Raw genomic sequence first — 142,267 nt, 5'->3', positions numbered from 1 at the left:
TAACCGAGACAGTACTAGATTGAATATGTCAAACAGCGAATATCAAACCAATATAGATCACCCAAAGTGGTCGACCAGATCAACTCAAGATATCAAAGTAACCCAAGTCGACACTGTCACACTAATACGATAACTAGCAATCGCACAACCAGATTAGAAGATCGGACGAAACCGAGGCACTCCTAATCTAGCCGATGCGATTACTGTGGACCGGCGGAACGATAGACTTACCCCTCCGCCGGAGATCGAAGCGATGCAGCCCCGCGTCAGGTGCCAAGTTCCGCCGGAGTTGAAACATCGGAAGAGGGTGGCTATGCGCCGAAGGTAATTGATCTAATTGATGTGTAGATAGTTTAGAATGACCCCGGGCATACATATTTATACCCTCGGGTGGACACTAAGCCGTGTTAGACACGACATACAACTCCTAATAGATAAAAAGAAATAACAAACTCCTAAATAGATTCTATCTCTAACACACAAGTCCCGATCGGACTCTAACAACGTTAGAGATAAAGAAAAATCTAAACTAACTCTAAACCAACATATAAAATTAAATTAGACAGACTTTGATTATTCCTAAATCTATCTGTAACATTCTAGGCCTAACCGGACTCTATTTCTTATCCGATCCAGACTCCATCGGCTGAATCCGAGTCGTGTTCCGCCTAGTCTTCTATCTGATTACTCTGTTTCCTGTTCGATTCGGTCTTTAATCACAGTTTAATCTTCAACGGCAATTATCCAAATTCTGGCGTTAACAGATGCCTAGCGCCCGAGAGAGAGGGGGAGAGGAAGAGGGAGAGATAGGGGTTATGACATGTGGGCCCCAACATTAAAAAAAAGAAAAAAAATGCTTACTGGGCTGCCACGTAGGACAAAACCGCTTTGAATTGGGTCGAGGGGGTAATTTGCCCAGTATTAAAAGTTCAGGGTAAAGGATGTCTGGTTTTCGGGTTTAGGGGGTAATTCGGCTGACCGTGATAGTTCAGAGGGAATTCGTACTTTTTATATTGCTACATTTTTGTGTCGGTTCTCAACCCAAACGCACCATATTTAAAACACACGTGCATTTGCCTAACATGCAAATATGTTAGACCAATACATTTTTACTATTATTTTCACAAAAAACAATATTTTCTGCCTTTTTAGGTTTGAACAACTGGCCCATAGTTTCTCTTCTTTTTTAGGAAAATCTCAATCCCAACTTGATTACATATTTTGTAATAAGGATTTCAAGAAATCGTACTATTCATTGACAAAGTTCGTGTTAGAATGTTCTTGTTCAGGTACAAAATTTGTATGATGTTTATTCATATAAAATTTGGTCTGGTAGAAAATATGTATAAGTATAAATTATTGGTAATTCATGTACAAACTATCATTGTTTCAATATACATATTTTGACGTTATACATATTTTTAGAGACAATTTCGTTCTTACCCCTCGATCTCTAATACTAATTTTATCTCATTTTTAGGGTTGTAATTTTTACCCATGTTTTTTCGAGCTCATTCCACACTTTGCCCCTCTTTTGGATGGAGGGTACTAACGGGGTACTAAGTTACTAGTTAAAGTACCCTTTTACCCTTTATCAGGAATTTCATTTTTCATACATGTATTTTTTATCATTTGCGGTTTTACCCTTTATTCTAAATCACAACAACAGTATACATCAACATAAGCTCTATTAAGAATACAGAGATAAAAATAAAATTCCTAACAAAGAGTAAAATGGTACTTTAATAATTTACTTAACACCGTTAGTATCATCTGTCCAAAAGTAGGATAGACTGTGACGGATTGAGTTTTAAAAAACAGGGGTACCAATAAAAACCTAAAAAAGAGGTAAAATCCTCGAAGTCTCCGAGATAATATTGATCCAGGTCAGTTTTGGTCATTCTGGCATTTGTTTGAGACTTGCGTCTAAGTGGCTGTTTGGATCCAGGGACTTTTTAGTAGGCCCTTGTCACATCGGATGTTTGGACGTTAATAAGGAATATTAAATATAGATTGATAACAAAACTAATTACATAAATAAAGACTATTTCATTATATAAATTTTTAAACCCAATTAATCCACGATTAGCAAATATTACTGTAGCATCACATTTGCTAATCATGGATTAATTAGGCTCAATAGATTCGTTTCGCGAAATAGTCCAGAGTATGAGGTGAGTTTTATTAATCGTCTATATTTAATATTTCTAATTAATGTCCAAACATTTGATGCGGTAGTGATTAAAAAAAAGTTTGGTAGAACCAAACAGCCCCTAAACTATGGGCGTGTCAACTACCATGGAGAAAAGTCAGGTGGCGGCTCCTGCTGTCCACATTGACGGTTCCCTCCATGGTGGAAGCTTCTTTTCGGCATGACCCTTTTGTCCTAGTTTCCAAATTTTTTTCAAAAACATCACATCAAATTTTTAGATATCTAAATAAAGTATTAAATATAGATGAATCAAAAAACTAATTGCACGGTTATGGAAGAAATCTTGAGACGAATCTTTTGAGCCTAACTAGCTCATGATTAGCCATAAGTGCTACAGTAACGAACATGTGCTAATGACAGATTAATTAGACTCAAAAGATTCGTCTCGTGGTTTCTAGGTTAGCCGTGAAATTCGTTTTTTCATTCGTGTCCGAAAACCCCTTCCGACATCCGGTTAAACATTTGACGTGACACTTCTCCCAAAAATTTTCTCAATCTAAACACCACCTTATCTTTCTATGTGGAATTTTATGAAGGCCTTGTTTAGTTCCTAAATTTTTTTCCCAAAAACATTACATCAAATCTTTGGACATCTAAATGAAGCATTAAACATAGATGAAAAAAAACTAATTGCACAGTTATGTGAGAAATTGCGAAATGAATTTTTTGAGACTAATTAGTCCATGATTAGCCATAAGTGCTACAGTAACCAATATGTGCTAATGACGAGATAATTAGGCTCAAAAGATTCATCTCGCGGTTTCCAGGCGAGCTATGAAATTCGTTTTTTCATTCGTGTCCGAAAACTCCTTCCGACATCCGGTCAAACGTCCGATGTGACATTTGCACCAAAAACTTTTGCCATATAAACACCCCCTAAATTGCCATCTCTCCGTACAATATAAGCACGACAAGTATGCTGGGTGCAGTGTGTGAATTTTTATGGCTTGATTGGAATGCTACAAAGTCACTAGAATTTTTTACTGTTAAATAAATTAAGTTGTTATCCTGTATTTATCCAGTGTTGCTATCCGAAAAAGCAGATAATCACAGCTCTGTTTTATCTTATATAACAGTACCGATGTACGAGACTCTTTCTACCATATATTAACACACAGACGAGCCTAGGTCATGGCATCGTTTTACTGCCAACTTTCATATCAGAGCCCTCCCTCCAATCCACCGATCCAATCTGCAGCCAGCCATGGCTTCCTCATTAACGTCGCTGTCGTCTCCCCTTCAAGGACAGACAGTAACTTAGGACTTTGTTTAGTTCCCAAATTTTTTTTTCAAAATCATCACATCGAATCTTTGGACATCTAAATGAAGCATTAAATATAGATGAACCAAAAAAATAATTACACAATTATGTGGAAAATTGTGAGATGAATTTTTTGAGACTAATTAGTCTATGGTTAGCCATAAGTGCTACAGTAACCAATATGTTCTAATGACGACATAATTAGGCTCAAAAGATTCGTCTCGCGGTTTCCAGGCGGGCTGTGAAATTCTTTTTTCATTCATGTCCGGAAACTCCTTCCGACATCCAGTCAAACGTTCGATGTGACATTTCTAGCAAAAATTTTTGCTATCTAAGAGCAGGTACAATAGCAGGCTATAAGCCAGCTATAAGCATATTTTAAAGATATAAGATGGGAGAGAGAAGAGGGGTGTGCTACTAAATTATAGCCAGCTGCACACGGGCTCCAAGATAAAATGTGTGTATGACATGTGGGACTATGTATTGATGTTTTGTAGCTAACTATTGTATGCATTGACTATTAAATTGACTATAGATGAATTGGAGCTAGTTGTTGGGTATACTGTTGAACTTGCTCTGAACACAATAAGACTAATCATGTGCTGTGGAAAGCTCAGGTCTTGGCGACTTTGTGAGGAGCACAGATGGCTGGATTCCTTGATGGGACAAATAGGGAGCCAGAAAAAAGATGACCAACCTTGTTGACAAGGATGGCAAGGTCACCGAGCAGATTCCCAACCCAGCGTACACGCAATGGGTTGCTCAGGAGTAGCAAGTGCTCAGCTACCTTTTGACTTCGGTTTCACGTCCTGGTGCAAACAGCCACACTCACCAAGGCCTCTCAGGTGTGGGAGGCAATTGAGCGGATGTACGCCTCTCAGTCGCGTGCGCGTGTGATCAGCACGCACATGACCTTGGCGACGATGTAGAAAGGGAATCTCAGCGTTGCAGAATACATCGGTAAGATTAATCTTTGGCTGATGAGATGGCTTCTGCAGGCAAACCGCTGGAAGAAGAAGATATGGTCTCGTATATTCTCGCAGGACTGGACTTCGATTACAATCCAATTGTTTCATTTGTTGCTGCATGGGTGGAACCGATATCTGTCGGAGAACTGCACTCGTAGTTGACAGCGTACGAGGCATGTTTTGCCTTGCTTCAAGGGGCAGGACATTCGTCGGCGAACTCGGCGTCACAAGGAGGGCGTGGCGATCGCGGGCGTGGTGGTAACACCAACCGCGGCCGAGGCGGGTTCAATCAAGGGCGCAATGATGGCAAGCCCAAACCTACGTGCCCGTTGTGTGCCAAACTTGGTCACACTGTCATCAACACTTCTTTTACTAGAGAAGAAAAGAAGATGGCGGCTGTTGCTACTGTGTCATATGATGTTGACCCCAATTGGTATGTTGACACGGGCGCCATCGACCACATTACTGGTGAGCTTGAGAAGCTTACTGTGAAGGACAAATATTCTAGTGGTGATCAAGTCCATACCGCCAGCGGCACAGGTACGGAGATAAATCAGGTTGGTCATACTACGAATTCGCACTTCTGTTCGTAATATAGTTCTTCGCAATGTACTCCATGTGCCAAGCGACCAGAAAAAATCTTATTTGAGCCCATCATCTAACAAAGGATAATTATGCGTTCATGGAAATTTACCCAAATTTCTTTTTCTTAAGGATCTAGAAACGAAGAAAGTCGTTCTGCACGGAAGATGTAGACGCGGTCTCTACCCATTGCCTGGCCCCCCAGTCGTGTTTCAATCTCAATAAACAAGCCTACGGTGCCAGCACATCACCATCTCTCACTCGGTGGCATGGTCGATTTGGTCACCCTGCTTTTGCTATAGTAGATCATATTGTTCAGCAAAATAATCTCCCTATAACTAGAGAATCCAATCATGAATCTCTTCAATTTGTGATGCTTGCCAACGGTAAAATTCATCAATTACCTTATTCTTTGTCATCTAGTATTAGGACTATGCCTCAAGAACTTATTTATTTAGATGTTTAGGGGTTGGCCCCTACCTCGGTAGAAAATAAAAGTTATTATGTATGAGTACGATAAGTTTAACTAGATCTATTTACTACGTTGCAAATCTAAAGTTTTTGAAGAATTTAAGGATTTTCAAACACTTTTGAGCGACATTTTGATAAAAAATCAAAGCCATGCAAACTGATTGGGGTGGCGGGTATCAGCGCCTCAATTCTTTCTTTCAGCAAATTGACATTGTTCATTGAGTTTCCTGCCCACATACTCACCAACAAAATCGATCTGCTGAAAGAAAACATCATCATATTGTTGACATTGGCCTGTCTCTCCTTACGCATGCATCCATGCCTCTCAAATTTTGGGACAAGGCATTTTTAACTGCAGTTTACCTCATTAATCGAATGTCCAGCAAAGTGATTGACTCTATGATACTCCTCTCCATCGGCTCCTAGGTGAACAACTTCGCTATTCTGCTCTTTATATTTTTGGTTGTGCATGTTGGCTCAGTCTTCGACCATACAACACTCACCTCTAAACAGTGTGTTTTTCATGCTATAGCACCCTTCATATGGATGTCAGCTCCGGTCATGTTTACATCTCTAGTGATGTCACATTGATGACCGTCTTTTTCCTTTTTCAACCGGAAATTAATCTCATTCCATCGCATTTACTATCTCGAAGCGAATCGGAGTATTATCAACCGCCGGTTAATTCTCCTGTTGCTGCTAATATTCCTGCTGAGTCTGTTTCAGGTCACAGCACTGCATTTCCTGGAGCAAATGACTAAACCCTTTATGCCGTCACCCTCCAGCGTGCAACTCCATGCCGACTGCCCGGTCAACCTCAGCATGCTGCTGTCGGCGCTGATCCCGAAGACCCTGCTCCCGAGCCTGCCTCTGCTGGCGAGCACATGGGGGAGTCTGCAGAAGACCAGTCGCACACGCCATCAACTCCCGAGCCTGAGCAGTCCGTCACCAGCAGCAGCAGCTCTACGACAGTAGTAGACGTGCATGCTACAGATGCTACAGCAAACTGTAACTGTAAGATCATAAGTATGATTAATATTTTCTGATGAATAATTGACTTGCGATTTGGTTTATAAATTAAATTTGGTTTGGAAACAATTAAGGTGTTGGTGCGAGTGTGCGTAACTAATGTGAGTCAGGTTGTGATATCTGTGCTCGGAAACGGTTGATTTGTCTCTAGTTGTGCAGGTGACTTGAGGTCAATATCAGTCAACGGTGACGGGATCATGACTAAGCTTAGGGAGGAGCTGAGGTCCGGACGATCGAGAATGCCGGGTGACGATATTGAATGCAAGTTGACATATGGTGAGGAACACCGTATGAGGATGGATGTGTAACGGGCTTCACAAGTTATATGTGCAAGCATCAGAGAAATCACGAGAAAAATCAAAGTGAATTTGAGAAGGAATAGAGGAAGCGTGCTATACGCATGTACATGTACGTATCTACATGGGATTAGTTGGTTAATTGTTGTGCTACAGTATTCTTCCGGTTACTGTATCAGGGCAGCAGTACGTGCGGCTGCGTACACGTTCAAGAGATCAATCGGTGCTTGAGGCGGATTCCGATCAAGCAGGGCAGGTCCGAGCTGGAGATCAATGGACGGTTGCCTATCCGTGATGGACATAGAGATAGAAAGAAAGAGATTCAATTTTGGTAAATTGAATTAGTTTAGAAAATCGAGAGATTGAGTCCTATTAGAATAAGGAGTTCTATTCTTAATTGGAGATAGATTTTTCAATATAAATAGGTACCGAGGGATATGTCTCCGGTGTGCTTTTTGTGAGATTTAGTTGTTGATTCTAGATCGACGATTTTGATAGGAGTGCTGTTGGTACACTTTGTAAATATTAGTTGATGCAATAAAGTCAAGATCATTCAATCTACGTTTTCGGCTTTCATCTACTGGTGATTTTTTGGATTCCGATGATCTGATCGACGTCATAGTAGTGGCGCGATCCAATGATCTGATCGGCGGCACATGAGCGGCGCGATCAAGGTAGCGGCGGCACAGGAGCGACGCGATCAAGGTAGTAAGCCTTCGTCAATTTCTTCGACAGAGGTAATTCTTTATTCTGCGAAAGATTTTTGAGTTTTGTTTTTTCCTACTATTCACCCCCCTCTGGTAGGTTTGTTTGATCTTGTTCGATCCTACAAGTGGTATCAGAGCCTCGTTTTCTATTTGATCTTCGCCGATCTTTAGATTTGTTTGCCATGGCTGAAAAGTTTTCAAACAAACCTCACATATTTAATGGATTTGATTTTGACTATTGGAAGAAAAAGATGGAATTTTATATTACATCTCAGGGTTATGATATTTGGCTTAAAGTTGATCAACCTTATAAGATTCCTGAATGCATCGATACTTCGGCTCTAAAATTAGAATTTGAAAATAATTGCAAAGCGTGCAATATTATTCTGAATGGGATTTCTCGCTCCGATTTTGATCGTGTTTCGCATCTTGCAACTGCTAATAAGATTTGGAAAGCTTTAAATGATTTTCATACTGGAACTTCAAATATCAAAGAGTTGCGAAAAGATGTTTTCAAAAAGGAGTACATAAAATTTGAGATGAAACTTGGAGAATCTTTGGATGACTATTTGGCTCGTTTTAATAAAATCTTGAGTGATCTTAGATCTGTTGATGTTTCTTATGATGTTAACTATTCTCAATCTGAGATTGCTCGTCACTTTATAAACGGTCTTGATATGAAAGTTTGGGATGTTAAAGTTACTTCAATTCAAGAGTCTGTTGATATGAATGCTTTAACTTTGGATAGTCTTTATACTAAATTGAAAACATATGAGATGAATATTCTTTCAAAAAGGACTGATTTGAAATCTACTGCTTTAATATCCTCATCTGGATCTTCTTCTGAGTCTATTTCTTTGGCAGCCTTTGCTGCTTTTACCACCTTGTCCGATGATCAACTGGAAGAGATCAGTGAGGAGGACTTGGTTTTGGCCGCTAACAGAATTTCTCGAGCAGTGAGTAATATCAGGATCAGAAGAAGAGAAGGACCAATTCGATGCTTTGGATGTGGTCAACCCAATCACATCCGTTCTCAGTGCCCTAAGCTTGGAAGAGGTAAACAGGAAGAAGCTAAACCTCAAGATGCATCCAAAGATGCCAAGCAGAATAAGAAGCAGCTCAAGAATATGAAAATGAAGAAGTATTATCAAAAGGCGTTGGATGAAGCTTTTGCAGCTGTTCAAGAAAACAGTGACGTTGAGTTTGAAGATGATGAAGAAAAAGACAAGAGTATGAACATTTCTGGTGTTTGTCTCATGGCTAAAAGTTTTGAAGATTCTGACGATGACAACGAGGTAACTAGTCCTTCTAGTATTGAATATTTTCAAGAAGTGATTGCTAGACTTGGTTACAAGATTTCTAAATACGAGAAAAGAATTAGTCAACAAGAAGTTACTACTGATTCTCTTAATATTGAAAATAGTAAATTAAAATCTCTTGCTTCTAATGATGATGAATGCAAATCGTGTGATGTTTTATTTGCTGAAGTGAATGCTGTAAGAGAAGTTAATCAGAATAATTGCAAAAAACTTGATGTTGTAACTAAGAAATCTAGAAAACTTGAATCTTGTCTTACTCTTAGCTTTACAATGAATACTAGATTGGTTGATGAATTGTTCTTGGCTAAGAGAACTTTAAACAAATGTCGAGTTGTTGTATTTGCTAATTCTATTTTTAACTTGATTAGCTCTAAAAGAATCAAGCAATCTAGTGCTAAACCTTGTTTGACATGCCCTGCTAATGAGATGAAACTTAAACATGCTTTGGAATGTGTTAAACAAATGGAAGAAGTTGTTAAAAGAGATGAAGTGATTTCCTGTAAAAATTGTGCTAGTTTAACTCAAGAGGTTTCTTATTTAAATAGTTCTTTGCAAAGATTTTCTGATGGAAAAAGGAACCTCAACATGATTCTTGATTAATCTAAAGTTAGCACACACAATCGTGGTTTAGGTTTTGATTCTCATGTTCACTTTTCTAGACATCCTCCTACTGTTTTAAGACCACTGTATTTAAATCTGCTGGCATCATGTCTTCCTTGAGTGCTTCATCAAAAGTTGTGAGTGCTAAATATGTTGTGAATGCTAAACCTCCTTTTAATACTAAATCTGTTGTAAATGTCAAACTTGTCTTTAGTACTACATCGGTTGTTAATGCTAAACCTGATATATCAACTTATGCTTCAACTCATCATGACAAGTATACATGTTCTTTTTGTGGCAAAGATGGCCATATTGTTGGTTTCTGTTTTAGACTTGCTAGAAAGCAGAAAAAGAAACTGGAAATTGCTTTTGCAAAACAAAGATGGAAAAAATTGGCTTTTACCTCGAGGCAGGCGGTTAGACTGCAGCAGTACCAGCAGTCAGACCAGTGCTATAACCTCCGTCAAAATGGTAAAGCTTTGGTCAGACCGCAGGTTCCTAAGCAGTTAAACCAGCCTCGGGAGCATTTTTCTAAAAGGAAACGTATTGAATTTTCTACTGGTTATGTTCCTGTTAGATCTGGTCGTGTGTCTCAGTACTGGATTCCTAAATGTTTATTATCTAACCCCAGTACTGAGACTTCGGCATCTGCTTATGCATAGGCATTTTTGGCGAGGAAGGAGAACGTGTGGATTGTGGACTCCGGTTGTTCGCGACATATGACCGGTGATAAAAGTTGGTTCTCCTCTCTCGTGAGGGCATCAATGAAGGATTCAATAATCTTCGGTGATGCTTCTACTAGTACGATCACTGCAACTGGATCTGTCAAGGTAAGTGACAAATTTACATTGAATGATATCGCTTTGGTTGAAAATCTAAAGTACAATTTGCTCTCCGTTTCTCAAATTGTGGATGAGAATTTTGATGTTCTGTTTAAGAAAAGTGGAAGTAAAATTTTTGATTTTTCTAGAGATATTGTGCTTAATATTTCTTGATATGGAAGAGTTTTTAAAGCTGATTTTGAAAGTAGTATTTCTTCTGAAGTTACATGTCTTGTTGCAAAGTTTTCTAAAGATGTGATGTTCTGGTATCGTAGACTTGGACATATTGGCTTTGATCATCTAACTAGGATTAGTGGTTCAGATCTTGTTCGTGGTTTGCCTAAACTTAAAAAAGATATTGATTTGGTTTGCTCGCCATGTCGTCATGCTAAAATTGTTGCACGCTCGCATACTCCTACATTTTCTGTGATGACGGATGCACCAGGACAGCTCTTACACATGGACACTATCGGTCCGGCTAGAGTGCAATCTGTTGGAGGAAAGTGGTATGTGTTGGTTATAGTTGACAATTTCTCTCGTTATTCTTGGGTTTTCTTTATGGTTACCAAAGATGAGGCTTTTGAACACTTTAAAAGTTTGTATCTTCGGTTGGCCATTCAACTTCCTGGATCTTTAAGAACCATCCGAAGCGATAATGGTGGTGAGTTTAAAAACGCTTCTTTTGAGAGGTTTTGCAATGAAAAAGGTCTTGTACATCAATTTTCGTCTCCCCGGGTTCCTCAACAAAATGGTGTGGTTGAAAGAATTGAGATGGCTAGGACTATGCTTGATTAGTACAGTACACCTAGGAAATTTTGGGCTGAAATTATGAGCTTCGTTTTGGACATACACCTAAGATTTCTCAGTTACGTGTTTTTGGGTGTAAGTGCTTTGTGTTAAAGTCAGGGAATTTAGATAAATTTGAATCACGCTCTCGTGATGGACTTATGTTAGGATATACTGCCCATTCTCGAGGTTACCGTGTACCTGTTTTAGAAACTAACAAAATTGTTGAGACTTGTGAAGTCACTTTTGATGAGGCTAGTCCAGGTACTAGACCCAAAATTTTAGGTACAATATCACAGGTTCAGGGGGAGGATATATTTGTGGAGGAAAGTGATGACGAGGACGACGACGAAGTGTCGGCTGGTCAGACCGATGGCACAATGTCAGTCAGACCGCAGGCAGAAGAGCGGTCAAACAGGCCTGGAGGATCTTCCTCATGTGCTTCAGGTGCGGATGGTGGTGGACCTCCAGAAACTTCTAGTTCATCAGAACAGGATACAGAATATGAAAATTCATCTGAAGCCATTGCTCCACTTCATATTCAACGATGACATCCTCCGGAACAAATAATAGGTAACTTAGGTGAACATACTACAAGGTCGAAGGTAATCACTCGTGATTTCATGTGAATTCTGCTTTTGTTGCTAATTTTGAGCCCAAAGATGTTACTCATGCGTTAACTGATGAATCGTGGATTAATGCCACCATGCATGAAGAACTTGAGAATTTTGAAAGAAATAAAGTTTGGTACTTAGTTGAACCTCCCGTTGATCATAATATTATTGGAACTAAATGGGTTTTCAAAAATAAACAAAATCAGGATGGTTTAATTGTGAGAAACAAGACTAGACTTGTGGCTCAGGGTTTTACTCAAATGGAAGGGTTGGATTATGATGAAACTTTTGCTACTGTTGCTAGAATTGAAGCAATTACACTTTTGTTGGCTTTCGCTGCTTCAAAAGGTTTTAAATTATTTCAAATGGATGTTAAAAGTGCTTTTCTAAATGCTATATACAGGAGAAAGTTTATGTGAAACAACCACCTGGTTTTGAAAATCCTGATTTTCCCAACCATGTTTTTCGTTTGTCTAAAGCCTTGTATGGCTTAAAACAAGCACCTAGAGCATGGTATGATAGGTTTAAAAACTTTTTACTCGCTAAAGGTTTTATAATGGGAAAAATTGATAAAACTCTCTTTGTTCTTAAGCATGGTGATGATCAACTGTTCGTTTAGATTTATGTGGATGATATCATCTTTGGTTGTTCATCTCACCCTTTGGTTGTGGAGTTTGCTGAAACGATGCGCAGAGAATTTAAAATGAGTATGATGGGCGAGTTGACTTATTTTTTGGGATTGCAAATTAAATAAACACCTCAAGATACGTTTGTGCATCAAACAAAATACACCAAGGATCTTTTACGACGTTTCAAGATGGACAATTGCAAGCCGATGACTACACCTATAGGATCTGCTACTGTGTTGGATCCTGATGAAGATGGTGAAGCGGTTGATCAAAAGGAATACAGAAGTATGATTGGATCATTGCTTTATCTCACTGCTTCAAGACCGGATATACAATTTGCTGTGTGTTTGTGCGCTCGATTTCAAGCTTCTCCGAGAGCTTCACATCGCCAAGCGGTTAAACGCATCATAAGGTACTTACAACACACTCTTGAATTTGGAATTTGGTATTCTACTTCATCTTCTATATGCTTGAGTGGTTATTCGGATGCGGATTTTGGAGGTTGTAGAATTGATAGAAAGAGTATCAGTGGTACATGTCATTTTCTTGGTACTTCATTGATTGCATGGTCTTCTCGAAAACAATCTAATGTTGCTCAACCAACTGCTGAATCTGAATATGTTGCTGCTAGTTGTTGCTCCCAAATTTTGTGGCTTATTTCAACCTTGAGAGATTATGGTCTTACTTTTGAGAAAGTTCCTCTCTTTTGTGATAATACAAGTGCTATTAATATTGCTAAGAATCCTGTTCAACACTCACGCAGTAAGCACATTGATATTCGTTTTCACTTTTTGAGGGATCATGTTAAAAAGGGAGATGTGGAATTAAAATTTGTTGATACTACATTGCAATTGGCTGATATTTTCACGAAACCTTTAGATTCTTCTCGATTTGCTTTTCTTCGGGGAGAATTGGGAGTTATTCATCCTTTTGGCATCAATTGAGGGGGAGTTTTTCGCTTCGTGTTGCATTCATATTTTCTTTTTCCTGTTTAGATTTTGTTCTTGCATACATGTTTTAATTAATGCATGGTGTGTTTTAAAACCAAAAAAAAAGGAAGAGCTTTCTTTCGTGCCTTTAGTATATTGTAGTACTTGCTTGCAATACTTGTTAGAGAATATGATTAGTAATCTAGCTTGTGTGTATTTTTGGTTTATATAAGAGCTTTTGATATTGCTTTTAAGGGAGATGATGCATGACACTTAAATTCTATACTTGAATTAAGTAAATATGCAATATTGATGCTAGCATATGGGTTGTTTTTTAAATGCTTATATATATGCTTTATTGATTTGTTATTCCTCAATAGCTTTTTAAATTGCTCAAGAGAATAAAATATATCTATGAGAGAAAAAAATAAATTCCGAATCCTTGGACAGTCTTGACGATAAGGACGTATTCAATGTGAGCAAAAATAATGGGTGCCGAATCCTTGGAAACAGTCTTGACGACAAGGACGTACCCGGAATAATTGAGAGAGAAAAATTGAGCAAAAAGGCTCAAGTAAAAAAGTTAAAAATTCTCTTGGTAATTTTGTGCTAGAGCTAATTTGAGAAAGAGTGATAAATGAAATGGGTATATATGTACAATATTTATTTTTCAATCTATGTGCTTGTACCGATGTTGCATTATAACTCTTTGAAATTATGAATTCTTAATGTTGACTTGATCTTAATTGCCATATCTCAAGTTTATGGTTTTACTTTAGTGCATGCTTGTTAGTTAGCTTGTCACTTTTTCTACCTTGTTATTACAATACAAGTTCTTGAGTTACTATTGGTACATTGCAAAGCTCTCCGAGAAAAAATGAAAATAAAAAATCTTCATTGATGAATTCATTGTCAAAATGAGGAGAACAAGGTAACAAAAAAAAATTTTGTACATAATTGTCATACTCAAAGGATTTTCTTTCTTTTCAAAAGTGAGAGATTTTTCCTTGAATTTTTTTTACATTGGATGCTTTTTGGAGTTACTTCAAAAAACAACAAAACAAAATTTGAAGTGTTTGCCAATGTGTTCATCAAGGGGGAGATTGTAAGATCATAAGCATGATTAATATTTTCTGATGAACAATTGGCTTGCGATTTGGTTTATAAATTGAATTTGGTTTGGAAACAATTAAGGTGTTGGTGCGAGTGTGTGTAACTAATGTGAGTCAGGTTGCGATATCTGTGCTCAGAAACGGTTGGTTTGTCTCTAGTTATGCAGGTGACTTGAGGTCAATATCAGTCAACGGTGGCGGGATCATGACTAAGCTTAGAGAGGCACTGAGGTCCGGACGATCGAGAATGCCGGGTGACGATATTGAATACAAGTTGACACATGGTGAGGAACATCGTATGAGGATGGATGTGTAACGGGTTTCACAAGTTATACGGGCAACCATCAGAGAAATACGGAGAAAAATCGAAGTGAATTTGAGAAGGAATAGAGGAAGCGTGCTATACGCATGTACATGTACGTATGTACATGGGATTAGTTGGTTAATTGTTGTGCTACAGTATTCTTCCGGTTACTGTAGCAGGGCAGCAGTACGTGCGGCTGCGTACACGTTCAAGAGATCGATCGGTGCTTGAGGCGGATTCCGATCGAGTAGGGCAGGTCCGAGCTGGAGATCAATGTAGGTCGGTTGCCTATCCGTGTTGGACACAGAGATAGAAAGAAAGAGATTCAATTTTAGTAAATTGAATTAGTTTAGAAAATCGAGAGATTGAGTCCTATTAGGATAAGAGTTCTATTCCTAATTAGAGATAGATTTTTCAATACAAATAGGTACCGAGGGATATGTCCCCGGTGTGCTTTTTGTGAGATTTAGTTGTTGATTCTAGATCGACGATTTTGATAGGAGTGCTGTTGGTGCACTTTGTAAATACCAGTTGATGCAATAAAGTCAAGATCATTCAATCTACGTTTTCGGCTTTCATCTACTGGTGAGTTTTTGGATTCCGATGATCTGGTCAACGTCATAGTAGTGGCGCGATCCGATGATCTGATTGGCGGCACATGAGCGGCGCGATCAAGGTAGCGGCGGCACAGGAGCGACACGATGAAGGTAGCAAGCCTTCGTCAATTTTCTTCGACAGAGGTAATTCTTTATTCCGTGAAAAAAATTTTGGGTTTTATTTTTCCCTACCATTCACCCCCCTCTGGTAGGTTTGTTTAATCTTGTTCGATCCTACAAGCAAACAGCAATGATGTCACTGTACCACCATTTAATGGCGATCAGTCCACATGAGAACCATCTCTGCCGCGCAGACTTCGGCCTTGTTTAGTTTCTAAAATTTATTTCAAAAATATCCTATCGAATTTTTGACACCAAAGTAGAGTATTAAATATAGATAAACCAAAAAACTAATTGTACAGTTATAAAAAAATCTTGAGATGAATCTTTTAAGCCTAATTAGCTCATGATTAGCCATAAGTGCTACAGTAAGCAACATGTGCTAATGATGGATTAATTAGGCTCAAAAGATTCGTCTCGCGGTTTCTAGGCTAGCCGTGAAATTCTTTTTTTCATTTGTGTCCGAAAACCCGTTCTGACATCCGGTCAAAAATTTGACGTGACACTTCTCCCAAAAATTTTCTCAATCTAAACATCACCTTCAACTAAGAGATATACGGATGGTACTATACGGTATGGGTGCCTGACTGCCAGCGTTTAAATTTATCTGAAGCTTTGCATCACATGGACTGAAAATCTGCTACGCATAAAGAATTTACAGCTCCTATGCACAATAAAACCTGTCACTTAGTCCCACCTACTACAGGCAAAAATGTGATAGACTATAAATGGGTTTATAAAATTAAAAAAAAGACCAACAATAGTATAGTTAGATATAAAGCTAGACCGGTAGCCAAGGGGTTTAAACAATAGTATGGAATTAATTATGAACATACTTTTAGCCCGGTTGTTAAAATAGCTACTGTCAGACTAGTTTTATCTATTGCTATATCATGTGGGTGGAGTTTACGACAATTAGATGTTCATAATACCTTCCTCCATGGTTATCTAGAGGAGAAAGTATATATGAGACAACCACTAGGCTATGAAGATAAAACATATCCACAATATATATATGTAAGCTGGACAGGGTGTTATATGGTTTAAAACAGACACCTAGAGCATGGTACTTCAGGTTAAGTCAAAAATGTTGCAACTTGGTTTCAAACCATCTAAGGCTGACACATCATTGTTTATATATGACAAGGGAAGACATAAACTGCTTGTATTGGTATATGTTGATGATATTGTTGTAGCCAGTTCATTTCCACAGGTAACTACAGCTTTGCTCACATACTTGGAGAAAGAGTTCGCTCTAAAAGATCTAGGTGATCTGCACTACTTTTTGGGAATAGAAGTAAGAAGAAACAGGAAAGGTCTGCTTCTCTCCCAAACAAGGTATGCTACCGAAATATTGGAAATGGTTAATATGAGTCAGCGTAAATCTGTAAGTACTCCACTATCCACCATTGAGACTTTGTCAGTAGAAACAGGAGATATTTTGGGTCCCAGTGATTCAACGCAATACAGAAGTATTGTGGGAGCACTTCAATATCTGACTCTTACCTGACCAGATATATCTTATCTAATAAATAAGGTATGTCAGTTTCTCCAAAGTCCTACTACCTTACATTGGAGTGCAGATAAAAGAATCCTAAGATACTTGAAAGGTACACTAAACTACAGCTTGCAAGTTCAGAAGTCTACATCGAATATTTTGAGTGTATTTTCTGATGCAGAATGGACAGGATGTGTAGATGATAGAAGATCTACTAGTGGTTTTGCAGTATTTCTAGGATCTAATTTAATTTCTTAGAGTGCTAGGAAACAAGCCAGTGTGTCACGATCTAGCACTAAGGCTGAATATAAGGCTATAGCAAATGCTACATCAGAAGTAAGCCCATGTTTAGTTTGCAAAAAGTTTTTACAAAAACATCAAATCAAGTTTTTGGACACCCATTTGAAGTATTAAACGTACTCTAATTATAAAATAAATTTCAGATTTCGCCTGAAAACCGCAAGACGTATCTTTTGAGTCTAATTAATCCTTTATTAGTACATGTTGGTTACTGTAGCACTTATAGCTAATCACGTCCTAATTAGGCTTAAAAGATTCGTCTCACGATTTTCCGCATAACTGTGTAATTAGTTTTAATGTTCATATATATTTAATGCTTTATTTAGATGTTCAAAGATTCGATGTGATGTTTTTGCGAAAAGTTTTTGCGAACTAAACGGAGCCTAACATGGGTTAGAAAATTACTTGATGAAATTGGTTTTCAGTACCCAAAGACTGCATGTCTCTAGTGTGATAATATTGGATCAACTTATATGACAACAAATCCAGTGTTTCACGCCAGAACCAAATATATCGAAATTGATTATCATTTTGTCAGGGAACAAGTTGCTAGCAAGTGACTAGACATAGGACTTATTGGCACACAAGATCAAGTGGCTGATGGATTCACTAAACCGTTGTCGGTACAAAAGTTGTTATTATTTAGAAACAATCTCAACCTTAAAAGGTTGTGCTTGAGGGGGTATGTTAAATAAATTAAGTTGTTATCCTGTATTTATCCGGTGTTGCTATCCAGAAGAGTAGATAATCACAATTTTGTTTTATCTTATTTTCTGTCGTAACAGCACCGATATATATTTCACGGTAGATGTTCTCTCTACCATATATTAACACGTAGCCGAGCCTAGGTCACGGCATCGTTTTCCTCCCAACTTTCAGTTACCACATGAGGGTTCTTCAATGTACGTCGGATGTTTTTTATAAACTTTGACATTCAATTGTCAATTTTTTTACTTTGGTTTCTTGTCCTTATGATTGCTACGGGAACCAGTAATACATTATACTCCACGTAAGTATATTGCATATATATAGAGTGAGTAGTTGTGCACTCAAATCAGGGAAAATTTCAAGTTTAAGTACATCATCCTCTAGTTGGACTTGGTGGCGCCAGTAGTTTGCGGAAACAAAAGCACTTACTGCACTGCTGAATTAGTCTCCAGGGTTACTCCAGATTAATTCTGACCATCACGTCAAATGTTGACTACCTGCGTTAGAGCGTTTAATTGAAGAAGATATACCATGGACAAAATATTAAACCTCCAGCGTGCAAAACTTATCTCAAAATGAATATACTACCTCCGTTTTATATGGTAAGACTTTCTAATCTTGACTAAATTTATTAATTGATGAATATATAATTTATGTAGATAAGACTAGAAAGTCTTACATTGTGAAACATATAGAGTAACAATCTTTTGGGGTATACTCTCTCCGTCTCTTGTCTTAGCTAATTCAACTATCCATCTCTAATCTCAACTAATTCAATCATACCTTATTTAATTCATCCATATACATTGTTTACTTACCTTAAGCGATCAAAACCATCCTTAATTTAATTCTACATGCATCCATAATCTCCGTGAAAACTCAAGAATCCTTGTATTTTATTAGAAAACATTAGACATGGTATTAATATTAGAATTTCTCTTTACAGAGACTTTTAAAATAATATTTCACAAATACAATTTCTAAAAAACTATATGAAATCTAAACATTTGGATCATGCGAATATTATTGCTGTGACATTTAAATATTATTTTTTAGTGGCATGATAAAATTTAATGCACAAATGCACCATAAAATATTCCTGGCCCACTTAGGCCCCGTTTAGTTCCCAAACATTTTCGTCCAAAAACATCACATCAAATCTTTGGACAGCTAAATAGAGTATTAAACATAGAGATAAAACGAAAAACTAATTGCACAGTTATGTAAGAAATCGTGAGACGAATCTTTTGAGCCTAATTAGTACATGATTAGCCATAAGTGCTACAGTAACCTACATACGCTAATGATAGATTAATTAGGCTCAAAAGATTCGTCTCGCGGTTTCCATGCCAGTCGTGAAATTCGTTTTTTCATTCTTGTCCAAAAACCCTTTCGGACATCCGGTCAAACGTCTGATGTGACACGCAAAAATTTTCATTTCACCAACTAAACACCCCCTTAGTTTAGTTTAGGACATTCTGTAGGTTGGTGGGAAAATTGTCAAAACACCACCCGTAAAGTCAGCACTCTCCAGAACACCATTAGTAAACAAGAACCCTCTAAAACACCACCAGTAAACAAGGTAGTCATGTCAAAACGCCAAAATTCACACATTAGAGTGTTTTAAATGAAAACTGATATTAAAATTGACCATTCTACCCTTAAGCCTTGTATTAGCCATATATTATTCCAGAAATTAATAAAAAATATATATATTCAAACAAATAATTGTAGAAAATAATATAATATTTTCTACGATTATTTATTCGAAAATTAATATAAAAATATTAAAATTATATATTTCGAATAAATAATCCTAGAAAATCATATTTTCTACGATTATTTATTCAAAAATATATATTTTTATATTTTTTATTAATTTTTGGAATAATATATGGCTAATACAAGGCTTAGGGGTAGAATGGTCACTTTTAATGTCTGTTTTCATTTAAAACACTCTAATGTGTGAATTTTGACGTTTTGGCATGACTATCTTGTTTACTAGTGGTGTTTTGGAGGGTTCTGTTTACTAATGGTGTTCTGGAGAGTGCTGACTTTATGGGCGGTGTGTTAGCAATTTTTTCGAAATTGGGCCATGGTGAAGCGCTGCTGTGCTTGAATTCTTTTATACATTTTTTACCCTTTCTAAAACTTATTTTTACCATCAAGATTTGACCTGCCATTAAGAAATATTTTGGCATAAAAACGAGCATGAGTAAAGCAAGGCATGTCAGTATTGATTGATTAGGATATGTTCAAAAGTAGAGCCCACACTATAGACGTTAGCAACAAAAACATATTTTATAATGTTACGTGTAAAGGTAGAGTCAAATATGATTTCTTCATTAATACAGTAAAATATTATTTACTACACTACTTTTCTTTTTATCCACTCTCATGCAACCAAGTTTCCTTATTAAATACTAAAATTGACTCTAAGCCGTTGTTATACATGACAATGACTTTTCTCTCTCCTACCCTCTTTTTTTCTCCACGTGACCAAATTTACTTGCGTGAAAAATAATAGAGTCAGCTAATAAATACCTTTGTATGTGCCCTTAGCTCATGAAGCCGATGTAAGCCTATCTAATCTTAAAGAGGTTTCCATATACGATTATCAGAAATCCAACCAATTTACGAGTAGATCTAGTTTAGGGTTTCTGTATAAATTAAATACATTACTTTTCTATTTAGGAATAAATGTTGATTGGTTGCCTATAACCGAATTGGAGTTTAGTAAGTCTTAAGTGTATACATATATTTGCCTAAGGGCCTAGTAAAATACAACATCTCAACATACAACTTTCGACGCATCGCCAGTCCTAGTTAGGGCAGCTTAGATATCCGACACTTGAGTGAGTTCTAGCCACCCGATAATCGTATTGGCTAGATCAATACTTTCTTAGTTCAATCCAATATTCTCATTACTTTTGTACTATTACTAATCATATCAGGTCATTTTAAGTCATTTTCTTTCTTGAATTTTTATTATCAATCACTTTGTGCAATTTATATCATCTTAATACTTTATTATTTCTTATCTTCAATCTCATACCGTTTCGGTTAAGTCTGATTGATTAGATTGTGTTTGACAAATAGTTTACATTCAGTTGATTTACCTTGGTCATTGTTTCGTCAGAGTTCATACAAAAAATATAAGCCATCAGCTCGTTAGATTAATAACTATCGTGGATCTGCTAGTTGTTTAATCTAGTCTTAATTAAGCATAATCTTATATTGTTAGGTCTGATGTATCAAGATTATTCTTAATAAATCTAGATTGATTATTTTGGTAAATCCATATGTGTTTTCATTTGTCGGAGGCTGAGCTCCTCAAGCGGGAGTTTGCCAAACCCCTTTTTAAGTTCAGCCCAGGGGTGTAGGGTTGAGTCCGAGAAAGCCCCGTGAACAAGATTCGGGCGGGAGTGCACGCAAGAGGAATTATACAGGTTCGGGCCCCAAAAGGCGTAATACCCTACTCCTCTTGCTTGAGTACTATCGGAGTAAATGCATACAAGGTTCTGTGGGAATGTTCTCTTGTCTCTCTCTAACGGTAGGGCAGGACCCACGAGTCTGCTGCTCAGGCTTCTACTCTTTCACCACCACCACCTGCTTCCTCTTCAGGTATATTGTCCTTGTGGTTCCATGACTCTGGTGCTTCTTTTCATATGACACTTGATTCCACACATCTTTCTTCTACGAGTCCTAATACCTCTCTCACAGTTCAAACGGCAGATGGCACCTCTCTTCCTGTTGTTGGTCACAGCACTTTGTCTACTTCTTCTTTTTGTGTTCCTACTGTTTCTCATGTTCCTAAGTTGACTATGTAGCTTATCTCACTGATCATGGTTGTCGGATTATTCTTGAGGCTGACTCCTGTTGTGTTCAGGATCGTCGCATAGGGCTCTTGGTCGGGACTAGTCCTAGGTGTCATGATTCTCAGCATCTTTGGGAACTTGATTGGCTGCATCTCCCTTTGGATGATTCTACCAGCCAGTCTACTCGTTCTACTGCTTCGGCTTAGCTGCTTCATCTACTCCCACTTTTGTTCAGCGGCATCACCGATTAGGTCATCTTTCTAGTTCTAGATTGTCTACACTTGTTGGTAGTAGGGTCTTAGGACCTCTTTCTAGTGGTACTGCTCTACACTGTATGGGTTGCAAGCTTAGAAAGCAGCTGCAACTCCCCAATCCTACTAGTGAATCTAGGTCTCAGCGCCCTTTTGATCTTATTCACTCTGATGTATGGGGACCGACTCCTTTCCTCTTGAAAGGTGGCCATTCCTACTATGTGATTTTTATTGATGACTATTCGAGATTTACGTGGATCTACCTCATGTCTTCTCGAGGTCAATTTCTTTCAATTTATCAGCAGTTTGCCACTATGGTCTGCACTCAGTATGACTCCTCTATCCGTGTTTTTGTGCTGACTCGGCTGGTGAGAACATTTCGGCGGCGCATCCGCGCATCGTTGTTTTCTAGCTGAGCAGGGAACACTTCCTCAATTCTCGTCCCCTGGTGCTCATGCTCAGAATGGAGTTGCTGAGCGCAAGCATCGCCATATTCTCGAGACTTCTCGTGCCCTTATGATATCCTCGCATCTTTCACCTCCCTTCTGGGCTGAGGATGTCTCCACTGTTGCCTTCCTCTGTTCTTCCTGGTGGCACTCCGTATGAGCGCCTTATTGGTACTGGTCCTCGGTATAGCCATCTTTGATGCTTTGGGTGTGTTTGTTACGTTCTTCTTCCTCCTCGCGAACGTACCAAGTTGACTGCCCAGTCTCTTGAGTGTGTTTTCCTTGGGTACAGCTCGGAGCATAAGGGTTATCGTTGCTATGACCCTGTTGACCGGCATATGAGGATATCTCGTGATGTCACTTTTGATGAGTCTCATCCATACTATCCTCGATCTTCCACCCGTGACCAGTCCTCCACCGTTCGGTCCCTCTCTTTTTTTGACTTCTGAATTGGTCTTTTCCTTCCCCAGCATCTGTCCCGTTTCCCTCATCGCATATTCCTTTGGTTCCTCACCATCTCTCTCCTCGCCATCGTCGCCACCACCACCGCTGCCATCCCAGCCACCACCACCGTCACCACCTCCTACCTCTCCTCTCAGTGCTCTCCATGAGACCTCACCTTTCCCGCTGCACTACACTCTCCATGAGTACTTGGTCCAACTCCTCCTCGGTATAATCTCCGTGATCATAGTACCATTCGACCTGAGCCTAAGTATGGCTTTACTGCTGCAGCTATTGTTGAGACCACGACTTGCCGGGAGGTTGTTGTTCACCAGGAGTGGCAACGTGCGATGGCCGAGGAGATTGCTGCCTTGGAGCATACCTGGACTTGGGATATTGTTCCTTGACCTACTCATGTCACTCCTATCACTTGCAAGTGGGTCTACAAAATAAAGACTCATTCTGATGGTTCTCTTGAGCGTTACAAAGCTCGTCTTGTGGCTCGTGGTTTTCAGCAAGGGCATGATCATGACTATGATGAGACTTTCGCTCCAGTTGCTCATATGACCACCATTCGGACCTAGTTGTTGCTTCTATTCGTCATCGGTCCCTTTCCTAGCTTGATGTTAAGAATGCTTTTGTTAATGGTGAGCTGCGTGAAGAGGTCTACATGCAACTGCCTCCAGGGTATTCTATCCCAGATGGCATGGTTTTTCGGTTGCGTCGTTCCCTTTATGGTCTCAAACAAGCCCCTCGTGCTTGGTTTGAGCGGTTCTCCACTGTCGTCACTTATATTGGCTTCAAGGCCACTGAGCATGATCTTGCTCTCTTTGTCCATTCTCGTGGTCAAACCCTTCTTAACCTATATGCTGATGACATGATTATCACTGGTGATGACTCTTAGTTCATTGGTGTTGTGAAGAAGAGTCTTAGTGACCAGTTCTTGATGTCTGATCTTGGTCCACTCCGGTATTTCCTTGGGATTGAGGTTTCTTCTACGTCTTCTGGCTTCTATCTCTCCCAAGAGAAATATATCCAGGACCTTCTTTCTCGCGCTAGTCTCACTGATGAGCGTGTGGTTGACACTCCTATGGAGCTTGGGCTACATCTTCGGCCCACTGATGGTGAGCCTGTTTAGGATCCCACCCACTACCGCCATATATATAGGAAGCCCCATCTTACTACCAGGTGTAGCTACTCCCTTCACGTCTAAGGTGCAGAAACACCTCTATATATATTTCTTCTCTCTTTCAATAAAAAGTACAAACTCCATACATATTATTAGTAGGATCTATTTTTTCTATATATATTCGGAACTCTTTCAAGTGTAATCCTACAAATATTTAGATTTTTTCTATCTATCAACGATTTGGCTATTTGCTACTTTGATTATTGATAAATAAGTCTGCTAAAATAGCAGCAAGGTACCAGGTAAATCTCACTACCACAACTTCATAAAATTAGAATATAACCACATAAATTTCATATGCCTGAATTGGCTGATGATTTTTTCAAGCAAAATTGTACTAAGTTTAGGTTCTGAAGAATTACATAGCACTTACCATAACAGCCGACTTGTCCCATTCGATAAACGGGCAGCAACCGGAGCCCACCACTAATGGACATTATCTCGGTGCACCTCCTTGCATTGGTTGAGCAAAGGTGCTTGCTACATTGGTAATCTTGAGCATACCGGCATCTACTCGGCTGGGTAGCAATAGGAAACCATTACCAATGGACATCATCTTTGTGCACCTCCTCGATTTGGTTGGGCAGAGATTCTCACTACATTTGTGATCTTGAGCACGCCGGTGTTCACTTTGCTGGCTGTCAGCATGAGCAACCACTTGGGCATATATACTACATGATTTCTTTTCCAATTGTAACATTAAAATGACTAATACCATGAAACTGCAGCTATATGATTGGAGGAAAAATATAAGAAATTCAAACATTATGCAAGCTCAGAAAATGTTTCAGGAAACCTTTTTTAAACATGAAAAACCTTTGTTAACATGCAAGAACTGAAATAACACAGGAAGTTGAAATGTGCTCCCTTGCCTTTTCTCATAACAAGAATCATCCATAGTGGCACTGATTAGACAAAGAAATGGCAAAAACATTACATGGTTTTTAGACCTGTATGCCAACAAAATGGAAGATTATCATGTGATGTATCAAAACATTTTATCGTTATGAAAAACAGATTAATTACAGTGCCATAATATAAGGAGTACAACAAAAAAAAGACACAGCAATGCAATCATCAAACCTACATGTGATCAGATTATGCATCGCTGGAATAATTAATAAGGCATACATTCTTCTAGAAAAAGAAATGCTAAAGCAAACGAAGTTGAAATGCTTACTAGCACTAAAGCAAACGAAGATGAAATACCCAATGGGATCATTGAACATATGTGACGTGGGGAGGAATGAATTGAATATCATCAGGTGAGTTCCTTTGGTAAAACAATAGAAGAGACATGCCATGGAAAAAAAAACTTTGGTTACTCAAGGTAACTTGAAATCTTATACTTGAACACCAAGGATCAAATTTACCTAATCATGATGTGAAAAAAGAAATGTTGCAACAGTAGCATAATAAATATGCAGAAAAATGCAGTGTCTTAGGCCATCATGGTGTTGCACCGATCCTAGATATGTCTTCTCTTAATTCAATGCGGTGCCATCATGCCCTTACTTCCTCTAACATTCCTCGTGAACTTAACAGTGTCAATGACCTACTGTGTCTCTTGCAAGATCAGAACTATTAAAGAAAAACACCAAATCAGATGCAACATGACAACGAAATGATACAAGTTAATAATAGAGCACAGGAGAAGTATTGAATCTCTCAAGTGAAGCTATTGGTTGCTACTTAATCACCGACATGAGTATATACGTAACTACTTACCGTTATAAGAACACATTGGTGTCATGAAGATATATATGGTCGCAATCACATTAAGAATGTAAGTCTACTAGTATGGGAATTCCAAAGGCCAAAATCTTTCATGTAACTGTTTTGCAACACCAACCTGTCCTTTCCTTACACTACTGGTTCAAGGACATCCATCAGCACAGAGCAACAAAAAAGAAGCCCAAGATTATTAACAAAAAATAATCCATCGACTCAATATATGAAAGTAAGTTATAAATGCCCTACAATATTGCTTGGGAAACATTGAAATTTGCCACAACATACAGGCACAAGCCACCATAAGCTAAACAAATCAAAATATAAATGATGAATTGACGCAATGTGGTTTATCTATTAAGACTAGTAGTCGTGCACGTGCAAATGCATGTTGATGTAAAGTTTATCTGTTAAGTCCTATTAATAGATAAAAAACAATAAATGCATGTTGATGTTGACATGAAAGATAATTGACAAATGAGGGTCCTATTCAGTGACAAATAAGCAAAAGTCATCCTTGGTCTGATTTGCTTCCACTGCCATTTCAAAAGAAAAATTAAAACACTAAGCTTCACTTCTCACTTGGTTTAAGATAAATTATGAAGTACCATCACAGGTTAATTCTTTGCAACTATTTCTGTCTAAAATGAGCAACTATAGAACAATGTCCTCTCATCATAAGAATCTGTAACCAGCAGATAAAAACAATAATCCAGTTAGTTCCATCCAGGGATGATACCTCATTACTATACATGTACGGAACTCCCCCCCCCCCCCCCCCCGTTGTGCATATATCAAATATAGATAAACGCAGTTGTAAATACCATGTGAAAAGCAGACATGCAAAGAACTCTGATGTCACTGGCCATATAGATTTTTCCCACAATTCTACATTTAGGGCTTTGGAACAAAGGAATTTTGAAGGATTAGATTCCTATGGAAAATAATTTCTATATGGTCCTTTGGAACAAAGAAATGCCTCTTCCAAATTCTTTTAAAAATCCTTAAGAATGTCTCAAAACATTGGAATTTCATAGCATTTCCAACATGAGGTCCAATGTCTTGAAAAAACTCTTGTGTGCCTATGTCTCTCTTCTAACATATATGTCTCACTAACTTTCCTGAGTTATGCATACGCATTGAATACCACTTTAAATATACACCACTGGAATAATAAAACATCCACATATTTCCATATTTCCAGGTCGATCTATACATGCTAATTTTCTACAACAATTTATCAGTTGTTTATTACATTCTCAATGTTGAACACTGCAGATTTGGATCTTCTAAGATCGAAGCAAAATGTGTAAAATTAAAGCATTGTATTGTGGTCAACACTCGATATTAGTCCAAAATGTAAAAATCTTTGCTTGATTGTATATTTGTCATAATACTTCACATTAACAGGTATTCTTTAGCAAAAATTGCAGCATTTTTGCAAGCATGTCTGTCAAACTATAATCTAGGGTGTAAATGGTTTCTTAATGATTTCTAACATATATTCAAGCTTTGATTTCATAACAAGATCAATGAGCACACATTTTTCTTAGACGATCCCATGTTCAAAAGAGGTAGTTGATTCTATAAACACATGAATACTGTTATCATGGGTTGAAATCCTTGCAAAATTAAAAAGATTTTAGAAGTATGCAGCCAACAAAACAAATATAATCAATTATAATAAAGATCAGATGTATCATACCCTTTTGTGCATATTGATGGAAGTTGGCATCACAATTCACCGGTAAAAACATTTGCTGAAATTAGTTCACCTACAAACTTAAATAGTTAGGTCCTACCCAAAATTAATTAAAATTGATATCTCCAAATGTGAATTTAGAGAACAAAAAATAAGAAAACATTGAAGTGATATTGGAGCAAAAAGTTCAGGTGTCGAGTGCCCAGGGATTCGCAGTCAGTGGGTGCGGCAGTCAGGATCAGGCTAGAAATTTGATCCCAATGCTTGATATCCAAGTAATGCATGCAACAATTATCTATTTCTCTGCCCATAATTCCTGTATTATTTTAAAAAAAGTTGTTAATAGAGGGAGAAGTACATGATTATCTAACTGCATTAAGCACCACCCAATAGTCATTACACTTGCTGCTCAGGTTATCTGTAGACTGTAAGCAAGAATTATGCCCCTCTAGTCATCCTATTCACCCAAAGGACTATCAATCACTCACAAACTGGTGTTGAATGACTCAGATCTACCAGAACCCCCTAGGATTTAACCCCCAATCACATAGCTCCTTACAAGGCCAACCTGCAAAATCCTAGTTCAGACCTAACCCCCACCCCCATACCACTCGGGATCTCTCCAAACCAAGCAGGCAAAAAATACAATGTTTACATCCCCAAAAGAAGTAATTTTGAACATATCAAAGTGTAGAAAAAGGAAAAACATGCTGTCACTTTGCCTTCTCTAAGGATATCGCAACTACTGGTGATAAGACAGTTGGTACGAATTCAAATGATACAGCCCAAAAGTCTAAAAATCGATATTTGAAAAACATGCCATGATCTGAGCATATGTTTCAGCAAGGATAATAAATCAACCTGTTAATCAGTTTATCAAGCAATATCAGAATATTAGAACAATCTTGACTTTTATATATCTTCTCACCAGGAAATAGTGGCCAACAAAATAAGTACCTGCTTATATCCAGTTGCTGCACAAGGTTCCAGGCATGCTGATATTTTGTTGAGATCACAACACGCAACATCTAGAATTTGTTCTAAATTACTCCTGTAACCTTGTTCACCTTCTCAAAAAATTCCATGCTTGAGACTGTTGTATATCTATGTATTAAATGACTGTAAAAATTGAAAATGAAAAATGCATTGCAATATGATTTTGAAATTGTACGATTCAAATTAGTTGGTTCCACAACAACCATGAGAATACCGCCAAATTTATACATTTCTATAGTTGCACTTGTTGCTCTGTATAGCAGATCTGTGAAGGATTCATCTCAACGCGGTGCAAATTGGGAGGAAAAAATGTCAAGACAGATTACCTGGTGAATTAGGGAGGCCATTAATTCAGATGCAATATGTCTTTAGAATCCTCTAGCGGTGTACATGGTAGAGTCCATATCTTATCATACATCGAGTTTCTGACAGTATTTGCGGGCGGCGGCAGATAGTGAGGTTGGGAGAAGCGCGGTGGTGGCAATGGGTAAGGGAGAAGCGCAGCAGTTGCGACCGAGGGCGAGGTCGGGGAGAATCGGCAGAATGACGACGGGCGAGGTCATGGAGAATCGACGGCGGCAAAGTGAGGTGCGACATGAGGAGCGCGGTTATGCCACCAGGGTGCGACGTGGGAAGCGTGTTTGAGTGATAGAGAAAGGCTTGCGAGCGTGATTGCTAATCCCAGCCTGCTAATTGTAGTGTTAATTGGAGGGCAAATCCCAACCTGCGACAGAGAAAGGCTTGCGTATAACCGTTTTATGGTCCAGCCATGGATGTTAAGACATCATGGATAATAACGATGAACTCATCAATGATATAACGGTTTGTGCATTGCAATCATGAATAATTGAATACCACCTGTATTGCAATGCAACCATGATTTGGTGTGAGGGATGAATCATATGGTGCGATTATTAGAGATATATAGAAGTAGTCTTTCACTTACTACCTTTTATAGTTGATTGATTCCTTGTATGTCTTGCCATATTGGCTATTTATATGTAAGGACACCCCCCATTGGTTGTGTGGTGTTTTCCCATTCTCTACCTCTCTACAGCAATGCACATCAGGGTGAAATGGTTGATTGCATGTTATGGTGTAATTCTCAGATTGATCAATGCATCATGAAATGGCACAATATGTCGATGCAATGATTCCATGTACACGTATCATGATATGAGATGTTCACGCTTATGGTATAGGGTATAAATGGTTTAGGATTTGGTTTTTGAGGAGAAGGCTGCCTCTAACTCACAACAGTAGTTCATGATATGTTTAAGTTCTAAGCTTCATTATATCTAAGGGTGCTAAGAAAATCAGTATCCACCTTAATCCTAGGTGCAGGTTGCATCTATTGTTTCCAACTATCCTATTGGTTTAACAAAAGAAAACCTACGTCGGTTTTGAAGTTACTTAGTTTATTATCCATAGTGGCATACTAGAGCTATTGTTAGTGTTCATACTAAAATTTTCTTGGTGCTAATGGTAACCTCCTAATGGTAGGAGGTGTAGATTGTGGTGTAGGGGAGTAATGGTGTAGACTGCGGTGTAGGGGAGTAAACCTTAGGAGTAGCTATATGGTTTAAGTTTTATTTTTCTAGGTTTGTAATCTATACTCCTCCCTACTAATTGAACTTCCTTGACAAGTGTTTTTACTAACAACTAATATTTTTTATATTCATAGGGGTGGTGGCCACTTAAATCTATCAATAGTGCCTTCTAGGGATTTTGATCTATAGTTAGCTACATCATTCAAATTTTCCTGTCACGATAAATTCATTGTAAGGTTGCAATGAGTAGATACATATTAGATTTACCCCTAGGACCTAACTAAAGACCTTAAGTGAGGTTCCACAGAAAAAATAGTCATGCAATATGTGGACGAACTAGTTTTTTCATACGTTATTATCTGACAAAACAGAGCAGTACTATCATCCTAGCATGATAAAATCACAAAATCTTAATATTAAAGTTATGTCCAGAGTTTAGTTTGTTCTAGGAAATAGTTGGAAATTTTACCTAAGTGGATTTCCGGGGAGAAAATAATCTAGGCAGACTACGTACTCAGATCAGGTATGGACGATACACATGTCAGATTTTTATCTTTTTAACTAATGATGCAAAACTTCTAAGAAAATTACTAGAGCTTCCTCACTGGGTTTAATGCTACTCACCAAAAATCACTAATTTATCCATCATGGTGTGGGCTGCACGAATTATGAAGCAAGCAACCTAAAAATCATGATGCATCCTGAATCGGCTTAGTTGCTACTACTAAAAGATCAAAAATTTATCTCATATGGTTTCCTACACAATATTATTAAGGTTGCAAACATGATTCAACATATTTGTTTTCTCACTAAACAAATACTCTGAAATGTCATATCCTAATTAAACTACAAATGTTGTGAAAACAAGAGAATATTAAAGTGAGATGTTTTATAATTAGAAAATTATAAGTCAACTATCATATGACATATCCAAATAAATAATATGCAGAAAGGAATAGTGCAGTGCAGCTTCTAGCAACCTAAAGAGAGGACAATTGAATAACATGCAGAAAGTAACAATAGAGTGCAACTTCTAGCGACATCAAGAGAAGACAATCAAACATAAGAAAAATACAAAAATACAATGCCCAATAGTTATTTACTAGAAAAGGAATAAAATAGTCACTCCTTTGTATTTCGACATGTATGGTGCAGGATCTCACAATACAAACCTCTATTGGTAGCTAAAAAAGAACAAAAACATGTAAAGACAGATGATCAAGTTATACTGAAAAGGCTTTGTTAATTGCATAGAAATAAACTAAGAGAAGACTCCAGGCCACATTCACGAGACCTGCGCTAATATAAATAGTTCAAAAGCAAGCATAATGTATGTAATTCCTGATATGAAATTTAGATACACAATAACCTTCAATAACTATAAATGAGTAGAACATTTGGGTTAATATGCAATAAAAAATGGCACTAACGATACTAAATCAAAAATTTATTACCAACAAGTCATAGCAGTGAAACAAGATATATCATCAAAAATTCTCATTGATGGCACAAAAATATGCAACGAGGTCACCAGATACATTTATAATGTCTACCTGTAATCCAAAATGGAAAAATATTACTAAATCAGTGCAACAAAGAGAATGAAACTAATAGAGCAGATATAATTGTAAGTCTATAAAATGATATTAAACGATTTACAACAAGATTTTAAAACAGGGAAAATATTTGAACCAATAATAGCTCTATGGATACAATACAATTCCAAAATGAGGCTTACCACATGCGCACGTAATAGGATGGTTAGAAAAGTATGATATCATAATGCTATACACAAATACATTTTACCAAGTGCAAAGTTACCAGATTCAACATAGAATGGCATCATAATCCTATATTGTTATACACCTTAGTAATTTAACAAATGATACATTAGCCATATGGTGAAAAAAATGCAACAAACCATGTATGAAAAATGGTTAAATGATATTGTCCGAGAGTGAAACTCCTCTAGTGGGAAGCCGCGGGTCCCCCCTTTGTTGGTTTGGATCAGGTCTGCGGGTGAGAGCGTGAGCGGTAGGAGATGGAGGGGATAGGTCCCCTTGGGTGCGACAAAGACGCAAGGAATACACCCTAGCTGAGCTCAATGTCGAAGCACACTAAGCGTCTATTCGGTGTCTATTCCATAGAGCTCCCCCTTTCCCTAGACAAGGACCTCCTTTTATACTATAAGGGGCTCCCGCAGTTGCCTGGACCCATCTTCTAAGGAATGAAAAAAAAATCTTTTATGGACAATAATGCCCATCAAATCAAGGGGCTTGTGGCGACAGCGCACATCTTTTCACAAAGTAGGTCACGTCCCGTTGCAGCGTGGGCAGAGACGTCCGCGACTCCTCGGCATTTAATATCGAAGACCTCCAGTTTCTTCGCGTCCAAGGAGCGGCGGCGATGATGATGTTCTTCAAAGATGGACCGTCGGCTCTCTCTGGAGGGAGATGCAAAAAAGCCTCTCATTAATGACCCACGCGATGGGGCTGACACGGATCACATCCTCCGCCAAGGGTAGGCGCATGCTTCTAACATTCCTCCGGTCTGCCTCCAGACTGACTTACCATGCCTCTGGCACGCTGCATTCAATGCGATGCCCTGCGGGCGGCAGAGCGCTTTAAAAGCGACGACAAAGATTTCAGTATATGGATTTTTGATACATTAATGATGATCCCAACAGATTTACAAGATATACAATAAGATATGTTAAGAAAAAACAGAATTAGTGAGTATGATATGCCCAAATAACCACATAATTATTATCACAGTGATATAGGTTATATAAAAGAATATATCACAACCAACTCATTCAGATCTTTTTATGCTAACCTTAAATGATACTACTAATTCTCCCATGTAATGCGTGAAATGGCACCAAGAAAATAGTATGAAAAAGTAGTGCATGTACCTAAAGCCTACGTATGTGGAATTTCGGTTGGTAAGCACTCAATACAAAGCAACCCCCCCACCCCCTTATTACAATACCCACCCTTATTACAATACGCACACAACACGAAATGGCGTACAATACCCACCCTTATTACATGTTGTGAGACAACCAGGACTCAACATATTTGTCTTTTTAAGTAAACAAATACAATGAAATGTCATATCCTGATTAAACCACAAATGATGTGAAAACAAGAGAATATTCAAGTGAGATGATTTTGAATTTGAAAACTATAATTCTATTATCACACGACATCCAAATAAATTCCATCCAGAAAAGAACAGTGGAGTGCAGCTTGTAGCAACCTCAAGAGAAGACAATTGAATTACATTCAAAAAGGAACAGTGCAGTGCAGCTTGTAGCAACTTCAAGAGAAGAATCAAAGTAGATTATAAACTACTACTAATACCTTTTTCAAATCTGAATGTAGAACATCCACCCTTCTCTCTGTTTCACAATTCCCATGAGATGACTTGGTCAAAATAGCACGTCAAGACCCACCAAATTCTCCTGAAAATTAGCACATGTTGTAAATTTGAACATCATATATATATGGATAAAAGAAAAATACCAACAAATCTCATATATCCCGAACTCTTTCAAGTGTAATCCTATAAACCAAATATTTAGATTTCTGCCTATCTATCGACGATTTGGCTATTTGATACTTTGAGACTGAGAAAATAGCAGCAAGCCACCAGGTAAAGGTCCCTACCACAACTTCATAAAATTAGAATATAACCACAAATTTCAAATGCCTAAATTGGCTGATGATTTTTTCAAGCGAAATTGTATTAAGTTTAGGTTCTGAAGAATTACATAGCACTTTACCATCACAACCAACTTGTTGTCCCATTCAACAACGGGCAACAACAGGAGCCCACCACTGATGGACATTATCTCGGTGCACCTCCTCGCATTGGTTGAGCAAAGATGCTCGCTACATTGATAATCTTGAGCATGTCGGCGTCTACTCGGCTGGGTAGCAACAGGAGCCCACTGCCAATCAACATCATCTTGGTGCACCTCCTCCCTTTGGTTGGGCAGAGATTCTCGCTATACTAGAGGTTGGGGGTGCGCCACCTGAGTGTAGCTTAATGTAAGTCTAATCTTTATACATTTACATGCTGGAGTTGTATACTTCAAATTATATTTCCTATGTTGCTGAACGGGCCAATGCGAACTTATCCATGCATGTCTAAGGCCCATATCCATTTTCGGTACATCAACCTCGTGAATCCATGTCCCCAGGTCCTCGTGCCATCAGCCTTTCGGGGTCCCCGAGTCCCCGGGACATTGACCTCAGGGCTCCGGATCCCCGGCCCTTGGGATAGCCTCACTATGGTGTGCGTCTTGCATTAGCATGTACAGAGTCGTAGTATATAAAGCTTGAAGCAATGTGGTAGCAATAAATGCACCTGTCGACAAAGCTGGCCATCTAATGCACTCGGTGGATCATCAAATATGTAGACATCAAAATCAGAATAAACAACTCTTGTCATTGAGACTCTTTGCTTTTGACCCCTAGTAATGTTAACTCCTCTTTCTCCGATCTCTGTTAGGCCACCACCCTGACAACAAGCACAAGGAGTTAGGGGGTTTTGTCATTTTGCAGGCACAAGAAATATATCACAGCAAACCAGCATAGTATGGTATAGGAAACAAATTCACATCAGGACAAATGCCAAAAAAAAAAACACTCCCCAGCAAGTTCACTTCATCAAATGAAAGCTATTAGTGCCAAAATTTTCCAGACCGATCTCTAAAGAATGAAATGGTTAGAACTTACTGGTAGTAGGTCAAGGTCATGCCCTAATGAAGTGACATCTATTGCTTTCTCGTCGAGTGAAGGTTGGAAGGGAGAGCCAAACAATATGTTGTCCCAAACCTGCAGCGGTAACAATATTACATCTATAGAAAACATAAAGGGTTTAATCTTGCAGAACAACAATGATGGAGTATCATGTCTCACAGTAGCATTGAAGGTCCATGAAACCTGAGGAACATAAGCCACTAATCCACGAAGGACCAATTTTCTCCGTCAGAGACAGATGGAAATCAAATAGCACAAGAATGATCTATCAAAGCATACATGGTGAGGAAAATGATATTCTCCTCAACCTGCATAGAAAGTAGGAAACTTAACATGAAGAGATATTTTATAGCATTTTTGCACGCCTGAGTTATCAGATTTGGCAACATAAAAAGTGGAAACCTTAACACAAGAAATAGTGAAAATGATATAAACACCTTTGCTGGTGTCAGGTCACCTTCCAGTAAAGAGTATACGCCAAATGAAACCACAGTAACAATGATCGTGACACTGTTGAGGAGGAACCTATTCAGCTGCAGTAGGCAAGAAAAAATAGGAGATGATAGTTAGCCAACTTTAAGAAATGTAACGACTCTCATATCTATCTTAATTTAAATAACTGCACTGTTGTAATTTGTAAACGGACTCAATAGGACCAGGGAGCACCAATACAATCCACACTATAGTATCCAACTCTGACTCTCATTGATCGATGCAGAGAATTCAGATCAAAGAAAATAGGGTTAATTAGATCCATGCCATTACAAATATGGCAGTTTAGAAATATGCCATTATAATTCAACTAATTATAAATATATCATTTCAATTCTTTCTCTCTCAGAAACATGTCATTTTATACATCTTGAGAGCATTTGGCCCCACATGCAGACAAATATTTTTCCCTATCACCTAAAATGCCCTTGCTCCATCTCTTCTTCTCTTGCAAGGGAGGAAGATGCATTCACCACCGGTCAACCTCCTGAATCCCCTCGCCGCTGGCGCCGCTGGGCTGCTATGACCCCTGAAGCCACCACCCCCCGACGCCCCCGACACCGTCGCTCCTCGACGCCGCTGCCCAACTGCAGGTTTCATTAGCGTAGACTGTGGCCTCCCGGGGAAGATGAGCTACGTCGACGACACGACCAAGACGGCGACTCGTACCAAAACATCTCCACCGAGTACATCTCATCCACGCTCTCCACACGCTACCACAACATGGGCAGCTTCCTCGACGGCGTGAGCAACTGCTACACGCTCCGGTCGCTCGTGGTTGGGCTCAAGTATATATAATCCACGCCACCTTCATGTAAGGCAACTAGGACGGCCTCGACGATAGCTGCCCATCTCGACGTCTACATCGGGGTCAACTTCTGGATGATGGTCAACATCTCCGACCCTGCTGGCTCGACGCTCTTGGAGGCCGTCGTCATCATCCTGGACAACTTCATGCAGGTCTACCTAGTGAACACGAGCACCAAGACGTCGTTCATGTCCGGGCTGGACCTTAGGCCTCTGGAGAAGAAGCTCTACCTGTAGGCGAACAAGACCCAGGGCCCGTCCTTGTGCTGCCGTCATCTCGGAAGCCGCCGCTGGCGACCGGCGCGCCAACGGCCTCCCGATTGCGCCGACATCGCCCCCCGACTCCAACTACGCCGGTATCCCCTCGCCGCTAGGCCACCGCCGTCGCCCCCCGACCCCTCGCCCCTCGACGCCGCCCTGCTCCAATGGCCGTCGCCTGCTCCCAACTGGGCCAGCCACCCGCAACCCACTGTCGCCACACCGACGAGTGCCAAGTCGGCCAAATGCTCTCAAGCTAGGGCATTTTGGTCAATACTAAAATGCATTGATCTGCATGTGGGGTTAAATGCTCTTAAGGCGTATAAAATGGCATGTTTTCGAGGAAGAAAGAAATGTAATGGTATATTTACAATTTGTTGAATTGTAATGGCATATTTCTAAACTAGCACATTTATAATGGTATGGATCTAATTAACCCAAGAAAATAACACATACAACAGAATAAAATTGAAATACAGCTATATGCAACACCTTGTTAAAATAGAAAATGAACATACCGCAGCAAGCAATTGAGCACTGCAGAACCATGAAAGCTCATCATCGCGAATCTACTGCACTTTTGACTGAAAACTTTGCTCCCAAGCATAACATCTAACGAAGTTAATGTAAGCATACTTGACTGTATCCATTGCATTCATTAGACTGATTCTTTTGTCAGTCCTTTGCAGCCCTTCATTGGTAAGGTTTTGCATTCTGTTTATGAGAACAGTCTTGTGGAATAAATAAACAGAAGGTCAGCCAGCCAGTCAGATCAATGTTGAGAGTAGTAAACGTTTGCTTCAAAGGAAAAACATAATTTGCAACTGCTAAGTACCCTGGTAATTTGCATTATAAGCTTCAAAAGGGAAAGCATAAGCGCTATTGCTTAGCTGTGCACTAATGGTTTAAGCATTGATTTGACAAAAATCTAAGACAAAGTCTAATATAAATCCTGGGACAGAGGCAGTAGAGTACAACCCCAAAATCAATATATTAAAAATACAACTAATTGAATCAACCTCAGATCTGGCACCATGTTAGGACCAAATAGGCAGTTCAAAACCTGTGCTGAGAGTCCATAAGTGAATATGCCTAAAGAGAAATGTACCTAATTGGGAACAAAAGAACCAACATGAGTGCACTGACTAATGCTGCAGGGCCTAGTTGTGAATATAAAAGGACCAAGGAGCTGACCATACACTGTGAAGTTGCTGGCACACTTGCTGCAAAACTAAAATAAATACAAATTAGGTATACAACATAAGACATATAAGCAGAAGTTCAGAATGCATGGTATGCACATAATGCTTTTCTTGCTTTATTGCTCTTTCCTAACAAGCATTTCCTCTGGTTTTCATTTACCCATCATTTCAGCCATTGACAAGGACTCCAACATTCACATTTGACCATCACTCTTTCTAATTATATGTTACCAATAAAATTTAAAAAATAATGTCGAAGAACTGGGTAACATTCATTAAGCATATTTTCCTCAAAAAGATATTGATTAAGCGTATAACACAAAATCACACCTGAAGAGATTCGGTGGCAGTTGAAATCAAATTGGTTATCCTCCCAGAAGCTCAAATTGGTTATCCTCTCAGAAGCAAACTTCTTCCAACTATCATTAGTTAATCGCAAAGATTTATGGAAAACAACTGCGACATGTGAGACAAATGGGTAGTACGCTGCATAATTTGGAGCAAGTTTTTTCTATCTATCCCTAAAAATTTTTAGTTCATAGTCAGATCACTTGGTTTCCAAAAACATACAACATTTGTAAAGAAACATGATGATAATATGCTTCAAACAAATCCTGAGGTCAATGATTACCTAAAATAGTTTGACCCACGGACTCTTTTCCAGTAAGCATAACTGAGCTTCAGAACCTGCTAGAGGCCTTTCAAGGAAATCATTTGTAGACACTGAACAAAAAAGAACTGATATTACCTTTAGTTTTTCTTAAGCCAAAATTCAATATTTTCGTATATCGTATATAAATCCAGGAAAAAAATCCAAAGGATCAAAACTGTACTAACCTGTCTAGAAAATCATTCCAAAATCCCTGAATATATATACTGAACATATGTGCATCCACCTATCGTTCTTACCATACCAATTTTGTCTATATGACTGCCACACCTTGTAAAATACAAAAGAGGATAAAACTTCCGTGCTGAAAGCATGATTCTAGAATCAAATTGTTCACAGTTTAATTGGGACTTCAATAGAGGATGGGGACGTCCACTTTTCATACACAATTTAGATCTTTGAGCACACCTGCATATGTTGATATTGGAGATAAACTCATAGAAGAGGTCAGCAGGAAAAAGGCAATTACCAGTGCATGGAGGAGAATATGCACAACTGATGGCTTGCCAAACCTGCATCCTATAGTGAAAGCGGTCAAGCAGGGCATATATTTTCAGAAACAACAAATATATATCAAAACCATGCTGTCCCCAATGGCAACGCCTCAAATAATGGTTTTTTGTAGATTGAGAGACGTAGGTGACGGCGTGTGTGAGAGAGGAGAGGAAGAAAGTTTCGGGTTGAGGGGATCGTGCGCGTGAGGGGAAGGGAATGGATGCAGCCGGGCAGTGTAAGAGGCGGTGATGCAATCCAAGCCATTGGATTATCACGGAGGACTGTACATCGTCGGATTTGAAGAATGATGTTTTAGAATATGTAAAACATCAAGAAAAAATATAAAATTTCTTAGGTCACTAGGCAGAGAAAGATAACCATGTCATCCGCACACAAGCACAACTACTACTAAATTGCTGATGGCAAATTCACTGCCACCACCAACCTATGCTATTTTTTTAGCAACTACTCCAAGTCCTTTAATGTAAAAAAATGGTCCTTCCATATTATTAATATATTATTTTATTCCTAAAATACAAGTTTACCGTGCAAAGCCTTCTGTAGGATGGAATTGCTTAAAAAGTCTTACAGTTAACTTGTTCCAAAATTGCGCACATGCAAAGTTTATTTTTATCCATAACAAAGCACGAGTATTTTGCTAGTCAATAAAAAATGTGGATGCTCCACAAGAAAATGAAGGGTTAAAATACTCTCTAATGTTCACCCAGCATTTATGGCATTATAAAAACGAAAAAGCTACTCCATGGTGAAAGAGGAATACAGCATACATAAATATAAAAGAATATAATAAATATTAACTATAGCTGAATCTACTCTATATTTCATTATAAAAACGAAATGGCTATGAACAAAATATTTGACGGACATAATACAGGAATATGGTAACAACACTGATGATAGTTAACCAATTGGTAAGTGAAAAATGCACCTTGTGCAAAAACATACCGAACACATTTCATGGGCACAAATGTAAATATATTAAAATTATTGGACAAGAAGGAACAATGTTGTTACATTTGAAAGAAAACATCAAACTTTGTGAAATCAAGAATATTAAAGTTGGTTGCTTTTGAAATTGAAATTGCAAATTCAAGACAATCAAAATAGATGATAAACTACATAGGAGTGCCATGACCGATTCACAAAGTCAGAACACTATCTAAAAATGCGATGTCCATCCAACATCAACCTATCATTAGTCACTACTAACTTTTGAATCACAATTTCGAAATAATGATTGTTAGCAAAACATAATTCAAAAAACTACCTAGTAGAGCTTGGTCTGGTAAGATACTAATGATAAGCTAATACAATGGAGTGCAGCTTCCAGCAACCTCAAGAGTTCAAACAACCAAAATAGATGGCAATGCTAGCAATACCAACCAAGTCAACCAACAGCGCCCACCAAGAAAAATACAATGCCCAATAGTTATTTACTAGAAAGGAATAAAATACCCACTCCTTTGTATTTTGATGTGTATGGTGCAGGATCTCACAATACAAACTTCAGTTGGTAGCTAAAAAATGAACACTACATGCAAAGACAGATGATCAAGTTATACTAAAAAGGCTTCGTTAATTGCATAGAAATCAACTAATAGAAGACTCCAGACTGCATAGAAATAAACTAACAAATTTAGAAATCAACGAAGAAATTTAGATACACAATAACCTTCAATAACCATAAGTGAGCAGAACATTTGAAGGGTAACACATGCAATAAATAACGGTACTAAAGATACTGCATAAAAAAATTATTACCAGCAAGTCATAGCAGCGAAACAAGATATATGATCAAAAATTCTCAATGATGCTACAAAATATGCAACGAGGTCACTTTATATTTACAATGTTTACCTGTAATCCAAAATGGAAAAATATTACTAAATCAGTGCAACAAGGAGATTGAAACTAATAGAGCAGACATAATTGTAAGTATAAAATGAAATTAAACAATTTACAAGATTTTAAAACATGGAAAATATTTGAACCAATAATAGATCTATGGATACAATAGAATTCCCAAACGAGGCTTACCACATGCGCACGTAATAGGATGGTTAGAAAAATATGACGTCATAATCCTATATGCAAATACATTTTTTCAAGTACAGAGTTACCAGATTCAACATAGAATGGCATCATAATCCTATATTGTTATGCACCTTAGTAGTTTAACAAATGACACATTAGCCATTGGTGAAGAAAATGCAACAAGCCATGAATGAAAATGGTAAATGATATTGTCGGAGAGTTTCCAGTGGGAAGCCACGGCTCCTCCTTTGTTGGTTCGAACCAGGGGTGCGGGTGAAAGCGTGGGTGGTAGGAGGTGGAGGGGATCGGGCCCCTCGGGTGCGACAAAGACACAAGCAATGTATACAGGTTCAGACTACTGAGAGGGGGAATACCCTACTCTCGTGAGTGGTTGCTTGGGGCGCAAGGACTTACACCCTAGTGAGCTCAATGTCGAAACGCATTGACTGTCTGTTCGTTGTCTATTCCAGAGAGCTCCCCCTTTCCCTAAGGTAAGGGTCTCCTTTTATACTGTAAGGGGCTCCCATTGGTGCCTGGACTTAGATCTTCTAAGGAAAGAGAAAATAAATATTTAATGGACAATTAATGCCCATCAAATCTAGGGGTGTGTGGTGACAGCACGCGCCTTTCCACGAAGTAGGTCACGTCTCGTTGCAGCATGGACGGAGAGCTCTGCGTCTCTTTAGCATTTAATAACGAAGACTTCCGGTTTCTTCACCTCCAAGAAGCGGGGAGTCGGGGTCGGTTCCCCGGGTTTTGGTCAGGGCCGGGACCAGGGCAGGGAAGACTTCACACCCGCGGGGAACCCCGCGGGGACACAGAATGCATATTAGACTATGAAATGAAGGCCCAATAATACAAAGCTCAGTCAACTAGCAAACCCTACCCCACTCTCTCCTCTCTCAACTAGCAAGTCCCTCTACGTCCCCTCTCTCTCTGTCTCAACATCCTCACTCGGTGGTGGCGGTGCGGGCGCGGAGGGCGACGATGGGGCAACCTAGCGGCTACACGTAGGGGCGACGGGTGCCATCGGGAGCGCGGAGGGGCGGTGATGGGGGCAGCAATTGGGCGCCACTGTGGTGGCAGCACGGAGGGCGGTGACACGGCTGTTGCGGTGCAAAGGTGCGGCCACGTCGATGTGGCGACACCCCGGCTATGCGGTGAACCGGCTATGACGACAACCCGTTCTTGTCTGGCGACGGTCAGTCTATCTGTCCGCTATTTTTTCAGGGGCGTTGGGGACCCGTTCAGGGACAAGGACCCGCCGGGGTTGGAGTCGGGGACAAATTTACCCCTATTTCCGTTTTCTGGGCTTGGGCCAGGAATAAGTTCGGGGTAGGGCCGAGGTCGTTCGTGCCCAACCAGGCCATGACCCGCCCCGTTGCCAACCTTAGCGGCGATGATGATGATGAGTCTCGAAGACAGAGCGTCGACTCTCTCTAGAGGGAGAGGCAAAAATCCTCATTAATGACCGACGAGACGAGGCTGACAAATATCACATCCTCTGCGAGGGATAGGCACATACTTCTGACATGCCTTCGGTCTGGCATCACATCCGTCGGTCCCATCTGATGGATGACATACATCGCCTCTGGCACACTGCTTTCAATGTGGCGCCCTAGGGGCGGTAGAGCACTTTAAGTGCGTGGTAGTGTGTGTTTAGCACCTGCCATGCCACACGTCCTTTGGCGCGTGGGACGAGGAATCGAGGGGTCGAGCAACCCGACCCTTGGCACGAGAATGTGGCCTGCTCAGGGCGTGTCACGTGCAGCGAGTGTTTTAGGTCAAGACCTGCACTGTAACAACTTTGACCTTACAAAAGAACATGGTAATGGGTTGAACGGTAGCCCTCGGTGTTGACTCTTGCCCAGCACATCTTACAGGCCACAGTTGACGTCATTGATGTTGGTCGATGATGTGTGGCTTGCCAGCCGTGCGGCTGTTTGGAGCGTGTAGTTGGCACCCAATGTTGAACTGTCTCCCACAATGATGGGCCATCACGTCACGATCTCCATATCATCTGGAGCGGCGTATGACCGTTGACTTGTCATCCAGGACACGGACACGTTCGCCAGGGAGAGCGGATCTCCCGGTAACCGCACATGATTTTAGGCATCTGTGCTTGAATTCACGGTGGTGGCCACGAGAATCAAGGCGGCAGGGTGTGGAAAAGGGCGAACAGGAAGGGCGGCTCCCCTTCCTTCGCTACTTTGCACAAACTCTACCCGTGCCTCAAACCAATCTCGTTCTGATCAAGCTTTTGGCGCACCACTACGCAACCACCTTCGTTTCACCGCCTCTCCTTCCTTCATCGCCATGACACGGAGCTCGGTGCCATTGGATAACGGTGCCCTCCTGCCTTCTCGCATCATGAGCGAGAGGATTGCAGGACTAGCGAGGAAGTTCATCCTAATGTCGTCGGGATGGGCAACAACGGCTCTTGGAGGGGACCGTCCATCGTCGCAGTACCTGCATGATGGTGGGACTGATCCCACCCTTCTCCAACTTCTTTCGCGAGGGACTGATCCCACCCTTCTCCAACTTCTTCCGTGAGGTGTGGCCAAGCCTCTGGCTCTTCCACATGTTCTTCACCCTCCAGCTGGTGTCTCCTGCGACGGAGGTCGTGGGTGTTACTTCCAGCTGCGTTTCGAGTCCCAGCAGCACTAAATCGAGCAGCAGCTGCACAAGAAGTGACAAGACAGGAAATCCGACCGGTTTTGCACTGTCCTTCCTAACCTCCCTCACCTGTGCCTTCCCACCGCACCGCAAGTACCGTCATTACGCTAGTCTTCTCCCGCCTCGTCGACCTGCGCATCCTATGGTTGAACGACACCATGGTCTTCAGGGACTTCACTCGCCGTCGGATCGTGCCACTCCAGTTGCGAGACCAGGGTGCGTGGACGTACGCCGGCTCCAACGACCCCATCTGGACACACCGAGGGGTAGAGTGGGCTGGAGCCACAAAGACTTTGAGGTGGTGGTCCTGCGCATGCTTGGTCTCGGGGAAGTTGAAGCGACGCTGGTCCTCGATGATGTGCCTCCACTTCGCCATGGAAATGGTTGGCACGGACGCTGGGTGCACCGGTGGCGGTGCAGAAAGCAACTCCGGAGGTGGGAGCCGTAATCAGGGAGGCGACGCTCGTCCTCAGGGGGAAGAGGAAGGCAATGGACACCTCTCCTCTTTCACCAGGAAGGCGTGGAGCGCTGATGCACCGTCCGAGGAGCAAGGGAGGACGAATAAGAGACTCCGAAAGATCGGCGAGACCGGGCCTTCATCAAGTCCCCAAAATGGAGCTTCAGGCGCCACTCCTAGAGGTTGGTCCATCTCTCGTTGCCCCGTTGTTCCTCGTCTTTTATTTCCTCTTCCTCGTACTATCATGTATATTTTTTGTTAGTGGGTCCTGCTCCCATACCTCACTAGGGGGCAGTCCAGAGCTCCTATAGCCCTTGGCAGGGTGACAGGGCGCAGGCAGAGGCCGACCGCCCTCGCACCGATGCGGGGCCTCAGGTCCTGATGGAGCCTAAGGTGCCCGAGGTGGTGGCAGAAGTGGAGCCTATGGCGGAAGCCACGGGTGGGAGCTCGGGCCTGCAGCTCGGCTCTCCTTGTCCTGCTTCTGTCGAGGACCCGACACAAGAGGCAAGGGCGGGGGGGGCCGCACAGGGGGCCCCTGCCGCTGGCGCTGCTAGTCAAGAGCCTGCTGGCGAAAGTAGTTGTCGCTTTCGTCTTAGCGCTGCGCTCCTTTGGCCACGCCCTTATGTTGCAAGAATGGAGACTCCCTCCGCGTCATTGGCCGGTGGCGATTCAGGGAAAGTCGGGCCCTCGGGGGGACTGCGGTCCCCCTTCTCTCCTCCGACCTAGACCGGCCCCAATCCCCTCCTACAAGCGGTTGCGACGACAAGCAACGCCATCGTCGAAGGCCTCCACAGCCAGCTACAAGCTCTGCACGAGGAGAGCGTCGGGCTGCAGGTAGAATAGGAGCGCGTGGTCGAGAAAACGGAGGCCGTGGAGGCACTAGTCACAAGGGAGCGCGCCACCCTTGAATGCCGCTAGACAGTGATCGCCGCGTAGGCCACTGCCCTAGACATCGCCATCTGGGAGTCGACGAAGGAGAGGATCGCCGACGAGGTCGCCATCGAGGTACTAGAGGGGCGATGGAGGACCTCTAGCTCCTCTCCGCTGCTAGGTCTTGGACGCTAGCGCCCTGGAGCTGGAGGAGGGGTCCAAGGAGCTGAACCGGCGCGCCGCCTCTCTACCGGAGATGGAGGCCGCCATGCGCCGTAACCTAGAGGCAAAGGCCGCCCACAAGGTTGTGCAGCCGCTCTCGCGCCTTGGACGAGCGGGCCCGGGATGTGGATGCCCAGGAGGAGGTGCTGAAGGAGAGCGCCCAAACCCTAGAAGTTCAGGAAGCGACTTTGATGGCCCATGAAGCAGAGGTGGCAGAGACTGAGGCCTCTCTCTTGGCCACCAAGAAGGCCAACGTCAAGCCGGGTTGCGCCGTGCTGGCGGTGGAAGTTGCCACCCGAAGTAGGGAGAGCGCCCTTCGCCAGTTGCATCGTCTTGTGCTCGGTCGAGCGACCAAGCTCCGTTGGGATGTCTTCGGCCTCGGGAGGTCGGGGGTCATTGTCGGCCAAGTACGTCCATTCTGCCCGGAAATCGGCGAGGGCTTGGCTCTTGATCACGTGTCGTGGTTCGAAGTGGGGGTCGAACTCTAACAGCTCGATGGTCCATTTGACCACTCGTCTGGTCCCCTCCCCGTTGTGCAGGATCTGCCCGAGAGTGTAGGATATTACCACGGTGACTTCATGCGACTAGAAGTAGTGGCACAGCTTCCTCGAGACCATTAGAAGTGCGCATAGCATCTTCTAGGCCTGAGGGTATCGAGTCTTGGCGTCCCGTAATGCCTCGGAACGAAGTAAATGAGCCATTGCACATAGCGGCGAGGGTCGAGTTCTTCGAGAGGGGCACTGGTTCTCGGGAGTCTAGGGTCTTCTACGGCAGTGGCCTCAGGATCAGTCCAAATTCTTTTAAAAATCCTTAAGAATGCCTCAAAACATTGGAATTTCATGGCATTTCCAACATGAGGTCCAATGTCTTGAAAAAACTCGTGTGCACTCTCTCTTCTAACATGTGTATGAATACCAACATACACATTGAAATACCACTTGAAATATACACCACTGGAATAATAAAACATCCACATATTTCCATATTTCCAGGTCGATCTAAACATGCTATTATTCTACAACAATTTATCAGTTGTTTATTACCTTCTCAATGTTGAACACTGCAGATTTGGATCTTCTAAGATCGAAGCACAATGTGTAAAATTAAAGCATTGTAATGTGGTTAGCACTCGATATTAGACCAAAATGTAAAAATCTTTGCTTGATTGTATATCTGTCATAATACTTCGTATTAATAGGTACTCTTTAGCAAAAACTGCAGCATTTTTGCAAGCATATCTGTCAAACTATAATCTAGGTTGTAAGTGGTTTCTTCAAGATTTTTAACATATATTCAAGCTTTGGTTTCATAACAAGATCAATGAGCAAACTTTTTTCTTAGACGATCCCATGTTCAAAAGAGGTAGTTGACTCTATAAACATTTGAATACTGTTATCATGGGTTGAAATCCTTCCAAAATTAAAAAGATTTTATAAGTATGCAGCCAACAAAACAAATATAATCAACTATAATAAATATCAGATGTATCATACCATGTTGTGCATATTGACGGAAGTTGGCATCACAATTCACTAGTAAAAACAAATCCTGAAATTAGTTCACCCGCAAACTTAAATAGTTAGGTCCTACCAAGAATTAATTAAAAAATTGATATCTCCAAATGTGAATTTAGAGAACAGAAAATAAGAAAACATTGAAGTGATATTGAAGTGAAAAGTTCAGGTGTCGAGTGCCCGTGGATTCGCAGAGTCAGTGGGTGCGGCAGTCAGGATCAAGCTAGAAATTTGATCCCAATGCTTGATATCCAAGTAATGCATGCAACAATTATCTATTTCTCTGCCCATAATTCCTGTAGTATTTTAAAAAAGTTGTTAATAGAGGGAGAAGTACATGATTATCTAGCAACTTAGTGACATTGGTGAGCCCACTTACAAATCCCAGTAACATGATGATCTGATTCCAACAAAATGCACTGATTTGCAAGGCTGGAAAACAAAGAGGATCCATAACCCTTTGACAAATTTGTACAACTTTTGGCTCGACAAAGTGCATAATGTATTGGTTTAATCAAGCAGAGACGATAAATAAAACAAAAGTAAGCATCACCTTACTCATACACCAGTACCACAAGTATGCTCTGTTACCATAGATAAGAAGCCAAAAGTGAATGGTTAATGTAGCTAACCAGCTATATTCTACCAACCTAGAGAAATATTGATTGTCCTGGATGGCAATGATAAAATAAGAAATAACATAACATTTTTTCTCTTGTACTTATCAAATTCAAATACCACAGAACAAAATTAAAGCTAGTCAGATAAGCTAGCTAATATTGGAGCAATGACTAACTGAGACTGACCAACATAAAAAACGGTTCAGAGCAAGGGGGAGGAAAAAACATGTTGATCTTTTTATTCAGTGTTGATGTTCACAAAAGAAAAAAACATGGTGCTCTTTTTATTCATTCACTCATCTGATTGAGGGGCTATAACCAGAGCAGAGCAGGATAGTACTGGTCCGTGCAAGATAATCATTAAAAGGCCAGGGAGAGGCTCATGAGAGGAATTGAAGCTAGTTAGAAAATATGGTGACGAGTTTCATGTTTCTCCAGGGACACAAGCTAAACGTTCAGTGTTATACTTCAGTACATTTCTTGTTTCTCCTCTCTCTAATTGCTATGCTATAAATTGTATGATCCAAACATTACCATGTAATTTTGGACCTGCAGTTGGTAACATAATCAGTGCTGCTGCCAGCACCAGTAATCACAAGCAGGCCTCAGGACCAAAAAAAGTAGTACACAAGTAACCAATTTTTCTTATTATCTCATCATTAGCAAACTCCTAACCATGACTTGTTTCAAGAGAAATAGCGAGTTCTGTAAAAATATCTAGAAAACCAGCAAATACGAAAGGTGGTGTTTCTATAATAAGAAATGAAAGAACAAAACAATGATCACTTACACAAACCAGCCAATACCAATTCCACAACAAGGAAGGCGATCAAGACTATGTCGACAACCTGCTTCATAATCTTGAACTGAAAGCAAAAGTGAGGTGCGACATGAGGAGCACAGTTATGCCAGCAGGGTGCGATGTGGGAAGCATGTTTGTGCAACAGAGAAAGGCTTGCGAGCGTGATTGCTAATCCCAGCCTGCTAATTGCAGTGGTAATTGGAGGGCTAATCCCAACCTGCGACAGAGGAAGGCTTGTGTATAACCATTTCATCGACCAGCCATGGATGGTAAGACAGCATGGTTAATAACGATGAACTATTCAATGATATAACGATTTGTGCAGTGCAACCATGAATAATTTGAATACCACCCATATTGCAGTGCAACCCTGATTTGGTGTGAGGAATGAATCATATGGTGCAATTATTAGAGATATTGATTAAACGTATAACACAAAATCACACCCGAAGAGATTCTGTGGCAGTTGAAATCAAATTGGTTATCCTCCCAGAAGCAAACTTCATACTATCATTAGTTAGTCGCAAAGATTTACAGAAAACAACTGTGACCTGTGAAACAACAAATCATGGAATAAGCGTGTAGCCAACTAACAAGAATGAATGGTAGCTGAGACGACTAATGTAGTATTACTTGGGGGAAGTTAAACACCCTACTCATAAGAAAGAAAAATGTCTTCAGACAAGTATACATCAACTCCAAATGGGTAGTAGGCTGCATAATTTCGAGCAAGTTCTTTCTTTCTATCCCTAAAAATTTTAAGTTCACAGTCAGATCACTTGGTTTCCAAAAACATCTAGCATTTGTAAAGAAACATGATGATAATATGCTTGAAACAAATCGTGAGGCCAATGATTACCTAAAATAGTTTGACCCACAGAGTCAGAAAGTAGGATCAATACGAGACCAGATGTTCAGTATTTTCGTTTCCAGTAAGCATAACTGAGCTTGAGAACCTGCTAGAGGCCTTTCAAGGAAATCTTTTGTAGACACTGAACAAAAGAGAAGAACTGATATTACCTTTAGTTTATCGTAAGCCAAAATTCAATATTTTCGTATATCGTATATAAATCAAGGAAAAAATTCAAAGGACCAAAACTGCACTAACCTGTCTAGAAAATCATTCCAACATCCTGTTAGTATCTCAATTGTTACTCTCATTGGTGAGAGGATGACACTCAAACTTAGGGCAATTTTCTGTTTACTTATCACCAAATGTCATACCATCCCGAGGGGAGGTTGGATACATATTTATAACTGTATTCTAGCCTAAAAGGATGCTGTCCTAGAGCATCCTAACAACCTGTCCTAGAGCATCCTAACCACTTGTCCTAGAGCATCCTAACAACCTGTCCTAGAGCATCCTAACAACCTGTCCTACATACTGTCCTAGTAACTGAAAGCTGAAAAAACAAGGATAGGACACCACAAGACCAAGACCAAACAGCTCAAGACTTATTCCTTCACATCCCTGGATATATATACTGAACATATGTGCATCCACCTATCGTTCTCACCATTCCAATTTTGATTATATGAACCAAATCTGAGCTCTAGACACCATGCAACTTGATATATGAGTGCCACACTTTGTAAAATACAAAAGAGGATAAAACTTTCGTGCTGAAAGCATGACTCTAGAATCAAATTGTTCACAGTTTAATTGGGACTTCAATAGAGGATGGGGACTGTCCGCTTTTCATACACAATTGAGATCTTTGAGCACACCTGCATATGTTGGTATTGGAGATAAACTCATAGAAGAGAGTCAGCAGGAAAAAGGCAAATACCAGTGCATGGAGGAGAATATGCACAACTGATGGCTTGCCAAACCTGCATCCTATAGTGAAAGCGGTCAAGCAGGGCCTATATTTTCAGAAACAACAAATATATATCTGAGATTACTATGATCTGACAGGCTAGTTGTTGTCACAAACAATTGATGGGCATTTCGTTAAGCATTTGGCTACCGCCAAGCAATATCTAAACCCATCAAGCAAGAATCAAGCTTATTGTTGCCACATACCATTGTTGCGCATTTTGTCGAGTAGATGGCAGGCAAGAATCAAAGTCCCGTTACCTTCAGCCACTTTCAAGGCCATCCCTAGCATCCACATCCCCTGCCAGTGCTACATAGTCGTGCAATATGTGGACGAACTAGTTCTTTCATACGTTATTATTTGACAAAACAGAGCAGTACTATCATCCTAGCATGATAAAATCACAAAATCTTTATATAAAGTTATGTCCAAAGTTTTCTTTGTTCTAGGAAATAGTTGGAAATTTTACCCAAGTGGATTTCTGGGGAGAAAATAATATAGGTAGACTACTCAGATCAGGAATGGACGATACACATGTCAGATTTTTTATCTTTTTAACTAATGATGCAAAACTTCTAAGAAAATTACTAGAGCTTCCTCACTGGGTTTAATGCTACTCACAAAAATCACTAATTTATCCCTCATGGTTTGGGCTGCACGAATTACGAAGCAAGCAACCTAAAAATCATGATGCATCCTGAATCAGTTTAGTTGCTACTACTAAAAGATCAAAAATTAATCTCCTATGGTTTCCTACACAATATCATTAAGGCTGCAAACATGATTCAACATATTTGTTTTCTCACTAAACAAATACTCTGAAATGTCATATCCTAATTAAACCACAAATGTTGTGAAAACAAGAGAATATTAAAGTAAGAAGTTTTTTAATTAGAAAAATATAAGTCAACTATCATATGACATATCCAAATAAATAATAAGCACAAAGGAATAGTGGAGTGCAGCTTCTAGCAACCTAAAGAGAAGACGATTGAATTACATGCGGGAAAGAAAAAATGGAGTGCAACTTCTAGCAATGTCAAGAGAAGACAATCAAAGTAGATTATTAAATACTAGTAATACCTTTTGCAGATCTGAATGTAGAGCATCTACCTTTCTCTCCATATCATAATTCCGATGAGCTGAGTTGCTCGAGATAGCTTCAAGACTCATCAAATTCTCCTGAAAATTAGCATAGGCTGAATAATTAGACGGACTTGACTGATTCACAGAGTCACAAACATGGTCTAAATAATTTGGTTGTACACGACCTCGCCAGACAGTTTGGTGTGTCTTAGAACACCTATTGATCTGTTCTACACAACTATGATTAAAATGTAGGAGTAACTAAATCTGACCTATGACAAACTGATTCACATTTGGATCAGTAAACACAGCTACATACTTCACAAAATGTGTATCTTGACCAGCAAACATAAGAAATCAGCGAAGGCAATGCAACTGGCAGTAAGCCATTTTTATCCGTAGCAAAGCATGGGTATTTAGCTAGTCAATAAAAAATGTGGATGTTCCACAAAAAATGAAGGGTTAAAATGCTCCCTAATGTTCACCCAACATTTATGGCATAATAAAAACGAAATAGCTACGCTATGGTTAAAGAGGAATACGACGTACCATACAAAAATACAAAAGAAAATAACAAATATTAATTATAGATGAATCTACTCTATATTTCATTATAAAAATAGATGAATCTACTCTATATTTCATTATAAAAACAAAATAGCTATGAACAAAGTATTTGAAGGACATAACAGATGAACTTGATAACAACACCAATGATAATTAATCAATTGGTAAGTGAAAAACATACCTTGTGCTAAAGCATACCGAACACATTTCATGGGAACAAATGTAAATATATTAAAATTAATGGACAAGAAGGAACAATGTTGTTACATTTGAAAGAAAACATCAAACTTTGTGAAAGCAAGAATATTAAAGTTGGTTGCTTTTGAAATTGAAATTGTAAATCTAAAGATTCAAGACAATCAAAATAGATGATAAACTACATAGTTATACAATTTTCATATCTAAATGTAGACCATCTATTGTCTGCTCGATATAATAAGTCCCATCAGAAGACATGCTGAATAATAGGAGTGCCATGACCAATTCACAAAGTCAAAGCACTATATAAAAATGCAATGTCCTTCCAACATCAATCAATCATTAGTCACTACTAACTTTTGAATCAGAATTTCGAAATAATGATTGTTAGGAAAACATAATTCAAAAAACTACCTGGTAGAGCTTGGTCTGGTAAGATACTAATGATAAGCTACTACGATGGAGTGCAGCTTCCAGCAACCTCAAGAGTTCAAACAACCAAAATAGATGGTGATGCTAGCAATACCAACCAAGTCAACCAACAGCGCCCACCAAGAAAAATACAATGCCCAATAGTTATTTACTAGAAAGGAATAAAATACCCACTCCTTTGTATTTTGATGTGTATGGTGCAGGATCTCACAATACAAACTTTTGTTGGTAGCTAAAAAATGAACACTACATGCAAAGACAGATGATCAAGTTATACTGAAAAGGCTTCGTTAATTGCATAGAAATCGACTAATAGAAGACTCCAGGCCACATAGAAATAAACTAACAAATTTAGAAATCAACTAAGAAATTTAGACACACAATAACCTTCAATAACCATAAGTGAGCAGAACATTTGAAGGGTAACACATGCAATAAATAATGGTACTAAAGATACTGAATAAAAAAATTATTACCAGCAAGTCATAGCAGTGAAACAAGATATATCATCAAAAATTCTCAATGATGGTACAAAAATATGCAACAAGGTCACCAAATATACTTACAATGTTTACCTGTAATCCAAAATGGAAAAATATTACTAAATCAGTGCAACAAAGAGATTGAAACTAATAGAGCAGACATAATTGTAAGTCTATAAAATGAAATTAAACGATTTACTACAAGATTTTAAAACATGGAAAATATTTGAACCAATAATAGCTCTATGGATACAATAGAGTTCCATAACGAGGCTTACCACATGCACACGTAATAGGCTTACCACCTGCACACCTGAAATTAGTTCACCCGCAAACATAAATAGTTAGGTCCTACCAAAAATTAATTAAAAATTGATATCTCCAAATGTGAATTTAGAGAACAGAAAATAAGAAAACATTGAAGTGATATTGAAGTGAAAAGTTCAGGTGTCGTGTGCCCATGGATTCGCAGAGTCAGTGGGTGCAGCAGTCAGGATCAAGCTAGAAATTTGATCCCAATGCTTGATATCCAATTAATGCATGCAACAATTATCTATTTCTCTGCCCATAATTCCTGTAGTATTTTTAAAAAGTTGTTAATAGAGGGAGAAGTACATGATTATCTAGCAACTTAGTGACATTGGTGAGCCCACTTACAAATCCCAGTAACATGATGATCTGATTCCAACAAAATGCACTGATTTGCAAGGCTGGAAAACAAAGAGGATACATAACCCTTTGACAAATTTGTACAACTTTTAGCTCGACAAAGTGCATAATGTATTGGTTTAATCAAGCAGAGACGATAAATGAAACAAAAGCAAGCATCACCTTCCTCATACACCAGTACCACAACTATGCTCAGTTACCATAGATCAGAAGCCAAATATTGATTGTCCTGGTTGGCAATGATAAAATAAGAAATAACATAACATTTTTTCTCTTGTACTTTTATCAAATTCAAATACCACAGAACAAAATTAAAGCTAGTCAGATAAGCTAGCTAAGATTGGAGCAATGACTAACTGAGACTGACCGACATAAAAAATGGTTCAGAGCATGGGGGAGGAAAAAACATGTTGATCTTTTTATTCAGTGTTGATCTTCACAAAAGAAAAAAGCATGTTGCTCTTTTTATTCATTCACTCATCTGATTGAGGGGCTATAACCAGAGCAGAGCAGGATAGTACTGGTCCGTGCAAGATAATCATTAAAAGGCCAGGGAGAGGCTCATGAGAGGAATTGAAGCTAGTTAGAAAATACGGTGACAAGTTTCATGTTTCTCCAGGGACACAAGCTAAACGTTCAGTGTTATACTTCAGTACATTTCTTGCTTCTCCTCTCTCTAATTGTTATGCTATAAATTGTATGATCCAAACATTACCATGAAATTTTGGACCTGCAGTTGGTAACAGAATCAGTGCTGCTGCCACCACCAGTAATCACAAGCAGGCCTCAGGACCAAAAAAAGTAGTACACAAGTAACCAATTTTACTTATTATCTCATCATTAGCAAACTCCTAACCAGGACTTGTTTCAAGAGAAATAGCGAGTTTCTGTAAAAATATCTAGAAAACCAGCAAATACGAAAGGTGGTGTTTCTATAATAAGAAATGAAAGAACAAAACAATGATCACTTACACAAACCAGCCAAAACCAATTCCGCAACAAGGAAGGCGATCAAGACTATGTCGACAACCTGCTTCATAATCTTGAACTGAAAGCAAAACAAAGAAGATAAGATTGTGGTGGTAAAATCGTTCAACAAACTGATCTGGATAACTATTATAGTTAATTTGGAATGTAAATACACAAACACAGATCAACTACTTAATGTTAGACCAAGCGAACACCATGTTGTGCTAGAAAAAAACCAAGCATGTAATCTTGCACCATTGATTACACCATGAAACTTCATTCCAAGCTAAGATACTAAAGCTGCTAACTGCATTAAGCACCACCCAATAGTCATTACACTTGCTGCTCAGGTTATGGAGAAATAAGGTGTTAAACACACAAAAAAATAACAATCCAACAACATGATATAACCAAAGTATCAAGCAGACCACCCTAGAGCCAAATTTGGACCAACAACATGAACATTTTCGCATAATCACAGCAAAAATTCAATCCTAGAAAACATAGAAAATTTCACGTGGATGTCATATCCCCTATCCCGTCATCATGCCAAAGATCTGTAGACTGTAAGCAAGAATTATGCCCCTCTAGCCATCCAATTCACCCAAAGGACCATATCAATCACTCACAAACTGGTGTTGAATGACTCAGATCTACTAGAACCCCCCAGGATTTAACCCCCAGTCACATAGCTCCTTGCAAGGCCAACCTGCAAACTCCTAGTTCAGACCTAACCGCCACCCCCATACCACTCGGGATCTCTCCAAACCAAGCAGGCAAAAAATGCAATGTTTACATCCCCAAAAGAAGAGAATATTAAAGTGAGATGTTTTTTAATTAGAAAATTATAAGTCAACTATCATACGACATATCCAAATAAATTACATGCAGAAAGGAATAGTGGAGGTCGGCTTCTAGCAACCTCAGGAGAAGACAATTGAATTACATCCAGAAAGTAAAATGGAGTGCAACTTCTAGCAATGTCAAGAGAAGACAATCAAAGTAGATTATTAAATACTAGTAATACCTTTTGCAAATCTGAATGTAGAGCATCTACCCTTCTCGCCGTATCATAATTCCGATGAGCTGAGTTGCTCGAGATAGCTTCAAGACTCGTCAAATTCTCCTGAAAATTAGCATAGGCTGAATAATTAGACTGAGTTGACTGATTCACAGAGTCACAAACATGGTCTAAATAATTTGGTTGTACACGACCTCGCCAGACAGTTTGGTGTGTGTTAGAACACCTATTGATCTGTTCTACACAACTATGATTAAATGTAGGAGTAACTAAATCCGACCTATGACAAACTGATTCACATTTGGATCAGTAAACACAGCTACATACTTCACAAATGTGTGTATTTTGACCAGCAAACATAACAAATCAGCAAAGGCAATGCACCTGCCAGCAAGAGGCAGCGAATAAAGTCTTCAGACTATTGTAAATAATCCTACATATAATTAGTTCAGAATATAAGAAAACGATGTGTGCCAAAAGAACAATATTGATTATGCACAATTTAGTGAGAAAGTAGTATCTCATAACACTTGACATCCTCGTAGACATTGAATAAAATGTCCCGTTCATCTTGCAGATACAGCCACAGTTCTTTGGCTGGTCTTGGTTCATTTGATAGCTGCAAATTTGCAGGAGGAAAAGCATAAGTACATTACCATGCGTTATTTAAGAACTTAAGAGCATTTCAAGGATGGATTTGGATGCCACTGAAAGTAATCCATGTCTTCTACATATTCTGGAATGATAAAACAACAGGACCAAATTAGCACCCAACTGAACTAAAATTTTAGCCCAAAACTGCAACGCAATAGTATTGATATTTAGCAGCAAAGTAGTAACAGTAATTGAAAGCTGAAAAATCAAGTGACCTTCTAGGCATTTTCAGGAACATCAATAGAGTTTCAAACCTTACACGCATGTCAAGCTACTACAAATATTTAGTGCATCTATCTCACCATCAAGTGCATCTATCCCACTGAGCAAATTCCCCATCCCTGTAGTAGTAAGACCAAATTCCCCACCTTGTAGCAGCAAAACCTTAGGTGCAAAAAAGATGAGAAGTATAGACAAAACATCAGAATTGAGCTCACCACCCATCAACACGACACCTTCTCCAACGCAGCAGCACAAGAAAGCTCAACTGGCTCAGGCAAATATGACCATAGACTAATCAAGTTGAGTTCTGAAGAAACACGGTAGGACGAACTATAGTAAATATCCCCATCCTCTTGCTAAACCTAATCACCCCCATTTTTTCGCTTATGCTTATACTTATAAGCTAAATTTTGAATTTTCAACATTAAATTTGGAGTTGATTTTAGGGTTTTTTCACCGAAGTTTATTTTACAACCTTGGTTTTACTCGCTAACAATACACATATAAAAGTCTTATTCAGAAATTATTATTCATTTGCAAATATACCCCCAATATAGAAATCAATCAGCATCCAAAGGAAATAACATTGAAGAACAAAATCTGCACGGGCGAACAAGGAGGAAGGCTCGATCATTGCATCCAATCGCTTCTTGCTGCCCGAGGCCCCACCGCACAACGTCCTTTTGATTAACCAAAACTTGACGAAACAAAAATGAGAAGAGAAAACTTGCATGAAGAAGACCTGGAGGGGATTAGAACGATGTCCACGCACCCTGCTCGGCGAGGCAGTCGAACCAGGCGTCGACGGCGGCGCGCCGAGCAAACAGCCACGACTCCGGGGGGGGGGGCCTCCGTTAGGGTTGCTCGCGGACGGCACCGAGCGCGAGGACCAGATTGGTGGGGCGGCGGGTGGGCTCCAGGTCGGCGTCCATATCTAGGAGAGCTGGAGGCCCTCGACGGTGAGCAGCACGCCAAGAAAACACGGGCGCAGGTGGAGGCCGTGCGTCCCGTTGAGGGCTTGGTCTCCTGCCCCGCCCTCAACCACGACGGCAGCCGCGACGTGGATGTGGGAGGCCATCGAGCGGAGGAAGCGAGACGGACTTGGAGGTGGCGACGAATGGATAGCTGGATGGATGCAGGAAGGGGGAAAGGAGGAGGCCAGGAGGGATGAGAGGGGATTAGGTTTTCCTGCTCGCTGGATGAGGGAATTGGAGGCTGCGATGGTTGAATGAAGGCAGGAGAGGGGGAGGGGAGGGGGGTCGAGGTTTTACTGTTTACCGGACTAGCCGTTGGAGGAGGGGGATTGGGGATTTGGGACGGTGAGGCAGACGACGGTGAGATGACCTGCCCAGCTGGGACGAAAAGCTGGGACGTGCGGTTCGTCTGCTCTTCTGACGATTCCCAAAATTTTATCATTTTTTAGTTTTTTTATATAATGTTTTGACTTTTCGTTTTCTTTAAAATTTTTTCGATTAATATTTTTATTCTTACTGGATGATAAAAAATAAATAATACTTTATGCGTGACCATTTTTTTAAGTTTTTTATAATTTATTAAATAAGACGAATGGTCAAACATTAGACACGAAAAAACGAAAAATAAAGATATTATGGGACAGAGGTAGTACCTCAAGGGAGAGTACTCCCATCTCAGCCATCTGCCATCCAGTATAATCCAACGGCTGCTTTCTAACCACGTAACAGGCTGACCGAACGCCCTCGCCATAAGGAGCTGGCCACGTTCTTTGCGCTTTTTCTTTCCACCTAAGTTCGCTCATTTTCACATTTCTTAAAATGACATAGTATTTTTTTAAAAATATGTAAAACAAAGTTACTTTAAAATATATCAATCTATTTTTAAATTTTTAAGCTAGTTATTAAATAATTATACATTAATATATTGCTACTTTTTCGCGTCGGTTCTCAACCCAAACGCACCGGATCTAAAACACGTGCGCATTTGCCTAACGCACGAATATGTCAGACCAATACATTTTTACTATTTCTTTTTCACAAAAAACAATATTTGTTGCCTTTTTAGGTTTGAACTACTCTACCGGCCCATAGTTTCTCTTCTTTTTAAGGAAAATCTCAATCCCAACTTGACTATATATTTTGTAATAAGGATTTCAAGAAAATGTACTGTTCATTGACAAAGTTCAGGTTAGAAAGTTATTGTTCAGGTACAAAATTTGTGTGTACAAAGTTTATGTATACAAAACATACGATGCACGTATGATGTTTATTCGTATATAAAGCTTCGATGGCATTATCCTCATCCCGTGCTCTTGCTCCCACTCCCGCTCCCTTGGGAGAGACCAAGAAATGGTGGCAAGTGCGAGCTTGGATTTGGCGAAGGCCATAGCGCCCGGGCTCCTCCTCCTCCGCGGCCCTGCCACGCCCGAGAGCTTTTGCTTCAAGGAGTGGGAAGGGCGGCGGCCTCACCTTCTCCGCCGCCCCGTTCTCCAACGGTAGGTTCTTGCTTTGCTTCATCCTTTGCATTTGTTCGTCGCTTTCGTAACTAGGGATGTCCGAATTGGAATATCTTAGGATGAGGGATTGGAAGCAACTAGCAAGAACTAGATGAGGTCGATGTAGCTAGTGATTGCACATTAGTAGTAATAAGGTTGATGCTAGTCAGTGACACAGTGATGGTTCTATGGAAGGTTTCAACACTTCACTAAACCATTTCTGGTTGAGGATTTTGGATCTAGTAAATTCAGACACGGGGAATTCGATTGTGTATCATGTGCAATTTAGTTCAAGGATTTTAATTGTTTGATTGCCTGGTTGAAGATTATGATTCATGAATCTGAACACATCGGATGGGAACTACATGTTCACAATCACCTTGTAGTATGTATAAATAATGTGCTATTCGACTTCTCCTCTTGCCTTGGAAATTCTTGTCAATGGGAGGATGGGGGTTGATTTTTTTTATGTTTGGATTAAGCTGATTTTATGAGTAGATCAAAAAAAATTTATGAGCAAGGGGGAAGAGGGAGAGAAAGAGGAAGAAGAACAGATATAGAGGCTGACACATGGCTCCCGCTGTCATAGACTCAAAATAGAGAGAGGTGGAGAGGTTGTTGCAGTAAACAAGGAATTTGACTTTACAAATGAAGTGGAGAGTTGGCTAAATAGATATTTGGAGAGTCAAATTTAAAGAGACCGGTGGAGATGTTGTATTCTTATGAAGCTGTGTCACAGGAGCAGTACTCCCATCTGCCGTCCAATGTAATCCAACGACTGCTTTCCGACCACGTAATAGGTCAGCCGAACGCCCTCACCGAAAGATGTTCACCACATTCTTTACGCTTTTTCTTTCCACCTACGTTCCCTCGTTTGTGCTGCACACATTTCTTAAATTGATATAGTATTTTTTAAAAAATTAAAACAAAGTTACTTTAAAGATTATATCAATCTATTTTTAAATTTTAAAGCTAATTATTAATTAATTATACATTAATATATTGGTACTTTTTCACATCGGTTCTCAGCCCAAACAAACCATATCTAAAACACATGTGCATTTGCCTAACGCACAAATATGTTAGAACAATACATTTTTACTATTTTTTTTCACAAAAAAAATATTTTTTTGCCTTTTTAGGTTTGAACTACTCAACCGGCCCATAGTTTCTTTTGTTTTTTAGGAAAATCTCAATCCCAACTTGATTATATATTTTGTAATAAGGATTTCTAGAAAATTGACAAAGTTCATGTTAGAATGTTATTGTTCAGGTACAAAATTTGTGTACAAAGTTTACGTATACAAAGCTTACGATGCACGTATGATGTTTATTAGTATAAAATTCGGTCAGGTAGAAAATATGTATAAATATAAATTATTGGTAATTCACGTACAAACTTTCGTTGTTTCATTATACATATTTTTGCATTATACATATTTTTAGAGACAATTTCATTCTTACCCCTCTTTCGATTTCTAATACTAATTTTACTTTTTTTAGGGTTCTTATTTTTACCCATGCTTTTTTGAACTCATTCCATACAAAAATCCTCGAAGTCTCCGAGATAATATTGATCCAGGTCAGTTTTGGCCATTCTGGCATTTGTTTGAGACCAGCGTCTAAACTATGGCTGTGTCAACTACCATGGACAAAAGTCAGGTGGCTGCTCCTGCTGTCCACATCCACGGTTCTCTCCATCGTGGAAGCTTCTTTTCGGTATGACCCTTTTGTCCGTTTAACTTATCTTTCTATGTGGAATTTTATTAAATTGCCATTTCTCCGATACAATATAAGCACGACAAGTATGCTGGGTGCACTCTGTGAATTTTATATGGCTTGATTGGAATGCTCATATGTCACTAGATTTTGTTACCACATGAGGGATCTTCGACGCGGCGTTTTATGTACGTCGAATGTTTTCTATAACTTTGACATTCAATTGTCAATTTTTTTTCTTTGGTTTCTTGTCCTTATGATTGCTACGGGAACCAGTAATACATTATACTCCACGTAAGTATATTGCATCCTCGTGTGCAGCCCCCTCGCCCATCGCCCGCAGATGCCGCTCGAAAAGGCTATTTCTCAGTCTATCCTCAAGAGAGCGTGTGCGAACACCCTGAAAACAGCAGTTTTTGTCCCACGTTTCGGCTCACCGTGGAAAAATGGCCCGTTTATTTTATATACAGTTCATGGGCCAGTCTATTTTTAGTGTATATGGTATTTTTATTACTTTATGGGTATAAAATTTGCATGTATAAATTTTTACTTTATGGATATAAAGTTTTTTACTTTATGAGTATAAAGTTTGCATGTATAAATTTATGTGTATAAAGTTTTTTCTATATTAAGTTTATATCAATAATATTATATATATATATATAATATTTATATCCTGTTTGTATGTATGTATATGGATATGTGTATATATATAAGTTTGCATGTATAAAGTATCTAAAGCTTACATATATAAATTTTATATGCCTAAATTGTTGTTTGTGTGTGTGTATATATATACATATATATATATATATATATATAAAGCAAAACTAATATGTGCAACCCTTAGAATAAGCTATTCTATGCCTCCCTCCCCTTATAAGGTCCAAACCATCTCCCACCCCCTTCCAAAGGCCCAAAACCCCCCTTCTAGCCTGGTCAAACCTGTCATTTGACATTCCTCCACATTCCACCTTTTGTCAACTCCCGTCTACCTAAAAAGTGCAGTAACACGAAGGCAAAAATACAATATCATGCTTTATAAAATACAGTAACAACGTCAAAATATAGTCATGACGGATCTAGTTTTTTAAATCACATTTTTTAATCAATGTGGTGAAAACGATTTTAAAAAATAATATAAAACACATGAGATATTGGTCTCTAAAGATTGGAAATACAATATTTTAGCTATCTCACATGTATTAGTTGTGCTGTAGCAACAATATACAGTCATGATGTTACTATACTTCTATCGTGATGTTACTGTATTTCTATCACGACATTACTACAATTGTATAACACACATGTTACTACACATATACCACGACGTTACTGTACTTCTATCACGACGTTACTGCAATTGTGCAATAACAGTACGCATATTTTATAGCAACATAGTGTTATTACTATATAGAAGGTGCATCCTTACTATACTTATAGATACTTCTTAAGATTTCGAATTTTAAACAACTTTCTCTCACCTCATATATTTTTTTAAGAACTTTTGTACTATTGGTTGAAAAAAATTATTTAAAAAAAGTAAATCCCTCATGGGTATGTTTCGACGTTTTTACTGCAAATTAGTTGTCCTGTTACTATATTTTTGTCGTCGTGTTACTGCATAATTTCTGTAAGACGAGAGATGAGCTTAGATAGACATGAGGGGAAGCCCATAAAGGGGTTGATCACGAAATTAACCCATTGACTAGCCTTTAAATGAGGTGGGGTGGTTTTTGAGCTTTGGGAGATATATATATATATATATATATATATATATATATATATATATATATATAAGGTTACGGCAGAAAAGCCATCGTGATCGGGGGGTCTAGCGACCGCTCGCACATTAGACACACATATTTGAAACGTGGAATTAAATTTGTAATAATTAAATAAATACAATTAAATATATTCAATAGTATTTTACAAATATTCAACTATACCAACAAATAATTAATACTACAATAATATTTTACATTATTACTAAAAAAGCAAGGAATAAATATTCTCCAAGTCTATGACAAAAAAAAATTGAGAAGTGGCCGGTCGAACTGCTCTGTCCAGGACCTGTCCGCTACTTCATCGCCCTATCGATCTTCGGTACGACGACAAGCTTGCACGTTCGACAGGTGCCGTCGTTAGCTTCTCGCTCTTCGGACGTTTGATTAGTCCTCTGTAGTTCTTTTCGTAGATGACTCCAATTTTATGATTTTTCATGAAAAATAATATTTATCCAAAACATTCATGGACTGAGGCTGAAATTAGGCCATGGTGAAGCGCTACAATGCTTGAATTTTTTATACACTTTTTACCCTTTCTAAAACTTATTTTTAACGTCAAGATTTGACCTGCCATTAAGAAATATTTTGGTGTAAAAACGAGCATAAGTAAAGCAAGACATGTCACTGTAAATTGATTAGGGCATGGTTAAAGGTAGAACCCACTGTGGACGTTAGCAACAAGAACCTATTTTATAATGTTACGTGCAAAGATAGAGTTTGAAAAATAACCAATACAAAAGTTATAGATCTTGATAAGTTATATAACTTTGTTCTCAAGTTTTTTTTCATTTCAAATCATTTACTACCCAAAAAATTATTTAAATTTCTTATATTTTAAAATTTAAATTTTATATAGTTCAGTCAAACTCGGATAGCAAAATGACAAAAAGAAAAATGGTAGATCTCAATGAGTTCTACGACTTACAACTTTGCTTTTGACAACTTTCTCACAGGAGTTCATTTAATATCTTAAAATTAGACTCAAAGTTCATTTAATACCAAATTAATATTTTTAATAATTATTTTTACATACGATCCTCTTAAACAGCCACATGCAAAAATCTATTTTCGCATACGGACGGTCAGGTGGTCCGCATGTAAAAATACCCGTAGTTTTTTAGTCCTCCTCTTTCTCTTACCTTTCTCACCATTTCAAAATTTTCCAACCACTCATTTATTTCTCTCTCTTTTATCTCCTCTCTCTCCCTCTCTCTTTCTTTCCTCTCCTCTCTTCTCACCGACAGCGAGCAAGACACACATTATCATCAGTTAAATTTTAACTCCACGGTGTATCGTAGTAAATACCCTCACGCATATATAAGTTATTTTTTTAACTCAAACACTCATATAATTCAGTTATTTTTAACTTCACTAGCTTTATTGGAGGTGGTGGTAGGGAGGTGGACTGACGTGGAGGGTGGTTGGTTGATCGCTGTGTGACGCGCTACGTTGTTTCGTAGCGCACATCGTTTGTGTGACGCGCTGTGTAGCTCCACCGTATATATGGCGTTACACAGCGCGTCATAGAGACAATAGGTGCTACGATGTTTTATAGCACGTCATACAGCGATCAACCAATCACCCTCCATGTCAACCCACCCCCTTCCACCACCACCACCCCCAACAAAGCTAGTGGATTTAAAAAATAACTAACAGATACGAGTGTTTGAGTTAAAAAATTACTTATATATTCGTGAGGGTGTTTACACGCTACACCGTGGAGTTAAAATTTAACTGATGACAACGTGAAAGAAATGTGTGCGTTCGCTGGTGAGGAGTTAAAAATTAACTGATGACCCATAGATTTTAGTCTCCATGAAGGTTTACGGAGTTAACAATTAACTAATGATAACATGGAAGGAATGTGTTCGTTTACTGGTTTATTTGTAGCCGTTCGATGTATAGTTAAATTTTAACTATCATCCAAACTTGCGATGTTGTACTTGTTGAGATAAAAAATAACTTGTCGATGGTCATGACAAAATACATTCGTCCACACTTAACATATGTTTGGTTAAAAAAATAACTAACATACACACTCATCGGCACCAAATCAATAATTACATGGCTCTGTTGGGGATAAGTTAAAAATTAATTGTTGTGTAAGATAATTATTTGTTAACTGTAGTCAATGATAACCAAAACCTTGGCAGCATGTTTGAGTTAAAATAACTCATACTGGCCCCATAACGTGTTTGTTTAAACATAGCTGCAAAATATTAAGTATGCAGAAAACCTCATAATATAATAGACCATCAACTTATGACGTCGCATAATATAAAGTTTGTTAGCCCCATCAGTAATAGTAAAAATATATACATTCATCTTGAATAACAAAAGACACAGAGTGCGTAGTTAAAAATTAACTCACGTTCACTAGCTTGTATTCGTGCTTCGGTAAGTTAAAATTTGACTGAAAAGTGTCAAAACTTAACTCAATTTATTCAGGACACCCCGCAAGTAATTCAAATAGTTAAAATTTAATTGCATCCTGTATAAGCGGGGTGGTTGCTCTATTGGTGGGTGGTGTGCGCCTGGATTGGTTAGGGTGTGTCACGCGTTGTGTATTACGTACCGCTTAGAGCGTTGTATAGTAGTTCTATACATACGTACGTACGTATATACATACATATATATATATGTATATATATATATATATATATCAGAGTAAATCTATAATTGTTTTGTTTTTTACGAATTAAATGTGGATAAATGATAATTCCAATAACTATTATAGAGTGTTCACATAACTAGTCATCTGTACTATTTGGCATATTATCAACGGTTCTTTCAAAAACAGTCTAATAGATGTCCTACGAGGTCATCCACAAAATCTTTCTGGCACTAGAATAGTCCTCTCAAGTCAGGGTTTGAATCATCACGTGGGCTTCTTTTTCGGGGGGAGGGGGTCCATGCAGGTAGTGCTGAAATTGCATATTTCTTTTATAGGAAATTCAAACAAAATACTCAAACAAAACAGTTGAGAAGTTTTTCCACAATTGAAGAGATGAGGATTTTATCTAAGCAAACCTCCTAGGAGATCAGGAGCCAAGGATTTCATTCATACTAACACTAGTCATAGACCCAATTTTGTGGGGTTTTTAACTTTTTGCCACTCTTTACTGCATGAGTTTAATCCCTCTCACGGAGCTTGTGAGAGGGGAGTGACAAATTTGTTGCCATTGACACATAAGAGTGGCAAAATGTTAAATTTCCCCAATTTTGTGCGTAAGGTTGTGTTACGTGTGGCTAACTATTCGATATCCATACTTATTGTCTTAAGTCACAACTTGTCCATTTGACAAATATAGCTATCGTCCCAAGAGACCCTAATATACTCTATATGTCCTAAAATATAAGGATTTCTAAGCCGCATTCGGCTAGTGACCGTTAGTTAACTTATGGCCTGACACGAAAAATATAGTAATAGATTAGTACATGATTAATTAATTATTAATTATTAAAAAAATATAAAATATATTAATATGATCTTTTAAAATAACTTTCCTATAGAAATTTTTTTAAAAATACACCGTTTAGTAGTTCAGGAAGCGTGCGCACGGAAAATGAAAGGAGATAAGTTAACTAGTGGGGGGCGAACGCGGCCCTAGTAGTATTCATAATATTCCTTATCCATCCATCACTTCTTATTCAAAATTATTGCTATTTTACTTCCTACCCTCATCCATTACTCATTATTTAACGGCACTAAAATATGAGAAAATTGCTATTTTGTCATCATAAAACATAATTTTGCTAGAATGAAACTCCTAACTTTTGCTTCACTAAAATAACAGTTATTTCTCAGGCTAGTGCAACATATTGAAACATCATTTTCATTCATTCGATGCAAAAGAAAATGTTTGTCTCTTTATTTCCTAGTGAGTTTACCAAATTACCCTCGAGGTATAGGTAATAAGATCAAATGGTGTGGGCAATTGGTGAGATATTTTTGAAAACAAAAAATAATTAATCATATAATATAAATTAAGGTGGTGAGTCAAGCCATTTATTTATTACAAACTAAAGTACACATAAAAAATAAAACAAAATTATATATGCACCTATACACCACTCAATTATATTTTGTAGTTCACTTGATTAACATTCCAATAATAATAGCCTTGCACAATTATAAAGTTTAGTTTGGGTTTTAGTTTTCCTCTACCCTTATTTTTTTTCTCAATCCCAATATTAAATAATCTAAGAGACTTACATTTTATTATTTATCTAAACTAACACTGTTATCAGTACTCAAAAGCTTCTCCATGTGATCGCTTACGTCATACGCTTTTGTCGTATGCAGCCGCCCTATGTCAGCCATGCTAGATGTGCCCTACACGACCAGACGCCTTTCCCGTTGAAAGCGACAGCCCTTGGTGGGCCTTACATCCGCTGCCGCTCTATGCACTAAAATAATCCATCCAACTGCACCTAGTGAACTTCTATATAAACCTCACCAACCGATCCGCTGCCTTCCTGGAAATCAGATGCAACTAAAAAGTCAATCCGCACCAGTGCACCACCATCTCTGTCCAGTGACACACGAAGAATCAATGGCGCAGCTGCCGCAGCATTCTAGCCACAGCATTTACTACATCGGTTACACGGCGGACGCCGCGGCGTCCTGCTCATCGTCGTCCTCCTCCTCTTCGGAGATGCTTCAGTTCGACACGGGCTGCTGCCTCGAAGAGACACCTGCTTCTCCCGCTGCGGCGGCGAGGAGGACCGCACGTGATAACCAAGGGCGGGGGCAGCCGAAAGCGGAGCCGGCGGCGGCGTTCATCGGGGTGCGGAGGCGGCCGTGGGGCAGATTCGCGGCGGAGATCCGGGACTCGACGCGGAACGGCGCGCGCGTGTGGATCGGCACGTTCGACAGCGCCGAGGCCGCCGCGATGGCCTACGACCAGGCCGCGCTCTCGGCGCGCGGGCCAGCCGCGGCGCTCAACTTCCCCGTGGAGCGGGTGCGCGAGTCGCTCCACGCGCTCGCGCTCGGCGCGGCCGGGGGGTCGCCCGTTCTGGCGCTGAAGCGGCGGCACTCGAAGCGAAAGCGGCGCAAGAAGGCTGAGCTGGCCACGGCCACGGCCGCGGCGAACGCCACCACGCAGACGCGGAGGAGCAAGAGCACGGAACTGCCCGCCACCGAAGATGAGTCAGACGACCACAAGAGGTTCGTCGTGGAGCTGGAGGACCTCGGAGCCGAGTACCTCGAGGAGCTTCTCTGGCTGTCGGAGACATGACTGATCCAAAAGGTTGGCAGGGCAAGGCAGCTTGTACACACGCAGTGCAACGTGCTGCAAACTGCAAAAGCTGCAACTGGAAGTAATACTTTAGAATTTAGATACTGTCTACTGCTCCGTCTACGTATTCTCCATCCGTCTTATTTAAAAGATTTATTAAAAAAATTAAAAAAATAGTCACATGCAAAATACTATTTATATTTTATCATGTATTAACAATAAAAATATTAATCATAAAAATTTTTAAATAAGACGAAGAGTCAAACATTCAATCCAAAAACGCAGGAATTGGTTTATTTGGGACGGAGGGTGTAAATACTACTCCCTCTCCCTCTGTCCCAAAAAACCAATTCTCCGGTTTCCGTGTCCGACGTTTGACCATTCGTCTTATTTGAAAAATTTTCAAAAAATTAGAAAAAAATTAGTCACACGTAAAGTATTATTCATGATTTATCATCTAATAAAAACAAAAATATCAATCGCAACAAATTTTTGAATAAGACGAAGAGTAAAAAATTATAGGTAAGAAGTAAAAATTAGTTTATTTTGGGACGGAGGGAGTACTCGCTTTAGCCTACAGTACATGGAATTGCAGGGATAAATCTAAAGTCTAAACAAATATTTATTTATATTTATCCTGGAATCCATTATATTTAAAAGACAGTAGTATTTCAATTGTTGTAGTAAGGCCGCGTTCGTCTGCCCCCCGGTAAGTTAACTTACCTCTTCATTTTTCATGTGCACGCTTCCCGAACTGCTAAACGGTGTATTTTTTTAAAAAAAATTCTAAAGAAAAGTTGTTTTAAAAAATCATATTAATTTATTTTATATTTTTTAATAATTAATTAATCAAATATTGTTAAATTAACTTATTTGCTCAAGCCGAACGCGGTCTAAGCCGGTTTCAAGTCGAAGGCATGCACAGGTTGCATAGTAATAATTGTATGAATCCGTATAATACTGACTCCATAGTGACAATTAAAAGTGTCAACATGCTGGACTGAGAAATCTGGGGGGCTACCATGTTTTCAAGCGATGAACTTTACAGGCCAGCTGCTCCCCAAACTAGTACTAGATGCATGCATCTCTCCAAAAGGTACTCCCTCTCTCTCTCTTAATATATGAGATAAGTATTCACTTATAATTTTTTACTATTCATCTTATTTAAAAATTTAGTACAAATAAAAAAATTATAAGTAATATTTAAACTATTTCTAATAATAAATAAAATAATAAATAAAATAATTAATACTTTCAATTTTTTAATAAGGTGAGTCCTCAAACGTGTAAACGGAAAAGTCAAAATCATAATATAGGACGGATGTAGTACATAATAGTAGCAATTAAATAGTGTAAGGCATGTGCTCAAATTATCCGCATTTTAAAGCATGAATTCACTCCCGCAAGTCACAACTGGTAACTTTTGTGCTAACTCGAGGATAAAGTATTGTGACCGTTAGGAAACCGCCATAAACTGTTGTTGGTGATTGATCGACAGTTTTCATTTAATCATCCGAATAATCGTCAATTGAAGATAATCAGGGACATCACATTGTTTTTTCTTGCAAAAAGCAAAGCAACGCATTGGCAAACAAAAAATAATTTATGATATATATATATATATATTCTCGGCGATCCAAAAGTAAGGTTGAGAATGAAATATAATAAAAAATCTCATAATTAACTCTAAATATAATGTTAATAATTCAAATTTTGGTTTATAAGCATAAGTAGAAGCGAAAACATGAGAGCAAATGATGTTGCACATGATTTTAGTACTATGGTGCGAGGAATAATTAACTTTTATCACTCTTACATTTATTTATAACATATTTGCCACTAGACCCACATATCATAGACACACGAGGATTCACATGTTATAGACAGCGAGCGAAAAAATTGTTATCATTCAATTTTAAAAGTGACAAAAAGTTAAATGCCCGTGCGAAGGAAGAATTTTGGCTCCACCCTCGGAGTAGTAGCAGAGCAAGTTCTCAACAATTACCCCTTTCCCTTTTGTTGGGACGGTTGATTTTTAGCTTTATGTTTGACCATTTACTTTATTTAAAATTATATAATTAATTTATTTTTATTTGATTTATTAAACTAACTTTTATATTTGCGAGGCCTAATAAAAAAGGAGGGAGTACTCCTTCCGGTTTATAACGTTTATCATAGTTGAATTGTGACCTATCTTAACCACTTATCTTATTAAAAATACAATTATTATTTTTAATTTATTTGATGGATAGTATGAATTAGGGGTATCCACATCACCTATCTAATGTAGAGGTTGTACAGAGATAAGGTTAATAACGTATAGATTTTCTGACTTAGGAAAAGAAAGCCTTGTGTCCAATAGCTAAATATCTAAACCCGGTTAGACCCTGCGATGCATCGTATACACAAAGCTACACCTGATTCTCCTTGAAGTCAGAACCAACCAAATAACTCTAGGGACATATACCGGAAAAGTTACACCTGATCCTACTCGACAAAAAAGTTACACCTAATTCTCCCTGACTAGGTTCAACCAGGATGACTCTTACACAGAAAGATAGATTACTTCTCCCCTTTGGAGTCTGTCAGAGTGTGAACTCCTCGAGCGGGAGTCTGTGAGACCCCGTAGTGTGAGTTCGGCCTAGGGGTGCAAAGTCGGGACTCGAAAACCTAGATGCAAACAAGAAAGTAAACACGAAGTGGGTTCCTGGCTTCAGGCTTTCGGAAGGACAAGGGAGAGTTATACAAGTTCAGGCCGCTACGAGGCGTAATACTCTACTCCTGTTGCTTGAACACTATGCGAATGAAAGTGTTACAAGTTTTTGTTTTCCTAGCCTCCCCATACACTGGCCAGGGCCCCCTTTTATATGAGCAAGGGACACCACAATTGCCACATGTCTTGCCAACGGTTGCGTATGCCATCATTGCTCCTGCAGGGAGTAGGCCGCCATCCCCCTCGGATATGCTGTGGAAAAGTGCTAGTGCCACCCTATCTCCCGTCTGGTCTTGTCAGTCGAAGAGTAGGTATGCCTCCTTTCTTCGGTCCCATCTGTCATTGGCAGGTGGGGAGAGGCGACCACGCCTCCTCTCTTTGGTCCCATCTGTCAGTGCGTAGGCGGGGAGAGGCGATCATGCCTCCTCTCTTTGGTCCCATCTATCAGCGGGTAGGTGTGAAAGGGAGTGCTCCTTGGAACTCAACTATTCGAGCTGGGCAGCCTCCTTCGCCTCTCCGGAGCTACCCATCGCATGAAATGCGATGGTGGCGGTGGAAGGACAGACCATCCTTGTGACGATAGCGATGTCACCGTTTTGTCAGGGCGACCTGTCCCTGTCAGCCCTTTTTCCGTAGGGGAAAAAGGGAAGGGGCGTCTATCTATGCAACAGTTAATGCGGCACAGGCGCATGCCCGCACCCATCATGAGGGCGGCGCTACATACTAAGCGCCTTCCTATTGTAATGGGCGTGATGGCTGGGCGCCAAGGCCTCGCCCGACGTGGGGAGGGCCCCCACGGTTTGTAGTTCGTGCGCGAGAAGGGGTTGGGGCCCCCCGACCCCTCCTGCACTTGCTCGCAACCTCCCTTTTGGGCCCGACCCCGGGGGCGCATGGCTTTTCTGGGGCCCAACCCCTTTCCCCTTGTTTTCCTTAGGGGCTTGGATCTTTGGGTCCACAGCCACCGAGCGCCAACCGCATGTAAGGGATACCCCCGGGCCCATATCTCCGACAACATTAAAAAGAGAAGAAGTGAAGAGACTCAGACAATACTAATCAAATTCATCATCATCGGATGGCATCTCCCAGACTTCCTCCCCACTGAGTTGGGCTTCTGATCATGTATCTGAGTGCTCAAGGTTGATATGCTTCTGAATTGCCTTGAGACTATGAGTCTTTTTCCTTGCCTTCCTCTCCTTCTTCACAAGTTTATGTGTGGAAGTGCAAAGAGTGAAGAACTTCTTGAGGAACTTGATAGGTGAGGAAGAGTATTTCTTGGACACCCAAGATCTAGGTGAACCCCGAGAGGAAAATAGGATTTCTAGATCCGTGTAGCCACCCTACTGACTTGTACCACCCTGTTGTCCTTCCTCCTCCTCATCTGACTGTAGTGAGGGTTGATCAAGGCAATACCCAATCTAGTACTCCCTTCGTCCCAAAACAAATCAACTTTTCAGTTTTTAGATATAATGTTTAACTCTTCGTCTTATTCAAAAAAATTATGATTAATAATTTTATTTTTATTAGATGATAAAACATAAATAGTATTTTATGTGTGACTAATTTTTTTAAAATTTCTTGAAATTTTTTCAAATAAGACGGATGGTCAAATGCTCGACACAAAAACCGAAAAGTTGGTTTTTTGTGGGATGGAGGGAGTATGCTTGATCTCCTTGACAAACTTAATCCATGTGACTGTCTCTATCATAAATATGAGCTAAGGGGAGTAGCCCAAAATCTTCCTATGGGTGATAGAAGTGATGTAGATCTTATCCCAAAGGAACCTTGGAACATTGAATTCTTCCCAACAAATGATCTTCCCAAGTACATTCCTAGAGTAGGAGTTCAGATGGCTTGCATCTCCATCCTTGGGCACAAGAGTCTTTCTGCTAAGATACACAAACTTGGGTTTCGGACCCTTCAAGCTCCCCAAAACAAGTTGGCTCCCATGAATGTACATGCCCCGAATATTGCCACACTCCACACATCCTCATCAAGTCATCATGAACCTTCCTCCTTTCATCCATGTCATTCAAGTCAAAATTGAAGAGAACAAAAAAGTCTGCATGGTTGATAGAGAGTACCACTGGTCATGCGTCATCCAGTGCATGGTAATGACTTCATCTTCTTCAAAGAAGACAGTGGCGTAGAATTTAGCAATGATCTCCTCACACCAATCATATTGTAAGCTCAGAAACTCCGTGATATACATCCTGTTGCAAGCTTCAATGATTTCATCCACCTTAGCCACCTTCAAATTTTTCAAGTCATCTTAGTCGATCCACTTCATAGGGATCGTCTTGTGTTGCCTTGTCATGATAACTGTCTCAGAGAAAGTCTTGTTGAAACAAAGTCCAGAACCTATTGTTCACTGAGGTCTTTGCAACCCTTGGTCCACTTGCATTTCTTGGCCTATGTATCTTCTCTTGGTTGACATTCCAGTTGGTTGCTTGGTGATTGGTGATTCTCAGAGACAAAACGATGGATGTACTAGGGGCCAACCACGCCCCTGTTCTTTGTCCACCCTTAGAAGGACCACTCCTCCCAGTAGTTACCTTCCCAGTAGCACGCCAAGCTGGCAATCCCCCCAAATTGGCCCTCTCGGTCTAAGGCCTCTACTCATGGTCACGGGGAAACCAATCACTGTCATATTTGTCATCTGGAGAGGAAGATGGCATCCTAGGCCACTTCCCCTTTTGTTTGTTGGTTAACTTCTTTTGAGGAGCAGTGAACCTTATGATTTTGAGAATATATTGCGTCCAGGACCAGTCTACACTAAAACGGGTGCCCAGGTCGCATACATGCTCGGATTGGGGCATTCTTTATACAGTGGTGCCAAACTAGCGTATGGGTACGTTGGGGCTATATCTTAGGATAAGTTGTACACCTCTGATTAGAGTATGTTTAAACAATCGCGCCCATGGATATCGAGAATAACTGTGATTTGTCTCATCTTTTTTTCATAATAAATGAATCTAGTTAATAATTTGCTAGTACACATAGGAGAAGCTAGTATTGTGTGTTTTAGCATAGTAATAGTGGCACTGGTACAGTACTATGTGGTTTAGCAAGGTATTAGAGCATCCCTCTATCCCACCCCCTTTCCTAAAAATAGAGGATGAAGGATAAAAGTAGAGCTCCAACAGAACATCTATCACATCCTTTATTTTTTAGATGTCATCTATATCAGGAGGGAGAAACTCTATATTTAGATGTTCTCTCTCAATCCTCCAAAGAGATACGGAGGATGTCATATATGGATTATCTGCTGGAGTACAAAGAGATATAAATGATGAAATTGTTTTAGATGATCATCCAAATGAAGATATGGATGACCAAATTTTGATGAGTTGTTGAGATGCTCTTAGTATTGGTTGGGGCTGGTGCACCATAGTGCATTGCTGACCAGTGATTGATTCAATTTTGATTAATAATTATCAATGTTTCGCCTTTGCTAAATAAAAGGTTTTGAAAATGTTGTTTTATGCAAAATTATCCCAAAGCCATTCCATTGTACTACTTATGCATGTATTATTGTAATTATCGATGTGACTTGTTGAGTATAGTGGGGGTACTTAGCCTTGCGTTTTCCTGTTTTTCCCCATAGGCTATCTATGAGTCGGAGGAAGTTGTTTCGGAGGATTAAGGCTTCTCTTCGCTCAAGGAATACCTATTGGTTGCTGACCAAGATTAGTTCATCTTACTTTAGTTCTGTTGTATTTTTGTAAGACTATTATTTTAATTATTTTGTAAGACGATGGTTTCTATGATTCAAATGACATACTGTGTACTTGGTTGGTTTGAGACTGAAATTTACTACATGCTATTGTTTATAAATTGCTTGAATTCTCAAGCCTGACATGGTTGAAACTCAAGTGATATGGATACTAGTTGTTCATAGCCTTGTTGTAGTCATTGAGTCGCATGAATCATGGCTAGGGCCTCTCAGCCACTGGTGTGGGGTCTTCAGGTTTGCGTTTACGCTAATCTCGTGATTAACTCCTTTTATCCGATTCGTTGTGCTGATCCTTCTCTTTCTATTTCCCCTTTGTCGACTGCGATGTCTTGAAATTAACCATGGTTGGCTCCTTGCAAGTGAATTTGGCGATGAAGGCTCATCCTTGACTCTATTGTGAAAAGCCGAGATGATCACATCATTTTTATATGTTGGAAGTCGAATTTTGAATCTCCAAGAATCGCTTGATGTAGGCACGCATGATTCGTTGCCTATCATATGTACCTTGGAAAGTGACAATAAACTGATCGCGAAGCTCACTCGAAGAATTAATAGATCGCTTGGACTGGCCAGCCGTTGTCGTCTTTCCTCGGGCTCTCGCCTGAGATCTAAGTTGAGTGATGGTCATCCCGAGCGATTACTACTTGCGGTCTTGCTGCTGATTGGCCTCTTCCATTTGGACTACTATAGGAGTGAGCCTCTGGCCGAGCTGGAGTGTTGTTGGTGCGATTTGTTGGAAAAATTCTAACTGCACCCGTACCTAGCATGCCAACTGTTGATGTTCTATACCGAAAGTGAATATATGGGGTGGCAAACGAGAAAGAAGAAATGATCGTACACTAGTAACAGGGGTTACCTAGGTTCGGGCTCTCAAAATGAGATAATACCTTACTCCTGCTTGTATATTGATTGAATAAAAACATATAAGAATTGCACAATGAATACGATGTATAATCTGCTAGACCGTAATCCTCGAGGGGCCCTACCTCCCCTGATATATCAAGGGCAGGGTTATAAGAGATAGAAACCTAATCGAATACGACTAAGCATCTATCCATCTAAACCAACTCGACCAAACTAGCTATAGATACCTAACATAGAAAACCATACGTGGACATATACCTATACGACTACATATACGAATGGTTTACCCTTAATCCGAGTATACGACTTGGTTGCTATCTTTATAACTCGAAACCTACCTCACTATACGAATACGTATGGTTTTACCCTTTATCCTAGTATCCCACATGGAAGATTCACTATCATCGATAATTTCATGTAGCATATATCCAATTGTTTCTAGTGGTTGCATCATTTTTTATAGGAAAAAGTCTAGATCACCCCCTACAGTTGTCACCCTGATTAATCCACCCCGGGCTTTAAAACCGTCTAAACAACACATTGAACTTTACAAAACCGTTTAAAAAACCCCTGGCCCGTTTTAGGGGCGGTTTTGCTTAGTAAAAAAAAATCTCCTCCCTCTCGCACTCTCCACCGGCCTTTCTGAGTACTATTAAAACACTTCTTTCTTAGTTCTAGTTCTGTTGGCAACAATTTAAGAATTTTCTAAAACGTGCATTGCAGAACATACATGGTGAACTTGGTCATGGTTTTTGTATTGGGATTAGTTCTTTACGAATTTCGTTTAGTGCTTGGTTCCATGCCATTGCCTTAAATACGTAGTATGCATGTGTTTTATTCATCTCCAGTAAAAAATGCAGAAGTGACGTGTTCGTGGATATTTCGTTTGGTTTTTTCGTTGCCTTTCACTCTTAGGACTAGGATCGTTATTTTTTTTTATTTTGGTTAAAGAAAAGTTATCAATTTCAAGATCATGTATCTTTTATGCTAGTAAGAGCTAAGAATAAAAGAAAGAGGGGAAGGAGCTCTAGTGGTAGTTTTCAATTTCAGGTTGCTTCATAAATTTTTAGGCTTTTTTTCTTGTCTGCTTTTATTTTTTCATCTTGTGAACTATTCTTTTCACTTTTTTGTGCCACGACTTGTGTCTAGTTCATATAGCTAGAGGAGGGTTTTTATTGGCGCCCTCTCACTCGAGAGCCGGCTGAACAAAACCATCCCAAAAACCACCCAGGGGATAAATTAAACCACCCAAAAAACCACCCAGTGAGTAAATTAAACGGCGTATAAAAGTTTAATGTGCTGCTTATACTGTTTTAAATCTCGGGGGTTGATTAACTAGGGTGCCTGTCACGCCCAGAAATTCCTCACACGAATTTTTGAACTTAATTGTGTATTAAATCCCTGTCTAGGACCAGCTAGGGTACACAAAAAGATAATGTTGATTACATAACCATCGTTCTTAGAAACAACTGAAAATAACACTTATTCTAGCGGAAATGCAGCGGAAAGAAAAGGTAGACTAGCTCCAGCGGGTACGGCTCCAGTCCACAGGCAAAGCTTCGACGGTAGATCAGCTCACTCCTGAGAGACACCTCCATCGGACTCAACTTCTAGCTCTGAAGGGGAAAAAGTTAGGTAAGGCTGAGTATAAACCACCGTACTCAACAAGTGACACGGACAAGAGGGTAATAAATGAATGCATAGGGATTATCAAGGGCAGACTAGGGTTACTTGCAATAAAGCAGCGGTTAAACAAATAACAGAGATTAAAGAGAATAAAGGTAATTGAATACAGTAAAGGATAAGTAAATAACAGTTGTAAAATACCACAACACTGTCCAATGTTACACCACGTTGCAACAGGCCCAACCACTACTCAAGTTACACCACGTTGCAGTAGTCCCGAGTGAAAACCAGTTTACTCAAGTTATTAGAGGTTCACTAATCACAGTGAAGCTAGGAGCTCGCCCGTAACCGTGGGCACGGCTATTCGAATAGGTTATACTCTGATCAGAGGTGCACTACTGTACCCACAAGACATGACTCCACTACACTTGAACGTGCGCCGACATACCACCATGGTATACCGGAAAGGAGACCGTGATAGGACCCGTCACATAACCCTCCCTATTTAATCGCACCACACTTCAGGTTTCACCCCCTCCTTTACACCAAGTCGGGCAGTCCCCTCTTGTGCCTTGGTAGATCCAGAAGCAGCAGAGGCTTTCGTTACACCACGATTGCCCGTCCATACTCCATCACGCCTACCCTAGCCTCGGCACGTCAAATAGTTCGAAGTCATGCTTCAAATCCCACCTTACCCATTTCGGCATGTGGTTAGCACTTAATTACTTCCAGGGTTTCCCGTGAACCGGTCCTTAATTGCCATGGGTGCGACTCTCAAAACCATGCACCCACAGCCCACCATTATCAATATTTTAGTTGACATTAACCCGAACCGGGTAGTGAATCAATATCTCAACTATTCAGAACTAAGCATGATTAAATGTGATCCCATGAGCTACTTGTTCTAAGCACGGCTAAGCATTAACCTAGGCCTAACACTAATCAAGTTACCCCTGGTCTAGCCATGAATAAAGTTGGATAAACAACGACATATTTGAATAATAAGCATTAACTTAGCCATGAATAATAAGGTTTACCCGAAAAATAAATACAGTAAAATACTTTAATTAAAACAATGCATATTTGAATAAAGAAAGCGGGGAATTTGCAATAATGAGTTCAATATGATCAAAGATGAGTGCCACTTGCCTTGCTCTAGCCCCTGGGGAACTTCGGCGACGATCTCGAAGTAAACCGGCTCTTCGGCGGGATCCGAATCTAAGCGACAAAGCACAAAAATAAATAAAACAGGCACAAACTCTACTGAAACAGCAAAAGAAAGTATTTTTAATGGATTCTTGACAATTTTATGAATTTAATGAAATTTGAATGGACCTAAACGGAAACTAGATAAATTACTTATGAATTTTAGAAGTTTTATGAGTTTTTTTAACTAAACAGAAAAGTCCTAAATCAATTATTGCGCAATTAATGGGGCTGCTGACGTCAGGGAGGAGAGAGGAGGCGCTGACGGGTGGGGGCCACCTGTCGGTGGGAGAGAGGGGAGAGGAGAGGCTGACAGCTGGGTCCCACGGGAGAGAGAGGGAGGAGGGGCGCGGCGGCGGCTGACGGGTGGGACCCGTCGGTCAGAGGGAGAGAGAGCAGGGGAGCGGGGAGAGTGGCTCGGCCGACGGCGGCAGCCGGCGGCGGCGGCAGCAGCGGCGCACGGCGACGGCGCGCGGCACGGCGGCGGCGCGCGGCACGGCGGCGACGGCGACAACCGGCGTCTGGCGACGGGGCGCGGCGCACGACCGAGGCGGCAGCGCGTGCGGCGCAGCCGGGCAAAGCGGCGGCAACGGACTAGCGCGGCGACGACGACCGGGCGACGAGCGCGGGCGCGGACGGGTGCGGGTGGCGGCGACGGGAGCCGGAGGAGGGTTGGCGACGCCGAGGCGGAGGCGATGGCGGGCGGCAGAGGGCGCGATCACACGTCGGCGGCGAACGGCGGGGCACAGCGGCGGCTCGGTGGCGGTGGGGAAAACAGCGGCGGCGCGGCGGCGGGGAGGGGATTTATAGTGCGGGGAGGCCGGCTAGGGCGGGGTGGAGGTTGGAGATCGAGTCGGGCGCGGCGAGGACTCGGCGGCGGCGGTTGCGGCGCGGCGGCGGACTCGGACTCGGCCGGCGTGGCGCGGCGCGGGCTGGCGAGGGCGCGGTCACCGACAGGTGGGCCCCGCCTGTCAACGGCGCAAAGGTGGAGGGAGGCGGCGCGGACGTCGCGGGCGAGCGCGGGCGAGCGAGCTGGGCCGAGGCGGCCCGGCCGGGAGGAGGGGAGGCGCGCGCGGGAGAGGAGCGGGAGGCCGGCTCGGCTGGGCCGGCCGAGCGGGGAGAGGTGGGCCGGCTTGGCTGGGCCGGCCCGGGAAGGAGGAGAAAAATAAAAAAAGGAAAAGGAAAAGGAAAAGGAAAAGGAAAAGGAAATGGGGAGGAAAATTGGACTTCGGCCCAATTTGAGAAGGAAGGGAAAAAGAAAGGAAAAAAGAGGGAAAAAGGAAAGTCCCACTTTTGCCGAGTTTTAAATTGCCGAGTTTTAATTAACTCTGCAATTTGAGTTTAAATCCTGTTAGTCGATTTGCGAGCCTCGATTTAATTAAATTAATTTCTTTTAGAGGGATTCTTCCTGAGTTAATTAAACCAATTGTTATTTACGGATTTCTTTTTACGATTTTAAGCTTAGGACAAAACTCCGGGTGTGACAGTGCCAAACCTTAGAGCAGGTATAATAGCAGGCTATAAGCTAACTATAAGCATATTTTAAAAAGATAAGAGGGGAGAGAGAAGAGAGGTGAACTACTAATTTGGAGCCAACTGCAGCACAGACTCTAAGCCACGGTGTGTATGATATGTGAGACCATATATTAATGTTTTGTAGGTAACTATTGTATGAATTGACTATTAGATTAACTATAGATGAATTGGAGCTAATAGTTGGCTATACTATTGAACTTGCTCTCAGGGGTGACCTAGACTTTTTCTATTTTTATATTAGTCACTGGTATTTTTTTATTTAGGGCTTTTGTAAATTTGTCACCATTATTTTTTTATTATAAGATGTCACTCGAATGATAATTCTAATAACAATTTTGTAATTTTCTAATGACAGTTTTGTAATACGGATTCAATCGGACGATAAATTTGTAATTGCCCATATTTATTTTGGTTCTTCTATTTTCTGAATTTATGGAGTGGTCCAACATTTTTTTGCATTTATCACCGAGAAAAATATAAATTCTCACCCCCGTTAGCCTCTCCTGTCTTTCTTCCTTGTCCATCGGCGTCGGCACCGCCTCTCCTCCCCTCGGCGGCGCCCCCTCCCCACCTCTCTCCTCGGTGGTGGCGCCTCCCCTCCCTCTCCCGCCTCCTCCCCTCTTTCTCCTTGACGGCGGCCTTTCCGGTGGCGCATCTTGTCCCTTCTCCCTTCCTGACGAGCTCCAGGAAATCAGATCGAGGCGGCGTAGGCCGGCGAGCTCCCCGGCGGCAAGAACACCTCCGGTGGCCTCGCTCGACGGGTCCCACCATTTCGCACTCCTAAAAAGGGGAAGGCGACGACATCGCAGAGGTCTCCAAGTCCAAAGTCTCCTCTCTGCTCTGGTTTGACCGCAATTCCCAGCCCACCCTGTTCGCTAATAGTTGGTTCCGCCGCCAACAAAGACTATGGGACTCTGCTCCTCCTCCAGCGCCCGCCGGGGCGCCGGCACTCCCGGCGGTAACGGCGCGGGGAACAAGGATCACGGGAGGAAGGGCGGGGGCGGGGGCGGAGGGAAGGGGATAGTGGCGTGTGGGAAGCGGACGGACTTCGGGTACGACAAGGACTTTGAGGCACGGTACGAGCTCGGGAAGCTGCTGGGCCACGGCCAGTTCGGCTACACCTTCGCCGCCGTCGACCGCCGATCCAGCGAGCGCGTCGCCGTCAAGCGCATCGACAAGAACAAGGTACGCCACCCCCACACCACCACCAAACGAGTGCTGCGGGATTCTTTTCTGTTTCGGCCGATTCGGCCGGTTGGGCTAGCCTGGACGACGACCTTTGCGGGGGCGATGGGGGCGTCGCGTTCCGCACGTGGGGTTGCCGAGGAAAAGTGAAACGCTTGTCTTGTGTGGTGGAGGTACAAATCTCAAATGCACTACCTAATGCTGCTGCATGTTACCAGCACAACTTGCAAATTACCATGGAGGCGTATGGGTGTTTGGTTTGAATAATCCCATCCAATCCTCAAACCATCCAGGATTGATCCATCATGGGATCGCTCCTTAAATTTGGTTTGGATGGCATACCTCATTTCTTCACTTAGTATGTACTTTTTGAGTGATGAGGTGATGATGGAAAAACCTATTCCATTGCTCAAACCAGATAATCTATTTAGAATTAAGTGGTCATTTGACCTTCCTGATCCTCTCAACCCAATAGTTTCCCATGTGACGATTGGTTTTGCAATATCTAAATCTTCATTTTTGAGCAAATTAGGAACTAGTCAGGATTTAGTATATATAAATTTGACTAGTGTCAAAGCCAGTATGAACACTGTAGAAGGTGTATACCTCAGTGTCTTTCAATTCCATATCAAAAATGAAACGCTACCATATATATGACCCTCTATACTCCTGTACATAAAGGTCATAAATTCATGACCAGTGAAATCTAATATGAGAAAATAGGACACACTGATTCTATGGACTTTGCATTATTGTACAGCATTGTGTTATGCTGAATTGAAGCATTAAGAAGTAGAAAACTACAATTTTAATAAGAAGGATACCATACTAACTTCTCAAATGGGTTATTTTCCTTGCAGATGGTTCTTCCTGTTGCTGTAGAAGATGTAAAGCGAGAAGTTAAAATATTGAAGGCTCTACAAGGCCATGAAAATGTTGTACATTTTTACAATGCATTTGAAGATAATAATTATGTGTTTATTGTTATGGAGTAAGTCCTTGAAAGTCTCTCAAATGTTTGTGAAATCAGTATAGTTTTATCTAAGTAGATGATGTTAGTAAACTTAAAACTTTGCATGAACTTTAGCTTCTATAAGGGCCCCACTCAAAGTTGAAGGAAGGTTAATAGGTGTGTTTATACTTTTTTTAGAAACCTCCCATTTTAAGTAAATGATCCTATTAACGTTTAGGATTTTAGTTTGTTCCCCCTTCAAACATGCTTTGCATGGTTGTACATTCTTTAGTATTCAGGATTTGATTAAATGAAAAGGAGACATCACTTGCAAAATGGTGTAATATTGACATCCTAGTAAAAATATAGAAATAGTATTGTGTAAATATCTGGTTCAGGATTAAAAATAATGGACCAATGGTTTGTAAACATTTCCATCTTTATCGAGGAACCATGCAAACAAATGATGCTCTGACTTTGTTCCATTTCTTCGACAGATTATGTGAGGGCGGTGAGTTACTTGACCGGATACTAGCCAAGTAAGAATTATGTAATTTTTTAAGTTTGTCCATTTGTTTAAAATTGACATAATTGTCTCTTAATTGGCTGCATTGGGACTATTACAAAGAGCTATTGCACGGGAGGACATTTCAGTTAGTGTTCCATACTACAAAGAGCTAGAATTTAGTAGGGATATATGCCATATAGTGATGCATGTAAAGTATAATGATGCCATATTGACCATAAAACCAAAAGATGGGATTGATGTTTTTATATGTTTATTGGAAGATCCTAAAAAAATTAGTAAAACTAAAGATTCAATATGCATGTAAAGTATAAAATAAATGCCATTTACCAAATTGTCGATGATGAATGCCACATCATGATGCTTTTCATCATAATAGAGTTTGGCATAGTCTTGAGTTTGGAGGAGGTGCTGATGTATCTTGTTGAGGAACTCCTCGCTCTCTAGCATAGATTGCTCCATAGCCAGCACATGAGTGGCGCTTAGTCGTAGGAACAAATCGACGGTGGCTGCAATAGGCGGAGATTGAATTGTCGTTAATGTCCTTCCACACCTGTGTTAACACTAGCAAGGGTTGGAGAATGTTTGTCGGGTGCAAGTGTCCCATCTCGTTGCCTTGGCAAACCATGCACGTCTGGACCACCTACTTGGGGTTGGCACTATGAAGTCCACATGGAGACGGTGGAGGGTGCGTTGCACCTCATTTTAGCCAATGTGCATGGCCTCCGATAGAGCTAGTATGACACGACACCAACAATTGTCTTAACGCTAGGAGTCCAGCACCCCAGTGCAAGGCCATGCCAGGTTAGATCCTGACATGTCACATTTCACGGTAAACTGCTTGGTGAAATCTAACAGTTGGAGTATCGGTGCCATGGACAAGGCCTGGTCCTCCTTAGGTGACCAATACAACTCGTGCTTGAGGGGTCCATCAATGGAGTTGTAATTGCATTTTAGTTAAGGATGAACTTGTGGTAATACCTTGCCAAACTAAGGATGCCCGCGAATCGCTATTGCTTGTGTCCACTCTTCCACCACCCGCACCTTTTGTTCATCCATGGCCACGTCACATGAAGCTCACTTATTGCTCTCCAAAGCGGCACTGGGAGCACTTCAACACCAAGTGATTTTCGTGGATGGTTTTGAACTTCGTGTGGACATGCCATAGATGTTCTGACCAACATTTGTTGTAAATCAAAATATTGTCAAAGAATACAAGAATGAAGTGGCGAAAGGAACAACTTGAGGATGGAATTCATCAGATCTTGGAATGTTGTTAGTGCGTTGGTCAAGTCAAATGGCATGACCAAGACCTTGAAATGCCCTTGGTACGTGCGTAATGTAGTCTTTATGGATGTCGTCGGGTTCACCTAGTCTTGGTGGTAATTTCAATGCAAATTCAGCCTAGAGAAGAAACATGCACCATGATGCTCATTGAGCAGTTCATCGACAAGGGGAATTGGGAACTTATCCTTGGTCATCACTGTGTTGAACACCTGCTAATACACATAACATTGCCACAATCCACCTGTTTGTGAAACAAGCAGACGGGGGATGAAAGTGGTTATGTGCATGGGTGGATTATACCTTGGGGAAGCATTTTGGCAAACTGCTTCTCCAGTTCGTCCTCCTAGAGCGTGGAGAGCGGTAAGGGTGGATGCCTTCAGTGTCTTCCCCGCCCTCAAGTGTATGCGGTGATTGAAATGCAGCATTAGTTACAACCTCGTGGGTTTAGTAAAGAAGTCATCAAATTCTATGAGGGGTAGATCGTGTTGCTCAAAATGGCACAATTGGGTAGTCGGCTTTCGGCGAATGCCATGCAAGACCACCTCATAGCTATGGTGCTCTATCTCCATGCATAGCTAGATGAAGTCATATAAGATGGACCCCAAAGGTATGAAGCCATTGAGTCCCTAAGATAATGTTGAATGAGCTGAGGTCACGGGCGAAGCAATTTAGGTCAAATGTCATAGTGCCAACACTCAGTGTAGTACACGACAGGCCGTTAGGCTCACCAGGTGGTTCTTGTTTGACACTAGCATGTGCAAACCTTGGTAGACATGTTTAAGGGCGATACCAAGGCGCTGGGCCAGCTGTATGTGGATGGAGTTGTGGGTGGAGCTAGAGTCAACAAGCGCCACAACCTGTTCACCAACACTTAGTGCAGCATGCGACGGACCCTTGGGCTCATCAGGCGGTTCCCGTTAGACACTAGCACATGCAAACCTTGGTAGACATGTTCGAGGGTGATGCCAAGGCATCGGGCCAGCTGTGTGTGGACGGAGTTGTGGGTGGAGCTAGAGTCAACAAGCACTACAACCTGTTCGCCAACAATTTGCACTAGTGGCTGAATGGTGTTGGCATACAACCTAGAGAGTGCGTTCAAGGAGATGTCAGGATCAGCAGCTGCCTTAGTGTCTTCCTAGTTGTTGCGGTCGGCCTCCAAGTCGTCATACTCGATGTAGAAGAAACGTGCATACTTGTGAGTTCTTGCTACATGTGTAGCAAAATCCCTGCTTGCATCACTCTAATAACTCTGTCAGCGAGAGGTAGCAGAATTGCCGCTGTCCAGGTTGAGGAGTTGCATTGGCCGAGGTTGTCCCAATCATTGTGGTTAGCATAGCCGCTAGTGCAACAACATACCCCGCTGTGGTTGAACGGCATGCTTGGTCATCTTCTCGTACTCCATAGCAAGGCTCAATACCTCTTGCAGGTTGTTGGGCTTCTGCAACTCCATGTGGATGCAAATGTCTTCCTGAAGCCCCACTGTGAATAGCTACATTGACGCCATGAACCATTCTTGGTAACCCTTCATGGTGCTTGACTATGTTAGCCGCTTGGCTCACTCAAGGGTTTGCTTTGGATCGGCGGCTCGAAGCGAACATGAAAACTGTTGTGGTGCACTGATGAGGTGGTATACCGGCCACACGCGGTACCTATCGTCCGTGCGTTGTCTGTGAAAGAATTGTTTGCATGTCATCCTTGCCATCGAACATTGGAACTCTAGCTTGCAGTACCGTGGAATGCCTTCTCTAGCCAAGGACTCAAGTGGCTGACCCTTTCCCCTGCTGGAGTGGCAACTATTGGCCCCCTAGGTGGACTAGGAGACATTCGCTAGATGCGGCATACTAGATGGCAATGAAGGACTTGGGCTGACATTTCCCTAGAGTTGCTCAAGTGCCATGAATCGGGTAGTGGCGACTGCCACCATGTGGCTTAAGTCGACAACATTGCTCTTCGACGGAAGCGAGGATAGGCTGCTGATTGCTGAACACTATCACCATGTCTTGTTGGATCTAGGCCATTGTGTCAACAACGGCGGTAGCAGAGCTATCAGTCTTGGTTTTGGCGGCATAAGCTTTGATATCAAGTTGTTATGGGTCTCTTTAATGATCGTATGGGGTATGTGTGATGTGGCTGGGCGTTGCTTAGGTTGTTTGGATGTAAGACGACCTGTGGTATCACCGCAATAGCACAGCAGCCGGGTGTGAGAAAACAGAGAACAATGAGATGAGGAACTAAGATTATCTAGCTTAAACCAATCGATTATAGGAGACTGTTTATATAGACGACGCCGACCATGACATTGTTCATTAAGACTAGTTAATTGATTGCATGTGTGACTTGGCTAAATCTAGCTTCCATTGTTGGCTGCCATTTAAAATTTGATCACTTCATCCCTTTTGTTAAACATATTGAAATAGCTGAGCTTAGTTTCAAATTGATCATAGTATAAATATTTAGGAGATCTATTGAGTAACAGTGAAGATGAGGCATCCACATTTGTTTGTCCACATTTAGGAGATCTATTGAGTAACAGTGAAGATGAGGCATCCACATTTGTTTGTCCACATTTAGAGATCTATTGAGTAACAGTGAAGATGAGGCATCAACTCTCAGGAATTGTTTGAAGGATTATTATTTACAAATGCATGTCTGGTTGATGTATATATATAGAAATCAGACTCACTAATCCCACATTTGTTCCACCCTTACAGGAAAGATAGCCGTTATAGCGAGAAAGATGCTGCAGTTGTTGTGCGACAAATGCTCAAGGTTGCTGCTGAGTGCCATTTGCATGGTTTGGTTCATCGGGACATGAAACCTGAGGTATGCTCTAGGGATATGAGATCAAGTATACTCACAAGAGTAATTGATTGTTTGATACATGCATTTACAGAACTTCCTCTTCAAATCAACCAAGGAGGACTCACCCCTCAAGGCTACAGATTTTGGTCTTTCAGATTTTATAAGACCAGGTTTGTGTGTATGTTTGTAACCACTTGTTCTGTTGTTTTCTTGTTTAACTTGCTTCCTGTTCCTGTGCATATGAATTACAAATTTTATTCTCAGTGCCACTGAAATTAAGTTATCTGCACTCACAGGGAAACACTTCCGTGATATTGTTGGAAGTGCCTACTATGTAGCACCAGAAGTGCTTAAGCGTAAGTCAGGCCCAGAATCTGATGTTTGGAGTATTGGTGTTATAACCTATATTCTACTATGCGGAAGACGGCCTTTCTGGGACAAAACTGAAGATGGAATATTTAAAGAGGTCATTCACCTAAACTATCTTTGTCTTACAACCATTTTATTACATATTTAAATTCATTAAAACTATTTCCTTGCCTTGCAGTGGCTATATTTCTTTTTTTCCCCTTCAATTTTGCTAACTATCCATATTATTTCAAATTGAACATGGACTGTAGTCCATACATCCAAGGAAGTGTGCAGATTTTGAATAAGACGAAGGGTCAAACATAAATTCAAATGTCAACAGCATCAGTTAAAAAAATTGGAGGGAGTATGATTTATGGATGGATTACAGTAAAATATCTGTATTCTATTCGATAAGAGTGGACAAGGAACGTAAGGAAGGTATCGTTATAAGGATAGAGGACGCGTTCGTAAGAGCCTACAGGGGCTAATCTCTCCCTCTTTTTCCATGCGCACGCATCCTGAAATGCTAAATGGTGCATTTTTTGCTAAAATGGTTTATATGAAAGTTGTTTAAAAAATCAGATTATCCATTTTTCAATTTTGCAATAGCTAATACTTAATTAATCATACACTAATGACATTTCTTGTTTTGCGTGCGCTATTTAAGTCAATCACCTACAGCTACTTGCGAACGCCCCCAGAGTAAATATCCTCATGTCTAGGATTTGGTTGTGGATATCCAGAATGTCAGAAGGTAGGACATTAGTTTAGTAGTTACTGTCCCTATGGGATAGTTGATTTGTTTGCTCGGTCAAAAGGGCTCGCTGGATATAATTGAGTATTAAGCAGTAAAAAACAAACCTCCTGAAATTACCACCTTTGTTTTCGAGGTTGTTATTGTCTGTGAACATGTTCTGCAGTACTCCTCAAACCCAATCAATCCTTTGAACCCTTTTAATCCTTTTCACAAAGCTCACAATAGTTCCATGTACTTTTGCTGCAGGTGCTGAAAAACAAGCCAGATTTTCGTCGCAAGCCTTGGCCAAACATCACTCCTTGTGCTAAAGATTTTGTACACAAGTTGCTAGTGAAGGATCCCCGTGCAAGACTAACTGCTGCTCAGGCATTATGTATGTAACTTATGTCATTTTGAGATGTCGTAAATTTAATTTTACTAGTCTGGTCATTGAATTAGGGAAATTCTATATCATTTTGGGACATTTTAAATGCAAGTTTACATATGTGGTTTCTTAATAATGGGATTCTAGTGACAAACTGCACACAAATCTGAGTGCAATCATACAAATTTGCAACGTGATACTGGATGACTCTTGGTCAGGACATATCAAAGGTGATTTACAGAGGGTCCAATTAGGTTCGAAAGTTTATGCATGAGGGTCACCTTATGCTGTCTTGACATGGTTGGTTTCCATATTATTTTCTCCAGCACATGAAGTTGTCACAGTTGGACATGGTTTGTTGAAGGCTTGGGTACAACTTGATACTGATACGAAACCAATACCATTAATGTCCACATTTTCATTGCATTATAGCAACTGATGTTACTTGTCCTACTGCTGCTTAGTTATCACAGATAGCATATGCAGTTGGTATAAAAAGTTAAAAGTTTTATTATCTTCCTGGGCAAATCACAGTGGTCTATTTACATGAGAACATTTGTTTCCATATTATTTTCTCCAGCACATGAATGGGTCAGGGAAGGAGGACAAGCATCTGATATACCTCTAGATATATCTGTATTACATAATATGCGGCAGTTTGTAAAATACAGTCGTTTCAAGCAATTTGCTTTGCGGGTAAGTTATTATTCTAGAATTTATGGACATCTTATCCATGACTCAGGATGTTTAGATAGGTGAATTTAAATGTTTATAATTCTTTTGTAGGCATTAGCTTCTACGCTAAATTCAGACGAGTTGTCTGATCTTCGTGACCAGTTCAATGCCATTGATGTTGATAAGAATGGAACAATTAGTCTGGAAGAACTGAAGCAGGTAAATCCTTTTTGGAAATCCTTGTGTTATTGGCTTATTTGTTTGTTTTACTAATATTTAACATTAGATTTATGGAAAGAATTTCTTTGGAATTCCTCGTCCTTGTCATCTTTCTGGCCGCTGTTCTGGCCAAGCTCTCTTCCATTGACACTTCCTGCACATCAACATTCCATGACTGTTAAGAAGAATACTAGAAATTGTGGAAAAATCAAGAAAGGTATTAAATAACTTGTAAAGTGTATAATGGTAAAGATAATTAAGAATCACCATTGTACAAAACCATTAGGTTTTCCTAAAATTTAACTCCGGTTTCAATTTTCTCAACTTTTGTTAACATGTTCTGAAATTTGGAATGTTAAAAGTTCTGTTGAAAAGTGATCACTTAGCTCTTGCAGATTATTCTGTGTTATAAATGTTTTCTCATTTTTATGCTTTTATAAATACTGTTCAAACAAGGATTTGAGATGATATATAAGGGAGATTAGGGATCCCGTAGTTGAAGAATATTAAACAGTTAATATTCTGAAGAACTTGCCAAATACCCATCATTGCAATGGATTTTAAAAGAACATAGTGTAAGTTTAAGTTTGTAAGTTCATTTGTGCCTTTTCAAAAAGTTCAATAATTCACAACCAAACATCAATCAAATAACATTGTTAAAAACCACATGTAGGAATATTTTTATTGGTAGTGGTAAAATTGATTGAATACACTTTTGGTAAAAAAAAAATCAAAGACCTAAATTAAATGAACAGGCACACGCTGGATTATAGGTCCATGATTTCTATGGACGTGATTTGAGCATACCTTAATACTATTGCCACCTTTGGCAACCAGATTCTTCCATATGCCTCCACAAATAGATTGCCAATCAAGGCACTTCAAATAGCACTTTCAGTTTTTTGGTGGCTCACTGTTTTGTTGTGGTTAGCTCTATCATTAAATACAATGATTTTGATACCTATAAATGAACACAGTTAGTGTTAAACAAACAATTCATAAGTTTCTACATGGGTAGTTACTTCCTCCGTTCCATAATAAGGGATTTTCCCTTTGTAATTTATCTCAAAATATAAGAAATTTTATCCCCCAGCTACCAATTTTCATGCTACTTTCTTTCCCACCTATCAATTTTGTACTATTTAATTCACCTATCAACTTTTGTAGTACTTTAGTCCCCAACATCACCTCTATACTTATCATTTTACTACTTATTTTTGCAAAAAAAATGGCATGATCCCTTGTATTATGGGGTGGAGGGAGTATAAATGATAAGCACCATGGTAGCCATATCTACACCGTCAAAGTTCTCAATTGAAGGAACAAAGTTCATTTGGCTGTCAACTGATGCATTAAATACATACCTTTTTCTCAACTAGGGCACTAGATACTTATGTTGATTATAAAATTTCCTTTTTACTCCCTGCAGTCAAAAATATATGTCGTTTAGGACAAGATTTTGTCAAACTTCTAATTCCGGCAAGCAATTTTACGTTATAATATATTTGTGAAATCTAATAACTTTATGGTATTATGGTAGTACTTTTCATGGAGAATCTTTGTGTATCATTTGTCTTGCATTTAAACTAAACATTTAAGAAATTATCAATGGTGGAATTTTAGAAGTTTGACTAAATTTTATCCGAAACGACAAATATTTTAGGCCAGAGGGAGTAACTTGTTTTCAAACGAATCGAGATATACTTTTTTTTACTAAGAAATACATTTATTGTAGCTTCTCTTGTACATATATCATGTGAAACTTCAACGGCATCATCTTTTCCCTTATATAGTTTAAGTCATCTATGTTATTAGCTATCATAATATGATGTCAACACTATTGTGCAGGCTCTTGCAAAGGATGTTCCATGGAGATTAAAGGGCCCACGTGTTTTAGAGATTGTCGAGGCAGTATGTTCTCATTCAATCATAATTTAACTTTAAGCAACATTATCTATTATTATTTGTCTTAAATTCACAAGGTTTGTTGTGTTTACTTTTTTGGAACCGTGTGCATTTTCTGTGCTACCATCGATTGCAATGGACTTTTAAATTGTTGAACTATGTTCATTTTATCCTTGAAGTATCAATTGCAGTGGAATGTTAAACCTTCCTAAAACATTTAATGAAGTATGATGTATTTTCAAAATTCCAATGCCCCTTGTTAGCTTTGATATAGTATCTTCCCATGGCAACTATAATTAAAGATAATAGAAATTATGTTTTTCATGTAATTTGGTATTTAGTCCTGAAGACAGGCTGGAGTAGTTGTGAACTTTATTCTATTTTGAGATGATGTGGGAGGTATTAGATCCAATGAGTTAAGATGTCATTATGGTACTGTTTAATATATAGATGAAAAGTATTGAAACTAAGTAAATATTTTCCTGTCCCTTATTTGTCTTGTACTTAAGCAAATACATCCACTTCAATAATTGATATTTGTATTACTGATGATCATAAAATATAGTTATTTAGTTAAGGTTTACATAGAGTTCTAGGTTGATCTGTTTTTACTCTTCATGTATGGTATGGACTATGGAGCAACCGTCGTCATGTTTACTCCAGCTAAAAACCACAACATATGATTACAGTCAGCTCAACAGTTAAGGTAGAATCTGTAGTCCATAAAAAAATTGAATTTTCAACCTTAAATTTGGAGTTGATTTTGGGGTTTTTTTTCATCATAGAAATCTTTCAGCCTTTGCTTTTTAGATCGCTAAGAACACGTATATAAAAGTTTTATTCAGAATTTTTTTTTGGTTTGTGAATATTCTGGAAAATGCCAAAAGATAATCTCTGTTGAAAACTTAGGGCATTGCAGACTCCAATAGTTGCCCAATTTTTGTGCACTATCTAATGTCGAATAACCGATGGCAACAATTAACTGTTATACTTTTTTCCTTGCAAAGAACATTTTAAAAAATATATATATCACGATGGCATAGATATTCTCATTGAAGTGATGAAGTACTAATCAATATTTCATTCTTTGGCAGATTGACAGTAACACAGATGGATTAGTTGATTTCGAAGAATTTGTTGCTGCAACACTACATGTGCATCAACTAGTAGAACATGACACCGAAAAGTGGAAATCATTGTCTCAAGCTGCATTTGATAAATTTGATGTTGACGGAGATGGCTATATCACATCTGATGAACTGAGAATGGTATACCTCGAGATAACTACAAAACAGTATTGTTTTCCTAGTCACGTGAGAATTGAATTGTTTCCCACAAAATTCCAATCCTTAATTGGTGCATGGAATAAGAATGTAATTTATTCAACCGGTTTATGCTTCTCGTTTTCTGCAGCAAACAGGACTGAAAGGTTCTATTGATCCCCTCCTGGAGGAGGCTGACATTGACAGAGATGGGAAAATAAGCCTAGATGAATTTCGCAGGCTCTTGAAAACTGCAAGCATGAGTTCTCGCAATGTACAAACCCCGAGAAGTGTTCACAGGTCGTAATTTTTCCAAGCTCTGTGCACACAAGTCAACAAAGGGCAGTCATTGCTGAGATCTTTTTCATCGATACGTGTAATTCAGAATTGTTGCCAGAAAAGCTCATGATGTAAATTAATATCATGTGCATGTAGGACTGCGGTTAGTCAGCTCATCTATAGATGCCTCAAGAAATTAAACGTCACCTTGCATAAGTTTGTATGAAGGGTCACCTATTCATCCTTCCCGTTAATTAAAATATTTACCTGTTATTATTGCTGCTGTTGTTGTTGCTATATATCTATATCTATCTATCTATCTATCTACTATTATAAAAAGTAGTGATTTTGCTTGGAATTTCGTCCATTGGTCCAGTGGGCTGAGTGGGCCATTCGCGTGCAAGATCCAGCCAGGCGGTCCACGCCACCGAGTGGGAATAATAATAATAATAATAATAATAATAATAATTATTATTATTATTATTATTATTATTATTATTATAAAATATTTACAAAACTATATATACTTCTAAAATTTACAAATCTAACTTTCTCATGTTTTTCTAGAGGACGTAATATATAGAACACCCTCTAAAAAGGCAAAAGACGGGGGTGGCCATGGGTGATGGCCATTGACGTCAGGTGGGCATTATGCATTTTGGCCCATTGTCGCCTTCTGTGAGGACAGCAAGAGGGGTGAATACAAAAAAGACGTGCGCGGTCGGCATTATGCATTTTGGCCCATTGTCGCCTTCTGTAAGGGCAGCAAGAGGGGTGAATACAAAAAAGACGTGCGCGATCGGCGAGGCGGTGCACGGACGCGAGGCGACGCATGCGGACGATGAGGCGGTGCGCCTGGGAGGTGAGGCGTAGCATAGATGATGAGGCGGCACACACAGACGACGAGGCATCGCGCGCAGGAGGTGAGCAGTCGTGCGGACGACGAGACTTTTTGTATTTTGCCCCCTTTCTACCCTCTATAAGGCCGTCAGGGGCCAAAATACAAAAAACCTCCTCCAATGTCAGCGGTCGTCGCCCGCGGCCTCCTCACCATTTGCCATGTCACCTATCACGTCCTTCTAGAAGGTGTTTTATATACTGTGCCATTTAGAAGGGCACGAGGAGGTTAGATTTATAAATTTTGGAAAAGAAAATACAGTAATGTAAATATTTTTTAGAAAAAATAAAAATAAAAAATTTTGTCGAGTAGGCTATTGCGCAGCCTCGCTGAAGTGGGCTGCCAGCTTCTCAGTGCACGCCAGGTGGCCCCGGGGCTCTTCTTAGGCCAATCTTAATGGGAGTTTCATGGGCAATAAATAAGGTGTCATGTAGATATTTTTTATGATGTGATAAAATATTAATAAAGAAAGATTAAATAGTTTACCTAGACAGTTTGTGTCTTGTATGTAACCTAGGAAACGACAATAGATTAAACTATGCATTGAGGGAGGGGTGTTTTATCCTAGTTTTAAACTTTTAGATGACATGTCACTCTAAGTAATCGTGTCCACGAAACTTATATTGAGGATGACCTTACGTCGCATCCGCGAGGAGGTGGTGTCAGGCGCACTGATGTCCCATGAATACATTTGAATTCATATATCAAAGTTTACTTCAAGCAATTAACTAAAACTAACCACAACTTCCATATATATTACTCCCTCCGTTTTCTAATGTAAGATGTTTGACTTTTTTGTTATAATGTTTGATCATTCATCTTATTAAAAAAATTATGGAAATATCATTTATTTTGCTTGTGACTTACTTTATTATCAAAAGAACTTTAAGCACGACTTGTCATTTTTTATATTTGTACTAAATTTTTGAATAAGACGAATGATCAAACGTTATAATAAAAAAGTCAAACATCTTACATTGTGAAACAGAGGTGCTAATTATGTTAGCATGGATAATAAAATAATAATACCCTAACTAACTTAAGATAAATTATATGTTTAAATCCTTAATTGTAATTATACAAGTTATACTTAGGTTAGTCGAATTCATAAAATAAAATAATAATACCGTTTCGGACCATTTTCTTCTCTATTGTCTCTTTTCCGTGTTGGAAAATTTCAAGCTCGAATACAAATCACAAAGGGACCTTGCGACTAGATATAATTTTAAGACAAGCATTGGTCAATTGATTTTTTTTAACAAGTTTTGTTTAAGCATGTTGCAACGCACAAGCATTTTGCTAGTTATATATAAATTAAAGTTGATTCTGCTTGCATTTTGTTCTGTTACATCATTGTGCCCATGTTGTCCCTATTTTCTATCATATCGTGTTTAGCATTGCAACAAATCTATCTCGATCGTCGCCCATGCACACAATGGGACCGCAAGGTAGTACATTGTTACTCACGCAAGCCCCTGACTTAGGTATATAAACTAGTAAATACACATCTAAATCTTGGTTTTGAAGGAATACGTGTAGGCTATGATAGCAGAAAACAAAAATTTTCTTTCACATAACTAAGAACCATATAAGCAAAAGATCATAAATCATTACCACTCGAGACCCTGTGTAGCAGAACAAAGTGGTAAGAAATCGAAGGAACATCAAGTATATGGCGCGTGTCGAAGTAGAGGATGTAGTTGATTGCAGTAGCATGATCTTTTCCTCAACACACACTCAACTCGCAATGCAACTATGCCTCTTAGCACCATAATCTAGCGGTGCCTCGTAGACGTGCTAGTGTCCACATGCGACTAGGGGTTAACTTGGGAGGAGGACAATTATAATTTTCTCGCATGCGATTACCCTCCTCATCCTCATCCCTAAATATATGATCCAATACTAGGCCTCCAAGGCTCACCGGAGTCCTACTCGGATCCCTATCCAAATTGAGTCTTTATTGGATCACCATCCAATTCACTTATTCCAACTCATTGTGTGACCCATAGGTTCATGTATAATCGGTTTCAACATAAGAACTCATTTTTGGTCCGCGTGTCAACATCAGCTTCTACCAAAACATATTGACATGCCAAGCAAACATAAAGATCACATGGGCTGAACCTATAGTGTATCTTTGTATTAGTCCCTTTGCCTCACAATATTGATTAAGCTCAAGGCTAGATATATGTCATCGTTTCTACATTTTAATCATTCACTCGATCATGTAATAAATTACCTAACTTTTGATTAATTCGTCAATCATTTTTGGCATGGTCATGCACTTCCATAATATATAACATTGAGAGGCCCAGAGATATCATTCCAATGGAGGAGCAAATCTCATCGTGATTATTTACATCGCACTACATGTTTCATAGTATGCTCGAAGATTACTTTCATAACTACCTAGTCACGGAGTAGCATTTAGCAGTCTCTAAACAATCTAGTATACATATTGGGAACCATGATAATATCAGGTCCAAGGATTATACCTCAACACTATATAAAAACAATGATAACACATCACATAAAGCTTTGGTTGTGTCTCACATTAGATCTATCCAACATCATGTTCTCTAACATATGTACACATTATTGATTTGGTATCTCCATACTATAATTCATGAGACATGATCATCAACCAATACATGTGTTGATCATGTAATCACATTTGTTTCATATATGATATTTGTTCAAGGATCCCTTTAAGAAATAGCATACAACATAAAAAGTCTAATGAACAATGTGTGATAAATATGTAATCAAAGTATGTGATATAAACATCTCTATTATTGGCTCTAGGGCATATCACTAAAATGTTTAATAATATCACTAGAGATCCAAGTTAAACTTAGATGGTGTAATTTTGACTTTGACATCGCCATCTATGGGGGCATGAATTTTGCATTTAGGTTTTCTCTATGTAATATACCTTCCTCCCCAAATCAAATCCCGTTGCCTCCAAGATCAACAAATATGTATTTCTAAGTACCCCAACAAACAAATATATTACCATATATGCTAAAATATTTGGGTGCAGGATAATTTGGAGGCATACTCTAGTGGGGGTTTTAAATTGAAAATTCTAGTTTCCATGAATGGCTACACCAACACGAGAGTAGGGTCATCTTCAATTTAGATCTTAGACAATACATTAAACTAAGATTAGAGACTTATATATGCATTTTACAAGTTGAGAAAAATCTAGGAAATACCATTAACAAACTCCTAATTCTAAGAAATGCTATTGGCGAGTGCGAGTTCTACGAAATACCATCGTACAAATGACTTTGTTTAAGAAATAATATCACCGTTAGGGTTCCATCGGTAGTCATTGGTTAAATGCTATAAGATGAACAATGTATTTAATGGCGTGAGATGGATGGAACTCTAACGACAATGACATTTCTTAGACAGTCTTTTGTATGATGACATTTCGTAAAACTCACACTCATCGATGGTATTTCATAGACTTTTGCAGTATTTCCTAGATTTTCTCTTACAAGTTTATAGATCTAGATAACACATCAATCAAGTTTAAGGACCGGTGGTGTATGTTACTCTTTTCTAACTTTTTATTATTCCTTGGGTCCCAAGCCATGAGGACTCCAAAATGTTCAGTTAAAAGGCGAGCCGGGAGGAGATCTGAAGAAGCTTTTATGAAGATGGTTGTCAATCAACGAAAGTGATGTGTAGTGACTGAATGGTGGAGATGCACTAGAGACTTACTGTTATCGTTCTAGCTTTACTCTGTTTTCCTCTGTTTTGCTATAAACTTTTGAAATGTATAAACAAATTGAGGTCGTGATTCCGGTGTTGGGGCATTCACAAATGGAAGGGGAAAGTAAGATGTTTGATTAAATTTCATCTCTAATCTTACCCTAGTTTAGCTCCTTTGTTTTGTCTTGTGGCATCCACTGAAATGTGATTCTTGGCTCTCGAGTTCATGAAGTGAAGGCTGGTTGGTGGGTGGTGCTTAGAGATGGCAACAGGGACCCGAGACCCGATGGGTATTTACTCCATTAGGTTATGGGTATGAGCTAAATATATTATCCGTGGGTAAGTAATTGGACAAATACTTTCACCCGATGGGTACGCGGGTATGAAAACGTTCTTATGATCCCCATATCTGTTTAACCATGGGTAATAAATACCCGCAAGTTTAAATGCATGTCATGGCCTAATATCAAATTAGCCTAGCCTAATTAAGCAAAACCATAGGTATTTAAACTATCCATACATTTTCCACCACACTATATGAATATGTGATGTCCTAAGTATCTAGCGTCTATACAATATACTATATGAAAACTGTGATATTTAGATTGTTTTGAACTTTTACGGGTATATGGGTGACCCGACGGGTAAGATTTACCCAAGCGGGTATGGGTATGGGAAAATTTTCTTATCCGTGACGGGTATGGGTATTTTAATGGTACGAAATTCTACTAGTGGATATGTGTATGGGAATAGTAATACCCGATGGGTATTTACCCATTGCCATCCTTAGTGGTGCTAGGGGCTTCAAAAGAACTCCATCATAAAATCCCTGAAACTTCGAAGGATTCTTCAATACAGAGGGTGAAGGCATATGATTTAGGTCTTGGGAGTGAGGTTTGGTGAACCGTTGTCACGATCGAAAATTTAATAAATTTCCGAACAATAGCAGGCGTTAAATTTTGGTACCAAACTAGTCTGGTACACGCTACGACATTTGAATAATAGTAGCCATCGTTTTACAAAACAATTTAAATAACGTACAATAGAATGACTAATGGCAATATGGTGCCCGATCTTTCGTCGGGTGATTTGATGGCAATAGCATGCTTTGTCTACCTGTCCGCCACGACGCTTGGGATTCCACGTGTGGATGGAGTTTTGATCATCCTCTAAGATCGAGATGCCATAAGATGCGGAGACCGATCTGATGAGCGCACGCGTACAGATTACGCGGGAGCAATTGTTGTGGCCCGATCTTCTCGAAGGATCTCCTAAACTTGGTAAATATCGCTGCATGACCTGACGAAGAGGCTGCGCACCGCGAGATCTTGCACACGCGACGAACAACTGAGACAATCGCCCTTCCACGTACCGATGAAGCCAGCCCACGCAATCACGCCGTATAGACGTGAAGGCACAAACTGGGTGAACCGCAGTTCGGCGTTCTACAACTCCCTCAGGAATCGAAAGAACAAGTCTGCAAGTCTCTCAAGGCTCACGTTGAAAGAACTCAAGAGTTTGTATTTCTGAATTGTCAGCCAAAAGTCCCCCCTCGTCATCTATTACATGGATATATATATAGCACTAGTGGATTTTTCAGTTTTGGATAGAATAAATGGGAACATGCAGTGGGAAGTTGTAGCACTCCTTCTATTAATAGTCTGGTCTAATGGAACCCTTTGGATGGTTGGTATTCTTCTGCATGCTTGTACGTGTGTGTACAGCAAGCTCACATATTTATTTGCTTGCACATTCACGAGTGATATGCATGGTAGCTGAATGGTTCTCCTTCTATCTTTATTTTTACTAGCACACCACGTCCAAGCATCAAGATCCTGCAATTAAAATATAGCACACAATAAAATATTTTTAGATACAAAATAATATTTGATACTTAGGGATAGCTTTCACCTATCATTATTATTCCATGATTCACACGCCAGTCTGTTCCCAACAAACAGCAAGCTGATCACCACACTGTTGGAGGATTAAAACCATCCTCGTCCCATGCCCTTGCGCATATGCCGTCGTTCCTAAGAATGTTCAAACAACAACTTGGAAGCATCGAATGATCTGAAATATTGTCATTAATTCGAATAAGGTTAGCATTCACCTGAGAATGGATTTCCTTCTCTAATTGTTTAGCTCTCATTCTTGTAACCGGACCAACAATATTAGTTGCATCCTTATTCTTTATAATATTATTGTCGATGCTAGGGATACACGCTACGACATTTGAATAATAGTAGCCATCGTTTTATAAAACAATTTAAATAACGTACAATAGAATGACTAATGGCAATATGGTGCCCGATCTTTCGTCGGGTGATTTGATGGCAATAGCATGCTTTGTCTACCTGTCCGCCACGACGCTTGGGATTCCACGTGTGGATGGAGTTTTGATCATCCTCTAAGATCGAGATGCCATAAGATGCGGAGACCGATCAATGCCATCCGGGATCATGGCATCACCCATCAAATTTGGAGTCAGCAGTTCTGGTATATATGCTGAGATCCATAGATAAATTGATCCAGGACGTGCATATATTCGGTTGTACATATACTCAACTGTTTGGGCTTTAAAGATTTCATTTATAACTGTAATACAAATAAGCTATGGTTATGACTTCTCTATCGATCTAATCAATGGCTGGATTGTCGTGCCAAGAAATTTACACCAACTTTCAAACAATAGTATGTATTAAATCTTGATACATGACTAACCAGAGTATACACTATGAGAATTTAGTATATATCCATCGTCTTAATTAAAGAAATAAAATAAACAGAGTCTTAACAACACAGCGAAAAACAAAAATCTAATTCAACTTTTCAGAGAAGCGATGACATCAGCACAACCCCACATACAACACTTGAGCCTCATCTTTAAATGACTCCTCAACAGATGCAGCTTCAGGGGGAAGCAAGGTGGTGAACTCAACCACCGTACGTCAGCCTGCAAGAGGGCGGGATGGATCGGCCCATTACCACCCCTCTTTGGCCCGTTTACTTTGATGGCCCGTTTATCGTGGCCCAACCCTTTTGTGGAGGGAGGGTGGCCGGACCGTTAGGTTTGTGGGCTGGACTGTTTGTTGGCCGCACTGCATGTTCCAGCTCGTCCTGCTCGATCGGTGTTGTCGCTCGCTGGAACAATTGGACAATGAACTTGTTACATCGCTGCCGGCTCTCACTTGGAACGAATTGATTGCATGAGTTCCAAAAATAACTGAAGAAAATGTAGCTAGAAAGCAGGCAAATTACAAGATCCTAGATACTGTAATGCAAGTATCAATACGAAATCTGTCAAAGAAAATGTACAGAACACAAGAAAACAAGAACGTTCTGGGATATTGTAATTCTGTCAAAGAAAATGTACAGAACGTGGTCGTGGTCGTGGTCTGGCGTGTGAGTAGATACTGTAATTCTGGGATGATCAAATAATCTAAAGAAAAAAATTGATCCAGCTTGTATCATTGCATTGCATGGACATGCATATATATCCTGCAAATCAAATAAAATCCAGTAGCGGCATTAGCTAGGGTTGTGTTAGCTAATGATGCATATCATTAGCTAACAGTACAGAGAAGACAGGTACTACCCAAATTATATATATATGCATCATCCTAGTTCAAACCAAATCAAAATGGCATGTACTACCCAGTACAAATAAGACATGTGTGTATTGATAAATGAGCACCACAGGAACATATTCGCTTGGCTTGTACAAGCTATTGAAGTAGTAAATCATACAGTATCATCACTTCATCACAACCCACTAAAAAGACAAAACATTTTTTGGGGGGAAATAGAACAGCATACCTCTCTTTTGCACTTGCTCAGTTGCTCTTGCTCGGTTGCTGCTGGCACTTGCTCAGTTGCTCTTGTCTTGGTTGGCTTCCAAACCTGTAGCGCCCACAGGAACGGAATCATCGACCAACTAAACATACACGGATGCAGCTCTCCACGGCGATTGTGACGAGGGTCAAGGAGGCGGCGAGGAGACGGGGGATAGTTAGATCAGGATTAGGACGGATGCATCATACACCTGAGGGAGGTGATGTACTGGGGGAAGCAGTCGGACTGTCGGAGTCGGCTATCCTGGCGGCACTGGGGTACGGCGGGGACGCCGTCGCCGTGGAGGACGCGCCGTAGCCCCCCGCCGCAGCCTGCCAGGATCGTCCGCCGCAGTCCGGCCGCCATCACCATCCACCGAGCACGGACCGGTCGAGGCCGTCGGGGAGCATGGGGGCGTTGCACGACAGAGTCCACCATGGTCGCCGCCGGCCCGCCGCAGCCGCTGCTACTCGCTGTAGCCGCCGCCGCCGCCTCACTGTGCTCGCAACATATGGTATTTATAATTTTGATACTATGACATGTGGATATGTGTGTATAAAATGTGGGTCTAATGTCAAATCTGCGAGACACACGATTGACAGTCTCATTTTTGCAATTTTCTCCGTTTTTTTTCTCTTCTTTCTCTCTCCGCCTCTTGGTGCTAGATCACATTGTAACCAAGACTAAACATATCAAACCTCACTCTACCCTAAAAGTAAATGGGCCAGCCCATGATCTTTTTTGTGCCAAAATTTTGGGATGGGTCGATGGTCTAAAGGGCCGACCCGCCTCTCTTGCATGCTGAAGGGCCGACCCGCCTCTCTTGCATGCTGAACCATACTCAACAAGCCATCGAACTCACTTTTATAAAAACATTGCTAATACAAAATCAAAGAGAATAAATACATAAATAAATAGTAATTAAGGCTTACCTTCGCAAAAATGATCACTTTTATTTTGTTATATAGTCTTATTTTACTCAATGTTTGATTTTTTTTCTCATTTAGGCATAGAGCATAGAACGCTTCACAACCATTTTTTAAGATAATGAACTTAGCACATGTCTAAGATGTTATGTGAAGAAATTCTCAATGATTAATGATGTGCAATGGAGATGTTTGCGGCTATGTAGGACTTAGGGTTTGCTGTGGGATACTCATATAAGGGGTATTCACTTGTACTATATGTATTCGTATAATGAAAGAGGTTCTGAGAAGTAAAGGTAGATGCAAAGATAGCAATCGTACAATATCTGACTAGGTATATGGCAATGCTTTGTTTTCTATGTCCAGGTATTTATAACTAGTCGAGCACGTTAGTTTATATTTGGTAGATGTTTACTCGTATTCAGTCAGGTATTATATCTTGTAACCCTACCCCTGTATATAAGGGGAGGTAGGGGTGACTGATATCACTACTTTGGATACACACAATACTCCTCAAGATATTATGCAAGGTTTAATTACTAAAATAGATTGCAACCTAATGATATTATCATGCCTAGGAATATTGGAAAGGACCATAAAGTACTTAGAGAGTTCTGGAGTTGAAGAAAACCATCAAGAACGTCCAAGTAAAGCAAGAGGCGTAGTCCAACTTGACTTCGAGTCTACCTCGACCTTTAGGACTAACATTAACTAAAATATATATCAAGGATGCATCCGGATTCTGTTTTTGATGATCCACAAATGCCTGAGAAGATAATTTTATAATCTATCCAATTACTTTGGGTTGACATAAAAATAATGTTGGAGTCAACGAGATGTTGAAACAAGTTAGTGTTCAGAATTTGCTAGGGAGCTACACCACCGTCTTTTGAGTTATTGAGCTGTGTAACATCTTAGAGCCCATTAGGGGACACATCAAGGAGGCACCATGTCCAAAACACTATATGTAGTTGTTATCCCCACGTTAGGTTTTTTTTGGTTTTGCTTAGACTAATCTGTCATCGCAGTTTCACTAATAGATTGGTTTGTAAAACCCCAACTTTGAGTTCGTTATTAATCATTCATATGCAATTGGGTTATTGTCTTTCTTGTTCTTGCTTGTGTTCTTCTACTCGCACGTAAGGATTAGCCTTCTCGGCAAGGTTAATTGGGTTTTGGCTCTGTTGATAACCAGAGTAGATGTGGTGCTACAATTGTAGGGTTTAGATCGTGTTGATCGGAAGCCAGTTCGCATGTGTCAAGTTTTCACCAAATCAATACTTCTCTTCACCTGACGGAAGATTGGACACCCCGTTTCCATCGGTGTCCCTTGAGGACCACAGGCTAAAAGCTTGCGCACTACATTCATTATGGAGCCTTTTCTAGGGTTTTAGCTAGTCAATCACAATCAAACAGGAGTAGGTTATTATCTCATCATTGAGAAACCAAAACTGTGCATTTTCAGTTTCATATGTCATCCCCTTTATTATTATCGATACAAAATATCAACACTAAGGATAATCATAAAATATCAAACTTAATCGAGCTAGTATAAGGTTATGCTTAATAAGAATATATTAAAGTGTAGTATATCCATACTAGATATACTTGAGCCGATGACTTATATTTTATAAGATAAGAAGACAATTCATTAGCTGAAACTTTGATGAAACAATAAGCAAGATAAGTAAATCTGATAGAAACTACCTAATAAACGAAATCTAATAATAGTTCGAACCTAACCGAGATAATATTAGATCGAAGATAACAACTGATAAATAATAAAGTGTTGTAGACTACTCAAAGTGGCTGATCAAAACAATTCAAGAGATAAAAGTAACTTAAATTGAACTGATACGATAATTAGCAACGCTATGTTGATCAAAACATTAGACGTAACCAAAATATTGATTTAATTGATATGATTATCGCGTGATAAGAACTCACTCACGTGATAGAGATCGAAGATGATGTAGCCCAGCCAAGAGCTCATTTTGTTAAAAACTACTATGGTAGCGATGCACCGAAAATGCACCGAAAATTATATCGTTAAACTCTTGTCTATAAAGCACATGTGCAAGCATATTAATATCATTAGTTCTACCTAGAGTCTGACTCAGACTCGATTACAGATAATGAATTGAAATTTAAAATACCTATTTTGAAATTGAATGGGCTTTCATCGATTCATGATTCAACCTCTGTATAACTTGTTACTTCATCTTATCTGGTATGTCTCAGTGATCAATGGTCCATAAAGATAGAGAAGGTTAGTCGTGGTTCTATATTATTTGGCTAACTTACATAAAAAAAAGTGTTGAACCGATGGCAGGATGGTGCGTCGATAGAGATTATCAGCCGTGCCTGCCGACACCGATGAAACGAGACCAGACGTGGACTTTCTTAGCCCCTCCCGACCCGCAGACTTGCCGTTTGTCCTTATCAGCTCCGTTTCCTCTCCAGATCTCCACGGCTTGACCAAAATCCCCTCCTCTGCCTGGTACGCTGTTGCAGGCTTCCAGCAAGCAAACAGCACATCCTTCGCATTAATCCCCCTCGTAGCCACTCGAAATCCTCGACTCCGTTGCGCGGCGCAGATCTCAAGCCGCTCGAGGGCGCCAGGATGGGGCTGATCTCGGGGATGGTGATGGGGATGGTGGTGGGCGTCGCCCTCATGGCCGGGTGGAGCCACATGATGCAGCGGCGCAGCAGGAAGCGCATCGCTAAGGTTCGGATTTCGCATGCGCTTGTTGGTGATGCTTGGGCTCGATTCGATTGGCTGCTCACGTTTGCTACGGAAGCCGTGTGTGCTGTTTCCGCGGTCGAGGTTTTGATTTTTTCTTTTTCTTTTTTTCGAAACTTCTTCTACAGGCTGCGGATATCAAGGTCCTTGGTTCTCTCGGCAGGGACGACCTCAAGAAGCTGTGCGGCGACAACTTCCCCGAGTGGATATCCTTCCCTCAGTATGAGCAGGTTTAAGTGATTGGACCGAAATGTCCGTAGGGTTATTTTTGTTGTCTGTCTGAAACGTAAAAACTACTACCCGCTCCGTCCTCTAATAGATGATGTTTTACAATGGGAAGAATTGCTGTTGTGAGTTTGTGACTGAAAGTTTGGGATTCTTCTATGTTTACACCATCAAAAGTGTGGGGCAAACGTTAAGGCTACCGAAAGTTTGAGCGGTTCTGTTCTTTAACAAAAGTTTAATGCACCATCAGCATGGCAGTGCTGGGTTTCACTGCTGCTGTGTTCTTGCTAGAAGAAGGGTGTTTTCTTTTTTTAATAATAACGTTAGGAGCCGTGCAATTTTTTGGCGGTATTAATGCGTATTTTGAGCTTTTGATGGTAAAAACCTAACTCATGAATTTCGGTGTGATGGAACCAAATTTTCCTTTATAGTGTGTGCGGTCAAATATTGAAATCTCAACTTGTTAACATATGCAAAGATATTTGTACAGATGACATTAATAGATTTGATATGGAAAATACTTTGATGGTTGTGTTTGTCTTGAAAGACAAGTAAAAAAGAATGGACAGAACATAATTTATAATCTGACCTGGTAACCCCTTCATTCGCAAGTACTAGTTTACAGGATGACTTTTTTCTGTGCTGGTTTTCAGACTACTAGGTCAAATTTTAGGTCGACCTAGGTAGGTCCAGCGCAATTCATTTTAAGAAGCAAATATATCTGAAAATACAAGATAATGCTATAGAGGGTCTAGATGGGGACATAGGTAGAACGTTAGGCCACTTGGCATGTTACGGCAAGAGAATAAAGGGACCTGGTGAGCTTTAAATAGGCTGTTGTGCTGGAGTTAAGTGAAAAATACTACAGTGTGGTGGCTGGCTGGGTGTAATTCTGGCCCATATCTTTTCTCCTTTTTTATTTCTTTTCCTATCCTTACGATTGTGTAACTTGTTGCCTCGCCTTACGCTTGACTCCTAAGGCTCTAAGGCGGGGTTAGGTTGCCTTATCACTTTAACAACCATTTCAGCAACTAATGCTGCCCTTGAAAGGATTGGTGAGTGCTGTAGCCCTTTATTGGCCAGCAGCGTACTAGGCAGTTACTAAAGTAGGTTGTAAGGGGTTTGGCTGAGTCTGGCCAAAAATAGATGCATTTATTAAGAGTTCAGAAACTATTGACACTGTTGAGGATTGTTGATTGGTGATTCATGGCGTACCCTATGTATGCATCATGGATTGAAAGGATTTGATCTTGACAATTTAGTTAGCATTGTTACTCTGTACTTACCTTACCTCATAAGAAGTGATAGCTTAATCAGCCTGATGAAAATTTGAGAAAACATTGGCGAAGATTCTTCCATCCCATGGCTGACTGCCAGCCAAACACTAGTGAATCAAGGTGGTATAAACTACACCTGAAACAAACCAAGCCAAATAAAACTATACCTTTATCTTCAAAGAGGACTTTTAACTGGTTATATTTATCGTAAAATTTGCTTTTGAAAAAGTTACTGTGGTGGGACATCATATAAGCTAAAGGACGTTTCATTTTTTTTAATAACTTTAGTTCTCTTGCAACGTATCATTAAGTATAATGTATAGTGATATTCATGTTGTAACCTAATTATCTAAAAACATTCTAACTATCCAACATAAAGGTACACTTGTTTATGCATATTGAGCACATTGTAGTATGGAGACAGATTATTTTACCCACAATTTTGACTTTTACAGGTGAAGTGGCTGAACAAGCATCTCAGCAAACTTTGGCCTTTCGTTGACCAAGTAAGAGAAATGTTTGTCAACTCTTTAGCCAACTGATAATAATGTTAAGTACTTTCTAGTTGAACAGTCCTACAACTCCCACTTGCTGACAATTATGTTATTCCTTTGCAGAAATTTGTATTCCTTTTTTTATCATTACAAAAATTTGTATTTCCATGTATATGCTAATACTGTTAATTGTAAATAGAAAATGTTTGTTACGACTTTAACCAACTATTAACTTTCATTTTCGGGGTCTTCCATCAAACTTCTTAATTGTTAATAGCTTTTTTAATTGTCTCTAATACTGGCATTTCATGGGGATAATTCATGTTGATTTAGTTTTTGTAGATTGTAATGCTATTCCTAACTGCACATGTTAAAGGTTAAGCATTTTACCTTATATACTGATCATGTCAATCATCCTTTCACTTTCACTCAAAATGATGATGCCATTTTTCTATCTATATGAATTATGCTTGGTTTTTGAAGGTATACATCAAGATTCCTTCATCAATATAGCATTGAGTTTATACCTCTTATCAAGTTATCACAACATTCTCTGTTAGTATGAATAGTGTCCTACTCCTTTTACTTCTGGAAAATATGCACGACTGTGTTAACTAAGAGTGGACTTATTTCTTTGTTTACTAGCTTCCCAAATCTTATTGTCCATTTTTTTCTCTTAGAAGTATGTACTACTTTTTTTTATAATATTTTAGTTCTTCTGGGGGCTACCTAAGCTTTTAGCTCCATTTCAGGCTGCTACTGCAGTAGTCAAGGAATCTGTTGAGCCATTGCTAGATGATTATCGACCTCCAGGAATAAAATCTTTGAAGTTCAGCAAATTCTCTCTTGGGACTGTTTCACCAAAGATTGAAGGTTTTCTATAATCTGAATGTTCTTCACTATTTATCTTGTTTTTTACTCCGTGGCTTGTGTCTGAGTTCTTAGTTAGAGAATTCTTACAATGGGAATAACAATCTTTGCATCTGATGTATGTAGACCAAGAACTGCACCAGAGGTAGTAGTGACTGGTGACATGCCTTAAGAACTGAATGACCTTAGTTACATTGTGACTAAATATAAGTTTAGCCTTTTCTTTTGCGAATCTGACGATACATTATTTTTTGACACCTGTAGTTTATTATATATTCTATTGTAGATTGATCAGCACTACCAAATTGATGCTTTTTGTTGACAGCAGTCGATGCAAATTAACAAACTATCAGTCAATAATCGATTAACTGTGTTCAGTTTTTCTCTCAAAATGCCACAAGTACCTCCCATAGATTGATATGAAACAGCTTCATATAGGATATCAAGAGAGTTAAACTCCTCAAATAGATGAGTTGTAGAAGGAAATTTTGGAACAATTGCTGTAGATTGGTGCTAGGTTCAAAACACAAAATATGCCGTTATACCTTTCCTAACTGATAGCCAGCTAACAGCAAAGTTACTTTGCCTACTAATTATGTTTTGGCTGCCCACAGTTTTGTGTTTACTGGTAATATGCCCCTTTATTATTGTCATGTGCCAATGTTAGTATGGGTCCTGGATGTGTGCTGAAGTGTGGTGTATGGTTACTGCTATGTGAACAGTACATTTTTAGGGAAATTATTATCTAAATTGATATCTATATTTGTTAAGGGGGTGGTAGTCCTCCATATAAGAGCTAGGTGAATCGCTATATAATAGGCTTCTTGCAAACATTGGCATCACGAAAGAATAAACAAGTCTCTAGTCTATATAGGTACCCTTCCCCCTGTCCTTGTGGTATGGTTGTATCCATGACACTGCCCAAATCCCCCCTGTCTTATGTACCTTTTCCAACCATGGTCGTTAAATATATGCTAATGATCTAATCTACCTTTAGACTTATTATGCTTATGAGTTCGTGTTCTCCTTTTTAGGGTTGCCCCACGATGTTAAGTTCTGTTTAGCATCTTGATCACGTTAATGCAATACTAAATATATGACTGACATCAAGTTTGTCATGTTGTGTAAAGGTATTCGTATTCAAAATATTCAGCCAGGCCAAATCATAATGGACATAGATTTTCGTTGGGGTGGTGATCCAAGCATAATACTTGCTGTTGATGCTCTTGTTGCATCACTTCCTATCCAGGTTTTACTATTTATTTGATTCTTGCGGTGAGCAATTTTTACAGAAGTAAATCTTTCTTGAACTAGTGATGATTTTCTTTTTTTGCCAACCATCTCGCAGCTCAAAGATCTTCAAGTCTTTACAATTATCCGTGTTGTATTTCAACTATCAGAGGAGATCCCTTGCATCTCTGCTGTCGTTGTTGCTCTCCTTGCAGAGGTATGCATCTACCCCCAAATTTTTATCTTTCTGTTTAACAGGAGATTTTTTTTCCATGACAATGCAGGATACCTGCATTTCTTGTTTAAATAGAGACATGCCTTGAACTAACGAAGTGGACATCCTAACCATAGTTATTCAATGGCAATTATTTTAGTAGCATTGGGTGCTCCTATAATTAGGACGACACAATGTGAAATTTCCTTGAAGTTATTTATTAAATTAAACATAAAAATGTCCCAAGTATAGCTTAAAAGCGGATTGACAAGGTACGAGACTGAAATGGACCTAATAATTGACAGCAAAAGTAAATGATAATCGATTGGAAGTGGCTTGTTCTGGTGGCATTATAGTACAGTACCACTTTTGACACTGTCTATCTTTTAATGGGATATGTGCTACTAATAGTGGCATTGCCATGAGTCAACACGACCACATTCTAGTAAAGATTTGTTTATGCACCTTGCTTTGGAATCTTTTGCTAACTGTTATGAGCATTTTCTATGGTATTTCTTTGATGGGGGTTCTTTGTGCTTCAGCCAGAGCCAAAAATACAGTACACTTTGAAGGCTATTGGAGGAAGTCTGACTGCTGTTCCAGGACTCTCTGACATGATTGATGTGAGATAAAAATATTTTGAACATTTAATTTCTCCCAACAGATTTTAAAAGCATGACCATGATTTCTCCCTCCTTTAATTAGGATACTGTCAGTTCAATTGTTTCTGACATGCTCAAGTGGCCACACAGGCTTGTTGTTCCACTTGGTGTCAATGCTGATACAAGGTGACCTCTCTAGTGTTGTCACCAGTTGTAACCAATCCTGCTAACTTTTAGCTTTCCAATTATATACAATAAATGTTAACAATGAGGTGCTTTCGCTCTACTGCCTTTGGTTATTTAGTATCATGTATACATTTTTCTTGAAAGGAATTTTTTTTTTTAATCGTAGTAGTTCTTCATTTCTTAGAATCATCCAACTTCAAGACGTCCATGATAGATGAACATGTAATTCTTTAACAAGAGAAATTGACTGCATGATGATTACAAGATTGGACCAAATAATACAAAATACATCGAATTAAAGAAATGTTCATATCGCTTGAGTTAAATTGTCACCATTGTTGCACAAAACGGAATGCTTTGATCATTTATTGAGAATATGGGTAAGACTTGATTGGGAAGAAAGGTTGGAAATTGAGAATCTGAGATGCAATTTGAGTATATTGATAGTTTCATTGCAAATTATGTACAGACTGCTGTGATGCTGTCCAATATCTGGCTGATTCCTCCAAATGACCAAAACCTGGAGTGTTTTGCAACTCTGTCGATTAGGTGGTGTTATATTTAAAACATTGCATATCTGTTATTCTGTGCAACTTAAAACAAAGTTAGATGGGTTCCACTTGAGTGACCCAATCTGCATCACATATCCAGAATTAATATCCTCCATCCAAAAAAGTTGATATTATACCTTTGTTCTGTAGCTCTTGAGAAAATATTTGTAGAGTATTATTTCATTCAGGATTCACATCCCAGTCCAAAGTCCTCATGCAGATATTGAATTATTTGGGCTACCAGTCTCCATTATAGATTGGTTTAACCGTATATATTTTTGGTACACATGACATATACACAAAACCAGATAAAATGTTTGTTTGATGCCTCACAATAGCTTTTAGGGCCTGCAAATTATTAATGTTTTTTTTTGTATTTTTCTGGAGTATCTTTTGAATGAATTGCCAAATCCCATTGGGATATGACTTCAATTTTTTTTCCTGCTCTACATATGCAGTGAACTGGAGCTTAAACCTCAGGGAAGACTTACTGTTACTGTACTAAAAGCAACTTCTTTGAAGAATAAGGAGCTGATTGGTAAATCGGATCCATATGTGATTCTATATGTGCGTCCAATGTTTAAGGTTAAAACAAAAGTCATAGATGACAACCTAAATCCTGAATGGAATGAAACATTCCCTCTGATTGTTGAAGACAAAGAAACCCAATCTGTTATTTTTGAGGTAATCGAATTCTTCATTTTTCCTGTTTATCCTTTTTCGGATGCAACTTTGATCAGAATGATAACAAATAAACACTGTAATGTGCATTGGCCATCGGCTATTTTTGTATTGATATTTGTTTGCAAATTATATATATTTTCTCCTGAGGAACATGTAAAATTTCAAAGTTTAGCTCTAGTGAATTATGATATAGTTTTTGACAGCCATTTCAATGCATGTTATTTTTAGTATTGATATGAATTGAACAGACAATTTTATCAATGAAAGCTTGATTCCTGCTATAAACAATCTGCATTGGATTGTAAAACTGGTTGATAGCTGAACATCAGACCATGCTGGCCAATTAAATCTTTGCTCATTTAAAAGGGGAATTAGGGTTGATGTTATGTTCTGTATCCATCCCCTACTCATGATATATTGTACTCTGATATATGTAGACATGTGTGTTGGTTGCAAGATCTTCTGTTAAATCAATTGCATTCTTTGCACATGTGTATAAATGGTTTATTGATCTCATGTAGTGGTCAGGCTAGAAAGGTTGGTTTTCTGGGCCAGATAAGGCGAGCAAAGTCATAAGTTAAAATGTTCAGGCGTAAACCAAACTCAGTGACTTGTGGACTTGTGGCTATAGTGATGAACTAGATATGGGGCTCACTTTTGCTCTGCCTGTATAGAAGAATATTTTGCTCCATAATTGGAAAAGCAGAGGGATTAACTATGCTAATCAATAATAGCTGTTGAAGTATGACAAGATTGTCCACCTTTTCTCTAATAATTTAAGCTCTTGGGTTGGCTGGTTGGATTATGAAGCCCAACATGGTATCAGAGCTGGAAATCCTGAATTGGATGTCTTAGCATGATGATAGTGGAGACCATGATTGTATTTTGCCAAGATTGTGCTAGGTCACTTAGCAACTGTTATCTGCTGAGTTGACACCCCCAGGACTTCTAGCTTTGGTACCATGTTGGAGTTTTATGGTCTAAGGCCAAGTTCTTCTCCCCTTCTTACTAACCTATATTAGCTCGTTTCCGGACGCATGTTTTCCAAACTGTGTGTTTTGCAAAAGTTTTCTATAGGAAAGTTGCTTTCAAAAATCATATCAAACCATTTTTTAAGTTTTTATAACTAATAATTAATTAATCATATACCAACCCCAATGAAGAACACGGCCTAACTAGGTAATCTAAAAGATATGTATGTTTTCCAAACTGTGTTTTGCAAAAGTTTTCTATAGGAAAGTTGCTTTCAAAAATCATATCAAACCATTTTTTAAGTTTTTGTAACTAATAATTAATTAATCATATACCAACCCCAATGAAGAACACGGCCTAACTAGGTAATCTAAAAGATTGAGTTATTGAGGAAAGGTGAAGGATTTATTTGTACCTTAATAGGATATCAGCAAATTTGCATGGACTAGTGACATGCTCATATGTTTGTATGATGGATGCTCTTTGATATGATAGTCATCATGTCAAGTTCTGTCTTGGTGTCTCTCTCAATGCATCGGCTCTATTCAAGTCTTAGTGTAGAACCATGTCAATAATTCAAAATCTTTCCATCGATGAAATGACATGTTACCAATGCTTGGCATGATATCCAGTACATTTACACATATGTACAGAAGTTTCAGACTATGGTGTATTACATGATGGTGCTATGGCTCCTCTCTTATTGAGATTTAGCCCCTAAAAACTTATTATCTCCACTAAAATGATTAAGGGAGATCTTAGTTCTAACTTTAATATCCATAACTCAAACTGTCAAATCTTCTCATCAGATCCTTGTATTTAGCAGTTTGTCTCTGAAGATAAATAAAACAACTAATTTGGGATAGCCAACTGTCTCACTGATACTTACCGTGCATGAATGGTGAGAATGGAGCATATTCCTGCTTGTTAAATCCACTCAATTCATTTGTTAATTTCTATGCTATTTTATTCTTATTTGACACTAATTGTATACATATGTTAAGTACGGCCACAGAAACAACTATAATGTAGATAGTAGCTGGATCAATAATATTGTTAACATATTGCTTTCTATCACTGCTCAGCCTTGGTTTGGATTCTTGCGTACCAAGCCTATTTTTTTACGAATAGAACTATTTCAAATTTGAATAACCTAAAATGGACCTATTGTCTTGAATGACAATACAGTTTAGTTTTTCCCCTAATTTCTTGAACTTATCCCATCCCCCCAGAAAGGTTTTAGTCAGAGTATGGTACGTGTTGGATGGCTAGATGTGATTATGCTGTTACCATCTTAGGCTAATCTGTATTGCTATTTGTATGTCCAAGCAATCATCCTTGGACATTATGTGTAATCAATTTTTAATAGAATAATGTAATATGGTTGAGAAATTTGCAGGTATATGACGAAGACAAACTTCAGCAAGACAAAAGGCTGGGTGTAGCAAAACTAGCAGTGAACAGTATTCAACCTGAGGTTCCCAGTGAAATCACTTTGAAGCTTCTGCAATCATTGGATTCACTTAAAATTAAAGACAACAAGGATAGAGGAACATTACATCTTAAGGTTAGCATGGGACTTCTATTATTTCAATTTCTACACATGATAAACTTCATTTCAGCATGTGATACTACTGCCAGTAATATAGTCTCCAGAGCAAGCTACAGAACCATAGAATATATATTCATACATGGAAGAGGCCCACTTTATTTCTGTAAACTATCCACGAAAACCTTTTTTTGGGGTATGGGAGTGCTCACTTTACTCCCTGAACTACCTAATGCCATTTCAACTATTTGCATCATTTTTAGATAAAGGAAGCTTTTATTGATCTCAGATGACTATTTGCATCATACAAGTTGTGTCTTGAGTTGAAATTTTATGGGATGGTAGATGGCATCGTACCTTACGTCCTGAAATACCTGAATTTTTTATCACTATCTGCACAAGTTGTAAGCACCTAGAAATGATTTAATCTTTGAAACTTACAGGTGTATGGGTTGTCATGTAGAATTTATACATTTTTGGTATCATAGGTTCCATTGTCATCTATTACCCACAAAATTTCAACTTAAACATGATTTATATTGGAAGAAATATAAAATGTGATTAGGGAGTGAAGTCATGGGAATCAGCATAAGAGTGCATGTAATATATTACAAATGGTACATGCAGCTCAGCCATATATGGTCATGACTACTGTTGCATTGCGTATTACCTCCCAAGTTTAATGCATTTCATGTGCTCATCAAGGTATCATATTTCTAGCTTTTTCTTCTTTTAGCATGGACATACTGTTGACCTTTTGTTAGAGGAACTAAGTACATTTCTGATACCAAAGACAGGAATCGAAATCCTCTGAACTGCTAGATCTTCATGTTCTGCCATCTTAGCACAATGTGTTAAAAATTTAAGCATATGTAGATTTAATTAATTTTATAAATAAATCATGACATTAAATACGTAAAATAACAAAACCATCTCACATGGATATTGTCTAGACATGTATACGAAAGCACTGCACATGAATAGATCAAACATACATAACGTGATTGAAGCAGCGGTCGCACGAGCGTTTGCAGCAGCGGTCGCACGAGCATTGCGCAACAACACACATTAATGACGTTGCGCTGCAGCCAAAGAAGAGTCATGGTGGACGAACAACAAGCAGTCCTGTGTAGCGTTTCCCAAAACCCTTATTCGCCTTCTCCTGGGCAAGACATCGAAGGCGACAATTTTGGATACCTACTCTCTTGATCCACTAGTGCACGCCGGCGAACAGGATGGAATAGAAAACGTACGATGACACAGTATAGAGGAGGTGGCAAAAGCCTAAGTTATTTTTCACGTGTTGCGTGGAAGCGATGACTTGGTATTTATGGAGAGATCATGACACGTGATTAGGATGCCTACATTATCTATACAATTTGTAACCGAACTAAATATGTCACGTGTAACCCTATCTGGGCTCCACTCATACCAGATAAACAAGAACTCCGATGCAAACTCTAGATACATCTGATAAGATTTGTAGCAAAACAAAATTGCAAAGGAATCAGCGTCTGCACTAGCATGAGGAGCTGATTTTGACGGACCATTCATGTACATGTCACGTGAACATGCCCACCATGCTCGTGCCCAGCCAAGCCAGGCGAGGGACTGCACACATGTAGTTCTCTAGTTTTCTCTCACATCATTGCTCAATTGGCTGGGAGAGTTTCCTTTTAAGTAGGTCCTCAACTCTTAGAATAAGCAACTTGAGAGTAAAGTTCACATGCATGCCTCCTATGAGCTGGGCCTTTGAGAATCTTTTTATTTCTCCTATGAGCTAAAGCCCATCGTCAAATACCAACACAATGAACTTCTAGCTCGGATGTTTAAGTTTAAGGAGATGCTATTCTGGTTTAGTGGTTTTTATCTGCACCCTGCTTTTTTACAGCTACAAGTCATTCCATAAGTTCAAGGACTTGCTATTCTAGTTTTTATGTGCACTTCACATGACTGTCAGATTGTTAGATAATCTTTTTATCTGAATCCATCATTCATCTTCCGTAATGTTGGCTTGCATGCTACTTGTCTTGATGCCACAAAAAATGGTTGCATGTGTAATTTATAAGTATGCATTAAATTCTCATATCATGATTGGTTAAAAACATGGTAATCTCATGAAATGAGACCAACGTGTAAAAGAATTTGGACTGCACAATATTGCAAAATAAACACATTTTATGATCTTAAGATAATATGCAACGATTGTTGGCTTGTAGACTTGTGGACTTCAAAAGTTTAATATAAAAATGTACTAGACATACGCTGTATTTGTACGGTGTTCATTTGTTCTATTATGTGCAATTTTTCTGCAGGTGTACTGTCTGACATGTATTAAATCTACGAATTTTTATGTGCTATGCGCACTTTATTAAAAAATGGTTCATTCGGTCTGTTTGCTAGTTTAGGATAGTAATATTTGCTGTTGTGGAAGATGGCTCTGACATTTGGCATTTTAGGTTGTATATCATCCATTTACAAAGGAAGAACAGCTGGAAGCCCTAGAGTCTGAAAAGAGAGCTATAGAGGAGAGGAAGCGTCTCAAGGAGGCTGGGGTTATTGGTAGTACAATGGATGCGCTTGGTGGTGCCGCATCACTAGTTGGTTCTGGTGTTGGACTTGTGGGCACTGGCATTGTTGGTGGAGTTGGGCTTGTGGGTTCAGGTATTGGTGCTGGTGTTGGACTTGTGGGCACTGGCATTGTTGGTGGCGTTGGGCTTGTTAATTCTGGTATCGGCGCCGTTGGCAGTGGGCTCGGTAAAGCTGGGAAATTCATGGGTAAGACTGTGGCTGGGCCTTTCAGTATGTCCCGCAAGAACGGTAGCAGCTCAACTGCTCCCCAGCCTGAACAACCTTCTGCGTGATGTATAGTGATAGCAATGACATCGTATGTTCAGTTTCATGTTAATTCTGTTTGACATGAACCTGTATGCCTATAACTATATAGTGTGCCATGTTATGCATTGTAGTGTGCTTGCATCTTGTATCTGCGGTGCAGCTATATATGATCATTTGTTGTTCACTTTTCTTATTTCTGTTTTTACCTGGAGATAAAAGCGAGAAGACTAAACTGTAAAGTGACAAACTGGACATATCTATACATCAATGCTGTATTGAAATTTGTGGGTATCTTCCTGTTTTTGTAAAATAAGTTCCCATATATCCACATCTTCTGTTTTAGATGCCAGATTTTTTTGTTTGGCGCCGTTGATTTTTGATTTACGTTTGATCATTTATTTTATTTTAAAAATTATATAATTTTTAAATATTTTGTTGTGATTTGTTTTATCATTAAATAATTATTTTGGAATAACTAATTTGTGGGGGTGGCTGGAGTATTTTAGGAGGAACAGTAACGAATCTGGGTATTTGGAGTTAAGAAGGTTCATATTGTGTTGTTTTTGGCTCGTGTTTCTTGGCAGCCACATCGTATTGGGCATATTGGGACCTCAAAATGTTACGTAATGAGTGGACGGAAAACCTTCAATGAATTTGTCCAAGATCTTTGGAATTTATTTATTTCTTGCAGTGGTGGCTTACTTTGTATTTGGTGTATTTTGTCTAACCAGTTTGTATGGTCTTGGGATTGGGATAGAGTATCCGATCCTTTTCGACTAACTGAAAAATCACATGCTGTAAATTCGACATGGGGTGTACAAGGTTTTGATCCTTTTCTTTTGGGGGAATAGCTTGTTATCATATTGTTGCAGATATTGAGCATATTAGCGGGCCTACTCCATCATAGTGTCCATCTACCTTAGCACCTATACGAAGGCTTATGTATGGAAAATATTAAAATTGTAATTTCTAAGTAGTATTGATGTTTTTTTTTTGCTGCTTTTGTAGTTGCCGGAACTAGTTTGTGGGATATCTATGTTAGAGGTATGTATTCGTAATCAGTATAGGTATGTATAGCTTAAGGGGTACTAAATATGGAAGGTAACATTATCTTTCACCAGATCGGTTAGGAGCTTAGTAATATCTTGATTGTAGGCTGAGAAACATATTTCACTAAATACAATCGTCGAGAAGGTATTATCTTGTATATCAAGTCTGAACCTGGTTAACCCGTGTCTTCATCTATATGTGCCTTGTTAGCCATCTCAAATATTACTCAAATATTATGGTTGATCCAGATCATCGATATATGTGTATGGGGCATCAACTATATCAATCGAATTGTTTTGAGCATGTTTTATAACTGTATATTTATATAAAATTTTTGAATAGATTGTCTCAAAGAGAACTTGTGCAACTACGATTCTCGTGCATATTGTAAGGGGATGCCTTTAGTATTGGTGGCAGGGTTTGGCAAATATGGTGTGAAATCAAAAAAATTAAGAAAAAATGGTAGAAAGATTAAAAAAAATTCTTGGTGATAGTTATGTAATTCTTGAATTTAGTGTTAAAGAATATATTTCAAAAAAAGTGCGTGAAATAATCAAAAGAGATCGCAAAGTGATTTAAGATGAGTTAAATTGAAAAAAATAATTAGACAACATGTTGTGTGACAAGGGGAAAATATATACGACACAAGTTTGCCCAGGGAAGACCTTCAAGTTTTGAGGCATCAAACTTCTGGCCGATCAATACAACGTGCTTTCGTTTATGGATTTGGAACCATTTGAGTTCCGAGAGGAGGTTTGGCACTTCATACCAGATGACTTGGCAATGATTGAAGATGAGATCTAATCTGAAACCCACCACACGGAGTTACAATATCCTAAGATGGCACCTGAGTCACTCGGGAACGACATGTATGCTGACTCGAGCGTGCAACTCGTCATGTCCGACTACCACAACAGCTCGCGAAGCTTCATTCCGCCTATAGAAATCTTCGCCACCACTCGGACCTTAGTGGACAAGACTGGGAAGAAGCGCCAAGAGGAGCAAGCAGCCCAACTAGCTGAGGAAAGACAACAGGAAGATGAGTGCTAGCGACTTGAAGCCGAAGCCAAATGGCAACGTGAGAACCAATCTCGCGATGAGTTGAGGAGTCAATTGCGCGCAAGGTGCAATACGATCTTCTTCAAACTCAAGTTGAGGGGCACATAGTCTTCGAGACCTTCCAATAGAACGTCCGAGTGGCACTAGATCTACTTATGGACATCTTCAGCAACTCCCGGACCACCCGGTCACAAGAACAATACATAAGGTGAAAGCGATGGTCACTACCGCCACGATCCAATAGTCCCAACATCACTCTGGGAACACACCCTCCAGGTCGGAGGCCTAGTCATCCAGGGCACCATGATCTAGGTGGCCATCTTCAAAGCAACCTCCAAGCTCTATGCAGTCAGGCCGAAAGTTGGCCGACTCGGAGCTCAGACAGGAATTCATGGAGAAATGACGCCACCTAGATGGCAAACAACGTCGACTAGAGAAACAACGTCAGCCACTCGAAACCGAGCAGGAGCAGCTATGCCACAAAAAAGAGTTCAACCTCTGCGACAAGCTCAAGCGTTAACAAAAGGAGCGTGAGGAACGGCGACACCATGATCGTACTTATGTGTTGAGTAGACGTAAAGCAAATCAATTGATCTCTTCTCTATCTCCCTACTAACCGCGTTGCGTCACCGTCCCCTCCCTCATCTCTTTGCCGGCCTTCCCCAATGCTGAGGTGGATTTCCTTCGGTACTTCGTCGACCTCTCCCCACTAACACCACATCTCACTAAGCAAAACTAGGTAATTGCCCCCTTGTCTAACTCCTTGCATTGCTTCAACATGCCATAGAACATGAGGCTATTACAACAGTAGGTTCCAAAGCATATCCCATAACATCTTTCCTCTTGTCCCGCACCAAATCTTATCCCAATACTAGCTTCCTATACAACCGAAACGAGACAAAGCTAGGTACAAGAACTTTTAGCTTCACAAATACCAACAATGATAGGAAGAAATTGGGTATTGGTGACGTTATTGTGGATGGACTCAACATGGCGATGGCGTCGTGGAGTGCCCAGCTTTGTGCAATAGCAAGAGCAGAGACTGACAGCAACAATGAGCCATGGTGGGGGTACATGGAGGTAGTTGCGTGCCTTGGAGGTTCTATGTGTTTGTCATGGCGCGTCTAATGGGGGCTGCTTCGACGGCAAGCATGTGTTGATGTGTTTTGCCTGCAGCATGCTCGCAGACTAAAAGACACGAAAGTGATGAGTGGAGCAGCGCTGGTACTCAACATCTTTCTCACGTTGAGTACTATGAGTAAAACAATAGTGTTATGTGGTATGAGAAAAGAAATGAAGAGAAAATGAGATAAAATAGAAAAATATAGTGAAAGTGGTAAAAAGGGTTTTTCTCAATTTCAAAATATAAATATGTTAGGTTATTTAGCATAGATTATGGAGATGTTAAAATGTTCTTTTTAGTTGTTTTGTGATCAATTTTTGAATTTTAAATTAATTAGATTACCTTTCTAAGTACATAAGTGGCTCTAAAGTCATTGAAATAATTGAAATTATGTGAATCAGTAGAAAATATTTATATTTTGATATAAAATTTGAAACATTGCGAACTGAATGGTAAATCAAAATGATGCGAATTAGATGGCAAATACCGAAAATTCTCTTACCTTCCCCATCTGCCTCGACCTAGCCGGGAGAAGCGCAGCCAGCCAAGAAGAAGCTCAGACTCTGCCCTCGATCCAGCGCCGCCACCGCGACGGCGGCAAAGGAGACAACCCTCGTCGGTCCGGCGCCAACAATCTTCGATCGAGACAAAGCCTAGCCACGCCCATTGCCGCGTCCCTTCGCCATGTCTTCCGCGCAGCTCGTCCGCCACTCCCGCAAGGTTCGTCTCTCTCTGCCTCCGGCATCCTGCGCATTCGTCTCCCATCCCAACATGCTGGAAAAACCAACGGATCTGTCTTTTCTGGCCCTTCTGGTCAGCGCTGCTCGTCGTTGAATTTTCCTGCCAGAGATCACTCCTGGATTTCCTTGTGTTCTCATCTGTGCGAATTAGTGCGAATTGACGAGTAATTTTCCTGATTTGATCGATCGGAAGGTTTATTGCTTTACTGCCGCGGGAAAGAATTGTTTCTGCGCTAGCAATTTGTCATGGTTTGAACAGATTTACTGAGATACGAGTGATTGCTTTGAACAGATGTAGTCACAGGCGCTCGGTTGTTTCTTACTTCCTCCGTCCTATAAAATACCAACTTTTCTGTTTTTATGTTGAGCATTTGATCATCCGTCTTATTTGAAAGAAAAAATTTAAGAAATTTTTAAAAAATTAGTCACACGTAGAGTACTACTCATATTTTATCATCTCATAAAAATAAAATTATTAATCGTAAATTTTTTTTAATAAGACGAAGGTTAAACATTGTATCTAAAAACTAAAAAGTTGATTTGTTTTGGGACCGAGGGAGTACTTCATTGTATTACGGAATACTTCATTCTTTTACTCCCAATAACATTTCAATCTTCCTTACTGCAGCTGCGGGGTTTATACAATGCTCTAGACTCTGAGCGTTCTGGTATTGTGCGCTACTTCTCCGCTGCTTCTGGTTCCTTACCCACAAAGGGAAATGGTAGTGCTATCTATCTTTTATCATTTTATTTTAACGGCGTGTATTTCTCAACTAATTGCCCATGCAACCTGTTTGTTCTACTTAACTGCAGATGCCCTTCTAAATGACTAATTGCTGTGGTAGTTAGCAAATACTTTTATTTCTTTCATAAAGTGTCTCTCTGCTGCTTTTAATCATGCAGTTCTGTGTCTTTTTTTTTTCCTGTATAATCGAAGCTGATAAAAAACCAGCAATTAGGTGTAAAACGTTTGGTTTCACAGTTGTGAGTACTCCTGGATCCCCCGAGGCATTAAATAATTATATATTATTAGTGGTCTGTAATCTAATAGGCATATTATCACTTGATTACATCTGTACAAAAAAGATGTTATAACAGAAGTACAAACCAATCTGATTTTTTCCTCATTTCCTGACATTACCTCCACTACCTTTTTTTTAATTTTTTTTTTACATTTGACTAAACATGTTTTGGCTTCCTGAGATGATATTATTGTTTTTAATTATGTGATGTTTCATTGACAAGTCTAGGTACACTCATTTTGTCTTCAGATGGTAGTTATTTTTGTTGGGGGCAATAATGTGTATTCAACCCTGTTTTGAAGCCTAACTACCATTTTGTCCCTGTTTTTTCAAGTTTTCTCATTTGACCCTGCTTTTCATAAACGAACATCAGATTTTGCCTTATTCCGTGAAAGCAACCTAACAGTGTTAACTCAGGCAAAAAAGGCGTTTATGCCTTTGCTAATTTAACCCTGCTTTATCATTTTTTTCTTGTATTCCGGCCAACTTTGTGCACTTTAGCATATATGACATGTGGAAAATTTTGACTAAGATATGTGATGAATTTGTTTTAGATTTAACAGATTTGACTTACTGTTGACAAGTTTTGACAAATTTGACATAAATTTGATTTTTTTTTGAAAAACTTGACGTCAATTTGAAATTCTTTTTTAACAAATTTGGTTTAAATTTTGACAATTTGGAAAGCATCTGTCCTGAATTTATGGGCTTAAAGCAAACACACAACATAGTTAATTTATTTCCAACAAAATCAATCTCAGAGCACACTTTTATGGCCAACAGCACACATACATCTGTGCAGGCAAGTGTGCCTCCCTCCCCACACCCCACACCGGCGAGATGCGTCTTCCTCCGCGCCTGCTGGGGAGTTCAAGTGACTCCCTCCATGGATGGACTAGTTATAATCTTTCCGCGCAGGGCAACGGCCGCTGCCTCCCTCCATGCTCTGGCGAGTTGCACCTTCCTCTGCACCTGCCGCAAGCTCACGTGCCTCCCTCCACACGGTAGCCTCCTTCCGCGCATGGCACTGCCTTCGCTTCTCTACCCATGCCAGCGAACTGCGGCTCCCTCCCAGCGTCAGCTTCCTTCCGTGATGAGCGCATGCCTCCACCTCCCTTCCCAAGCACGCCCTTGGCACTGACGAGAGTATGCGAGCTCGTGACCTCCAAGGAGCTGAGACAGGGGGCAAAACCCAGAGATGTATGTCGTTAATATCCCAAGGGCATTTCAGTCTTCTTTCTTCTCTAATACCATTTCCTGCATTTTTCTAAATGCATTCCTAACGGTGTGATCAAATAGGGCTAAATGGTCACTTCGTTTTTGAAAATAAGGGTCAAATAAGCAAACTTGAAAGATAGGGTCAAATTGTTAGTTAGGCTTCAAAACAGGGTCAAAAGTTCAATTGTCCATTTCTGTTCATGTGGGAGTTTATTTGTACAGTGAGAGGTTCACCTTCTTGATTGGATGCCACATTAAGCCATTGTCAGCATTAATAATTTAGTGCTTTTGGTTTCTGCAGGTGTTGAGAAAAGAATTGGAGGTGCCAGATGCCCTCAGTGCCAGCAACCTGGGAAAGAGCTCGAGAGGTCCAAGGTCACCTTCTTGAAATATATCCCTCTTTATTGAGATCCTTCTTGTCTTGTCCTGATTTTCTAGTTTGTCATTTTGTCTTTCAGGTGTCACTAGGAGGACTAAATGGAAGCTACATTTTGAAAACATCACCTAGAAACTGTATGCTGAACATTATTATTGGTCCCAACAGTTCGTTGTCGTGGTATGTATTATTTTGTGCTATGCTATTGTTAGCTTATGTGGTTGTGTCAGAACACATTGAATTAGCGAACCACCCCTAAAACAAGTGAATAAGAGCCAATGATATTTCACCATTCAGTCTCATGTTGTTGGCTAAGATAAACCATAAAAATAATTACTGTTATATTTTGTAAGGTCCCTGAATCATGCCTCTCCAGCTCCCCACATTTTAGTGATGTGTCTAAATTGCAATCTCATTTACTCAAGAACAAAATTCAATCCTGCGGATGTGATTGGGATTCTCATTGTCCTATCCTAATAGTGTTTTCCTAATAGATATGCCTGATAGATGCTCTGTTTTGCACGGTGTCTTTGTAATGCACTCGTTTCTTTCCCTGTTTCTTTTCCAGTGGACAAGTGGCTTCAGCAAGATCTTTCTCAACCAGTACAGGTACTTTCCCTCTTATGTGTATTTATGCCCTTTAATTACAATAACATCATAAAATAACAAAGATATTGCAAAGTAGTTGTGCAGTCATTCTTTATTGCCATCTATTGTTTTACAATATGAGTTTCTTGCAAAAATAGTTTGCTGTTGATATATTAATAATTTCCAGTCCAAACTATTGTATTAGTTCTTGTGGTTGCTTATGTACAAAATTGTCTGCTACGGTTATTTTCTTTTTACTATCAATTTTCCTTATTGTATTATGTCTTCCCAAGTACTCATTTTTACATGCATTTGATGCTGTATTCCACTACTTTTTGGAGATTTTTTCCACTGTAAAAGATGTGCAACACATTTACTGAAAACAATATTTATTTAATTTAGGAAATATTATAATATAAATTTTTATCTGTCAAAAAGCACAGGCATTCAGCTAGCTCTTGTTTGGCAAATGGGTCACAGGAGGCAGGATTGGGAAATGCAAATGAATGGATGGTTAGGATTAAATGAGGTGAAAAGAATATACGACTAGGATTCAATCTTACCCTGGTGGATGAGATATCTCTTCCGAATCCCATTTACCAAACAAGCCCCTAGTGATATTAAAGCATATACTTTATCTGCTTAAAAACAAGTTTATTTGAATTCCATTCCACATCCCCCATTGCTTTGGTTACTATGTTAAAATTGTCTACATAGGCACATAGCTCCAATCAGCGATTCCATAATCCATATAGCTCTGTATTAGTATCTTATTTCTAAAGTTTGACATAATTTATTTATTTCAGGCCTGCCACCACATCAGGAAATAGGGATGCCATCACTCTCTCCTACAATGACTGAGGTATCTGCTACCAATTATTTTTAGTATGACTTATGAATGTCATAGCATCGGTTATTTTTATTCATTGCATTGCATGTAACGTATTACACCTTACACTTATATTGTTGTAGGGGAACATTGCAAGATGGCTGAAGAAGGAAGGCGATAAGGTCTCACCTGGTGAAGTTCTCTGCGAAGTAGAGACGGTAAGTTTTCTAATCTCTAAGGTTGCATGGCATATTTTAGTTAATACTTATCTTAAGTAATGCTCTCAATTATTTTCAGTTATTTAAGCTACAGTCGAAGCTAAATATCTTTCGAATGAATTTCTGCTGACTAGGATAAAGCTACCGTAGAAATGGAGTGCATGGAAGAGGGCTATCTTGCTAAGATCATTCATGGAGATGGTGCCAAAGAGATCAAAGTTGGCGAGGTACATTGTTGAACAATCAACTTATGACTATATATTTACTAATATGGTTATTACAAATGCCTCAGGCTATAAGTTGTGCAGACATATTCTTTGTTGAATAATGGTCTACTACACTGTTTGTTTTAGATTATTGCTGTAACCGTAGAAGAAGAGGGTGACATTGAGAAGTTTAAGGATTATAAACCTTCAACTTCAGCTTCAGCTGCACCAGTCGCTCCTTCTGAACCTACAGAGCCTACAGAGCCAAAGGTTGAGGAGAAAGAGATTCCTAAGGCACCTGAGCCAAAGGCCCCAAAGACCAAAGAAGCTTCGCGACCAGGAGATCGAATATTCTCCAGCCCTCTAGCTAGAAAACTGGCGGAAGACAACAATGTAAGTTTCTTTTATGTCAGCTGTCTAAGTTGTTACATGCTAACTGTTATTGTAACATAGTTCATTGTGCTGCCTAAAACAGGTCCCACTGTCGAGTGTAAAGGGAACTGGTCCTGATGGGCGTATTTTGAAGGCGGACGTTGAAGATTACTTGGGTATGCCACTTTCTCCTATACTCGCTTCTCCCCAGAATGAACTCTATGAAGAAATTTAGAATTGACTAGTTGACTCGGCATTAAACAATGGCCATTAGATAATTGTTTTTAACAAGATCACTTCACTGGCTATTAATGTTGTCATCTCATGCTAGTTGTGAATTATGATGAACTCTTAGTGTCATTTTCTTGAGATGTCTTTCCATTGTTGCTCGTCATCTTGTTTAATGTATGAACTGTAGCTGCTTGGGATTCTATAGAACACTTGAATTGTGCATGCATATGTTCTGTGTTTATGACTGTACTTTCAAGAGCAGTTAGGTTTCGGTTATAATTTTATCCGTGTACTACATATTTTATATATATTTCTCTCACCATCCAATTTTAATCCTAGTGGACAAGTGGAAAAACATGTTAGTAGAAGAAAAGCTGTGTAAACTTCTTGTAACTAAAATTATATGTATTATGGCACTCCCCTTGAATAAAGCTTACTTTCTTCCCTTGCAATTCCTTGTTTTTGCCTTTCTCTGGTCATGTCCCTGTATAGTAGCAATCTTTTAGGGTCAATGATAAGTAAACAGCTGTCTACTTATGATTGATCTGAATACACTTCGTTGATGTTAATCTTTATGTTTAGGGGCAATCCCATTCTAACTTCTAAAGTAATCACATCCTGACATACATTAATGTGTATTATATATACTCCATTTTGTGATTTGCTCTACTTTATCACTTGTTAAAATATCCAGTTACCTATTGACCTACCAAGTTATCAGGAAAAAAAAAACATTTTCTGTTTTGCTTGCTTGTCCACTTCATTGTATTGGCTTACCTTTTCCTCACAGAATGTGTTTGAATACTTAATAACTTTGTTGTTTTAGTAGCACCATCCTGGTTGATCTAAAGAACATAATATTGATGTAATTTGTTTGAGTCTTCCAAGTTTAAATTGTGTGGTTTGTGCGTATAAGATTTTGTTCTGCTATATTATTCTACCTGTGAGAATTCAAACAGCATATGATGATAATTTTCTTATTAACCAAACTTCTGTAGCTAAGGGTGGCAGAAAGGAAGCTCTTGTGGCTCCAGGGCTAAGTTACACTGATGTTCCCAATACACAGATAAGAAAGGTAATTTCAATGATACAGAAAGTTGTTTTTTAGGCGATGTTATTGTTCTGATAGTGTTTGTAACTTCTATTCTGTCCAGGTTACCGCAAACCGCCTGCTAAGCTCCAAGCAAACAATTCCACATTATTACTTGACAGTTGACACACGTGTTGATAACCTTATCAAGTATGTTGAATCCTAATTGTGTAGTAATGTTTACGTTCTAAGTCCATTCTGATTTTCTAGCTTTTCTTTTAAAATGAATCTTTATTTTAATCTAATCCAGGTTGCGAGGGGAACTGAATCCAGTGCAGGAGTCTTCTGGTGGTAAGAAGATATCTATTAATGATCTTGTTATAAAGGTAATTTTCTGTGTTTTGGTTAATGTGGTTTCTTATGTCTACCAAGTACCAGCCACTAGGCTATTGCAGATTCTGCCTATGTATATTCATCTCTGTTCATTTTCTTCTGACATTCAGTTCTGAATTTATCTTAATTTGATGTACAGGCTGCAGCTCTGGCTCTTCGAAAGGTCCCTCAGTGTAATAGCTCCTGGATGAATGATTTTATCCGCCAGTAAGTTCTGATCAGGCATTTATCCTGGGACTACAGTTTCTATTGGCAAGAAAGGTGATTATGACATTTATTTCTCATGCAGATACCACAACGTGAATATCAATATCGCTGTACAGACTGAGCATGGACTGTTTGTTCCAGTAATTAGGGTTAGTAATCTAAACTTGTCTAATAACACAAACAATGTTTCTAACTTGTGCTTGTGTTGCAGGACGCAGACAAGAAGGGACTTGGTGCAATTGCTGAGGAGGTGAAGCAGTTGGCTCAAAGATCAAGGGACAACAGCTTGAAACCAGAAGATTATGAGGTATATGGTTTGTATAAAGCTAATTTTGCATGAGGCAGCAGCATCTTTCCTTGACAATTTTGTGCTGAGTTTTCAGGGAGGTACATTCACCATATCAAACTTGGGAGGTCCCTTTGGAATTAAACAATTTTGTGCCATCATTAATCCTCCCCAGTCTGCAATCTTGGCCATTGGTTCTGGTAACAACTCATGCAACACTTCTTTCTCTGCGCTTTGTTGCCACTAGCTTACACTATAAAAATAGCTTAGTATTCTTTATTTATCTGAATTTCTTTTCGTGTACTTTTAAAAGAATATTTTCCAAGTTTCTCTAACCTATTACTTTTATACTTTATAGTAGTGTTTAGCTGCTTTCCGTAAACAGGGGTTATAGGGCCTTTTGTTCCTGTATTCTACTAGACTCAAGCTAGGCAGGCCCATTCACTTAGTCGTGCTCGTTCAGTCTCTCCATAGCCCATAGGGCATCATTTTAATCTCAACGACATTTTTTTTTGCTTGGGCAGCTGAGCAGAGGGTGATACCTGGCAGCACCAATGGTCAATATGAGTTTGGTTCCTTTATGTCGGCAACAATGAGCTGTGATCACAGAGTTATTGATGGTATGCCTTTAAATCTTATTATCTGAATCAATGATGGCTTCGTATATAATGGGCGAAAGTTAACTTTTGTTGATGTGTGCTTTATTCTAGGTGCAATTGGTGCAGAATTTCTGAAAGCATTCAAGGGCTATATCGAGAATCCAACTTCAATGTTATTGTGAAGTTAAAGATCATCAAAAGTTGTTATTGTGATGTGCTCAAACAATGCACACACCGGTGAAGTATCATTTTGTATAATTCCAGCATGGTCACGAACAACTGAAGCACATAGACATACATCAACCTGGTTTTTGGATTATAAGCCTCTGTTATTTTTCTTGTTCGTTCCGTTCCAGTTACACTGGGAATAGGATCTACTTATAAGCCTTTTTAGCCCATTTTTGTGGGTGAGAGATCCCGGGAAACCATGCAGTATAGCCTTTTGTACGATTTGCTCCCCCCCCCCCCTCTTTTTTTTTCATTTTAGTGCTAAACAGAGAGGCGAAGAGGTAATAAGTTGCCAATCCGGCAAATTTCTAAAGGGAAGTTGACAATTGTTAAGAGTAAATGATGCATTTCTTGATTAATTTTTTCATGTTTGATGTACTTGTTTTGCTTTAACCCCTTCGTCTGGTGGATATCCTATCTCTGGTTCTGTTTAATTAGCGGAATGGTCGGTCCTCTCCTTAGTATGCACTTTATCTGTTCCATAATATAAAGTTTTTTAGGTTTATATAAACTCATCTGTATCAATATATATATTAAGATTCGTTGGTGCACATATGAATCTAAGTAAGTGAAAAAAATATTATAATATGAAACGGAAGTAACAACACCGAGGTTGTGAAAGGGCTAGGGGGCGAACGGTCGCAAATGTCTACCACACGTCAACCGATCAGAATGTTTTGCTTTACCAGTTTGTTTTCTTTCCTTTTCTAACTAGGGGCAAACTTTTTTTTTACCAGGCTAATACAATTTTAGTTTATTTTTAAATTTGTACGCAAACTGTGTGTGTGCGCGTGCTACACAGCACAGCGTGCGATTCATCACCAGGCCCCTGGCCCCACAACCTGACCACCCCCTCCACCCATATCCTCCACCCCGCGCTCGTTGACAATCTGAGTTAAAAATTAACTTCATACCTTTTATGAATCCACCACAGCGTCCCACGACAACATAAATTAATTTTAACCCACGACAAGTGTTTCATACCTGCAAATAGTAAGCAATTTTTTAACTCAGGATCGTGTCGTATCGACGTGGATGCGACATGATGTGGCACACGCAAGAGCTAATTTTTAACTTTTAACAGTTGCCCAACCAAACAATAAATTGTGAGTTATTTTTTAATTAGAGGACACGTAAGTATACAAGCGTGCACAGACAGGTTATATCGCAAGTTAAATTTTGACTAACGTATATTGGGAGAAACTGGTACTGAGGGTTGGAAGTAGGGGTGGACAGAAATACTCGTGGCTCGTTAGTTCGCTCGACTCGTGATAAATTTGGTTTGGCTCGTTTCATTTTTCTAATGAGCCAAGCTAGCATTTTAGCTCGTTATAGATAACGAGCCAGCTCGAGCTGGCTCGTGAGCCTAACGATCTAGACCAAAGATATGCGATTCGCTGACGTTCATTGATTTCATCCCGAAATGCATGTGTTCAGTACTTCATAGGTTCACCATGTGATTTGTTGGTTCAAACTTTAATATTTAGATACAATTTCATATGATTTGCACGTTTGAACTGAAAATTTGCTTGTATAATCTATTGAAAAATTGTTTAGGTTAACTTTCATGCATGGCTCACGAGCCTAACGAGCCAGCTCGAGCTTTGTAATGAGCCGAGCCGAGCCAGCTCGTTATCCACCCCTAGTTGGAAGTTAAATTTTAACTTGATACTGAAGGCCGTATAATTTAGAATATAGCCATTTTCTCCGGTAGTAATGAATCTTCTGGATTTAGTCACATCAAAAAATTGCCAGATTTATTGCCTCCCACCACTTTTTTCGGGGCAGTTCGTCTCTATTGCTATTCAGTGCAAAAACAACCACCCCCACACATTCCTATCTAGGCAATCGTCGGCGACCGCTGCATTTCACCTAGCCCCGTGTTCGTAATCAGATCAATCAGTGCTGCTCTCAAGGTTATGTGTTTTTCTCACTCTCCTCCCACCTCGACGTTGTCGCCCACATCTGATGGTATTTCCCAAGTTCATATAAGAACTACGGTTTAACCCTTAGTTCATATTTTTCGGTTTGTATAGCTGTCCTGTAATGAAGGTTACGGGAAAAATGCCGGAGAGGGTGAAAAGGATCCGGTTCCCCGACTCGCAGAATGAATGCGAGGTAGTGCTGCCAGAAACAGCGGATAGCGGTGGACAGTTGTCTTCAAAGGGTTCGGGTGACAGTGTTTAGAGGAAGCCTAAACAGCCTCGCCGTTCTTCATCGTCCTGTGGTTCCGAACCTTCTGATGATGTAAGCACTGCCTCTCCATACATTTACGAACCTTTTTCTTTTTGGAGCGATGTCCATTGGAATTTTGTCTGGTATATTGAGTAAAACGTTAACCGGTAGAAAACGCAACCAACCTCATTCAGTTTTTTATTTCATTACATGTTTCCTATTTTTTTTGTTTATGTGATATCTGTTTTTTTATGGATGCACCACCACATATGTATGCCAATATAAACCCGTAGTGATTTAACAATTTTTTCATTTGATTCACTTGCAGGCTGGGGTTGGTCATGAAACAGGCAAATCTTACCCATTGTAGTGCCGCAATAGAGTTTGAAGCTTGTTGTGCTCTGTCTCCCACGCGTCATGAGACGCATCATGAGAAGCTGGAGGAGATTGGCCTCGATGCATTGGCTTTCATGAGCTTATCAAGTCTCGAGAAGCCAGATCTCATACGATGGTTGATGGACAACATCGACCCCGACACAATGTGTCTATCATTAGACGACGTAAGGAAGATCCAAATCACACCCCGCGAAGTTCACCTTGTGATGGGCACACCTCTAAGGGGAAGGATTTCTATCCCATCCAACCAGGTATTGCGACTCGTCCACGATAGCATCACACAAGAGTTGGGGTTTCCTTCGAAAAGTCACATTGCTGCGAAACACATGATCCAAGCTTTAAAGAGCCGGCCAGACGATCCCGAGGTTGTACGTTTCTTCATCATGGTGATGATGTTGAAGCTTCTATTACCGATAACCGATTTTTACGTTCCGAAGAGCGATGTGTGGGTTGCATCCGATCTTGAGAGGGTGGCTTCGATTGATTGGTCCAAGGCTGTTTTTGAAGCTATTAGAGACAACGTAAGGTGTTGGCGCCGGACCCCTGGTTCGTCGATAACCTCGTGCGTTATCTTCATGGCGGTAAGCACTCCACTACCCACAAATCGATCATTGTTCTATTCCTGGTTTTTTTGTGCTTACAATCCAGCCGCAATCAAAAGTGTTTCTTACCAATTTTTTGTGGCGCAGGTGTTGTATGTGGATAATTTACTCCCACCACAAGACATAGCTATGGACATGATGTTCACGCCGCGCATACACATGTATACAAAGTATATAGTTGAGCAGCTTGTCGTGGCGGACTGCGATTCGGCCGACGCAGGAGCACCGATGTTCGGGAACCTCCTGGTAAGTTCGTTTGGTATTACATTCTTTTGTTTTGTCGTCTGTCATAATCATGCTTATTCGTTGTTTTATGCCAATCCCATACTTTTCATCATAAAAATGTACATGGATTGATTTTTTAATCAATAACACGTAGCTGTTTATTTTTTTTCTTTGGGGTTGTATGTAGTTTATTTTTTTATGTGGTGCTGAGTTATACTTGCAGCTGCGCTCAATTGATACAACATGCTATGCCATCAAACCCAACGCCAGCGGGGTATCCCATCGTTTGGATTAATTAGGGCGCCATCATATACATTCCCTAACATGTCATCCATAATTGGGGCTCACCTTCAATTGTTGCCTGAGGAGCAGAGGGTAGGCCTGGTACAGTCCATTCAAGAGTACGACAAGCAGGCTAAGGAATGCGCAGCCGAGATTGAGGACAATTCAGGATGGTCGTTGACAAACAACAACTGTTATGTCAACGAGCCATTGACGCCATACAGAACAGTAGGACGGCGCAAGTACCAACCGGCGGCCCGAATGAATTTATCGGAACAGACACGAGCCATTGACGCCATACAGAACAGTAGGACGGCGCAAGTACCAACCGGCGGCCTGGATGTATTTATCAGAACAGACACACAAGTTGCCGATAACCTATATCCAATCGACGAGCAACCAGAGCAGGAAGAGGTGGTCCAGCAGCAAGTGCAGGATGTGCCGCAGCAGCAACAGGTGCAGAGTCAAGACCAACATCAACAGCAGCTGCTCTACAACACAATTAGTCCATAGAGACATTTTCATTGTATAGTAGAGGCACTTTTTTATGCCACTAGCTACATTGTCGTCCTGTGCATTGTCTCTATGAAGGTAGTGGCAGTCCCTAAAATGTCTACAAGATAAGTGGCATTTTTATATAGAGACGCTGTACTTTGTCTAAACAAATCTAGTGGCACTTGTTTAATACGGTTGCTTTATGCATCTCAAAGCTTAAGAGACATTTCATAATGTCATATAAAATGTCTGTACAAATGTAGAGACACTTAAATCAGTATGTTCAAATAAGTGTAGAGGCATTATTCTAGTGATATTATATAATGTCTCTACAACATCATATTTGCATTATAGACCTAACGTTAATATATTTATTCACGCGCATATGTTTAGTGCGGTATTTTGCTTATTTATTTTATTACAATCACTGCCTTGAGACATTGAAATATAATAAATGTTTTTCCAATGACAGTGGAAAATACCATATACACGTAGCTGAACTTTTGAGAATCACACTTCATTACTGAACACCAAGCATTCATTTCAAATTTAAACATTCTTGTAGACAAATCCTAAATTGTACGATAGAACAAATCAATGCACTGATAGATTTGGAAGTAAAATATAATTTCCTAAAAGTTCTCAAAGAACAAACTGATCACTACTAACTAAATACTTGACTGTACATCAACTAGGTGCATGCTTCTAGGGCTTCTTGTGCTTCACTCTCTTAACCTGCAAAACATATCATCCATGGTATATATACATTATCCAAAACTTTTAAAAAGTACATCAGCACTTATATTAACTAGACTTACATGTTTACGGGGCCAAGCAATACAACAACCAACAGCATCTTCTAATGTTCGAATGTGGTCATATGGTCTAGGTAAAATTTCATCTTCAGCAGCATCAGTAAGACTATGAACAACGACACAATAATATTCATCTCCAAGAATAGAACCTCCAACCACATGTGTCATGTTCCTACTTATTAAATTACCAACAGCAACCACTTGATCTTTGCTGTTCATTGAAAGTAATAAGACTGCCTTCATCTTGAACAAAAGTAGAAAATGTCATGACTATAATCTTTGCATAAATTAAGGTAAGAATGACATGAGAGGAAATATACAAACTGAAGGTATAGGATATACCTGTTTTGACCTATTCTGTTTTAGAACTTTCTTCCACGTTTTCTAAGATAAGGAAAATAGTAAATATTGTCAATGTAAAACAAAGCATAGTGCACAATTTGTTATCTAAAAAAGGTTGTACTATTTTTTAACAAACCATTGCTTCTTTATCTGACAGTGATGAAGCCTTGCTACCTTCTTTGGTAGCTTTACCACACATTTCTTTGGTACACTTCTTGCCACGTGCTTTCTACAAAGAATTGCATATTCGTTAAGTTTCCATGTAAAGAACTAAAGGCAGTAATAGATGTAACAATACTAGCACTATTTACGTCCACAATAATCAAATTCTACCAATGAAGTCTTCACTGTGGACTGGATTAACTAACTCACACCTTCTGCCCAATTAGGTTACCAATTAAGATGTTCGATTTCATTATATTGCAAATTTATTCTCAAGTAGAACTAAAATCATTAATTTCCTTTCACTAAACCATTAATGCAAATATACGATTGAATCACCTCAAAGACATTGTTTGTGTTCTCCAAATATTTCATCCATGAAGGGCATGAATCAAAATTTGGTGGTAAGAACTCATCAATAAAGCAAATCATCTCAAGTTTAACATAGTAAGGGTGCATGAATAGAAATATCACAAATGTACAAACCACATTATATTCAGTTTTTCAATCCCAAACTATAGGAAAGGGCTGAACTCAGTTTAATCAGCACATATAAGTGAAACATCTAGGAAAGGGCTGAACTCAGTTTAATCAGCACATAATATTTTTTCCTAACATTGACAAATAATTTTGATTTGAACTATAGATGACAGACCATGAATAATTATAGCACAAACCAAATAGTGCACCGGATAACCAGGTTGCTTCTAAAATCATCCCATATTAGCAGTGGACAGTGATAGCAAGTAACTAAAGGTTATCCTAAATATTTCTATTATACCTTGACAGCATTGCTCTCAGTTGATTCGTAGTTATCTGCATAAACCCTTTTCAGATTCACGTTACTGTCAGCATTAATCTGCAGCAGCACAAACAAGTCAAACTTAGTCAAGAATGCAAAAATCAATATGAATGCAGTATGTAATTCAAGAGGCATAGTCTACGAATTGTCTTAAACAGCATGATTAAAACACATTTAGCTAACCTCATCATGCCCATCTGCATTGGCTCCATTAAAATCTCCATCACTCACCTATAGTGGAAGCAAAGAGAAATTTCATAAACCAAACTCAAATAGTGTCAACTACAACAAAAAAGGCAGAAGTATTTACTACAGTATCTTCAGTAGGCAGAGCTGCGCTTCTACAAAATTTGTGTTGTTATCGCAAAGCTAATACTCGAGCCTTGGTCGACTTTGCGAGAATGGTGAAGTTGTTCATGGAATCCAGGTGTGTTGTTCGTGCTCCCTAGTTTTGCTACCGAAGTTGTGTTCGAGCATGAAGTGTAAACCACGTGGATACACAATTTGTGTTGTTATCGCGATGCTAATACTCGAGCCTTGGTCGACTTTGCGAGAATGGTGAAGTTGTTGATGGAATCCAGGTGTGTTGTTCGTGCTCCCTAGTTTTGCTACCGAAGTTGTGTTCGAGCATGAAGTGTAAACCACGTGGATACACAATTTGTGTTGTTATCCAGAAGCTAATACTCGAGCCTTGGTCGACTTTGCGAGAATGGTGCAGCTGTTGATGGAATCCAAGTGTGTTGTTCGTGCTCACTAGTTTTCCTACCGAAGTTGTGTTCGTGCACGAAGTGTAAACCACGTGGATACACAATTTGTGTTGTTATCCAGAAGCTAATACTCGAGCCTTGGTCGACTTTGGGAGAATGGTGAAGTTGTTGATGGAATCCAGGTGTGTTGTTCGTGCTCACTAGTTTTGCTACCGAAGTTGTGTTCGAGCACGAAGTGTAAATCGTGTGGATACACAACTTGTGTTGTTATATCGTGAAGATAATACTCGAACCTTGGTCGACTTTGCGAGAATGGTGAAGTTGTTGATGGAATCCACGTGTGTTGTTCGTGCTCACTAGTTTTGCTACCGAAGTTGTGTTCGTGCACGAAGTGTAAACCACGTGGATACACAATTTCTGTTGTTATCCAGAAGCTAATACTCGAGCCTTGGTCAACTTTGCGAGAATGGTGAAGTTGTTGATGGAATCCAGGTGTGTTGTTCGTGCTCACTAGTTTTGCTACCGAAGTTGTTTTCGTGCACGAAGTGTAAACCACGTGGATACACAATTTGTGTTGTTATCCAGAAGCTAATACTCGAGCCTTGGTCGACTTTGCAAGAATGGTGAAGTTGCTGATGGAATCCAAGTGTGTTGTTCGTGCTCACTAGTTTTGGTACCGAAGTTGTGTTCGAGCACGAAGTGAAAACCACGTGGATACACAATTTGTGTTGTTATCGCGAAGCTAATACTCGAGCCTTGGTCGAATTTGCGAGAATGGTAAAGTTGTTCATGGAATCCAGGTGTGTTGTTCGTGCTCACTAGTTTTGATACCGAAGTTGTGTTCGAGCACGAAGTGTAAACCATGTTGATACACAATTTATGTTGTTATCGCGAAGCTAATACTCGAACCTTGGTCACCTTTGCGAGAATGGTGAAGTAGTTGATGGAATCCAGGTGTGTTGTTCGTCCTCACTAGTTTTGCTACCGAAGTTGGGTTCGAGCACGAAGTGTAAATCGTGTGGATACACAACTTGTGTTGTTATCGTGAAGATAATACTCGAACCTTGGTCGACTTTGCGAGAATGGTGAAGTTGTTGATGGAATCCACGTGTATTGTTCGGGCTCATTACTTCTGCTACCGAAGTTGTGTTCGAGCACGAAGTGTAAATCGTGTGGATACACAACTTGTGTTGTTATATCGAGAAGATAATACTCGAACCTTGGTCGACTTTGCGAGAATGGTGAAGTTGTTGATGGAATCCACGTGTATTGTTCGGGCTCATTACTTCTGCTACCGAAGTTGTGTTCGAGCACGAAGTGTAAATCGTGTGGATACACAACTTGTGTTGTTATATCCAGAAGATAATACTCGAACCTTGGTCGATTTTGCGAGAATGGTGAAGTTGTTGATGGAATCCAGGTGTGTTGTTCGTGCTCCCTAGTTTAACTACCGAAGTTGTGTTCGAGCACGAAGTATAAACCACGTGGATACACAATTTGTGTTGTTATCGCGAAGCTAATACTCGAGCCTTGGTCGACTTTGCGAGAATGGTGAAGTTGTTCGTGGAATCCAGGTGTGTTGTTCGTGCTCCCTAGTTTTGCTACCGAAGTTGTGTTCGAGCACGAGGTGTAAACCACGTGGATACACAATTTGTGTTGTTATCGCGATGCTAATACTCGAGCGTTGGTCGACTTTGCGACAATGGTGAAGTTGTTCATGGAATCCAGGTGTGTTGTTCGTGCTCACTAGTTTTGCTACCGATGTTGTGTTTGTGCACGAAGTGTAAACCACGTGGATACACAATTTGTGTTGTTATCCAGAAGCTAATACTCGAGCCTTGGTCGACCTTGCGAGAATGGTGAAGTTGTTGATGGAATCCAAGTGTGTTGTTCGTGCTCACTAGTTTTGCTACCGTAGTTGTGTTCGTGCACGAAGTGTAAACCACGTGGATACACAATTTGTGTTGTTATCCAGAAGCTAATACTCGAGCCTTGGTCGACTTTGCGAGAATGGTGAAGTTGTTGATGGAATCCAGGTGTGTTGTTCGTGCTCACTAGTTTTGCTACCGAAGTTGTGTTCGTGCACGAAGTGTAAACCACGTGGATACACAATTTGTGTTGTTATCCAGAAGCTAATACTCGAGCCTTGGTCGACTTTGCGAGAATGGTGAAGTTGTTGATGGAATCCAAGTGTGTTGTTCGTGCTCCCTAGTTTTGCTACCGAATTTGTGTTCGAGCACGAAGTGTAAACCACGTGGATACACAATTTGTGTTGTTATCGCGAAGCTAATACTCGAGCCTTGGTCGACTTTGCGAGAATGGTGAAGTTGTTGATGGAATCCAGGTGTGTTTTTCGTGCTCACTAGTTTTGCTACCGAAGTTGTGTTCGAGCAGGAAGTGTAAATCGTGTGGATACACAGCTTGTGTTGTTATATCGTGAAGATAATACTCGAACCTTGGTAGACTTGGCGAGAATGGTGAAGTTGTTGATGGAATCCAGGTGTGCTGTTCATGCTCACTAGTTTTGCTATCGAAGTTGTGTTCGTGCACGAAGTGTAAACCACGTGGATACACAATTTGTGTTGTTATCCAGAAGCTAATACTCGAGCCTTGGTCGACTTTTGCGAGAATGGTGAAGTTGTTGATGGAATCCAGGTGTGTTGTTTGTGTTCACTAGTTTTGCTACCGAAGTTGGGTTCGAGCACAAAGTGTAAATCGTGTGGATACACAACTTGTGTTGTTATCGTGAAGATAATACTCGAACCTTGGTCGAATTTGCGAGAATGGTAAAGTTGTTCATGGAATCCAGGTGTGTTGTTCGTGCTCACTAGTTTTGATACCGAAGTTGTGTTCGAGCACGAAGTGTAAACCATGTTGATACACAATTTATGTTGTTATCGCGAAGCTAATACTCGAACCTTGGTCACCTTTGCGAGAATGGTGAAGTAGTTGATGGAATCCAGGTGTGTTGTTCGTCCTCACTAGTTTTGCTACCGAAGTTGGGTTCGAGCACGAAGTGTAAATCGTGTGGATACACAACTTGTGTTGTTATCGTGAAGATAATACTCGAACCTTGGTCAACTTTGCGAGAATGGTGAAGTTGTTGATGGAATCCACGTGTATTGTTCGGGCTCATTACTTCTGCTACCGAAGTTGTGTTCGAGCACGAAGTGTAAATCGTGTGGATACACAACTTGTGTTGTTATATCGAGAAGATAATACTCGAACCTTGGTCGACTTTGCGAGAATGGTGAAGTTGTTGATGGAATCCACGTGTATTGTTCGGGCTCATTACTTCTGCTACCGAAGTTGTGTTCGAGCACGAAGTGTAAATCGTGTGGATACACAACTTGTGTTGTTATATCCAGAAGATAATACTCGAACCTTGGTCGATTTTGCGAGAATGGTGAAGTTGTTGATGGAATCCAGGTGTGTTGTTCGTGCTCCCTAGTTTAACTACCGAAGTTGTGTTCGAGCACGAAGTATAAACCACGTGGATACACAATTTGTGTTGTTATCGCGAAGCTAATACTCGAGCCTTGGTCGACTTTGCGAGAATGGTGAAGTTGTTCGTGGAATCCAGGTGTGTTGTTCGTGCTCCCTAGTTTTGCTACCGAAGTTGTGTTCGAGCACGAGGTGTAAACCACGTGGATACACAATTTGTGTTGTTATCGCGATGCTAATACTCGAGCGTTGGTCGACTTTGCGACAATGGTGAAGTTGTTCATGGAATCCAGGTGTGTTGTTCGTGCTCACTAGTTTTGCTACCGATGTTGTGTTTGTGCACGAAGTGTAAACCACGTGGATACACAATTTGTGTTGTTATCCAGAAGCTAATACTCGAGCCTTGGTCGACCTTGCGAGAATGGTGAAGTTGTTGATGGAATCCAAGTGTGTTGTTCGTGCTCACTAGTTTTGCTACCGTAGTTGTGTTCGTGCACGAAGTGTAAACCACGTGGATACACAATTTGTGTTGTTATCCAGAAGCTAATACTCGAGCCTTGGTCGACTTTGCGAGAATGGTGAAGTTGTTGATGGAATCCAGGTGTGTTGTTCGTGCTCACTAGTTTTGCTACCGAAGTTGTGTTCGTGCACGAAGTGTAAACCACGTGGATACACAATTTGTGTTGTTATCCAGAAGCTAATACTCGAGCCTTGGTCGACTTTGCGAGAATGGTGAAGTTGTTGATGGAATCCAAGTGTGTTGTTCGTGCTCCCTAGTTTTGCTACCGAATTTGTGTTCGAGCACGAAGTGTAAACCACGTGGATACACAATTTGTGTTGTTATCGCGAAGCTAATACTCGAGCCTTGGTCGACTTTGCGAGAATGGTGAAGTTGTTGATGGAATCCAGGTGTGTTTTTCGTGCTCACTAGTTTTGCTACCGAAGTTGTGTTCGAGCAGGAAGTGTAAATCGTGTGGATACACAGCTTGTGTTGTTATATCGTGAAGATAATACTCGAACCTTGGTAGACTTGGCGAGAATGGTGAAGTTGTTGATGGAATCCAGGTGTGCTGTTCATGCTCACTAGTTTTGCTATCGAAGTTGTGTTCGTGCACGAAGTGTAAACCACGTGGATACACAATTTGTGTTGTTATCCAGAAGCTAATACTCGAGCCTTGGTCGACTTTTGCGAGAATGGTGAAGTTGTTGATGGAATCCAGGTGTGTTGTTTGTGTTCACTAGTTTTGCTACCGAAGTTGGGTTCGAGCACAAAGTGTAAATCGTGTGGATACACAACTTGTGTTGTTATCGTGAAGATAATACTCGAACCTTGGTCGACTTTGCGAGAATGGTGAAGTTGTTGATGGAATCCACGTGTGGTGTTCGTGCTCACTAGTTTTGCTACCGAAGTTGTGTTCGAGCACGAAGTGTAAATCGTGTGGATACACAACTTGTGTTGTTATATCGAGAAGACAATACTCGAACCTTGGTCGATTTTGCGAGAATGGTGAAGTTGTTGATGGAATCCAGGTGTGTTGTTCGTGCTCTCTAGTTTAACTACCGAAGTTGTGTTCGAGCACGAAGTATAAACCACGTGGATACACAATTTGTGTTGTTATCGCGAAGCTAATACTCGAGCCTTGGTCGACTTTGCGAGAATGGTGAAGTTGTTGATGGAATCCAGGTGTGTTGTTTGTGTTCACTAGTTTTGCTACCGAAGTTGGGTTCGAGCACAAAGTGTAAATCGTGTGGATACACAACTTGTGTTGTTATCGTGAAGATAATACTCGAACCTTGGTCGAATTTGCGAGAATGGTAAAGTTGTTCATGGAATCCAGGTGTGTTGTTCGTGCTCACTAGTTTTGATACCGAAGTTGTGTTCGAGCACGAAGTGTAAACCATGTTGATACACAATTTATGTTGTTATCGCGAAGCTAATACTCGAACCTTGGTCACCTTTGCGAGAATGGTGAAGTAGTTGATGGAATCCAGGTGTGTTGTTCGTCCTCACTAGTTTTGCTACCGAAGTTGTGTTCGAGCACGAAGTGTAAATCGTGTGGATACACAACTTGTGTTGTTATATCGAGAAGATAATACTCGAACCTTGGTCGACTTTGCGAGAATGGTGAAGTTGTTGATGGAATCCACGTGTATTGTTCGGGCTCATTACTTCTGCTACCGAAGTTGTGTTCGAGCACGAAGTGTAAATCGTGTGGATACACAACTTGTGTTGTTATATCCAGAAGATAATACTCGAACCTTGGTCGATTTTGCGAGAATGGTGAAGTTGTTGATGGAATCCAGGTGTGTTGTTCGTGCTCCCTAGTTTAACTACCGAAGTTGTGTTCGAGCACGAAGTATAAACCACGTGGATACACAATTTGTGTTGTTATCGCGAAGCTAATACTCGAGCCTTGGTCGACTTTGCGAGAATGGTGAAGTTGTTCGTGGAATCCAGGTGTGTTGTTCGTGCTCCCTAGTTTTGCTACCGAAGTTGTGTTCGAGCACGAGGTGTAAACCACGTGGATACACAATTTGTGTTGTTATCGCGATGCTAATACTCGAGCGTTGGTCGACTTTGCGACAATGGTGAAGTTGTTCATGGAATCCAGGTGTGTTGTTCGTGCTCACTAGTTTTGCTACCGATGTTGTGTTTGTGCACGAAGTGTAAACCACGTGGATACACAATTTGTGTTGTTATCCAGAAGCTAATACTCGAGCCTTGGTCGACCTTGCGAGAATGGTGAAGTTGTTGATGGAATCCAAGTGTGTTGTTCGTGCTCACTAGTTTTGCTACCGTAGTTGTGTTCGTGCACGAAGTGTAAACCACGTGGATACACAATTTGTGTTGTTATCCAGAAGCTAATACTCGAGCCTTGGTCGACTTTGCGAGAATGGTGAAGTTGTTGATGGAATCCGGGTGTGTTGTTCGTGCTCACTAGTTTTGCTACCGAAGTTGTGTTCGTGCACGAAGTGTAAACCACGTGGATACACAATTTGTGTTGTTATCCAGAAGCTAATACTCGAGCCTTGGTCGACTTTGCGAGAATGGTGAAGTTGTTGATGGAATCCAAGTGTGTTGTTCGTGCTCCCTAGTTTTGCTACCGAATTTGTGTTCGAGCACGAAGTGTAAACCACGTGGATACACAATTTGTGTTGTTATCGCGAAGCTAATACTCGAGCCTTGGTCGACTTTGCGAGAATGGTGAAGTTGTTGATGGAATCCAGGTGTGTTTTTCGTGCTCACTAGTTTTGCTACCGAAGTTGTGTTCGAGCAGGAAGTGTAAATCGTGTGGATACACAGCTTGTGTTGTTATATCGTGAAGATAATACTCGAACCTTGGTAGACTTGGCGAGAATGGTGAAGTTGTTGATGGAATCCAGGTGTGCTGTTCATGCTCACTAGTTTTGCTATCGAAGTTGTGTTCGTGCACGAAGTGTAAACCACGTGGATACACAATTTGTGTTGTTATCCAGAAGCTAATACTCGAGCCTTGGTCGACTTTTGCGAGAATGGTGAAGTTGTTGATGGAATCCAGGTGTGTTGTTTGTGTTCACTAGTTTTGCTACCGAAGTTGGGTTCGAGCACAAAGTGTAAATCGTGTGGATACACAACTTGTGTTGTTATCGTGAAGATAATACTCGAACCTTGGTCGAATTTGCGAGAATGGTAAAGTTGTTCATGGAATCCAGGTGTGTTGTTCGTGCTCACTAGTTTTGATACCGAAGTTGTGTTCGAGCACGAAGTGTAAACCATGTTGATACACAATTTATGTTGTTATCGCGAAGCTAATACTCGAACCTTGGTCACCTTTGCGAGAATGGTGAAGTAGTTGATGGAATCCAGGTGTGTTGTTCGTCCTCACTAGTTTTGCTACCGAAGTTGGGTTCGAGCACGAAGTGTAAATCGTGTGGATACACAACTTGTGTTGTTATCGTGAAGATAATACTCGAACCTTGGTCAACTTTGCGAGAATGGTGAAGTTGTTGATGGAATCCACGTGTATTGTTCGGGCTCATTACTTCTGCTACCGAAGTTGTGTTCGAGCACGAAGTGTAAATCGTGTGGATACACAACTTGTGTTGTTATATCGAGAAGATAATACTCGAACCTTGGTCGACTTTGCGAGAATGGTGAAGTTGTTGATGGAATCCACGTGTATTGTTCGGGCTCATTACTTCTGCTACCGAAGTTGTGTTCGAGCACGAAGTGTAAATCGTGTGGATACACAACTTGTGTTGTTATATCCAGAAGATAATACTCGAACCTTGGTCGATTTTGCGAGAATGGTGAAGTTGTTGATGGAATCCAGGTGTGTTGTTCGTGCTCCCTAGTTTAACTACCGAAGTTGTGTTCGAGCACGAAGTATAAACCACGTGGATACACAATTTGTGTTGTTATCGCGAAGCTAATACTCGAGCCTTGGTCGACTTTGCGAGAATGGTGAAGTTGTTCGTGGAATCCAGGTGTGTTGTTCGTGCTCCCTAGTTTTGCTACCGAAGTTGTGTTCGAGCACGAGGTGTAAACCACGTGGATACACAATTTGTGTTGTTATCGCGATGCTAATACTCGAGCGTTGGTCGACTTTGCGACAATGGTGAAGTTGTTCATGGAATCCAGGTGTGTTGTTCGTGCTCACTAGTTTTGCTACCGATGTTGTGTTTGTGCACGAAGTGTAAACCACGTGGATACACAATTTGTGTTGTTATCCAGAAGCTAATACTCGAGCCTTGGTCGACCTTGCGAGAATGGTGA

At 39.9% G+C, this 142,267-nt stretch overlaps 5 protein-coding genes and 1 non-coding gene across 39 annotated transcripts; 5 read left to right on the top strand and 1 right to left on the bottom strand.

Annotated features, from left to right (window-relative positions):
* Positions 1-4,476: 4,476 nt before the first annotated feature.
* On the top strand, positions 4,477-4,615 carry LOC121055069. The gene has a single exon (XR_005812288.1). It is a non-coding gene; the product is annotated as a small nucleolar RNA Z247 (small nucleolar RNA).
* A 26,839-nt stretch (positions 4,616-31,454) lies between these two features.
* Positions 31,455-55,785, bottom strand: LOC102721043. Of its 34 annotated transcripts, none has more exons than XR_001551717.2 (17): positions 49,004-49,543; positions 48,755-48,887; positions 48,529-48,644; positions 48,342-48,446; positions 38,654-38,703; positions 38,352-38,454; positions 38,146-38,237; positions 37,845-37,970; positions 37,332-37,543; positions 36,831-37,043; positions 35,193-35,288; positions 34,915-35,063; positions 34,732-34,830; positions 34,361-34,513; positions 33,774-34,281; positions 33,352-33,452; positions 31,757-32,607 (listed from the first exon to the last, which is right to left on the bottom strand). XR_001551717.2 is itself a non-coding variant. In XM_040525851.1 (8 exons), exons 1-8 carry the CDS (start codon positions 55,782-55,784, stop codon positions 49,548-49,550), a joined length of 870 nt encoding a protein of 289 aa, XP_040381785.1. In that variant the 5' UTR covers position 55,785; the 3' UTR covers positions 48,918-49,547. The 34 variants fall into 34 exon arrangements, 4 of the variants coding, with proteins under 4 accessions (XP_040381785.1, XP_040381786.1, XP_040381787.1 ...); XR_001551722.2 differs by having other exon boundaries at positions 33,774-34,025; XR_001551709.2 differs by having other exon boundaries at positions 33,774-34,513; positions 37,332-37,420; positions 37,507-37,543.
* Positions 55,786-66,500: 10,715 nt separating this feature from the next.
* Positions 66,501-67,406, top strand: LOC102714800 (ethylene-response factor C3-like). The gene has a single exon (XM_040526461.1). The coding sequence runs from the start codon at positions 66,548-66,550 to the stop codon at positions 67,229-67,231; it is 684 nt and encodes a 227-aa protein (XP_040382395.1). The 5' UTR covers positions 66,501-66,547; the 3' UTR covers positions 67,232-67,406.
* A 12,113-nt stretch (positions 67,407-79,519) lies between these two features.
* LOC102713434 (calcium-dependent protein kinase 18) lies at positions 79,520-91,756 on the top strand. Its single transcript, XM_006664775.3, has 12 exons — positions 79,520-80,094; positions 80,955-81,085; positions 81,544-81,585; positions 85,571-85,682; positions 85,753-85,831; positions 85,958-86,127; positions 87,016-87,142; positions 87,714-87,829; positions 87,920-88,027; positions 89,876-89,938; positions 91,027-91,200; positions 91,346-91,756. Exons 1-12 carry the CDS (start codon positions 79,816-79,818, stop codon positions 91,499-91,501), a joined length of 1,557 nt encoding a protein of 518 aa, XP_006664838.1. The 5' UTR covers positions 79,520-79,815; the 3' UTR covers positions 91,502-91,756.
* Positions 91,757-103,315: 11,559 nt separating this feature from the next.
* LOC102713706 (calcium-dependent lipid-binding protein) lies at positions 103,316-115,599 on the top strand. The gene is made up of 11 exons (XM_006664776.3): positions 103,316-103,582; positions 103,726-103,827; positions 105,555-105,605; positions 106,346-106,466; positions 107,594-107,712; positions 107,812-107,910; positions 108,450-108,530; positions 108,613-108,695; positions 109,705-109,930; positions 112,302-112,469; positions 114,911-115,599. The coding sequence occupies exons 1-11, from the start codon at positions 103,478-103,480 to the stop codon at positions 115,313-115,315; spliced, it is 1,560 nt and encodes a 519-aa protein (XP_006664839.1). The 5' UTR covers positions 103,316-103,477; the 3' UTR covers positions 115,316-115,599.
* Positions 115,600-119,028: 3,429 nt separating this feature from the next.
* Positions 119,029-127,324, top strand: LOC102713977 (dihydrolipoyllysine-residue acetyltransferase component 3 of pyruvate dehydrogenase complex, mitochondrial-like). Its single transcript, XM_006664777.3, has 19 exons — positions 119,029-119,241; positions 119,890-119,983; positions 121,803-121,876; positions 121,960-122,057; positions 122,446-122,486; positions 123,272-123,327; positions 123,438-123,512; positions 123,647-123,739; positions 123,866-124,111; positions 124,194-124,266; positions 125,320-125,396; positions 125,476-125,561; positions 125,662-125,737; positions 125,884-125,951; positions 126,034-126,100; positions 126,163-126,258; positions 126,335-126,437; positions 126,762-126,857; positions 126,948-127,324. Exons 1-19 carry the CDS (start codon positions 119,206-119,208, stop codon positions 127,016-127,018), a joined length of 1,626 nt encoding a protein of 541 aa, XP_006664840.1. The 5' UTR covers positions 119,029-119,205; the 3' UTR covers positions 127,019-127,324.
* The last annotated feature ends 14,943 nt before the right edge of the window (positions 127,325-142,267 follow it).

The sequence above is a fragment of the Oryza brachyantha genome, chromosome 7 (assembly GCF_000231095.2).
Source record: "Oryza brachyantha chromosome 7, ObraRS2, whole genome shotgun sequence".
Classification (NCBI taxonomy): Eukaryota; Viridiplantae; Streptophyta; class Magnoliopsida; order Poales; family Poaceae; genus Oryza; species Oryza brachyantha.
Note: the sequence above shows the minus strand (reverse complement) of the source record. Positions and strands in the feature narration are given on the sequence as shown.

What these genes read in the sequence shown, in the direction of transcription:
- LOC102713706 (XM_006664776.3), top strand. Translation starts at nt 103,478, where the DNA reads ATGGGGCTGATCTCGGGGATGGTGATGGGGATGGTGGTGGGCGTCGCC. An exon ending in GCAGGAAGCGCATCGCTAAG is followed by an intron (nt 103,583 to 103,725) that starts GTTCGGATTTCG and finishes CTTCTTCTACAG; the next exon opens with GCTGCGGATATCAAGGTCCT. An exon ending in TTGCATCACTTCCTATCCAG is followed by an intron (nt 107,713 to 107,811) that starts GTTTTACTATTT and finishes ACCATCTCGCAG; the next exon opens with CTCAAAGATCTTCAAGTCTT.
- LOC102714800 (XM_040526461.1), top strand. Translation starts at nt 66,548, where the DNA reads ATGGCGCAGCTGCCGCAGCATTCTAGCCACAGCATTTACTACATCGGT.
- LOC102713977 (XM_006664777.3), top strand. Translation starts at nt 119,206, where the DNA reads ATGTCTTCCGCGCAGCTCGTCCGCCACTCCCGCAAG. An exon ending in AACTGGCGGAAGACAACAAT is followed by an intron (nt 124,112 to 124,193) that starts GTAAGTTTCTTT and finishes TGCCTAAAACAG; the next exon opens with GTCCCACTGTCGAGTGTAAA. An exon ending in ATGAATGATTTTATCCGCCA is followed by an intron (nt 125,952 to 126,033) that starts GTAAGTTCTGAT and finishes TTTCTCATGCAG; the next exon opens with ATACCACAACGTGAATATCA.
- LOC102713434 (XM_006664775.3), top strand. Translation starts at nt 79,816, where the DNA reads ATGGGACTCTGCTCCTCCTCCAGCGCCCGCCGGGGCGCCGGCACTCCC. An exon ending in AAGATGGAATATTTAAAGAG is followed by an intron (nt 86,128 to 87,015) that starts GTCATTCACCTA and finishes CTTTTGCTGCAG; the next exon opens with GTGCTGAAAAACAAGCCAGA. An exon ending in AACTGCTGCTCAGGCATTAT is followed by an intron (nt 87,143 to 87,713) that starts GTATGTAACTTA and finishes TATTTTCTCCAG; the next exon opens with CACATGAATGGGTCAGGGAA.
- LOC102721043 (XM_040525851.1), bottom strand. Translation starts at nt 55,784, where the DNA reads ATGCTTTTCCTCCTGCAAATTTGCAGCTATCAAATGAACCAAGACCAG. An exon ending in TACATTCAGATTTGCAAAAG is followed by an intron (nt 54,198 to 55,145) that starts GTATTACTAGTA and finishes TTTTGCTTTCAG; the next exon opens with TTCAAGATTATGAAGCAGGT. An exon ending in ATTGGTTTTGGCTGGTTTGT is followed by an intron (nt 52,794 to 54,121) that starts GTAAGTGATCAT and finishes AACTAATTTCAG; the next exon opens with GTGTGCAGGTGGTAAGCCTA.